Here is a 144,179-nt window from a genome sequence, read left to right as displayed (position 1 = left end):
ATTACTGAGGCTTCTATTTAAATTAATTAATAAATTATTACTCACATTGCCCTTGATGTAATCAAATTAAATATCAAATATATCTCCAGTTAACACCACAGCATATTATTAAATAAGTCTATCCATCCAACTTGCCTCTTCCACAAGTAACACTCCATATTGTTAAACAAACCAAATGATTGACTAATTATATTAAATATAATTAAACAAAGCCACAAATATTTCATGCCTCTCTCTTCCAGCTATATTAATTAATGCAGTTTTTTCATTCATTATATATTTCAAGCTGGCTGCCTTCCTTTCTATGAATTATTTTATTCTGGCCTCTTTCCATAGTTTGACTCTAAATCTTTGGCTCCTGCTTGGTAAACCTTTATTTACATTCCCTAATGGGGCTCCCAGAGGGTGCCAACACATGAATTTCCATTTATACTTTTAAAAATGCTGACAGCATGACTCCTCCTGCTTGGCTGGACCTAAAGCCCTGACTCCTGCTGGTTAGAATACAAGGGGGTACAAGTCATGCTAGAGTTACACAAAGCCCTGTTTAGACCACACCTGGAGTACTGTGAACAGTTTGGGCACCACACCTTAGGAAGGTTATATTGCCCTTGGAGTGAATGCATTGTAGGTTTACCAGGATGATAACTAGACTCCAAGGGTTAAATTTGAGGAAGAATTGTAAAAACTAGGGTCATATTCCCTGGAAGTTAGAAGCTTATGGGATAATTTGATTGACATTTTCAAGATACAATGGAATCACAATGAGTCAAGTTTGGATAACTTGAAATTCAGGTTATGTTGAAGCCATCAACCATTCCTGCTGGCAGAATAGTAAATCACATAGAACGATGCCCACGGTGAGCCAAAATTCCACACTGGTAACTTCGGATCAGCCAAACTTGTCTAAAGTTCACATATGACCATGCTGATCAATCAGACTGGAGTTAGTCCACACAAGAGTTCAAAATCATGGAGCACTGAGCAAGCCAACATCTGACATTGAGATCTCCCTGTGAAAGGATATGCAAAACCTGCAAGTGTGGCTAAACCCATGAGAAAGTTAAAAGCACTATTGATCAGAAAGAAGGTGAAATTGATACAGTAAGTGGAAAACCATGACGTGAAGCAGAAAGTGGATATCACGAAGGAATAGGATATTGTGCCATCAAGTTTGTCTACCATTATGAAACACAAGCACTGGCTCAATAGCTCAGGGGTTAGAGCACTGGTCTTGTAAAAAAAAAATTATGAAACATAATTGTATTGGAACAATTTGACAAACAGGCATTTTTTCCAGCATGGAAGAAAACCACCCTGATGACTTCCAGCATTTTGAGGCATGGATCAGGAAAGTTCACAAAATGTATCAACAAAGGAAAAGCAAGATTGCCATCATTACAGGCAACTGCCCCACACATCCTGACATCGCTGGTCAGATGAGCATGAAACCGTTGCTAAACTGTCCTTCATGACTCCCAACAACACGGCCAAGCTGCAGCTAATGGATCGGGAGTGATTAAGAACCTGAAAGCTCATTACCGACAGCAGCTGATCTTTCAGGTTATCGATAAGAAGCAGATTCAACTGTACCTGAGGTCATGTTCTTAATAAATAAAGGCATGAAAGATGGTGATGGAAGCCACAGTTGGCAACTGCTTCCACCACACTTGGGTTCAAACAGGTTACGACTGCATAAAATGTCGAGAATGAAGAGGACCAGGATGAGGCCAACCAACCCGATGACGAGGCACTTTTTACTTGGCTGCAGGAGGCCAGAATGGAAATTCCAGCAGAGACAACCATGGAGACTTACGGCGGTGGATAATGCTGTACGATGCATGACTGACCTGACAGATGATGTAATTGTAGATGAAGTACGTTCTTAAACTGAGGAGCCCAAGGAGGCCCATGACCCCGAAGAGTCAAATGAATGCCAACCCGCTTGCCTGCCCGTTTCCCTAGCCAATACTGCAAAGGCCATGGCACAAAAACACCGAAAACGTGTTTGTCTGCATTGACGACATGTGGACTGTATCACGTACGTCCAAGGGCAGCATGCTAAGCAGAAAAGGATTGCAGCGCTAACACCCAATATTTTTCAATGCAAAGGCCCCTGCTTTTTACAAGGTCAGCTTATTGTAAGATGTGAATAAATTGAGTTAAGACTTTTTCACACATTTACTACTTTACTGTGTTTTCATTCGGCATTGGAATCTGTTGGTTTTGACATGGACCTCTTTTGTAGGCATATCAAGTTACATAAGAGATGCATTCATGTGAGAATGGGGCCTCCTCAGCTATCACGAAGCTCCACTTAACACATATTTGAAGGCAGGTCCCCTGGGATTCAACTCATCAAGATTTTATCGTATTAAGAGGAATAGATAGCGTAGATTGAAAGAAATTATTTCCGCTGGCTGGGGATTTTAAGGCTAGAGGACATAGCCTAAAAATTGGAGCCATGCTTTTCGAGAGTGAAATTAGGAAACACTCATACACACAAAGGGTGATAGAAGTTTGGAACTCTCTTTGGCAAACAGCAATTGATGGTAGAGCAATTGTTAACTTTACAATTTATATAAATGACTTGGATGAGGGGGCCGAAGGAATGGTTGAAAAATTTGCTGATGACACAAAGATAGGTAGGAAAGTAAATTGTGAAGAGGACTTAAGGAGGCTACAAAAGGACATAGGTAGGATATGTGAGTGGGAAAAGATCCAGCAAATGGCGTATAATGTGTGCAAGTGTGAAATGGTCCATTTTAGCAGGAAGAATAAAAAATAAACTTATTATCTAAATGGTGAGAGATTACAGAGCTCTGAGATTCAGAGGGACCTGGGTGTCCTAATGCATGAATCACAAAAACCTAGCACACAGGTACCGCAAGTAATCAGGAAAGCTAATAGAATGTTATCGCTTACTGTGAGGGGAATTCATTACAAAAGAAGGGAGGTTATTCTTCATTTGTACAGGACACTGTTGAGACCACATCTGGAGTATTGTCTACAGTACTGGTCTCCTTATTTAAGGAAAGATGTAAATGCATTAGAAGCAGGTCAGAGAAGGTTTACTAGACTAACAGCAGGAATGAGTGGGTTGTCTTATGAGGAAAGGTTGGACAGGTTAGGTTTGTATCCACTGGAATTTAGAAGAGTAGGAGGTGACTTGATTGAAACCTTTAAGATCCTGAAGGGTCTTGACAGGGTGGATGCTTCCTCCTTTGGCAGCATCTATAACTAGGAGCCACTGTTTAAAATAAGAGGTCACCCATTTAAGACAGCGATGAGGAAAATTTTTTTCTCTCAGAGGGTCGTGAGTCTTTGGAACTCTCTTCCTCAAAGGACAGTGGAAGCAAAGTCTTTGAATATTTTTAAGGCAGAGCTAGATAGATTCTTGACTAACAAGGAGAGGGTGGTGAAAGATTATCGGGGGGGAGGCAGGAATGTGGAGTTGAGGTTACTTTCAGATCATCCATGATCTTATCGAATGGCGGAGCAGACTCAAAGGGCCAAGTGGACTACTTCTACTCCTGATTCATATGCTTGTATGTATGTTCATATGTCCAAATTCGTATGGTTAAATTTGAGATTGATAGATTTTTGTTATCCAAAGATATTAAGGGATATGGGGCAAAGGAAAGATATATAGAGTTAGGTCATAGATCAGCCATGATGGGCTCCTCTTGTTCCTGTATCCTATGTTTCGACATGTGCCTGAAGCAGCGCTTCTAGCTGGTCACCTGAACCTAAAGCTGTTATTTCGCCTGTTTACGCAGACGCCTTCGAACTTGCTGGTCACAAGACTTGAAGCCTTGACTCTTGGTGCCCTCCTAATCTAAAGGGAAATATCAGAACAAAATGGTCAATAAATTTTTCTAAGTGCTGAACTGGCAAATATGTTTGAAAAGAAGACAGGGCCTGGGAAAAAGTAGTTTAAAACGTTGATTGTAGTTAATTTATGTAAAACTATACTCCTAGTTGCAAAAAATGTTTTGCAGTGAACTGCATGGATAATGAGAATATGAATAACTTGAAACAAAAACAGAAAATGCTGGAAAAACTCAGCAGATCTAGCAGCATCTGTGGAGAGAGAAACAGAGTTTGCTGGAGTTGGCAGAAATGGCAGAGGATGATGCTTTGAATGCGGAGGCTGGTGGGGTGAAATGTGAAGATGAGATGCAGAGGCTGGTGGGGTGAGAAGTGAGACCACAAACCCCCACATTCAAAGGATCATCCTCCGCCATTTCCGCCAACTCCAGCAAACTCTGTTTCTCTCTCCACAGATGCTGCTAGACCTGCTGAGTTTCTCCAGCATAATCTATTTTTGTTTCAGGTTTCCAGCATCCAGAGTATTTTGCTTTTATATATATGAATAATTTGAATCTGGATCCAGGGATTTCAGTTAACAGGAGTTAGGGTAATGGAGGGGATGGATTATCATTGGGGTTCCATTCTAGGGTGACAGACTTGCAAAGTGCTGCTCATAAGAAGTGATGCCATTATAAAGAAACTGATGGCATAATCTTCCCTCTCCACATAATGTGCTGGGCGTCACCATTAATCCAAAGTTCATACAGAAGCCACATAAATGCCACAGCTACAAGGGCAAGTCAGAGGCTGGGCTTACAGTAGTGAGTGACCTACCTATAAGTTCCACAAAGTCCCTGCACCACTTACAAAACACATGCCAGGAGTGTGACAGACTACTTTCCACTTGTCTAGCTGGGTACAGCTCCAGCATCACTCAAGGAGCTCCACACCATCCAGTGCAAAACAATTTTTAGATTCACTCACTAGCCTAAGCATCCACCCCTCTGTCATGGATACTGAGACTGAAGTGTCTCCAGGATGCACCGCAGCAACTCACCAAGGCTTCTTTTGCAGCACCTCCCAAAGCATGTAACCTCCACAATCCAGAAGAATAAGGACAACGAGTGCATAGGAACACTATTAACTCCAAGTTCCACTCCAAGTCATGCATAATCCCAGACTTGGAAACATATAGTCTGTTCCTCTGTTGTTGCTGGTTTAAAATCCTGGAACTCCCTCCCTGACAGCACTATAAGACCAACTTCACCACACGGACTGTAGCAGTTTAAAAAGAAGCCTAACACCAACTTCTCAAGGACAATTGGAAATGGCAACAAACACTGGCCTTTCTAATGACACCCATACTCCAAGAATAAATATAAAAATAAACACTATTAATCCACTTAACGGCCAGACTGTTTTGTTTAACAGCAGGAAATATGGGGGAGAAATTGGTTTGCATAGTGGTGCTGTGAAGATTTATGTCAATTCCCCGGGGGCAGGTAATGCAGCGGGCTGTGCAGGTAGCGATCCATGATGCTGTTCTCCCTCTGGGGAATCAACGTGACTCTGCCTAAGCGGTGCTACGTGAATCAATTTCTCCCCTGTACAGATTAACAAAAAAGTAAAGAATTACATTTATATAGCTATTTTCACAACCATCGGACTTCTTAGAGTGTTTTACAGCCAGTGAAGCACTTTTCACATGTGGTCGTAGTTGGAATGCAGGAAACATGCAGTCAATTTGCTCACAGCAAGCTCCCACATAATGACCAGATAATCTACTTTTGTAATATTTATTGAGGGATAAATATGGCAGGACACCAGGACAATCAAATGCTGTGCTTCAAAATAGGGCCATGAGAATTTTTACAGGGCTTCAGTTTTACAATTCAACTAAAAGACAGCACCCCCAACTGTTCAGCACTCCCTCACTACTGCACTGGAGCATCAGCCTTGAATTTTCTGCTCAATTCCTGGAATGGGACTTGAACACAACCTTACAATGCAGAAGCAAGAGTACTACCAACTGAACCAGAACCAACATAGATATCTGAGGGTGAAATTGCACAATTTGGGATTTTAAAGAACATTAAGATTTGGGGCATTTTCAGTGAGACAAGATATGTTTTCCACTGTGTGAAGATTTTTATACAAATTGATTTGTGTGTTTTGTACAAACGAAAGATAACTCTGACAACCAGATTTCAGGGGAGCCATACCTCTGAAAGAAGAAAATATAGCTTGGCTGCAAGTGAGGAAAATGCATTCACTGCAAAAGAATTCCAGCCACAGCCGCAAACAGTGCCACAAAGATTATCAAAGACCTGAGAACAACAAGTATTAGGGAACTAGTATGAATGAAATTCATGGTCAGTATCAGTGGCATTGATGGGGAAAGTACATGTAGAATAAGGGTCTGGCAAATACAGGATTAATGTGGGACTGAGTGCATTACCACCCACACAGCAATGATGTAAGAATACACATGACCCTGAGCTAGGGTCAGTATAGCATTGAGCAGAGATGTGTAAAGACTTAGACATGGAGATAGCTCCTTGCCTGCACTCTTTACTGTATATATATATATATATATATTGTATAGTTACAAGTAGTTAATACAGACTTGCTGTTAATATACAGAAGAGTACAAAGACTTCTTTATCAGACACATTCTGTAATCAACACATTCCCAACAGAACATAAAGATTTAAAACGAGGCGCATGAAAATTAATCAAACTCTCATAAGTCTATAAAGCTCTCCTGCTTATTCACCTTTACAGAGATAGCTGCCTTAGAGTTTGAGCTGCCAAAACATAGCAGAGATGTTGTTGAGGGTATAGTGGTTGATATTGTGAATATTGATAAAGTGGCACATCATAAATATGTTAGCAAAATTGAAGACCCTGGGATTAAAAGGACAAAAAATAGAGAGTAGTGGTGAATGATTGTTTTTCAGATTGGAGGAAAGTACACAGTGATGACCCCCAGGGGTTGGTGTTAGATCCACTGCCCTTTTCAATTTATTTAATGGTCTGAGCTTCTATCGATTTTCACAATATCAACCAGAATACCCTCATCAACATCTCTGCTACTTTTTGGCAGCTCAAACTCTAAGGCAGCTATCTCTGTAAAGGTGAATAAGCAAGAGAGTTTTATGGACTTAAGAGAGGTATGAACATGGAAACGTGGTTAACAGTTAGGCAGGTTAATGAGAGTAGTGGAGGACAAAGTCTGGTGAAATGGGCAGTCACAAGGCAGATTAAATTTAATGTCGAGAAGTATGAAGTGATTTATTGTTAGGAAGGATAGTTAGAGGCAATATAAACCAAATGGTACAATTTTAGAGTATGTGCAAGAACAGAGAGACCTGGGTGTGTTTGTACACAAGTTTTGAAGGTAGAAGGACAAGTTGAGAAGACTTTAAAAAAGCGTACGGGATTCTTGACTTTATAAATAGAGGAATGGGGCAGAATCTTGCAGAGGTGTTGGATGTCTTGACTGCTCATCAGGGAGCTGATGAGAGTCCCGCATCACCTCTTTTCGGGAAGGCCAGCTGCATCATCAGTCATTCAGGCACTTGACAGGCCAGCAGTGGACCTTTCCTGGGATCAAGGACCCCAAGGGACGGAAGTCTCACCAGCAGAGAGCAACTGACCAAACAAAGATGGCAGATCTCTTGAACGGCAGCGTGATTGGGAAGGCGATGGCTGCTGCTGGTACAACATCCACCTGAGGCCTCGGATCAAGGAGGGACCAGGTGAGCCCACAAGCAAACGTGCCAGGGTGTGCTGGTCGTGCTCCTCACATGGTGAGTCCCCTGCCCGCCGCTGGATTAATACCAGTGGCATCAGGATGAGGCCCTTAGGTGGGTATTAATTGGCCACATAAGAGCCTCAATTGGCGAAGGGGCAAGAAGGCCATCCACGGGCTGTCCCGCCCCAGACTTAAATGGGGTGGACATGGGAAGGTGACAGGGTCTGCACCCGCTACACTCTGACTCAATTAAATGCCCACCCGTGACCAAAACTTGCCATGGCGGAGGGCACAGGATTTTGCCCATACAGTCAAACATGGTTAGGCCTCATTTGGAGTGATGTGGCCAATTCTTGACATCACTGTTTAGGAAAGATGTGAAGCCCTTGAAGATGGTGCTGAGATTTACAAAAATGATTCCAGAGATGAAACATTTCAGTCATATGAAGAGACTGGAGAAACTGGGATTGCTCTCCTTAGAGCAGCTAAGGTTAACACAAGATTTGATAGAGTTGTTCAAAGTCATGAAAGGTTTTGATTGAGTAAGTAAGGAGAAACAATGTCTGTGTAAAGGAAAGGTCAGTAACAAGAAGACACAGGTTTAAGGTAATTGACAAACCAGTCTGATGTGACATAAAGAAAAAAAATTATGCAACAAGTTTTTATGATCTGGAATGTGCCATCTGAAAGGATGGTGAAAGCAGATTCAATAGCAACTTTCAAAAGGCAATTGAAACAACTTGAATGGGAAAAATTTACAGGCCAGTGGAGTGGAATTATTAGACAGGTTTTTGTCTAAGCCAAATTGTATTTAACCAACTTGATTAAGTTTATTGATGAGGTAAAAGTGGTTGATGCGGTTGATATGGTCTATATGGACTTCTAAAAGGCTTTGATAAAGTGCCATATAACAGGATTGCCAGCAAAGCTGAAGCCCATGGAATAAAAGGGATAGTAGCAGCATGGATATGAAGTTGGCTAAGTGACAGAAAACAGAATAGCGGTGAACTGTTGTTTCTCAGATGGGCGGAAGATATATAATGGGGTTTCTCAAGGGTAAACAAGAGGAACGCTGCTTTTCTTGATTTATGCTAATAACTTAGACTTGGATGTACAGGACACAATTACAAAATTTGCAGATGACACAAAACATGGAAATATTGTTAACTGTGCAGAGGATAATGATAGCCTTCAAGGGGACATAGGCAAGCTGTTGGAATGGGCAGGCACATGGCAGACGAAATTTAATGCAGAGAAGTGTGAAGTGATACATTTTAGCAAGCAGAATGAGGAGAGGAAATATAAAATAAAGGATACAATTCTAAAGGGGTTGCGGTAGCAGAAATACCTTAGGGTGTTGTGGTATTGCCACTGGACTGGTAATCCAGAGATCCAGGGTAATGATCTGGGCACCCAGGTTCGAATCCTGCCACTACAGATGGTGGAATTTGAATTCAATAAAAATCTGGAATTAAAAGTCAAATAATAACCTTGAAATCATTGTCATAAAAACCCATCTAGTTCATTAATGCTCTTTAGGGAAGGATCTGCTGGTCTGGCCTACATGCAATGCTGAGCAAGCCACTCAGTTGTATCAAACCACTTTAAAAAAAGCCAATAAAGAAGGATGAAACCAGATGAACTGCCCAGCCTAGGCACCAGAAATGACAACAGCCAAGTCCTCCTTACTAACATCTGGGGTCTAGTGCCAAAATTTGGACAGCTTTCTCACAGACTAATCAAGCAACAGCCTTACATAATCATACACACAGAATCATACCTTACAGATAATGTCCCAGACTTCAACATCCCTGGGTATATCCTGTGCCACCTCTGAACAAGGGCAATCAAGAATGGGCAATAAATGCTGGCCTAGCCAGCAACACCCATATTAAAATATATTTTTTAAAACTGGCAGGACAGACCCAGCAGAGGTGGTGGCACAGTGGTACAGAGTCAGGAGGGAGTTGCCCTGGGAGTCTTCAACATTGACTCCAGCCCCCATGAAGTCTCATTGCATCAGGTCAAACATGGGCAAGGAAAGCTCCTGCTGATTACCATGTACCACACACACACACACACACACACACACACACACAGCCCCCCCCCACCACCCCACCACCCCCCCCAACCTCAGCTGATGAATCAGTGCTCCTCCATGTTGAACACCACTTGGAGGAAGCACTGAGGGTGGTAAGGGCACAGACTGTAGTCTGGGTGGGGGACTTCAATGTCAATCACCAAGAGTGGCTCAAGTAGCACCACCATAGACTGAGCTGGCGAAGTCCTAAAGGACATAGCTACTAGACTGGGTCTGCAGCAGGTGATGAGGGACCAGCAAGAGGGAAAAACATACTTGACCTCACCCTCGCCAACCTGCCTGCCGCAGATGCATCTGTCCATTACAGCATTGGTAGGTGTGGCCATAACACAGTCCCTGTGGAGACGAAGTCCCTTCTTCACATTAAGGATACACTCTATTGTGTTGTGTAGTACTACCACCATGCTAAATGGAATAGATTTCAAACAGATCTAGTAACTCAAGACTGGGCATCCATGAGGCACTGTGGGCCATCAACAGCAGCAGAATTGTACTCAATCACAATCTGTAACCATAAGGCCCAGCATATCTGCCACTCTACCATTACCACCAAGCCAGGGGGTCAACCCTGGCTCAATGAAGAGATCAGGAGGGCATGCCAGGAACAGCACAAGGCATGCCTAAAAATGAGGTGTCAACCCGGTGAATTTACAACACAGGACTACTTGCATGCCAAACAGAATAAACAGCAAGTGATTGACAGAGCCAAGCAATTCCACAAGCAGCAGATCAGATCTAATCTCTGCAGTCCTGCCATATCCAGTCATGAATGGTGGTGGACAATTAAACAACTCACTGGAGGAGGAGACTCCACAAAAATCCCCATCCTCAATGATGCAGGAGCCCAGCACATCAGTGCAAGAAATAAGGCTGAAGCACTTGCTACAATCCTCCCGCCAGAAGTGCCGGGTGGATGGTCCATCTCGGCCTCTTCTGAAGGCCCACAGCATCACAGATGCCAGTCTTCAGCCAATTGAATTCACTCCACATGATATCAAGAAACGGCTAAAGGCACTGGATACTGCAAAGACTATGGGCCCTGACAATATTCTGGCAATAGTACTGAAGACTTGTGCTCCAGAACCTGCTGCACCCTTAGCCAAGTTGTTCCAGTAGAGCTACAACATTGGCATCTATCCAGCAATGTGGAAAATTGTCCGCTACAGAAAAAGCAGGACATATCTTACATATCTTATCCGGTCAATTACCACATCATCAGTCCACTCTTAATCATCAGTAAAGTGATGGAAGGAGTCATCAACAGTGCTTACCAATAACCTGTTCACTGTTGCTCACTTTGGGTTACACCAGGGTCACTCAGCTCCTGGTTCAAACAGAGGCAAAAGAGCTGAACTCCCGAGGTGAGGTGAGAGTGACTGCCCTTGAGTTCAAGGCAGCATTTGACCAAGTGTGGCATCAAGGAGCCCTAGAAAAACTGGAATCAATGGGGCTCAGGGGGAAAATTCCCTGCTGGTTGGAGTCATACCGAGCACAAAGGAAGATGGTTCTGGTTGTTGGATGTCGGTCATCTCAGCTCCAGGACATCACTGCAGGAGTTCCTCAGGGTAGTGTCCTTGGCTCAACCATCTTCAGCTGCTTCATCAATGACCTTCCTTCCATCTTAATGTCAGAACTGGGGATGTTCACTGTTGATTGCACAATGTTCCGCACTATTTGCGACTCCTCAGATACTGAAGCAGTCTATGTCCAAATGCAGCAAGACTTGGACAATATCCAGGCTTGGGCTGACAAGTGGAAAGTAACATTCGTGCCACACAAGTGCCAGGCAATGACCATCTCCAACAAGAGAGAATCGAACCATCGCCCCCTTGACATTCAATGACATCACCATCACTGAATTCCCCACTATCAACATCCTGGGGGTTACCATTGACCAGAAGTTGAACTGGACCAGCCATATAAACACTGTGGCTGCAAGAGCTGGTCAGATGCCGGGAATCCTGCGACGAGTAAATCACTTCATGACTCCCCAAATCCTGTCCACCATCTACAAGGCACAAGTCAGGAGTCTGATGGAATACTCTTCACTTTCCGGGATGAATACAGCTCCAACAACACTCAAGGAGCTTGACAACATCCAGAACAAAGCAGCCGCTTGATTGGCACCCCTTCCACAAATATTCACTCCCTCCATCACCGACAAACAGTGGCAGCAGTGTGTACCATCTACAAGATACACAGCAGAAACTCACCAAGACTCCTTAGGCAGCACCTTCCAAACTTATGACCGTTACCATCTAGAAGGACAAGGGCAGCCAATACATGGGAACACCACCACTTGGAAGGTCCTCTCTAAGCCACTCACCATCCTGACTTGGAAATATATCGCCATTCCTTCACTGGAACTCCCTTCCTAACAGCACTGTGGGTGTATCTACACCACAGGGGGTGCAGCAGTTCAAGGGGGCAGCTCAGCACCAACTTCTCAAGGGCAATTAGGGATGGGCAATAAATGCTGGCCTAGCCAGCGATGTACACATCCCGTAAATGAATTAAAAAATACATATATCATTGAAGATGGTGGTATAGGTCGAGAAAGTAGCTTCAAAAACATAGGAGATCCTGGGCTTTTTAAATATATGCATAAAGTGCAAAAGCAAGGAAGTTATAATGAAGCTTTACAGATGCAGGTTTGCCCACAACTGAGTAAGCACCCACTCAGTTGTCTCACTGAGTGCAGCTCAGTTTGAGCTTGGAAATTTGGTGAGCGGGGGAATTTTAAGGGTTAATTGTAAGGATTAATCTATTTCTGAACTCTAGGCTGGTTTGTATTTAGCATTTAACTACAATTTACTGTTAAAGTTGTTTCTTTCAGTCTTAGTCAGGATAAACTTGCCCCCTACTGGAAAAGGCAGCTACAGTTAGTTAATTAGGTAACTAATTAGAACTGGTTTCTCTAGCCAACTGTATTGACTCATCTCTGTAAACTTTCAGCTGTTATAAATACAGGCGATCTTGCTAAGCGCAAAAAGTAAACAAGCACGAAGATATCAGCTCATCACTGAGTGCAGCTTGAGACAGATGTGAGCTTGGGAATTTGGTGAATGAGGGAAAAGTGCTATTCTGACCTTTTGCATAAAAAGTTAGCTGTGAGAGGGAGCTGCAGACCAGCAGCAGGCATATGATCTGAAGTCCGGAAACATTAATTAAGTGAAGAGATAGGTGAGTGGTTGGTAAGTTTTAACTTTGTTTTCTCTAAACTGTGCAGTATTTTAAACTGGCACTGGGGAGATATAAGTATTGCATTAAATTAACCAGCTAAATCACATGATATAACTATAGATAATTGTTGACTGATATTTCTAAACATAATTAGCTAAATAGAAAACAATAAAGAGGCAGGGCAGGTGATGTATTGCAGCTGTAGCATGTGGGGGCTGGTGGAGACTTGTGTGATCAAGAGCAACCACATCTGCAGCTTGAGGAACTATGGCTCAAAGTTGATAAGCCACAGTCTGAGCTTCGAATGCTGTAATTCATCAGGGATGGGAAAGTTACCTGGATACTTTGTTCCACGAGGCAATCATGTCACTTAGAATTTGGTCTGCGGTCAGGGATAGGAGGGTGTGACTTCGTGTGAGGCAGGTATGAGGAGGTAGCACTGTTGGAGCCTCAGCCCTTTTCAATTGTTCAACAGGTTCACGGTTCTTGCAGCTTGTAATGATAACAGCAGGGACTGCAGGGAGGATGAGCAAACTGATCATAGCACCATGGTGCAGGAAGCCATATGAGTCAACGGAGTTGAAAGGAATGTAGTTGTATGAAGGTTCAGTATAGTTAGTGGGATACATACTATTCTCTGCAGCCAGGAGCTGAAGGCTGTGTTGTCTGCCCATTGCCAGGGTTAAATAGATTTCCTTGGGGCTGGAGAGGACCTTGGAGTGGGAGAGGAAGGAACCAGTTGTCTTGATCCACGTGGGTACCAACGACATGGATAGGACTAAGAAAGAGGTTTTGCTAAGGGAGAATAAGCAGCTAGAAATTAAATTAAAAATCAGAACCTCAGAGGTAATAATATCTGAATTACTATCTCAGCCACGAGCAAATTGGCATAGGGTAAATGAGATTAGAGAGTTGAATGCATAGCTCCAAAATAGGTGTGGGAGAAATGGGTTTCGATTCATGGGACCAGTACTGGGGAAAGTGGGAGCTATACTGTTGGGATGGCCTTCACCTGAACTGCACTGGGACCAATGTACTGGCAAATTGTTTAATTGGACTGTAAAGAGGGCTTTAAACTAGATATTGTGAGCGAGAGTCCATGTGAGGATAGATTTGGAAAGTTAAAGAGAAAGAGAAAGGTAATAGTGTATGGTAATGATATGGGTAATGATAATCAGAGTGTGACAGGAAGGGACAGAACACGCAAACATAGGTGTGCACAGCAACTAATGAGGTCAGAGTAAAAAGACCAAATTAAAGGCTCTTTATCTGAATGCTCGCAGCATTCAGAACAAAATGGATGAATTGATGGCACAAATAGAAATAAATATGTATGATATTGTAGCCATTACAGAGACATGTTGCAATGTGGCAACGCTGTTCCTATTTCTTATGTTCTTATGGACTGAGTACAGTACCATCCACACAGTGATGTGGGAGATAACATGACCCACACCTAGGGGTCAGTGTAGTGTTGGATAGAGCCATGTGTAGAAGCAAGTGTGAAGACAGCTCCTAGCTTGGACCTTTACTGTACCGATATATATAGTTTCTAGTAGTTAATAAGTACTTACTGTTGAATTACCTAAGACTACGAATACCTTAATAAGAGCTACCGAACTACGCCCAACACCTTACAATCTGGTGACAGCAAATGGAACAACTCAAAACCTTGCCGAGACTACAGAAAAAAATTAAAATCCTGGAAAACTGAAGGAAAAATCAAAGAAGCATTCTGACCTGAAGAAAAGCACAAGAAGCAAAGGCACAGAAGGAAATCACCGGAGGGAATGCTCCAAAGAAAGGCTTGGAAGCTGAAGGCAGAAATTAAATTCCTCACTGCAGCAGAAGACCCCATTGAATCCCATGGGAGTCCAGCTTCAATACTCAGAAAGTGCAGAGTCAGCTAAAGATTTAAAATTTCTGGACAAGTTCTGAAAGAAAGTTAAATAGGTGCAGTAATCAGAAATTTCCACTAAATCACAGACTGAGAAACTTCTTTCCTGAATCGGCACCTGGACACTGAGCTCACTCTGAACAAAGAAATAATAATGAATTTAAAAATTAATCATGACTGAATAGACCACTTTAAAAACCCTGCTAAAGCTTGAATTCGATGCTTCCAGGACCCGAGAACATTGCGCTAAAGCAGGGAAGACTCTAACCAGTTGATCCATTGTTGAAAAATTTTAAATGCTGAGGTTGTGAACACCATTACTGCGGGAGCTGACCAAAACCAGAAAGCCTGGGAAAACCCTTTATGAAGAAACGTACGGAGGATTGGATAGGCTGGGGTTGTTCTCCTTGGAACAGGGGAGGCTGAGGGGAGATTTGATTGAGATGTACAAAATTGTGAGGGGCCTGGATAGAGTGGATGGGAAGGGCCTATTCACTTTAGTAGTGAGATCAGTGATGAGGGGGCATAGATTTTAAGTGATTGGTAGAAGGATTAGAGGGGAGATGAGGAAAAGTATTTTCACCCAGAGGTTTGTGGGAGTCTAGAACTCACTGGCTGAGAGGATAGTAGAGGCAGAAACCCTCAACTCATTTAAAAAAGTGTCTGGAAATGGACATCAAGTGGCGTAACCTGCAGGGCTATGGAGCAAATGCTGGAAAGTGGGATTAAGCCTGGTGGCTAGTTTTTCAGCCATTACAGCCACGAGGGGCCAAGTGGCCTCTTTCTGTGCCTTGAACTTTCTATGATCTATGATCTAAGATGTCAAGACAGCAATTGTCGCAAATTTTACAGAACTGCAAGTTTCCGAGAGCTCCAACAAAGATTCTTTCGGCTGGGACTTCAGCCCTGAATTGTCTTCTCTCTTTGCAGAGCAGGTTTATCCACTTTTGTTACAGGTGCCAGAAGCCCCTCATAGGTCGGACCAGCCAACCACTCAGATGGTTACCATGACACCTTGGGTAGATGACAGTTAAGAGAGGAATCAGCAACGAGAACAGCTTCAACCTCCAGCTCCGATGCCAGCTGGAGAGATAAACCCTTAGGCACAGAGCAGACGCTGAAATCCCCAATCGGAATGACAGTGCCACAAGAAATCTGGAACAGAGTAGTGGGCCATCCATTGACGACAGCACACAATGCAGCCAAACGCAAAGGTGAGCTCACTACCCAGTCACAGCATCACAACAGAAAGAGCCATCTTCCATCCCAGCGCATGTCCAGGTGAGCCGCATGAAGGAAGAAGAGAAAAAAACATTATAAAGACGAACCCAGAGTTCATCTGCCCCGCTAAGAGCAGGATAAACAAACTTCCATCTATCATTGCAATTGGGGAATCGGTAAAGAGTGATGCAGTGCCAAGGAATGAACAAAGATGATTAAAAGCCACCTAGATGCCAGAACAACCTCTGATTTAACAAAGTTTACCTGCAATGACAGAGCCTACCACTCCTCCAACAATAGTAAAGGCAAGATCTGGAAGGGCTACAAGTTCTCCAGGCTGCATGAACCTATGAACTCAGAGATTTGAGTTGGGGTGGGGGCAGGGAGAGATGGTGTAATAGTAATGATGTAACACATGGGGTAAACTGGGATAACTTGTAAATACATTGGATCAAGACTTTTGGAGGGGGGAGGTGTAGTATAAGGGTCTAGCACATAAAGGGCTAATGTGGGACTAAATACAGTACTGACCACAAAGTGATGTACCTAAGGGACAGTTTGGTGTTGGAGACAGCCATGTGTAGCAGCAAGCATGAAGACAACTCCTAGCTTGGATCTTTATTGTACCTATGTATATAGTTTCTAGTAGTTAATAAATATTTACTGTTGAACTACCTAAGACTACGACTATCTTAAGACCTGCAACACCTTACAACAGCTGTCTCCACAGCAAACCTGTCAGTCATTTCCCTGCTCTATCCCCATAGTCCTGCAAGTTTATTTCCTTCAAGTGCCCATCCAATTTCCTTTTGTAATCAATGATCTTCTCTACTTGCATTACAATCGTGGGCAGCAAGTTCAAGGTCATTACCACTCATTATGTAAAAAAATCTTCTCACATCCCCATTGTATCCCTTGCCCAAAAACCTTAAATCTGTGTCCCTAGCCCCTGTACCCATCAGCTAATGGGAAGCGTTTTTCTTTGCCTACCTTATTGAAGACTTTCATAACCTTGTATACCCAAGATCTCTCCTCACTCTCCTTTGCTCCAAGGAGAACACCCCCGGTTTCTCTCATCCAAGTTTGCAGCTAAATTCCGCCATCCTTGGAACCATTCCAGGAAACATCCTCAGCACCCTTTCAAGGACCGTCTCGTCTTTCCGAAGGTGTGGTGACCAGAACTGGAACAGAATGCTCTAGTTACGGCCTAACCAAAGTTTTATAAAGGTTCAGCATAACTCCCCTGCTTTTGTGCTCAATACTTCTATATATGAAGCCCAAGATCCCCTATGCTTTCCTAACCACTCCGTGCCCAGCTACCTTCAATGATCTATGCACACATCCCCAGATCCCGCTGTCCCTGCTCATTCTTTAGAACTGTGTTATTAAGTTTCTATTGTCTGCCCCTATCCCATCTGCCAAAATATTTCTTTGTATTAAATTCCATTTGACACTTGTCTGACCATTCTGCTAGCCTATCTATGTTCTGTTGCTGTTGATTTGTTTCATCCTCACTGTTTGCCACCCTTTAAAGTTTAATAGCATCAGCAAATTTTGAAATTTTACTCTGTATTCCAGTATCCAAGTCATTTATATATAAATATATATGGCTAGCAGCCAACAGATATTTCATAAACACATCTATATCTCCTTCCCCTTTGGGATGTGGGTCGAGAAAAAACATTTCTTACTATTCTCAAAATGAATTGGGGCCACCCTAGCATGAGTCAATCAACTGCTATTGTCTCAGTTTGAGTTAGATTCTGGAGCTGTGGAACTCCACAAACTAGCTCATCAATTGTTAATACATACTTGAATGTCTGTTCTGTTAATAAATCTATTTTTCATCAGAATTTATTTAACTCACTCGTTTAAAAAAAAACACTTAAATATAACTCAACAAATCTTTACAATTAAAAAAAGATTTAAAAAATGCAAAAACATGGCAGCTTTATAGAACTAATGACTGTTGGAAGTGCAAGATATGGGAACTGAGCTCCCAAGTACAAAGATTGTGTAAGGGAAGCCAGAAGTGGTTATTCAAGAATTAGGAAGAGTCATGAAGCTATTAAAGTATATAATGTTATTGGATTTTTTTTTTAAAAATAGATGTTTAGTCTGTGGGTGTGTCTGTGTGTGTCTTGACTGAATTAAAACCAGCTTGCCTGGGTGCTTTGATACATAGTAGTTTTAAGATGTAAATGGAGGTAGAGGTCTATTTGCATTTTGTTGAATAGAGCATTCAAGAGTGGGAACAAAATCTTGCACCTAGCTAAGAGACACCAAGTAATGTTTATATTACTAATAAATTGGTATTATGAAAGGAGTTCAAAGGGCCTGGTGATACAATGAGAACTTACATTCAAAGGGAAAGGCTGGGTATAACAAAAGGGAGTTTGTGTGCAGAGCAGAGACATGGAAGATCAAAGCCTGTAAGCCTACAACTGTCTGCAAAGGAACCAAATTGAAGGACCTCATATTGAATTTGTAAAATGAAAATGCTTTGCCTGGTGGCTGGTTAAGCCTGGTGTCTGGTTATTGTTGCCTTAGTAGAGATTAATTTGGGAAGTTGTTAAAAGTTATGATAGTAGTAATTTGTAGCTATGTGTATATGTTTAATTTGTTGTAATTTAATAACTGTCTCATGTTGTTTGATATAAAAACCTCTCGAGAACTGGTGGTCTTATTCCTGAATTTAGAGCTGCTACACAAAACATACCAATTGAATATAAATGTTATGACAGTTTTTTAGTTTCCCTCTGGCATTTTAAGTAATAGCCTTTACCAACTGTGGTGTCATAACAAACAGAATGATGGAAGGGGGAACATTGATAATCCCCAAAAAAAAATTGTCAAGGGACACTTGTTGCTCATTTGCATTTCTTCAAGAAAGAAATAAAGAATTTGCATTGATAATAGTACCTTTTATGTCCTCAGGACTTCACAAAGTTCTTCACAGACAATTAGGTATAGTAATTATTGTTACAAAGCGAAACATGGGCCCTGCAAACAGCAATGGGATAAATGAGCAGATAATCTGTTTTAGTGATGTCAGTTGAGAGATAAATATACACAAAGTACATTCCAGATACTATCAACTCTGTGAGAAAAAATTGTCTCCTTATATCCTCCCCCAGTCCAATTTTTCTCTCAGCTATATACAGTATTCGATACATCCTATGTAATTCTATGCAAATGTAAATTATTCTGATTAATTTCAAAAATAGTTTGCTTGTTTGGTTTTGCTTTACTTCTGTGGGATCAAGTCCTTTTCCAGGGATTTTATTGCATAATCTAGAAAGGATGAAACTCCCAGCGCAGTGCAGGAGAGAGTGCTGCACTCTCGGTGATGCCATCTTTCCAATGTGACATTAAACCTGTAAGGGGGTGGTAGTGCGTGTCAGTTTCACCTCTGACTTCTGAGCAGTTCGAATCGCTCCCACTCCCTGGGTTCTAAACCTTGGACTTATTTGGGGGTTGTGACAAAGTGCAGCAGACCATTGGATTTGGAATAAGAAAATCTAAGTTTACTGAAGTCACAAATAAACTTATGACATTAGGATTACACTGAGATTATACAGACTTACAAAGTACACTTAATTAAGAATGGGGAACACACGGCATAACTAGGGAAAATCACGCTACTAATCCCCTTACCCTTGTCCCATCCCCAAAACCTAACTAAATTGAACTAGGAGAGGTCAGGGATCATGCTCACCAACCCAGGGTTCCTTGACAGTTCGAAATTCAGCCAGGTAAGCCAGTTACAGCTTTGGGGTACACTCTTTGTGTCCTCTGGGGCCTGCTGTCCCCACGCGGTCCTGGTCTGTAAAATCTGTGAAATTTCTTCAGTTGAGTGGAGGACGCAGTTGTGAGTGGTCGATCTTCAAGGAGGGCTGCGGTTGCGGCCTTGTTGTCTTCGGTTCAGCCTGCCACCCCGTGACCCTCGCCGTGATGTTGCCTGCGGGCCTGCAAAACCTCCAGATCTTCTTGCTTAAACTCTGTTTCAACTGCTCCCAACTGCTCACTGCCTGCTAGCTGGTTTCCCTCTCTCTCCTTCGTAACTGACCGGACCAGTTATACTGTCTTTCAAATTTCTTATCGGAATCCAAATCAAGGTTCGTTCTTTGTTTGACTTTGGTGGGCTTCCTTAGGTGATTGTAGTCTCGTTGTTTTTAATGGGCTCGCATGATATTTATCGTTGTCTTCCTGTCCTAGTAACTAGTTTTGAACTGAAAGCCGTTGTTTGTGTGGAGTATTGATGGGTTCACATATTGATTGTGCCTTCCTGCCTTAGTAGTTAGTAGTGATTATTTATGCAAGATTTTGATGGGCTTCAGTTTCGTGTGAGGTGAAATCTTTCTCTGGGTTGATTGTATTAAAGGGAAGAATGTGTATTCTGCCTCCTCTCGTTGTCTGGTTTCAGGCAAAACAATCCACACTGCACTCAACAAGCCCGGGCATGTGCAGCCCCAGGCCTTCATGGGCCCAGCCTCCTGTCTGCAGGGTTTTACACTTAACTTAGCAGTTTAAAAGTCCAAAAGTCATATCCTTGTTGATGATATGAAAAATGTGGGAATTTTGAGAACTCTTCAAACCAAGGCTCTGTCTCGCCTCTCAACTGCACATCAAAAATCCCATGGCACTATTCAAAGAGCAGGGCGTTCTCCCTGATGGCAGAGCCAATATTTATCCCTCAATCAAAAGTGAGGATTAAAACAGATGGGGCAGGATTTTACACGTCGGCGAGCAGGGGCGGGGCCCACTCACCAACAGGTAAAATGACGCTCAGTGACGTTGGGCGGAACTCCCGACGTCACCCCGCCTCATTTAAACTTTCAGGTAGGCGGGGGTGCAGCAAAATCAGCTGCGTGCCCGCCGACCTGTCAATGGCCAATTAAGGCCATTGACAGAGTCAATTAAGTAATTAAAGAACCTCAGGAGCCCCGGCGCGAATTAGTAAAAGAATGAAACCTCATCCACGGACGGGATAGGTTTCATGTAGGTTTTAAAAAATTTTAATAAAATTTTTGTAAAAACTATGGAAATGTCCCAACTCATGTGACAGTGTCACATGAGGGGACATGTAAGGGAAATTTTATTTTCCTATTTTTAGCTTTTTGACATTTAGAGCCGATCTTCCTGAGGCTGCACTTAGCCTTAGGTAGATGAGTGCACTCTATCGTGCGCATGTGTGAAAGAGCGCACTCTCAATTTTGGGATGTCCCCCATTCCCCGCACAGGGAGCTCATAGCGCTTCTGTGCGGACATCATGCTGGGCGGACCTTAATTGGCCCACCCACATAAAATGGCACAACGCCCCCGATTGGGCCCGCCGATCGGAAGTGCGCCTGTGCGCGCCCGGTCCTGAGCTTCCCCCCCCTCCCGACGGAGGGAAAATCCTGCCCATGATGTTGTCACCTATCAGAGTGCAGTTTGTAGGAGCTTGCTGTGTGCAAATTGGCTGCTGTGTTTCCTACATTACAAGGCCATAAGACATAGGAGCAGAAATTAGGCCATTTGGCCCATCGAGTCTGCTCCGCCATTCAATCATGGCTGATAAGTTTCTCAACCCCATTCTCCCGCCTTCTCCCCGTAACCTTTGATCCCCTTACCAATCAAGAACCTATCTATCTCAGTCTTAAATACACTCAATGACCTGGCCTCCACAGCCTTCTGTGGCAATGAATTCCATAGATTCACCACTCTCTGGCTAAACAAGTTTCTCCTCATCTCTGTTCTGAGGCTGTGTCCTCGGGTCCTTGTCTCTCCTACTAATGGAAACATCTTCCCCACATCCACTCTATCCAGGCCTTTCAGTATTCTGTAAGTTTCAATCAGATCCCCCCTCATCCTTCTAAACTCCATCAAGTATAGACCCAGAGTCCTCAAACGTTCCTCATGTGTTAAGCCTTTCATTCCTGGGATCGTTCTCGTGAACCTCCTCTGGACCCTCTCCAGGGCCAGCACATCCTTCCTGAGATACGGGGCCCAAAATTGCTCACAATATTCTAAATGTGGTCTGACCAGAGCCTTATAAATCCTCAGCACATCCCTGCTTTTATATTCTAGTCCTCTCAAAATAAATGCCAACTTTGCATTTGCCTTCCTAACTACCAACTCAACCTGCAAGTTAACCTTAAGAGAATCCTGGACTAGGACTCCCAAGTCCCTTTGCACTCCAGATTTCTGAATTCTCTTCCCATTTAGAAAATAGTCTATGCCTCTATTCTTCCTACCAAAGTGCATGACCTCACACTTGCCCAAGTTGTATTCCATCTGCCACTTCTTCATCCATTCTCCTAACCTGTCCAAATTCTTCTACAGCCTCCCCGCCTCCTCAATACTACCTGTCCCTCCACCTGCCAGACAGCCAATCTTCTATCCATGCTAGTACCTTGTCTCTAACACCATGGGCTCTTATCTTACTGAGCAGCCTCCTGTGCGACACCTTGTCAAAGGCCTTCTGGACGTCCAAGTAGATAACATCCATTGGCTCTCCTTTGTCTAACCTACTTGTTACCTCCTCAAAGAATTCTAACAGATTTGTCAGGCATGACCTTCCCTTGAGGAAACCATGCTGACTTTGCTCGATTTTACCATGCACTTCCAAGTATTCTGAAATCTCATCCTTGATAATGGACTCTAAAATCTTACCAACAACCGAGGTCAGGCTAATCAGCCTGTAATTTCCCGTCTTTTGCCTCACTCCCTTCTTAAACGGGGGGGGTTACATTAGCGATTTTCCAGTCCTCTGGGACCTTCCCTGACTCCAGTGATTCCTGAAAGATCACCACTAACGCCTCCACTATCTCTTCAGCTATCTCCTTCAGAACTCTGGGATGTAATCCATCTGGTCCAAGTGATTTATCCACCTTCAGACCTTTCAGTCTTCCTAGCACCTTCTCCTTGGTAATAGCCACCATACTCACCTCTGCCCACCCACCCCCGCCCCGACTCTCTTGAACTTTGGGGATGTCACTCATGTCTTCCACTGTGAAGATTGACGCAAAGTACCCATTCAGTTCCTCCGCCATTTCTTTGTTCCCCACTACTACTTCTCCAGCATCATTTTCCAGCGGCCCAATGTCCACTTTTGCCTCTCTCTTACCCTTTATATATTTAAAAAAACTCTTGCAATCTTCTTTTATATTACTGCCTTGTCTACCCTCATATTCAATCTTCTCCCTCCTTATTTCTTTTTTTGGCTGTCCTCTTTTGGTCTTTGTAAGCTTCCCAATCCCCTGGATTCCCACTGCTCTTCGCAGCATTGCATGCTTTCTCTTTAGGTTTTATGCTGTCCCTGACTTCCCTTGTCAGCCATGGTTGCGTTGTCCTCCTTTTAGTATGCTTCCTCTGCATGGGGGATAAATTTTTGCTGTGTGTCCCAAGTTACTCCCAGAAACTCCTGCCATTGCTGTTCCACTGTCTTTCCTGCTAGGCTCATCTCCCAGTCAATTCTGGCCAGCTCCTCCCTCATGCCTCTGTAGTTGCCTTTATTCAACTGTAATACCATTACATCTGATTCCAGCTTTTTCCTCTCAAATTGCAGGGTAAATTCTATCATATTATGGTCACTTCCTCCTAAGGGTTCCTTCACCTTAAGCTCCCTTATTAAATCTGCCTCATTACACATCACTAAATCTAGAATTGCCTGTTCCCTAGCGGGCTCCACCACAAGCTGCTCCAAAAAGCCATCTCGTAGACATTCCACAAATTCCTTTTCTTGGGATCCACTACCAACCTGATTTTCCCAGTCTAACTGCACATTGAAATCCCCCATGATCACTGTAACCTTGCCTTTCTTACATGCCTTTCCTATCTCCTGGTGTATCTTGTGCCCCACATCCTGACTACTGCTCGGAGGCCTGTACATAACTCCCATTATGGTTTTTTTTATCTTTGCGGTTCCTCAACTCTACCCACACAGATTCTACATCATCTGACCCTACATCATTTCTTGCTATCGATTTAATTTCATTTCTTACTAACAAAACAACCCCACCTCCTCTGCCAACCTGCCTATCTTTTCGATAGGAAGTATATCCTTGGATATTTAGCTCCCAGTCCTGATCCCCTTGCAGCCATGTCTCCGTGATACCCACCACATCATACCTGCCAATTTCAATCTGCGCCACAAGCTCATTTACCTTATTTCGTATACTGCATGCATTTAGATACAACACCTTCAGTCCTGTATTTCCCATTCCCTTTCTCATTGTCGTCCCTTTATCTGATGTGCTTGAAGTTAGATTCCTAGCCCTTTCCAAACACTCTGTCCTATTTTGTGTTCTGGAGACTTTAATAGCCTCTCCTGGGCTCTCCTTTCTTTTCAGTTTTTTCATAATTTTCCATGAAGTTGAATCCACCCCCACCCCCCACACGCTAACCTGCTGCTTTGTTTCACATTAGCTATACTTCTTGGAGTTTTACCCTTCCCTCCCCCCCAACTTTCTAGTTTAAAGTCCTGTTGACCACCCTATTTACCCTTTTCACTAGAACATTGGTCTCAGATCGGTTCAGATGGAGACCATCTCAACGGTACAGATCCCTCCTGTTCCAATACTGATGCTAGTGCCCCATGAAATGCAACCAGTCTTTCCCCGCACCACTCCTTTAGCCACGTGTTTACTTCGCTTATTCTCGCGTCCCTATGCCAATTTGCAGGTGGCTCAGGTAGTAATCTGGAGATTATAACCCTTGAGGACCTGTTCTTTCATTTAGTTCCTAGTTCCTGATAATCCTCAAGGAGGTCCTCTTTCCTATGCTATTTGTCCCGACATGGACCACAACAAGTGGATCCTCCCCCTCCCTCTCCAATATCCTTTCAAGCCGGTCAGAGATGTCCCTCACCCTAGCACCGGGCAGGCAACATACCATGCGGGACTCTCGATCCTGCTTACAAAGGATGCTATCAATTCCCCTAATTATAGAATCCCCTACAACTACCACTTGTCTTTTTGTACCCCCCTCTTGAATGGCCTCCTGTGCCACGGTGCAGTGGTCAGCTGGCTCATCCTCCCTACTGCCCTCTTCCTCATCCACACAGGGAGCAAGTACCTCGTAACTGTTGGACAAGGTCAAGAGCTGAGGGTCCTCTGTTCCTGAACACAGGATCCCTCTACCTGCCTCATTTGCAGTCACACCCTGCTGACCCTGACCACTGACCGGACTTGAGGTACTTAATCTACCGGGTGTGACCACCTCCTGATACAAAGCGTCCAGGTAACTTTCCTCCTCCCGGATGTGCCGCAGCATCCGGAGCTTGGACTCCAGCTCATCAATTCTAAGCCGGAGTTCCTCCAGCAACCAACACTTGCTGCAGATGTGGTCACTGCGGCTTGCAATGGGATCTGCCAGCTCCCACATCATACAGCTACAGCACATCACCTGCCCATTCATCTCTACTTCGATAATTAATTTATTAATTAGCTTTGCAGTGTTTTTTTTTCAAATTTGGTGCAGATTTCCTACCAACCAATCAGGTCACAGCTTTCCTGTGATGTCACTTTTTCAGTTTTGGCTTCAGTTAGTCTGTGCCCCGAGGTCACTGCTCCGGTGCTCCTCCCTCCGAGTCTGCTCCCTGGAGACAAGACCGCAAATCCCCAAGGTAAGCTAGGTTTATACTCACCAATCCGGTGCTTCTCCCTCTGAGTCAGCTGCCAGGATTTACTCACCAATCAGCTGCTTTTTCTTTAAAATCCACTTTCAGAAGAGTGTCCATTGCAGGTCTGGTGCACTCCTAAAGGTACTGCCTCTTCCTCTCTCTCTCTTTTTTAGGTTTGAGGAGGAGGGAGGGATGGAAACACTACAGCAATGTAATGTTTGGGGCTATTCCGTTCTTTGACAGTGGGTCCTCCTCGATTCCCTCCTGAGTTGCAGTGGCTGCGATGACTTCTCCCAGAATGCTTCAGTCACTTCTCACCAGCACCCTCTGTTGGATGCCCTTCCTCCTGCTGAGTGCAAGAGTCCTTCTCCTCGATTCCCTCCTGAGTCGCAGTGGCTGCGATGACTTCTCCCAGAATTATTTTTTTTTTGCAAAAATATACTTTATTCATAAATCTTCAAAAACATTTCGAACCATTTCAAATCACCATTACAAAAATACAAACAGGTTCAACTTTTACAACATGAAACACAAGGTGTATCAGAAAAAACAATGAATATTTCAATCATTGGCAGACATACATTTTAATCTGTACAGCCTGAGGGGCTCTTTACAGTTCCCAGCCCCCCAGTGCACTGTGGCAGAAAGGTCTTAGGCAGCAACCATTCCCCATTGCGCCTTTGCAGCGGCTGCCCCAAGCTTAACTGTGTCCCTCAGCACGTAGTCCTGGACCTTGGAAAGTGCCAGTCTGCAACACTTGGTCAGGGACAACTCTTTGCGCTGGAAAACCAACAAGTTTCAGGCAGACCAAAGAGCATCTTTCACCGAGTTGATGATCCTCCAGCTGCAATGACTTCTCCCAGAATGCTTCAGTCACTTCTCACCAGCACCCTTCCTCCTGCTGAGTGCAAGAGTCCTTCTCCTCGATTCCCTCCTGAGTTGCAGTGGCTGCGATGACTTCTCCCAGAATGCTTCAGTCACTTTTCACCAGCGCCCTCTGTTGGATGCCCTTCCTCCTGCTGAGTGCAAGAGTCCTTCTCCTCGATTCCCTCCTGAATCGCAGTGGCTGCGATGACTTCTCCCAGAATGCTTCAGTCACTTCTCACCAGCGCCCTCTGTTGGATCTGTTGGATTATAATGATGACAATGCTTCAGAAGTCTTTATTGCCTAGGCCCCAAGCTCTGGAATACCCTCTCCACAACTCTCTGCCTCTCTACTTCGCTTTCCTTCTTTGATACACTCTTTAAAACCTACTATTTTGATCAAGTTTTTGGTCATCTGACCAAATATCTCCTTATGTTGCTCAATGCCATACTTTGGGATTTTCCAGCCCTGTCGCGGTGAAACCCACCATGGGAGATTTGACAGCCCAGCCAAAAGCCCATTGACTTTCAGTGGGACTGGATGATCCGGGCGGAGGGTAGGCCGGAAAAACCCACCCTTTGTTTTACAATGTTCCCATGAAATGCCTTGGAACATTTTAATATGTTAAAGGTGCTTTATAAATATAAATTGTTGTTGTACAGCACTCTGGGGCGTCCAATGTCTTGAAAGAAGCAATTTAAATGATCGTTCTGATGTAAGGTCATTTTGACCTGAAAGGTTAACTCTGTCGCCATAGATGCTATCAGTCTTGCTGATGGTGTATCTAATCCTTCAGGATTGGCCTGGAGTCTCCAGGAATTGAAGACCATCTCCAGGACTGAAGATCAATCTCCAGGACATTGCTGTGTGCAACCCTGGAGAAAAATCATCTGGGCATTAAAAAAGATAGTTTTTAAAAAAAAACTATTTGAACATTTCTCTTTGCCAGTTATAAAAATATTGAAAATTGGGGGCGGAAGGCTGTTTGGCTAGGAGTCAAGAATCATCCAATTGGGTAATGAATCTTTTTCCTTTCCAGTTGGTGTAGGGAGGCAGTGTAGATGTGTTTTCTTTTAATATTACTTGTTTATAATGTTTATTGTCCATTTTGTCAAAAAGACTTGGTGGACTAACAAGCATGGGGGAAAGTCATGTGATCAAACCTCCAGGAATACATTTATTCACAGTTGGCAACCCTACCTGCTGCGTACTTCCAGCATTTCTCGTTTTTAATCGCACATTTCCAGCATGCGCAGCATTTTGCTTTTCTATATGAATGCAAGCTTTTCCTTCACCTTCCTGTGAAGTCAAAACACTGGCTGATTTTTGAATACCCCTACCAAATTTTGTCTTAACCTTCTCTGCTGCAAGGAGAATCCAGCTTCTCCCATCTCCTCAACAATAACTGAAGTCCCCCATTCCCAGGAGCAAACCTGTCCACTTCAATGCGGTGGGTAGATGGAGAGAGGAAAAAACAAAAAACAAAAAACTGCGGATGCTGGAAATACAAAACAAAAACAGAATTACCTGGAAAAACTCAGCAGGTCTGGCAGCATCGGCAGAGAAGAAAAGAGTTGACGTTTCGAGTCCTCATGACCCTTCGACAGAACTAGGCGAATCCCAGGAAGGGGTGAAATATAAGCTGGATTAAGGTGGTGGGAGGGGGTGGGGGGGGGTTTGGGGGAGAGAAGTGGAGGGGGGGTGGTGTGGTTGTAGGCAAAAGCAGTGATAGAAGCAGATCATCAAAAGATGTCACAGACGGCAGAACAAAAGAACACATAGGTGTCGAAGTTGGTGATATTATCTAAACGAATGTGCTAATTAAGAATGGATGGTAGGGCACTCAAGGTACAGCTCTAGTGGGGGTGGGGGAGCATAAAAGATTTGAAAATATTTTAAAATAATGGAAATAGGTGGGAAAAAGAAAAATCTATATAATTTATTGGAAAAAAAACAAAAGGAAGGGGGAAAGAAACAGATGGGGGGGAGGGTAAGAGAGGGGAAAGGGAACTCCAGCTCCCAGCATGCCCGGTGGCCTCCGCGCCTGCGCCCTCGCCCCATTGCCGCTTCCCGTCTGCGCGAGCCCCCGGGGTTCTGGGTGGCTTTTTTTTGCGCCAGCAAAAATGAGTGCGTGAGGCAGCGTCAGAAACTGCAGGTAAAAAGATTGCAATTCTCTCCCTCGCATTTCACACTTTCTCATCTTTGCACGGTTTTTAATGCACCGAGACCGTTCTACTGATGATGAAAAAAAAATGGCAACCTCTTCATTTATGTTGAGGGCAAAAAAAAATCTCATATGTGGTGGTGGTGGGGGGGGGGCGGGGGTAACTTCAAAATGTCTGGCCTTTGTGGCTGCTGCTTCCTTCATGTCAATTTTTCCCCTCTCGTTGCTCCTTGCTTCCTCCGAGCGTAACGTTATTATCGAGAGAGAGGACAAAAATCTGAAGCATTTTGGTTAAAACGAAAGGGATTCTCGCAAACCCCGAGGAGAAGAACGTCGGGGAAACATTGTTGCTGTTTTAGGTAGCAATTTTTGGTTTGTGTTGGAACGCGGAGTGGGAATTACTGAATGGAAAAGAAACATTGTGTCGAAATGTAAATAGTATCGAGTTGGCTTCCGTTCCCCCAGATAGTGTTGCTAACTGGTGCCAGCGTGTATTTGTGGACGCTTGTTGGTGCAGTGCTCTCTGTCTCTTTCGTTTCACGTGATTTTTATGCGTCTGGCCCCTTGTTTTCAATGTGTATTTATCTAAAAGCAAGTATTATAACTGTATCCCCTCCCTTCCCCTGTAAAAAGGCAGCGTTATTGTTTGAGGAAATGCGTCGTGTAATGGAAGTCAGGCCAAACCCACGTCTCTCTCTCTCTGCCAGTCCTCTTGACTCATGTTCACAAAGCCACAATTGCTGCTGTTGGAATGCTGTCTGTGCCATTCCTCCTCCTGGCCGATTGTTGGGTTTGTCTGCATCATTGTGGTGAGAGGGAAGGTGTGGGATGGGGCGACACGCAATATGTGGAGGGTTGAACATTTTTAACGGATGGGATGAATGCTGCTTTTGCAATGGGGTGCAGTCGCATCATGAGTATTGGGCTGTTTTGTAGCTGCGGCTGCACGGTCGTTTTTGTAACAAAAGGCGGAGACTTCTGCAACACACACACACAAAAAAAGTTGGTGCTCTTTTTGCACCAGGAGGCGTTTTGTGCAAAAAGATGTTATAATCATGCACGTATCTCATTTCTTCCCCCCCATTTTGGGGAGGGGGTGGTGCATTAATCGCAGCTTTCACTCTGCAATGCTTTTTCACGGGCGTTGTTGGGGCTGGAAAAAGTAATCTCTGGTGGAATCCTTAGTTCACTTCACCATGGTGACGGTGACGCTGAATGGACGCATTTCAAATGGATTATTAGCTTCAGTTTCACACTTTGCAAGCCTGCAATATATTTCTTTCGTTTCATCTCTTCCCCACCCACCCCCCCTCCATTTTCATTACTTTACCTGTCAGACATAATAGGACTGGAGCATAATAGAAAGAAAGCACAAAGTTAAACTGTAACATTTTTGCCCAAAGAAAATGGGAGTTGATTTCTTTCATCGTTGAATACCCCTTATTGTGTATGCCTGTGATGCAGTATTGGAAATTAATCCTATATTTGAGTTACTGCTAGGGATGTAGCTATGTGCAGAAAATACTGATAATTTACAATCAATTTTTCTAGGCAGGATGAGTTATTCAATATTTTCATTGGTGTAAATACTAGTGAATAGGGAACTTAATGGTTGAATTATTAGATCACTTGAATTTACCAACTTTGAATTCAGAAAATACAAGAACACAGGAGACAGGGAAACTAAATCGCAGTGTAACAATCACTACAAAACCAAATCATTCCTTTTCAAGAAAAACCTACAAAAAGACAAATGTGTTTCAGAGCCACAGCCATTTAACCTCTCAAGCCTGTTCTGTTATTTCAGTGAGATTGTGGCTAGTCTGTAACTGAACTGCACATACTTTCCTTTGTCTCATATCCCTTAATATATTTGGTTAACAAAAACCTATAAGCCTCAATTTTAAAATTAGGAATTGATCTAGCATCAGTTGCTGTTCGTGAAAGAACTCCAAACTTCTATCAGCCTTTCTGTGTAGAAGTGTTTCTGACTTCAGTCCTGAAAGGTCTGGCTCTAATTTTTCGCTTATGTCTCTTAGCCCCAGACTCCCCAACCAGCAGAAATAGTTTCTCCCTTGTCTACCCAGACTGTTCCTCTTAATATGTTGAAAACTTCAGTCAAGGAGTCGATTGTTTTTGACCTTAACTTTCTAAATTCCTGACAATTTTAGGATTAAAAGTGCTTGCACCAGTATGAAGTTTGTCAGCAAAATGTGCATTCTTTTGTGCCTTTTGAAGTTGAGACAAGTATCTTATGAAGATTAATGCAAGTATTTCTGTTTGGTTTTTAAACCAGTTTTCTGTCCTTTTCTATTTGAAGAAGAACATGGCTGTTCTCTCTGTGCCCTGGCCTGTATATATCCTTCAACCAACATAACTAAAATAGATTATCTGGTCATTTATCCCATTGCTGCCTATGGGACCCTGCTGTGCAAATTGGCTTCCCAAAGTTATAACTTTTGACTTCACTTCAAAAAAGCACTTTGGATGTCCTGAGGTTGCATAAGGTGATTTGTTAACGCAAATTCATTCCTCTTTCTGGGATGTTCGGCACTTCACCAAACTGCCTAATTCATTTTCATCTCACTTTCCTACTTTTCTCAAGCTGCTAACTGTTGCTGAGATTTAGTTCCACAGATCCCGGCAACTCTCTGATACTGTGCAATGAAGTCATACCTAATGAGGCTAGAGTAGTGAGCGTCATCAATGAGGGACAGCAGGCATCATCCAGCCCTCAGCTGATGTGTGCATGTACCTTCTAATAGCAAGCAAGATGGGAATGCTTTCCATTTCCCATTCAACCCCTGTGCCCCGCAGCCATTCCCATCCCCACCCCCACCTCAATGTGTAAGTATTAACGTCGATTGTGCGGACTCAGTTGTTGCTCTGTCTGATCTTTTTTTTCTTGTTTGTCCCTTGAGGTAAAGATGACCATGTTCATCACCTGGGATATTTGGTAGGGTTCCAGTAGTATGCAGGGAATTGCTAAGGCCTGGATGGTTTTGCTGCAAATGGGACAGAACACCACAGGTGATTGAGTTTTGGATGAGTTGCTGGGCTGGGGTTTTCTCTTCTTGTGTTTTCTCTCTGCCTTGTTTTGGAAGGAGGCGGCGCCATTTTTAAAATGTTGTTGTGCCAGGTGTAGTGGTCCTGAGCGAGCTTCTGCCTGTACTAGAAAGGCAAAATCAAAACACCTAAGTGAAGCTTTCAGTGTCCTTGTAGTATTTCCCTTGACTGCCATGAGAGCGCACCCAAGACTCAGGTTCTCCGTAGAAGATTTGCTTTGGTAAGGGAGTGTCCGGCACTCTGGCGACATGACTAGCCCAACTCAGAAGTGACTATCTCAATAAAGTATGAAAGCTTGCATACCAGCATAGATGAGCTCAGGTTAACTCCCTGTTTCTCCAAAAGTGCCACCAGATCTGCTGAGTTTTTCCAGCATTTTTTTGTTTCATTTCCGATTGCCAGCATTCAGAGTATTTTGATTTCATTGGTTACATCATTTGGTTACATCAGTTTTGTTTGTGCTGATTGTAAGGCCAAAGTTGTTGCATGCATTGGAGAACCAGTCCGTGCTACGTTGCATTCCAGCTCTGAACCAGCAGCTCGTGCACAGTCATCGGCAAACAGGAAATTGCGAATTATATCTTTGGAGACCTTGGTCTTTGCCTGGAGTTGTCTCAGATTGAGCAGCTTGTCTGATATAACTTGCTGAACGCTGACAGTTGAACAAAGAATATTAACGTACACTTATATAACACCTTCATTGTCGTAAACATCCCATGACGCTTCACAGGAGTGTTATCAGACGAAATTTGGCAATGAGCCACATGAGATATTAGGGCAGGTGACCAAGAAGTAGGTTTTAAGGGGCAAATTAAATTTAAGGGGGGGCTTTCAGATTTCAGAGCTTAGGAACTGAAGGCCTGGCCTCCAGTGATGGAGCAATGAAAATCAGATGTGCAAGAGACTAGAATAGGAGGAGGGCGAGATCTTGGAGAGTTGTAAAGCTGGAGGAGATTACAGAAATAGCAAAGAGTGAGGCAGTGGACGGTTTTGAATGCAACAATGAGAATTTTAACAAGTCTTTGCTGGACTGGGAACCAGTGTACTTCAGTGAGTGTTGAGGTGATGGATGAATGTGAATAGGGATATGGACTGCAGCATTTTGGATGTACCTGGGACCTTCTAGGTTTACTATTGGCCAGTGCTTTTTCCAATTTAGTGTTTAGTGAGTTAAGGTGGTAATTTTACTACAGGTTGCTAGATGGTGAGTGATAGAGCTGTTTGAAAACTTATCAGAGGCTAGTCCTATCATTGTCATATTAATGATTTAGATGAGGGGACTAAATGTAATACATCCAAATTTGCAGATGACACAAAGCTGGGTGGGAGGGTGAGCTGTAAGGAAGATGCAGAGATGCTTCAGTGCGATTTGGACAAGCTGAGTGAGTGGGCAAATGCATGGCAGGTGCAGTATAATATGGATAAATGTGAGGTTATCCACTTTGGTAGCAAAAGCAGATTATTATCTGAATGGCTATAAATTGAAAGAGGGGAATGTGCAATGAGACCTGGGTGTCCTCATACACCAGTCGCTGAAGGTAAGCGTGCAGGTGCAGCAGGCTGTAAAGAAGGCAAATGGTATGTTGGCCTTCAGAGCAAGAGGATTCGAGCATAGGAGCAGGGATGTCTTGCTGCAATTATACAGGGCCTTGGTGAGACCACACCTGAAATATTGTGTGCAGTTTTGGTCATCTTATTTGAGGAAGGATGCTCTTGCAACAGAGGGAGTGCAGCAAAGGTTTACCAGACTGATTCTTGGGTTGATGGGACTGACATATGAGGAGAGATTGAGTCGTTTAGGATTATATTCACTGGAGTTCAGAAGAATGAGGGGGGGATTTCATAGAAACCTGTAAAATTCCAACAGGACTAGACAGGGTAGATACAAGACTGATATTCCCGATGGTGGGGGAGTCCAGAACCAGAGGTCACAGTCTGAGGCTTCGGAGTAGACCACTTCAGACTGAGATGAGAAATTTCTCCACCCAGAGTGGTGAGCCTGTGGAATTCGCTACCACAGAAAGTAGTTGAGGCCAAACTATTGTATATTTTCAAGAAGGAGTTAGATAAAGCTCTTGGGGTGAAAGGGATCAAAGGATACGGGGAGAAAGTGGGAGCAGGCTATTGAGTTGGATGATCACAATGAATGGCGGAGCAGGCTCAAAGGGCTGAATGGCCTACTCCTGCTCCTAGTTTCTATGTCCGATATTTAGACAGTCATGATTTCCACCAGAGGTCACAAGACATTTGGCGTGATCTATCACAGTGAATTTACCCAGTTTTCAGAAGAACATTTTTAAAATAATCTATTATGCGCAAATTGGGCAGCAGGATTAAGTTCATCAACAGCTTTCTGCTTCACGAATGACAGTTGACAATGAACTTCCATAAATAATTCTGAAATGTTAATGTACTGCAGCTGAACAATTAAGTGGGTCAAATACATTACCAATAAAATCTAAATATTAAGAATTTATTGCTGAATACAATAAAATTGCAAAATGTTTTATTTGCAATCATAAATGAATGCTCTCTCTCTCTCTCTCTCTCTTGCATTCTCTTCATTCTGCATCAGACGGCGATGGGTTCAAGTAGTGTCTTGAGCATGTTATCTCGGCTGATACCTCAATGCAGTACTATGGCAGAGCTGCACTGCCAGAGGTGCTCTCTTTTCGATGAGATGTAAAACCAAGGCCTGCTCAGGTAGACTTAAAGGATCTCATGGCATTAATCAAAAAGGAGCAAAGGAGTTAATGTGATATCTGGGCCAACGTTTCTCCTGCATCTAACACAACTAACATAAATGACCCAGTCGTCAATTTCATTTTCTTCCTTCTCAAGTTGGGTGCCATGCTTGCTGCATTGCTGCATGACTATACTTTTGAAAAGGTAAGTATTTTTGGATGCCCTAAGGCTGTGTAAGGCGGACTCATTCATTGATCAAAGGGGGCAAAGCATTCTTACTATTTTAATTCTGAAATTGTTTTCTGCAAGGTCAAGCACTTCAATTTTTGGTGATTCCCTTGGTGTCTTAATAGGCAAATATGCTTTCTAATGGGAAACTGGGTCATACAGAACTAGGGGAATTGGTGCTGGGGTTCAGCCAGAGTTACTGCTAACCAATGTGCAGTGAGTCCAGCTGTAAATGAGGGAAAATCAATAGAAACAGTCACCGTTGAGTACTGGGTATGTTTTCAGGATCTTGAAAAGTAACTCACTGTGTGAAAATGCAGCTCAGTGCAAGGGATAATATTTACTGAGGAATAGGGTACTTGCTTTTTGCCTCACTCCCAATCACCGACTGCACTAGTGTGATGTGCTCCATTTCATAAAATTGCACAGCATTTACTGCACAGAAGCGGGCCATTCAGCCCAAGTGGTTCATGCTGGTGTTTATGCTCCACACGAGTCTCCTCCCACCCTGCTTTATCTCCTGCTGTCAGAATATCCTTTTATCCATTTCTCCATTTATTTATCTAGATTCCCCTTAACAGCATCACTGTGCAACTGTAGTTTTGAGTAAGATCTCCAATTAGAGCTGAATTAGGAGCAGCTTTGTGCTGTCGACCTTGTCCAGTAGTAATTGGTTTGAGATTTTCCAACTTGGTTTACGTGCAAAACTTTAAATTTTACCAGCTATATTTCTGTAAAGCCATTTGCTGATTATATATGACACTGGTGTGTTGATAGCCTGTGTGTGATGTAGGAGTTGGAGCAGTGTTGGCAATGATTTGATTTGACAGGCTGAGGGCCTGACCTGAACTGTTTGTAATGCCTTTCATTTGTGAATGGCCTGTACTTAAATTGCTGTTGATCTAACAATATTTTTAATAATTTGCTGATTTATTTAGCACCGTTGTATTAGAAAGAATTATAAATGTGGAGTGCATCATATGATGGGTAGCATGTGACTCAGAGAGGATCACAAAAAGGGAAGCTCAAGCTGGAACTTAGAGGGCAGGGCGACGCATCTAGGAGATGTGCGTATGAGTTAGAGTAGAGGGAAATTCATAGGCTAGAACGTGTTACATTGGAGGGTATTGCATAGGCTGGAGTGTGTCATGTAGAGGGAAATGTGTGGGTTGATTAATCCATAAACTGGAAGTTTTTAAAAATTCATTCTCTGTTTGTGGATATCACTGGCAGGGCTAACAATTATTGTCCATCCCTAGTATGGTCAATATAGTATGAGAAGGTCATTGGGAGCTGTCTTCTTGAATTGCAGCAGTCTATGTGAAGGTTTTTCCCCCAATAACTAGCAATTCTTTGTAGTATTTTGATGTGATTGATTGGTTTGCAAGGCCAAGAAAGAGTTTCAGTTAAAGGTCAACAGTGCTGCTCTTTTTTATTCTTTCATGGAATGTGGGTATCGCTGGCAAGGCCAGCATTTGTTGCCCATCCCTAATTGCCTTTGAGAAAATGGTGAGTTGCTTTCTTGAACCACTGAGTCCACCTGGTATTCGTAGCAGTTTAGTACACTGAGTGGCTTGCCAGGCCATTTCTGAGGGCTGTTAAGAGTCAACCAGATTGTGTAGGTTTGAAGTCACGTGTAGGCCAGTCTGGGTAAGGATAATGGTTTCCTTCCCGAAGAGACATTAGTGAACCAGATAGGTTTTTACAACAAATGACGGTTTCATGGTCACCATTACTGAGACTAGCTTTCAATTCCAGATTTAATCATTAATTAATTATAAATTCCACCAGCTGCCATGGTGAGATTTGAACCAGTGTCCTCAGAGCATTATCCTGGATCTCTAGGTTACAAGTCCAGTGACATTGTCACTACACAACCATTTTCCCATTTACATTCGCAATAGCAGCTTTTACAGTCTCGGACCATCCTAAAGCTCTTTACCGCTAACAATGTATTTTAGAAATATAGTCATTCGTTTAATGTGGCAGAGTAAGAGCCAATACACAGCAATGAGATAATGACCTAATATAGTGATATTGGCTGAGGGAAAATATTGGCCAGCAATCCCTCATGAGCTGCAATGAAGTGTCAGCGTAGGTTATGTACTCAAGATTTTGGCTTGGAATGTGAACTTGTGAACTTCAGAGGGCGTTATCACTGAGACAAGTTTGATGGCTATGTAGACGTGATTTAAGAACCTCAGCTCTCCTTCCTTCAGGACATTAGTAAACCAGTTGGACATCTACGACTAGCTGACATTTTCATAGCCATTTCCACTGATACAAGATTTTTACTTACAGGCTTTATTTCCACTAAATTCATATTCTTAAACAATTCTGGTAGAATTTAAACTCCTATTTTTGGGGTTATTCTCCCTGGCCTTTCGATTACTCCTCCAGTACCATAACCTCTACGCTATTGTACCTCACAAATGACAGGACGGGGTAAGATAAAGTATTCGGATAACATGGGCTGTAGGGTTGAAGCATTACTTTCTCATCAGTTCGGTCTGCTCTCTGTTAATGTGTGTGTTCTTCACACTGCAGGACAATCTCAATTCCATTTTCTGTGCATTGTATATGTAGAATTTTGCTGACAAGATGTCTCCATGATGAAACCAAGCGATTTGGATGAAATGCTATTGTATGTGATTTGGACTGTGTTGGTACTGACATTCTTTTATTGCCCTTTACAAAAGAAGTGCATTGCTTTTTGTTTATACTTTACTGGTGTCAGTACAGTTCTGTTAATTTTCTGCTCAGAGGTCTTTTTTTGCTTTTCCTCCTTTTTCTGCTAATTTCCTTCCCTCATTGATTCTTGACTGAAGTACAGTACTATTAAATACCAGTCCTCTCCTGAATGTTGGGTGTTATATTATTCACAAAGAGCTAGGAACTAATTGTTATGTGACTATACATCCAGGATGCCACGTTCGTTGTCGCACTGCAGCCATGTGCCAACTACTGAAGCATCGGTCCACCACCCACAAGGGGAGCTGTAAGAAATAACACCCGATGAAGCTCTGGCGTTTTGAGTCTAAGGCACGGGTTCAGAAACACTGGGTCGTGACCCCTCTACTGAGGCGCAGCAGGACGAGCAGTTGGGGTCGTGAGCTCTGAAGCAGCAATGGCGGCTGTGGAGCGGAGACTGAGATTTGATAGCCCTGGGACCAGCTGTGAGGGCCCCTTTTAAATGCATGCACTTTTGTTTGGGTGCGGCCTCATGTAATAACCTTTGAAGCCTGATTGCTGCCAGCACCAAGTGTGAAGCATTAAAGTGGGGTCACAGCAGGAAAAGATTTGGGCAGCACTGGTCTGAAGTGTAATTATTTCATTCCCCTGGAAGCCAGAATCATAACAGTTGGTGTTTCATAAGTGATTATGGACAATGTTCATAGTTCGCTGTGTTATTTAACTGGGTGGGACATCTCCACCGAGTCCAATTCTCTCTTCTGTCCACCCAGATCTCTGGTGAGGATCACAAGTTAATGACCATGTTTGGGACCGCAAGCCCGTTTACCCCACCCTACCTGAGTAACTGGAAAAATCTAACTTGGGGCACACTGGAAATGGAACCTGGGAACTCCATGGTCTGCAGTCTTAGATGCTTTAGCTTTTTTAAGCTGTTGGAAGGGCTTCTCTGGAAGGAAGTCAAATGATGATGATGATGCTCTGCCATATGCTCAGTGACCATTACCTTTCAGTTCACGAAATGTAAGATCTGTGTACAATGATTGCCCTTAACGAATTAATCTGGATGAAAAACGAAGTTGCATTTGTCTAATGCCTTTCCTGACCTCAGGATGTCTCAAAGTGCTCCAGAGCCAGTGAATTAAAGTCTCCGAGGGACCAATGATGCCACACAAATAGGAGTACGTTAATGACTAGATAATCTTCTGCAGCGATGTTGGTTGAGGGAGAAATATTGCCCGGACCATTGAAGGAACCTAATTTACTATCTGTACAACATTATAGCAACTGTAAAAACCATATATTTAGAATTCAAAGTTTAAAGTACAGACATGGGTGAGTCGAATGCTGATAAGAGCCCAGCACCAGGGTAACAGGAAATTATAATCTTTACAGAAGGAATTTTCTACATTTTGCTTTGATAGCACATAATTTTACCTCTTCTGTAAGAATGTTTTTCACCAAACAAGCTTATGTTTTACATAAATACAGGCAAAGCAACAAAAAAACGGAACACGTTTCTTGGAGAATTATGGAATGCATATTTTTTTTGAACTAACTGTAATTATATGTTTGCCTGCAGTCTGTAGGCACTGCAGCTTGAGGATAACGTATAGTGTATAGCAGTACATAAACAGACTGCTCAGCAAACCACTTCCTTCAGAAAGGTCATTGTACTGTAATAGCGAGTCATTCACAAGGCGAACTACAATAAGAATGGAGTATTTTTCTGCTAACCAGGCCTTATCTTCAATTTAAAAAAAATTAAAATGCACAATTCATGAGCACAAACTTTAATAAATTTTTACATAGCTGATTTGATAAAGAGTAGAAGTTGTTCAAGCACCGGAATTGTAGCAAGATGATACTGATGCATGTCAGATTTATAAACAGCCACATTCTGTGTCTATATTTCCCCTTCTTAGATATTATCAGTGCCTCAATGTGCTTCATAGATGTAGCAGACAAAGAGAAAGAGAGGGAGTGACTAGGAGAAGTGTCCAAAAGTTCGAACAAGTAGATGGATTTTTGTTTTTCAAAGGTGGAGAGGGATGGAGGAGTTTAAGGACAGAGTTCCAGAGTATTGGACTGGGCAGACAAGCATACCAGTATGGACAGCGAGATTGGGAGCGAGAAGGACAAGTCCCCCTGTCACTATGGCAATAGTGTAAACGTTATAAAACAATTTAGCAATCAGTTTAAGTAATAGAGTAGACCAGTACACATTTATCTACCACTACAGAGGACTATCGTAATATTCACTGCACCAATCCAGAGGGCCAGTTTTCCGCCTACAAGTGGCCATTAGAAAGAACCAATATACCCACAAAAGTCCAGAATTTCTCCAAAGGAAGGAGGATGAACCGCTCCAAATCTTATCACATCATTCTAACTGATGGGACATCGGTGTAACTCCAACTTAATGGCCTAACAAGCCTGACACCACCATAGTTTCAGTGCAGTTACATAATACAAGCCTATATAGAGGCTGATTGAACTGTCTACTTTTGTTAGTTTTTCAAGTATGATCATAAACTGCAGTAATTTTGATAATCACACGAAGCAGTTTAAAGGAAAATAGGTGCAAAAGAGATAATTGAATTGTGTGGCTAGACTTGCTGAGAATGAAATTGACACTTACACTACCGTGATAAGATACAATAAGGTAGTAGTTAAAAGATTGTGCAAGTTCATGACTGCATCAAGATGATGATGAGCAAAGCATTAACTCCCTTTTCTTACACGGAGGTGTTAAACCGAGGCCCTTTCTTCCCTCTGCGGCGGATGTAAAAGGTCCCACGGCCTATTTAAGGAAGTGTAGGTGAATTCTTGCACTGTCCCAGCAGTGTCATGAGTCAGTTGGTGACATACCTGCCTCTGAATCAGATGGCTGTTGGTTCAGAGAGTGATTACTGAACAGGAGGTCATTCAGCTCATCGTCTCCATGCCAGCTTTCTGCAAGAGCAATTCTGCTAGTCCCACTCCTATACCCTTTCCCTGTAGCCCAGCAATTTTTCTCTTGTGCTTGTTGCTTTCGAAAGCATCTATTGAATCTGCCTCCACCGCATTCTCAGGCAGTGCATTCTAGATCCTAACCGCTGGCTGTGTAAATTTTTTTTCCAGATGTTTCAAAGCCTAATGCAGGACTTTCAACTCAAGACTGACTGCTAAATCCAGTACAGAGAGAGTGTTGTCTGTCCAGAGGAGCTATCCTTTGGGTAAATTGTTAACCAGAGATAACTTGTCTCTTACTGTGATTCAAGTGGGCATTAAAAGAACCGAAGGTGCTATTTAGAGAAAAATGGGAGAGATCTCTTGGTGACCTGACCAATATTCCTCCCTGAGGCAACAAATTAATTGGTCACGTCCCCAAATGCTAGTTTGTGAGATTGCGCTGTACTCAAATTGACTTGTGTTTGTTTGCATAACAGCAGTAACTGCTCTTCAAAAGGTCATCCATTGTAGTTAGCACATTGGAATCTTCTTGAAGGATTTGATACAGTTCTGTATAAATGCAATTGCTTCTGAAATGTCACCATGATGACCTTAATCCACCTCTTGTCAGTGCTGCGAATCACTGGTGTAAAATCATTTCACATTAACCTTTTTAAAGGATTGTTTTCTCCTAATTAATTTCAGCTAAATCTATGTTCTGCAATTGTCAGAGCCAAATCAAAGGACACAAAGCTAGGATGCCAGCTGGACCAATGCCAATCCCTAGAGAAGTCCATCTCTATTCTATTTACACCATTTCTCTCTCTCTCCCTCCTACAGCTCTGTTGAATCACAGTGATGTTGGGATATAAATGTGCCAACATAAATCACTTTACCATCTTTTTTAAATAAAGCCCTCACGATTGGCCCCCAAGAAATTTCACTATTGTCTTGTGCCAAGCACATTGAGTGGCATGTTGCCAACCTGTGTTGTGCTATTTAATATAATGGAAGAGAAAAGAAAGACTTGCATTTATATGGTGCTTTTCATATCTTCAGGGCATTCCAAGTGCTCTACAGCTAATATATTTGTGAAGTATAATCACGGTTTTAACATAAAAGCAGCCAATCTGGGCACTGCAATGGTGGTGATTACCTTTTAAGATATAAATATTGGCTGCACCACTGAGAACTCCCCTGTTTGTCCTTAAATAGTGTCATGTGACTTTTTGACAGATCTGATGGGAGCCTCGGTTTGACGTCTCATCCAGAAGAAGTATCTCTAATAGCGCAGTACTCTTTCAGTAGTGCACTGGAATGCCTGTCTGGATTAGGGAGCTGAGGCAGGAGAGTTACCAGCTAAGCCACAGCTGATACAATTTTTTGTGTGTTTCCTTAACTGGTGAAATTAGATTATGACTGCATAAAAATAGTGAAACATGCAGATCTGTCACTGGTGGAAACAGGATGAGATATCTGGCACACAGGAGCTGTGTTGGCACAACATTGAGGTTTACTGGCTTGAGTAACCACTCTGTTTAAAACATTTGCTATCCATATAGCCAGTGACAATGGTGAGAAATGCAGTATGTTTCTTTCTTCCATTTCCTTTCCATAGGCAGTCAGGAATCTGGCCAAAGGCTGAGAAATTTATTAGTTGAAAGTAAGTCAGGGAAATAATGCCAGAGGATAAATACATTTGAGCTAGTGAAAAGAGCATTTAAAACAGATATCAGGAAGAACTCCCTTATCAGAAAAGGGATTGTAGAGACACAAGTTCCAGTTTTAACCTAACCTGCCTTCGGTAGTGTTAAATCGGATAAGGTGTAAAGCGGGCATCCAATATAACCCACCCAATTCCCATTGGGAAAACTAAAAATCGTGGTTAAAATCTTTTGGGAGGGTTGGGGCGGGGTGGGGGGGGGTGGTGGGCGGTTTGTAAATGTAGTTGGATAGTAAATGAGCTACTTGATAGGCCAAAGGAACTTTCTAAGGCATTGACTTATTCTTAGGCTTTGTGTTTCTCTAAGGTTTTGGGGGTGGGGTGCAGGGATTGCCAGGTGCAGATTCAGGGGCCATAGAAGCTGAAGGTATGATCCAAATTTTAATGTTGGAAATAAAAATTGCAGAGTTGGACGTGGCCTTTAATGAATGCTTGATTGAGTCTTCACTTTGTTTGCTGGGTGCAGGTGAATTCAACCAGTGCTTTTTATCCAGAGGTGGATATTGTCATTGTTACCTGTGAGAGGTGGGAAAGAAGGAAGGAAATTCTGTGTTTGTCGAGGGGAGAGGTGTTAAGCTGGTAAAATTGAACTTTTTTTTTTAAAGCCGTTGCCTGGCAACCTTACGACAAATTTGTTACAAAATAGAACCTGCTTGGGACATCCAGACTTCAAAGTCACATCTGTGCCATGTTGTATCGTGATTCTTATGCACTTTGTATCCAAGAAACAGGGAAGCTGATGGTAACATTGCTAATGCTCGCCAGCCCTATCTCAGCTAACTAAATACAGACAGAAGTTCAATGATAGAACTTTTCTTTTTATGGCATAGCTCCATGTTGTTCAGTCACATGGTTTGCACCTCAGGTCAGTGGAACCCAGGCAGAATGCGAGAATATCCAGTGGGGCCAGAAAGGCTAGCTGATTTCTGTATGTATTTCTTTGCAGGTGGTATTGCTGCATATTAATAAAACATTCATTTTCCAATGCTAGCCCTTTACATTTGGGGCAGGTAACACTGTTTTGATTTGGGAGGGGGCACCCTTCAATATTGCAGGGTGTCTCGTGTCGTATTTACAGCGTGTCACAGCACAAACTTTGAAAAAGGACCAGGACATTGCATGCGTCACCAATTGATGTCTCGAGTAGGCCTTTCACAAGCTGTGCTGAATGCCACTCCTTGTGTAACTGCCAGTTTGATGTCACCCTAAAGGTGCTTTTGTGCTGTAAACTCAACACTTAAAAGTTGAAATGACTTCAAATTTGTATTAGCTGCACTTCTATATGAGTCAGAGAGAGGAGACTGATCAACATGTCAACCAAGCATCTTTGCAATCCCCTACCTTGACAACTTTTCTAAGCTTCCTTGGTTTTAAAAAAGATTTTTCATTAACTGTAATATTGATTTGTCTGTTTGAGCATTTATGATCAGTGTGTCCTGGTTACAGTCTATGGAACTGAGCGAGGAGAGTTATTGAGCCATGGAGCTGAGAGAACGGAATTAAAATCAACAGATGGTGTATGCATGTTCGTACACATGTGGCAGGGAGGTAGTTTCCCAAGGGGCACGGCCTGAACCAAGGCTGCCACTCCCCATGTTGCCAATTTATTGTCATTCGCTCAGAAAATCAGGCTCGAGGCAAGCAGTGCGTGTGCATACCCGTTTGCCTTCCTGAACGGCTAAGTTTGGGGTTATAGACCAAGGCACCTGATAACCTTTCTGGCCTGTGTGGGTGCTGTCAGTGACAGCCCAGTTTCTGTTTATGTTCCGCATCAGCTGCGACTGCTGACTCTGGGGAAGGTTACTGGAGCCCCCTGAGTCTGTGCCACTTTGATTCTTGCATTCCCTCCAGCCAGCTTGGTGTCAGCAGCAAGTGAGTGACTGAAATTGTCAGTAAACAAGGAGGTTCTGAATCTTGGATGGTCAGGGTAGGAACCACTATTTTTGAAAACATTTTCCTGTTTTCAATTGTATGATTTTGAGATCCAAGGAATTTGATTGAAGTTAATCATAAGCCATGGTGGACCTTCCAGAAGCAGGTTGTGATGGGATTTGTGACAGATATAATGCAACTTTAGTTGGGTTGTAAGTGCAGTTGTCATCAGGTTAAGTCCATGAACAAAGAAACAAGAAAGAAATTGTATTTCTGTAGTACCTTTCATGACTTCAGTTTTACAGCCCATAATATACTTCTTGGAGTATAATAAATTTTGCAGGTAATTGGTGCACAACAACAAATGAGAAATCTGTTTATACTTCCTGATATTGGTTCAGGATCAGTATTGGGCAGGAAATCTCTTGACGCAGATGTGAGACAGCAGAATGGGCCTCAGTTTAATGTTTCATCCGAATGACAGCATCTCTGATGTTGCAGCACTCCCTCAGTGTTACTCTGGAGTTTCAGCCTAGGATTTTTTTGTGCTTAAGTCTCTGGAGTGGGGCTTAAACCCACAGCCTTCTGACTCAGAAGATTGAGAGTGCTACCCACTGTGCCATGGCTGACACTTAGGTGTTCGGGGTGGTAATGGGGGAATTCTAAGCTCCTGTTCATGAGTTCACCTCGATTTGGAGAGTCTGCCTGGCAGACACGTCAGAGAGGTGCCTTCTAACTCTCAACTGCTAGCAGTTTTTCAATGTGCTTGCCTCCAGCATTGGTCCTAATCTGACACTTGCTTCCCACAAAATCCCCTCTTCATGAGCCTCAGCACTTGGCTGCCTCGGTAGGAGATGTTGGCAACCCTGCAGGAGATACAGCCACACAGAAGGAGGCCATACAGCTTTTGGTCCTCTGCTAGCTCTTTGAAAAAGATATCCAATTAGCCCCAGTCCCTGGCTCTGATCCCAGAATCCTGCAAACTTCTCCTCTTCGAGTATCTATTCTACTCACTTTTGAAAGTTCTAACGTTCATAGAAAAGACCGCAGCTACAGGAAATCTGAAAGAAAAATGGATCGTATAGAAATGCTGAACCTGTCACTCAGCATCAAGAGTTTGAACGAGAGGTCAAATGCCTGAAACGTTAACTCTGATTTCTCTATCCACAGATGGGCTGCCTGAACTGCTCACAAGTGTTTCTGGCGTTTTCAGTTTTGATTTTGTGCCGTTTGTTAGTTGATGTTGTTGCTGTTTCGGTTTTGCCTCTGTCCTCAGTTTGCTGTTAATCGTGGTTAAAGGCTTTCTGTGCTGCCACGTGTCATTTGTTTTCTCACTCCTTGCAGATGACGGTCATAGGTTTTGTGGGCCTCCCCCCTTTGACTTTGTTGAAATTGAGAAACAAATTAGTTATAAAATTAGACATGGTCGAAGGAATCGGACATTGCAGAGGACATAGAAAATTGAACAGGCGCAGACACCTTTCAGTCGACTGGTTTGTGTTTTTAAATTTTGTGTGTGTGTGTGTGTGTAATCATCGCGTGGTACAGCACAGAAAGCCACCATTTGGCCCATCAAGTTTGCACCAGCTCCTTTGAAGAGGAATCCAGTTAGTCTCATGCTTTCCTCCATATTTCTGTAATTTTTGCTTCTTCCAAGAATTTGTCTAATTCCCTTTTGAAGGCGACTGTTGAACCTGTATCCACCAGCCTTTCAATTGAGCTGTTCAAGGATTGCTCGGGGAGATAGGGAGAAACTGTTTCCACTAGCAGGAGGGTCAGCAACTAGAGGGCACGGATTTAAGATAATTGGCAAATAAAACCCACCTCCTCTCTGGATCCTATGGACCTTGCAGGTGACTGCTGGCCAATTTTAAAAATAGCTGAGGGCTAGAGGAAGGTTGGTTTCCTTTGCTCTGCAAAGGTCTATGTTGTGCTGTGCCACAATGTACGAGTTTCTTAAGCTGCCTGTGTATCTTGAGTTGTGGTAAGTGAATAACAATCTAGGCAACTAATACTATGCAGAAGTCTTTGAATTCCTATTTCGAACATGCATATCTGTTTTGCTGTTAGTGTACATTGTGCCATTCTTTGTTTTCAGTTAAGTATTTAGTGCTGTAGCTTTCAATCCACTGTCTCGTGGCCTATCCTCCATAATATTCCAGCCTCGATAGAGTGTTGGGGTGGGGTGGTGTGTAGTGTTGATTAGCTCAGTTGGCTAAGTGGCTTGAGTGTGATGCAGAACGACGCCAATGGCGTGGGTTCAATCCCTGTACCAGCTTTGATAGTTCATTGAGGCCTGTCACCTCGCCTTGCGGAATGGTGCCTCGAACTATATATAATCAATTGTCTCTCTCTTTAATGGGGTCCTTTGTGGATTATATGGCTAGTTACCTAAATATTCCAGCTGTCCTCATTCCATTGTTGAGGGTTTATGTCACAGTTATCATTTTCCCAACTCATGAATTTTTCCTTTTTAAATATTTGCCATTCGGTTCAACTGGTCTGAACTGCTGTTTGTACTGCAAACGAGTCTCCCCACCCCTCTTAATCTAACCCTATTACCATATCCCTTTCGCCTTATGGACTTAATGCATCTTTGCTATTTGCCTCAACCATTACTAATGCTAGTGAGTTCCACCTTCTCGCTGTTCTCTGACTAATGGCATTTCTTCTTAATTCCTGATTCCATTTATTAGTGACTAATTTATATTTATGACCTCCAGTTTTGGACTGCCCCAGAAGTGAAACATCTTTTCTGTGTCAATTCTGCTGAACCCTTTTCTAATTTTAAAGACCGCTATTAGATCACCCTTCTCTCTGCTTCGAGAGCAAAATGTTTCCCCTCTTTTGCAGTGTATCCTGATGGGTGTAAACCCCTCAGTTCTGGAATCATGTTTGTCAAATTTATTTTTGCATCTTCTCCAGTGCCTCTGAAAAGCACCCTTGTCGTCAAATTCCAGCATGAGTCTCGAGCAGTGGAAATAAAAAGTCACAGGTTTTGCTTGGAGAGGCCAGTGGTGGGGTCTGCTGATTTGGTAGCAGAGCTACAACAGCCTCTGTTTTCCTTCCAAAGTGCTGGGCACCAGATCATTGTGTTTGTGGCATAATTTACTGCACTAGCTCAGCTTCTGTTTCCAGGCGCAGTGCTTTGACTGAATGATTGTCATTTATATCAGCATTGCCGCTGGTCTGCTCCATTGGCAGCAGGTTCAGAAAATGAAGAAGACCAGTCTTATGTGCTTGTCAAATTGGCCATTAGTAGGCCTCTAGAAGAGTGGAACTGAAGGCTAATGTAAATCTGGGACAGTAGCACCCTGGGGTCAGTTTGACATTGCACTCTGGCAAGCAGAATACAATGTAAAGATGCTTTACAGCCCAACAGTGGCTGTTGCACTGTTATTTGAACGAGGTTTCAGAATCTCTTAAATCAGGACAAGAAGTGCTGGAAACACTTTGGGCAGGCAGCTTCCATGGAGAAAGAAGCAGAGTTCTGATTTGGGTCATCAGAACTGCTAACAGCCTGACCTGCTGAGAGTTCCTGCATTTTTGCTGTCCTTATTTAAGGTTTGCAGCATTTTCCAGCATTGTACCCTTGTTCCGAATCTCTTTCCTGGCCCCCAATTTCTCTCCTTCCTCTCTATGAGTTGGTGATTCCTGATTGGGAAGCAGTTTCATAAGCATTATCATCCTTCCTGTGCCAACGTAGGCCATTTAACTATGGGGGCATCACAGCTGATCCCAAAACTGGCCTCACCCGATATGTGCTTCCTGACGGAAAACCCTAGACATCAATCAGCAGCAGGAACTTGGGCTTATTGGCATTCCACCCATCCCTAAGCCCAGAGGCCCTGAAGCCAATTGCACCAACTTTGCAGCTCCAGCTGAGAGCTAATTTTTCCAAGGCTGATACCGAAGGTGGGACCACATGGGCCTTTCCTGAATCTGCCTTCCACCATTCAGTTCAGTTATGAACAAGGCCATTGGGGAAACCTAATGTTCATTTTCAGTCTTGCGGGTATACAGTGCCTTATCACATCATTCACAAATGCTTTAGTGTCACACGGGTAATTGCAGCAGCAATTTTGTATGCTGCAAGAACCCACAAACAGCATTGAGATAATGGACCAGTTAACTTGTTTTGGGAGGTGTTTGGTTAAGGGTGGGGTGGTGGCTAGGAGCATCACAGCTCTCTGCCAAACTTCAAATAATGTCAGAGAAAGCACCTCAGTTTAAAAGCTGATCTGAAAATAAGATTATGTGCCTGAAGTTCTGGAGAAGGACAGGAGCCCACAAGTTGTGGGTCCGTTATAGGGTTAACTTCTGCAGCTTACTGTTGTGAACTTGAGAAGAACAGTGGATGGTGAGAATGTACTGTGTGGGAGAACGTTTCACAAAGTGCAGGAAATGATATGTAAACTGCAACTGCGTTTAGAGAGGTCAGTGCACAGATGTTACAGTTAAATTGCACCAAGGCGTGCTTGTTACCACTCAAGAAAAGATGTAGGGGCCTGATTTCCCCCAAGCAAGCGTAACTGTGTTGCTGCAGTTGGAATACCTGATTTCTTTTGAAATGTCATATTCTGCTCACCAGTGGAAAATATGCAAATTTGCCCATCCTAATAACCACAAGCTAGGCTCCCTGTACTCTCCTGGCCAATTTCCTTATCCCAAGGGAACAGGAGATTGTATTTCCTCAAATGCTGATGCAGTCCATGTTCATGTGCCACAAGACCCGGACAACATTCAGGCTTGAGCTGACAAATGGCAAGTAACATTCCTACCACACAAGTGGTAGGCAATGACCATCTCCAACAAGAGAGAATCTAACCACCTTCGCTTGATATTCAATGGCAATACAATCACTGAGTTACCCACTATCAATATCCTGGGGGTTAGCACTGACCAGAAACTGAACTGGACCAACTATTTAAATACTGCTGCTACAAGAGCAGGTCAGAGGCTGGGAATTTTTTTTTATAGGATGTGGGCGTCGCTGGCTAGGCCAACATTTATTGCCCATGCCTGATTGCCCTTGAGGTGGTGGTGGTGTGCTGCTGCCCTTGAACTGCTGCAGTCCATGTGTTGTAGGAACACTCACGGTGCTGTTAGGAAGGGTGTTCGTATGGTGACCAACTCACCTCCTGGCTTCCCAAAGCCTTTCCACCTTCTACATGGTACAAGTCAGGAGTGTGATGGAATGCTCTCCACTTGCCTGGATGAGTGCAGGTCCAACAACACTCAAGAAGCTTGACACCACCCAGGAAAAATAAGCCCGCTTGATCAACATCCCATCCACAAACTTAAACATTCACTCCCTCCACTACTGATGCACAGTGGCAGCAGTAAGTACCATCTGCAAATGCACTACAGCAACACACTAAGGCTCCTTTGATAACACCTTCCAAACCCATGACTACAACCTAGAGAAGGACAAGGGCATGGGTACACCACCACCAAGTTCCCCCTCCAAGCCACTCACCATCCTGACTTGGAAATATATCGCGGTTCCCTCCCTGTCACTGGGTCAAAATCCTGGAACTGCCTTCCTGGCAGCACTTGTGGGGGTTCCTGCACTAATGGACTACAGCAGTTCAAGAAGGCAGCTCACCACCACCTTTTTCAAGGGCAATTAGGGATGGGCAACAAATGCTGGCCTTACCAGTGACACGCACACCCTTTGAAAGAATATGAAAAAGTAAAATTGTTCTTTCTAAAATTACTATAGGTTAGAAATTTCTCTTGTGGGCAATCAGTTAATCACCCAGAATGTATTGGAGTGGAGCATCTTTTGGCATGATCTGTTGTCCGACTTTTCCCCCTTATCTTTTCATCTGGATAAACTTTTGGCCTGGAAATGAGAGCTAATAACATCTCGGCAAGGTCAACTGAGCATCTGGAAACAACAGGACTAGCAGCCTATCTCCTTAATGAATGAGATCTAACAACTGAGAGAGGAACAATGGAGTGATGGAAAGGAAATTGGGTGAAATACATTAAATCTGCTACACCGAGAAATACAGGGGGGAAAGAAAGATTCTACTCAGAGAGACTGAGAAGTCATCAAAGGGAAAATAGCGGTGGAGGGGGAATTGTGAATGTTAAATTTGACATTTAAAAAAAAAAAAAATTGAGATTTACTATATGTAAGAATGAGTGGCCTCCTTCTGTGTCATTAAGATTCTGAGGGTTTAAATTGTTCCCTTTTGGAGCTTGGGAGTTTTATAAGGAGCATCAAGCCATTGCACTATGGCGGGTTTAATTGACAATTAGTTTGCAAATCCAGCAACATCTTGATGCTCTCGGAGATTGGGTCCGAACTGCTGTTTTTGCAAAGCTAACGTGGACTGATGTAGATTGTCCATCAAGTTGTAACGATTCGCAACTCATACCGTCTCCCCTCCTCACTACAAGTGACTGGACGATTTGCACCTTAATAACCACTCAGTTCCGATATGATCCTTGTAATTTTCTTTTGCACCTTTTCCAGCGCCCCGTGTCCGTTTTTATAATAGGGAAACCAGAACTCTGTGATCTAACCAAGGTTCGACACAAGTTTTTTGACAGAAAAATAGAGAAAAATTTTGGAATGGGCCCTGAACAAGGTGTTGCTGTCCAGTGGATGGGTTAGTAATCTTTTTGCATTCATGTATGCTTACGTATTCTTAAAATTATTTAACGTTACTGTCATATGATGCCCATGTTTGATTCGGTAAGATGGCTCCAATATAGCATCAATTCAGCCATTGCCACTTTAATGAATCAGTTCTTCTGCATGTATATTAAAATAATTCATCAACACTTGAGTTTTCTCCTGCTGAAGATATTACTCTTGGTGTGGTTACTCTGGGCCTTAAGTTCTGGAATTCTGTTCCTAAACCTCTCCGACACCCTACCTCTTTTTTTTCTTTAAGGCGCTCCTTAAAAATTTAGCCCTTCACTCAAGCTTTTGGTCACCTGGCCTAATAATGTGTCATGTGGTTCGATGTCTGATTTTGCTTTATAATGCTCCTGTAAAGCACCGTGGGATATTTTATTATGTTAAAGGCGCTATATAAATATAGATTGTTGGTGGTACAGTTCCATGTCTGCCAACCACCCTCTGCTATTTTTCCCAGCTGGGCATTCATCATGTGTCAGGCTGAATGATGAATATTGCATACGTATTCAGCTATGGAGAACATTACTGTCCCACCAACATCAACATTGTAAAGGGTTTTAATAGACTAAGTAAAGGGATCCTGTTTCAACTGTCTCGAGAGTTAGTAATCGGAGAATACAGATTTAAGATAATTGGCAAAACAACCAGAAGGGGGATGAGAATTTTTTCTTAACGCTAGGAGTTGTTTTGATTTAAAATTCACTGCCTGAAAGGGTGGCAGATTCAATAGTAAAATTCATATGGGAGTTAGATATAGACTTCAAAGGGGCAAGTTTATAAAGCTCTGGGGATAAAGCAGAGTCACGGGACTAATTGGACATCTCTGCTAAAGAACTGGCACAGCCACAGTGGACTGAATGGCTTCCTTATGTGCTGTTCTACCATCCATACATGCACAGTTCCAGCAGCAGGTACGGCATAATGACTTAAGTGCTAATTCTGGCTTTTCTCTTCCCTCCCTCCTTGTCCCCCACATCCCTCCAAAGCACATGCATTCCTCCATGACAGCTATCATGGATTGTTGTAAAAACCCACGTGGTTCACTAATGTCCTTTAGGGAAGAAAACCTGCCATCCTTACCCGGCCCGTCTTACACCTGACTCCTGACCCGCAGCAGTGTGGTTGATTCTTAACTGTCCCCCTGAAATGGGATGGGCAGCAAATGCTGGACTTAAAAACAAAAAAACTGCGGATGCTGGAAATCCAAAACAAAAACAGAATTACCTGGAAAAACTCAGCAGGTCTGGCAGCATCGGCGGAGAAGAAAAGAGTTGACGTTTCGAGTCCTCATGACCCTTCGACAGAACTTGAGTTCTACTCAAATGCTGGACTTGCCAGTGGCACCCACATCCCATGAAAGAATAAAAGTTTGGAATATGTGGCATGGCACCAAAACATGCCAGCGGCACGATTTTGGCTTTAAGGTTCTCTTTGACGCCACCTGTGGTGTTACTACAACAACAGATTACATTTCATAAACGCCTTTTAAGTCCCAAGGTGCTTCACAGGTACATTTTCAAACAAAATTTGACACATTATTAATATAGGTGGCCAAAATATTGGTTAGGTTTTAAAGAGTGTTGCTAAGGAAAAGAGAGAGATAGAGAGGTTTAGGGAGAGAATTCTAGAACTTAGTGCCTAAATGAATGAAAACATGGGTGCCAATGGTGGAGTGATGAGAAATGGAACCAGTGCAGCCAAAGTGTTTATCTTGCCCTGGAAGCAGCAGTGACCTACTTTGCCATGGTCAATGAGCTGCTGCCAGATTGAGAGCCTGGCCTTCTTGCTATGTAAAGTTAGTTTGGCATTATGAATTTGATGACCTCTGCGCCAAAAGTGGCCAACAAGATCGGCAGTAACATTAAGACTCATAGAAGCCAAGTCAGTGCAGAAACCAGTCTCTGTGTATCCAATGAGTTTCTCATGGGGAGCATGATGCCGGGGGAAACGATATAGCAATGTGGTTAGAAACCAGAGCAGCAAATTAAAAGTGCTTACCTTAATCCCAGCCATCATTTCAAATCAGCACAGCCTTGTACTCTTTTTTTCCATTTGAGGTAGTGTTTGTTGATGGTATGTCCAAGCTTACAGTCTGTAGGCCTATCCAGCCTATTGTTGGATCTTTCTTGCTCGATTGGTTTCTCCTGTTTTGGACTTGGAGGTTTTGTTCAAAGCATTGAATCCATACTGGACAATAATCTGTATAACAAGGTTTATACAATATCAGCAGCTTGAGAGTTATCCAGGATGGATATAAACATTGATTTGAACATTACCAGCAAATTTTCCATGGCATTGACTGTTAGAAGACTGAGTATACCCTTTTTTCCCCAAATAAGAGTGCTGTACAGTGTGACTTATTCTATTGTGTTCTTGCCCACATCAATCCCTCAATCAACGTCGGAAAGAAAGGAAAAAGACTTGTATTGGTGCTGTGCCTTTCACAATTTGAATGTCCCAGATCACTTTTGATGTGTAGCCACTGTCATAACCCAGGAAACATAGCAACCAATTTGCTCACAGCAAGCTCCGACAGACAGCAATGTGATAATGACCACATCTGTTTTAGTGATGTTTATTGAGGAATAATTATTGACCACAACACCAGGAATAAGAGCCCCGCTTCCTTTGGAATAGTGCCATGGCATCATTTGCCACAGTTTAATGTCTTATCTGAAAGGCAGCGTCTCCAACAATGCAGCACTCCCCCAGTACTGTCCTGGAGTGTCAGCCTGGTTTTTTTGTTTGTGCTCAGGTTTCTGGAGTGCGACTTGATCCCATGACCTTCTGAGTCAGAGACTAGAGTGCTACCATGGTTGATACTGAAATAGACACTCTGGGCATTATCACAATGCTGTTTGTGCTGCACATGATTGACTGCCATGTTTCCTATGTTACAACACTGACCAAACTTCAAAAAAATCCTCAATGGCTATAAAACATTCCAAGATGTCCAGCAGTTGTATAAAGCACTACCTAAATGCAAGTCTACCTGTCTTTTCCTTTGGTATGGTAAAACTGAGTGTGACCTAGTGTGTTCCTTTTAAGGTCACCTCATCTAACTGCTGCACCTTGCTGTGGTCAGTCACTAGTTTGTTGTCTTCAGGCAGGTCTTGAGGTCAGAAAGAAGTGGCTGGCTTTTCACTGATATATTTTGCATGTATGATGCTTGAAGTATGATTGGACACCTTTTTTTTGTTTTTCCATACTTATAATTAGCAAAACTGTCATGTTGAGTGAGGGGCTTTTTTGGAAGGAAGTGGATGCGATGTGGCATCTGTTGCCTTGGTTGAGATGATGTGGTTTGTAGGTAAGTGTCATTTGATATCATAGATTCACACAGCACAGAATGAGGCCATTCTGTCCATCGTGCCTGTGTCAGCTCAATAAAAGTTATCCAATTAGTCCCATTATGCTGCTCTTTTCCTGTTGCCCTGCAAATTTTTCCTTTTCATTTATCCAAATCCGTTTTGAAAGTTACTATTGAATCTGCTTTCACCACCCTGTTAAGCAGTACGTTTCTAAATCACAGCAACTCGCTACTTAATTTTTTTAAGGAAGGAGAGTAAACTGAGTGTAGAAGGGGATTTTATAAAAATATTTGCATCCAGAACAGAGGGGGAAAAAATTCAGTGTGGAGTTAGAACCAAAATAAAGGAGATGACCGTTTGTGGAGAGTTTAAAGAGCAAAAGGGGGATTTGAACAGTGTCTGCAGATTTAATTCAGTCCTCATTTTAAAATTGTGCAATGCAGCCATGCATTTATATTTCCACTATTAATGTTATTGGCCATATTTATATCGGAAAATGCCTATGTCAGCTTGTCATCTTATAATGACACAAGTAGTTATTTTTCATCACATTACGTCACTTCTACTGGTGGGAGAATGTTACTGCAGTGTGATGTGTTTACACAGTTTCTGTTATAAATATACTTCTTTCCCATTATAAATTAGTAACAGGAGGTTCCAGGATTTTGACCCAGCAGTGGTGAAGGAATGGCAGATAGATGCTCAAGTCAAGACGTGTGTGACTTGGAGGTGATGGTGTTCCCATGATCTGCATGCCCTTTTACTTCTGGGTGGTAGAGGTTATGGGTTTGGGAGGCGTTGTCAAAGATGCCTTGGTAAATTGTTGCAGTAATTTCTATAAATGGTACACATGGCAGCCTGAGTGCACTGGTGATAATAAGAAAACTACAAATATTGGATATCAAAATAAAAGATCAAAACAGGAACTGTTGTGAATGCACTGCTGACCTGTTAGCATCTGTAGAGCAAAGATAGGTTACCATTTCGACAATTTTTAAATCTGTACTGTTAAAAGCTGGAACTAAAGGGCAGGATTTCTGCAGAAGTTTTTTTACTGACGTAGTTCATTAGGTGCCAAAGGCAATGTGGTCAAAAATTGTATATAAATTTTTCATTGTCTGATGGAGTGAGTATAGTATATGCAGAGTTTAAACTCACCTCTGAATCTTTTGACTGATTCCCCTACTCATCCAGAAACACATTAGACCATAAGACATAGGAGCAGAAATTAAGCCATTCGGCTCATCGAGTCTGCTCCACCATTCAATCATGGCTGATAAGTTTCTCAACCCTATTCTCCCGCCTTCTCCCCGTAACCTTTGATCCCCTTACCAATCAAGAACCTATCTATCTCGGTCTTAAATACACTCAATGACCTGGCCTCCACAGCCTTCTGTGGCAATAAATTCCATAGATTCACCACTCTCTGGCTAAAGAAGTTTCTCCTCATCTCTGTTCTAAAAGTTCTTCCCTTTACTCTGAGGCTGTGCCCTCGGGTCCTAGTCTCTCCTACTAATGGAAACATCTTCCCCACGTCCACTCTATCCAGCCCTTTCAATATTCTGTAAGTTTCAATCAGATCCCCCCTCATCCTTCTAAACTCCATCGAGTACAGACCCAGAGTCCTCAAACTTACCTCATATGTTAAGCCTTTTATTCCTGGGATCGTTCTCGTGAACCTCCTCTGGACCCTCTCCAGGGCCAGCACATCCTTCCTGAGATACAGGGCCCAAAATTGCTCATAATATTCTAAATGTGGTCTGACTCAGCAGCACATCCCTGCTTTTATACCCTAATCCTCTCAAAATAAATGCCAACATTGCATTTGCCTTCTTAACTACCGACTCAACCTGCAAGTTAACCTTAAGGGAATCCTGGACTAGGACTCCCAAGTCCCTTTGCATTCTAGATTTCTGAATTCTCTCCCCATTTAGAAAAAATCTATGCCTCTATTCTTCCTACCAAAGTGCATGAGCTCACACATCCCCATGTTGTATTCCACCTGCCACTTCTTTGCCCATTCTCCCAACCTGTCCAAATCCTTCTGCAGCCTCCCCGCCTCCTCAATACTACCTGTCCCTCCACCTATCTTTGTATCATCTGCAAACTTAGCCACGATGCCCTCAGTTCCTTCATCTAGATCGTTTGCATCATCTGCTGTTTGGGAGAGACATTCTGATGGATAATGGGAATTGATGAATTGTGTCCTAAATTTTGGCCTTGCCTATTTGATAAAGCAATACTGTAGACCTGGGAGCTGAAGGTCAGAAGGATTTAAATATCATTGGGTCAAATCAATTTGATGCCGAGAGGCTGATTTATGCCACAGCGGAACCAATTGGGGATAATGGGCTATGTAGCACGATGATGGCTCACATGAGGCTTTGCCTAGCAAAAGTTTTTTCAGATAACCAGAAGGCAAGTAACTGGAGCACAAACCATGGAAATTCCACTGTGAATTCACATATACTATTACTATTTTATTTGGCTCTAGTTTTGAAACAAACTGCACAAGTTTAAGTTGTTCCACGCATTTCATATTGAACAGGAAGTGCAGGCAACCAGAATTGTTTGTTTTTTTGGCTGGGAGCGGAGAATTCTTGGAGCTGTCTGTATTACTTTTAATGCTCTCTGAGTCATAGCTGGGGTTTGTTTTAATACTAAATTTGGAGTGCTCAGACCTGAGCAATCAGTTCTAAACTTTCCATTGCATGAGTAACAAAATTTTATCTTTGGCATTGTACAAAATGGTTTTAAAATCCAGCCGCCCACCTCCAGGCCTCTTTCTCCCACCCCCACCTCGTAACTTTCTCACTGCCTTATCTCACATTTTATTCCATTTCAAAGTGTGAACCAAGGATCTGGATCCTTGGCTCTTAGACCCATTATTGTTGAGAATTGAAAAGCCAATCCTGACCCATTATTGTTGAGAATTGAAAAGCCAATCCTAAAACTAATCTAGGCCATCTGAATGAGTAAACACAGCTGTTGCAGCTTGCACTGGCTGCATGAGCTGTGGAGGACTAGAATTTATGCTTTAAAGTAATTGAATGTTTTCTTATCTAATCTCTTGCAGAGTTACTGGAATTCATGTGAACATGTTGAAGAGAAAGAAGCCTCATAGGTGAGTGGGGACCATGGGATGAAAAAACATCTCACTTCCATTTATTTTGTGGTGTTGATTCAGTTGCTGAGACAGCTCAAGTCAAGACTTAGAAACCATTAGTAACTCTGGTTTGCTTGAAAAGTCACCATGGGTCTCAGTCGAGGCCTATTACAATTGGAGCCTTTGGAGTTTTGGGACTTGGGAACAAAGGCGTGGAATTTGTCCTGCACGCATGTGCTAAAGGGTATGGGTAAGGTATGGGTCTTCTGGACAGCATACTGCTAAAAGAAAATGTTATTGAAGATGCAAAATGTTGAATTTTACAGGCAGTACATGACTTTAAGCTACTAAGGATGCGGTTAGCATACATATACTTAATGAAAAGCTAGATTAATACATGAGGGAGAAAGGAATAGAAGGTTATGGTGATGGGGTGAGAAGAAATAGGATGGTAAGAGGCTTGTGCATGGCATGGACACTGTTATAGTCTGGTGTCTATAGACTGAATGGCCTATCTGTGTGCAGAGTGATGATGTCTAGAGTTAATCCACAACCGCTACCATCTAGAAGGACAAAGGTAGCAGATACACGGGAACCACTTGAAGTTCCCCTCCAAGCCACTTACCATCCTGACTTAGAAATATATCATCGTCCTTTCACTGTTGCTAGGTCAAAATCCTGGAACTCCCTCCCTAACAGCACTGTGGGTGTACCTATGCCACAGGGATTGCAGCAGTCCAAGAAGGCACTTCACCACCAACACCTCAAGGGCAACAAGGCATGGGCAATAAATGTTGGCCTAGCCAGTGACCCTCACATCCCGTAAATAAATTTTTAAAAATACATAATTGTGGAAGAGCCTCCCCAATGGCTCAATGGGTAAATACATACTAAATGTGAATCGTATAGACCAGGAAAATCCCAGGATATTCCCTGGTCTTTGTTGAGCTGAGGCAGAAGTGAGTGGTGGAATTAATATCTATGTCCTTGGTTTGAGAGGTCAGCCAAACCTCCCGCTCCTGACTGTTCTCCATTGGGCCCCAACCCCAGTAGTAAGTGCATTAGTGCAGGGACAGGATTGAGGGCTGTGCAGTGTCCTTCCAGCCAGTTCACCTGCCAGTACTCCTCTGTATAAACTCAACATAAAGATTGGTCACTTCCCTGAGTAGACTTGGAGACCTGCCAATTCTCTGTGCATCTATGTACAACGAAGAGGTTGCATCTTTGGGACTGGGGTTGGGGAGAGAGCGGGCCTGGAAGAAAAGAGAAAAAATTGGGAGGGATGCAAAAGGATTTCCAGCTATAGATGTGGTTCTTGACACTTCTTTTGTTCAACACCTGGCTCCAGGAGTTGAAAGTCTGTCTAACAACACTCCCACGTCATGCGGTGTTTATAAGTAACACATTGCCCTGAAAATGAACACAGATGGAGATTAATTACTTCAAAGATGCTTCCACGTAGGATGGCCATTGGTGAATTAAAATGTCAAGCATGAATGGGTTTAGTTTTATCTTTGCCAAAGGGTTTGACAGCTCTGAAGATACGGCTCACAGCAATTGACCTTCCCACAACAATCCCTTTTGTGAAAACTTTTGATTTGGAGTCCTTAGCTTGTGAAATAATTCAATAGTTTGTGTGCTTTTTTTATTAAAAAAATACTTTAAACCTTTGTCAGAAGGAAACGTAAAAGCGTCTAGTGGGGAAGGAGGGTATTGATATTTTTAAAAACGCCTCCTATCCCGAAATTGCTGCATGGTTTATCCATCAGCATTGGAACTCGTTATACCAGATTAACAAGTCATTGCTGACCCCAGGGTGTGAGATAAAAGCCAAATACTGCGGTTGCTGGAAATCTGAAATAAAAACAGAAATCTGAAAAAGGGACACACAGACTCGAAACTGTATTATCTCTATTTCTCTCTCCACAGATGCTTCACAGATGTCAGACCTGCTGAGTTTTTCCAGCATTTTCTGTTTTTTTGCATGTGTTGGTGAACTGTCTGCTGTGAGGAGCATCAAAGCCAAACACAATCTCTTCCAGCAAGGGTCCTTGCACAGTGGTCAGGATCAGAAATTCTGATTTAATTTCCACCCCCTTTTTTATTTTCTCCTCTTCCTCTCCTCCCTGTCCCTACTGCCCTGGATGAGATTCACAAGGTAAATATAAACCAAAAGCTTGGATTTTATGATGGTCTGCCTGTCTTTGGTCCACATTGGTTTAATTCCTTGGACCCTTTGAGGAGTTGAGGATACAATTTTGATGTGGGGCCAGTATGGAAACAAATTTTTTTGAGAGAAATATTGAATAAACTTTAATGGGAATGAACTTGGTAGATCAGGTGGCCTATACTCTCCTATTCCTCCCCTTTGCTGTATTTATCAAGCATCCTCTGCACATGGTGGTTAAAAACCAGTTTATAGCAATGCTTTCATCCGCAGTTTTTACTTTTTAATTACTTGCTAATCTGGTGATTGGAAGTTACAACTCATCTAAATTGAACGTTCTGAATTAGGCAAAGAACAACCTTCAAGAACAGGGATGGGTAATTGTTTGGGCTGGAGGGCCACTTAAGTTTTGCTGAGCTGTTGAGGGCCAAATGCATGAAATGAATTGTGTTGACGACAGCTATTTGGATATTAAATAGAATATTTAGAAGTCCATTCTTTGAATATTCAGCATTCGGCATCCACCTTTCTCTTCCTCGAGGTCATTCCTTAATTTGGGTTAAGGTTTGAGGGCATCTTTGTGGTCAGGCCTGACCATACTAACTTAGTCACATCAAAATTAATGAAACCCAACAAGGCCTAAATCGTGTACAAATGCTGTACAGAGAGAGACACCTCGTTATTCACATGTGTAGTGGTGTGAGGCTTTTTTTTAAATTAATATATATATATATATATATATATATATATATATATATATATATGTGTGTGTATGTATATATATATATATATATGTATGTATAAATATATATGCCATTTCTGTTCCATATGGCCTCCTCCTCATATCGTAACGATTCTGTGATTTCCTTTCGCTAGACCAGTGGTTCTTGAGTGTTGGTTGAAGGACTCCTTTTTAAATGGATTAGTAATCACAGATCCTCCATCTAAATTATAACATACAATAATAACATGGACATGCTGCATTTAAATCTGTGGTATTTTAATAATGCTTTTAAGAAAACAGGTATTTACTACCAAATATACAGATTTTTCCCCAATACTGAATTTATGTTATGGATTAGGATGGAATAATTATTGATGAATTAATCACTGAAATCATAACAGCCTAAGTGCTTGTTTGCCAGATCAATTAAAATATTTGATAGGCGCAGTGACTGGTAAATTTAATAACCTACCTATACAATGCCCACTGACATTTTAAATCACTTCAGTTAAATCTGTTCCAGTGCTCAACACAAAGTCAGCAGAAATCAGGAGACAAGTCAGCAGGTTACCCTCTGTGTGCTGTTTCAATGCTTCTCCATATGAGCCCCCACTCCTCTCGACATGGCAACTGCACTCTGTCCCCAACTCGCAAAAAAAAATACTCGCCTCCAGCCACTGCTCATTGGCTTAGCTCAGACCTCTTCCTGTGGCCATTCTTAATGCAATGTAGCTCGAGGGCTGAATGAAATCCTCCACGGGGCTGGGTGCGGCCCGCCGGCTGTGGTTTGCCCACCGCTGTTCTAGAGCGTCCGTGCACTGAGCCACCTTTGGAATTGCTCTGAAGATTCATCCAATCATCTACACCTCACCGCCGCCTTGTAGGTTAATGGTGCATGTGAAATTTCAGATGGGGCTAGTGTAAATATTACAGCAAAAGCATGGCAGGCAGGGATTGATCTGACGGTAATTAATTGCAGCACACAATGCCTTATGAATGATTGAATTTGCATATGGTACATAATTTATTATAAACAGATTAATTACATAGAATGTACAGCGCAGAAACAGACCATTCAGCCTGACTGATCTATGCCATTGTTTATGCTTCATGAGCCTCCTCCCACCAAGCTCTTCTAAGCCCATCCACATACCCTTCTATTCCTTTCTAACTCGAGTTTATCTAGCTTCCCCTTAAATGCATCTAGTTTTTTGGTAGTACAGAGCTTGAGTATTGCTTTTTAAAAAAAAAAACACACACAAATCACAGAAATGAGTAATGTGAATTTTAGTGCCAGTATGATTCTAGGTATGTAGGCCATAGGTCCCAAAGATTGATGGTGGATCGTATCAAACAGCATGTCCCTTTCACTGTTCGTAACGGGCAAGTTACAGACTGTACCCAACAAGCCTGTGCTCGCAAAACTCAAAACACAATGTCCAACATTAGATGCAATTCCACGATTGGACATTTGCTAAATAATCCTCAGTGTGCTGAGAATTATGCTGACAACCAGTTGAAGGTTGTCAGTTGAGCTCCCAGTATGACGCATTAGCATGTATTGGAAACTGCATATATTAATACACAGGGCTCTGTTCTTTGCAGACAAAAAGAACATGTACAGACATTGTGCCTATTTCAGCTAGACAAAATAAGTGACAGCCATTCACTGGTTCATTCCTCAGTGTCAAGCTGCCTGGTTTAACTTTCAAACAATGTTTGGCAGTTAGTTGTCAGTCACCATCGACTGGTGTATTCTCCATGGCAACACCTTTACCAATCGGAGTGTATTTGCCAACTAATCAGCTCTCCCTTCTCATAGTATAAATTTCATAGTATAAAGTTGTTCCCTTTACATTTGGTGTTCTTGCGAATTGTCTTGAATGCAAGACGAAAAGCTTCAACCAAAAAAGGTCTCTCTTTTTCAGCAATACTTAAATGCACCTTTGCTTTTAAAGTCAACAACTCCTTGTGGTTGAGTTCCACATTCTAACCACTCTTTGAGTAAGTTTTTCCTGAATTCTCTGTTAGTTTTATTAGTGACTATTTTATATATATGGTCCCTGGTTGGTCTTGCATTACTCACCTGTTTACAAACATTCATAATTAATTTTAAGAAAAGAGCCCTCGGATAATAAACAATGGGCAGAATTTTCTGCCTGTCGGGCAGGCGGGCCCGATCCAATCTCTGGTGGGCAGGGAGCCGATCCCTGCCAGTGAAGCGGGCCGCACTGCCATTTTACGTGGGCGCGCCAATTAAGACCTGCCCAATGTGACGTCTGGCGGGAAATGCTATGCGCTCCCTGTGCGGGCAGGGGGATTCCCTAAAAGCAAGAGTGCATTCTTTTGCACATTTGCACGAAAGAATGCACATCACCCTGAGGCTAAGTGCAGCCTCAGGGAGATCGCCTGGACTTTGAAAAATATTAGAAATAGAAAAAAAAAAATCCCTTACATGTCCCCCTCATGTATGAGTTGGTACATGTTCATAATTTACATAATAACTTTATTAAAAGTTTGAAAACCCTGCATAAAACCTCATCCCGCCGGTGGATGAGGTTTCATGTTTTCTCTATTTGCCGCCGGGGCTCCTGGCCAACCCGCCAACCTTAAGGTTGGACGGGCAGGTCCTTTAATTGGTTAAATGATCCTGTCAATGGCCTTAATTGGCCCCGCCCCCGCTTGCCGACAGCAAAATTCTGCCTAATGTAGATTTTGGTCCGATTCTCCTTACTTTGTTTTTTGTTTGCGGGATATGACTGTCGTTGGCAAGGCCAGCATTTATTAACCATCCCTAATTGCCCTTGAGAAGGTGGTGATTAGCATTGCCCTGAAATTCTGCTGTTCATGTTGTGTAGGTACATTCATAGTGCTGTTAAGGATCGAGTTCCAGGATTTTGACCCAGAGACAATGAAGGAACAGCAATATAGTACCAAGTCAGGAGAGTGTATGACTTGGAGGAGAATGTGCAAGTGATGGTGTTCCCATGCACCTATTGCCCTTGTTCTTTTAGGTAGTAGAGGTTGTGGGCTTGGAAGGTTGCCTGAAATCTTCCTGGTCCACTTGTTGTTCCTCTTTTTACTTTTACTGCCCAACATATTTCCATACCCCAATTTTTTTCGTATAATCTTGAAAATTAGTCCTTTTCCATATTATGGAATTTGGTCATTTCAAATGCCTTTTGCCTGTTCCTGTTGAGCTGACTATGCTTTTATATATAAGAAATCACCATTTGTACAGTGCCCTTACAATATCAGGTTGTTGGGTAGAGTTCTGAAAAAGTGGAACAAAGTTGAGAATTCCTCTGTTTGTAGCTGTGAGATGCTATGAGCCAATGGTTCCAGGGATGAGAAACTTCAGTTATGAGGCAAGATTGGAGAAGTTGGAGAGGAGAAGGCTAAGGGGAACTTAATCGAAGCTCTCAAAATCATGAGTCTGAACAGAGTACATAGGGGGGAACTGTTCCCACTCGTAAACAGAGCGAGAATCAAAGGGCACAGTTTTAAAGTGTTTTGCAAAAGCAGCAAATGCGAGGTGAGAAAAAACTTTTTCATATAGCGAGTACTTAGGGGTTTGGAACGCATGCCTAGAAGTGTGGTGGAGACATTCATTTGAGGCACTCAGGGCATTGGGTGATTATATAAATAGAAACAATATGCAGGGTTACGGGGAAAAGGCAGGAGATTGGCACTAAGTTAAAATGCTCAGAGAGCCGGTGCAGACACGATGGGCCGAATGGTGGTCCCCTACACCATAACAATTCTGAGAGATTCTGTAAACTCGGCTCCGTTACAGATTCTTCATTCAAGGTTTCAATTGGTGAGTCTGTATTCAGGTACTGTAGAGCCTTTGATTGTGTGAAGTTGGGAGACCAGCAGAGAAACGTAGAAACTAGGAGCAGGAGTAGGCCATTCGGCCCTTCAAGCCTGCTCTGCCATTCATTATGATCATGGCTGATCATCCAACTCAATAGCCTGCTCCCACTTTCTCCCCATACCCTTTGATCCCTTTCGCCCCAAGAGCTATATCTAACTCCTCCTTGAAAACATACAATGTTTTGGCCTCAACTACTTTCTGTGGTAGCGAATTCCACATGCTCACCACTCTCTGGATGAAGAAATTTCTCCTCATCTCAGTCCTAAATGGCCTACCCCATATCCTCAGATTGTGACCCCTGGTTCTGGACTCCCCCACCATCGGGAACATCCTTCCTGCATCTACCCTGTCTAGTCCTGTTAGAATTTTATAGGTTTCTATGAGATACCCCCTCATTCTTCTGAACTCCAGTGAATATAATCCTAACCAACTCAATCTCTCCTCATATGTCAGTCCTGCCATCCCAGGAATCAGTCTGCACTCCCTCTATAGCAAGAACATCCTTCTTCAGATAAGGAGACCAAAACTATACACAATATTCCAAGTGTGGTCTCACCAAGGCCCTGTATGATTTCAGCAAGATATCCCTGCCCCTGTACTCGAATCCTCTGGCTATGAAGGCCAACACACCATTTCCCTTCTTTACCACCTGCTGCACCTGCATGCTTACCTTCAGCAACTGGTGTACGAGGACACCCAGGTCTCCTTGCACGTTCCCCTCTCTCAATTTGAAGATGAACCTAGTTTTTTTTTTGTAGTCTTTATCTAGTTGATAAGATGTTAAATGCCTCAGGTTTTAGGGGAGGCGTTGGTGTAGTGGTATTGTCACCAGGCTAGTAATCCAGAGACCCAGGGTAATGCTCATGACAGATGGTGGAATTTGTACTCAATAAAAAAATCTGGAATTAAGAGTCTTATGATGACCATGGAACCATTGTCAGTTGTCGTAAAATTCCATCTGGTTCACTAATGTCTTTTTAGGGAAGGGAATCTGCTGTCCTTATCTGGCCTGGCCTACATGTGACTCCAAACCACAAAAATGTGTGGCTGATTCTTAAATTCCCTCTGGAATGGTCGAGCAAGCCACTTAGTTCTCAAGGGCATTTTGGGATGGGCAAAAATGCTGGTCTAGCCAACGATGTCCCCATTCCACGAATACATTTTTTAAAAATGTAGTCATGGTCATCACTGCACTATTTTCAAGAAAAATCTGGATTGAGTCAAAAATATTCATAAAATGTAACATTGTAACGGAAAAGGTGGGATTTAGCAGCAAGCAGGTATGGAAACTGCCAATACAGCAATAAAACAACAAATGAGAAAGGGAACCAATTACATTTTGAAAATGCTTTTGAGCACTGTCTTGATTTGCCAGTTTCTCATGGATGCAGTTGGTAAATATATTTGTTTTATAGCAAAAGTGTTGAAACTCAGCACAAATCAACATATCCAAACAGTTGTCTTATATGCAAACTCAAAACTTAGATGACACTTCCGTCCTGAGACCAACTCCTCTTTCAAATGGGGGGACGGGGGGGGCATGAGTTTTGTGGGCTTTCTGCAGGTATCATTGTGAGAAATGATGAATGAAGAAGCTTAACCAGAAAGCAGATCACAACACTAGGATTATTTTATGATTGGCAGCGACACTAACCATTCAAGGAAAATGCCAGGACTTAGCATTTGTAAACAGCGTTTAATTCCCTCCCCAGTGCTCCATCCTGCCCAGCACACAGAAAGCTCTGATAGGACTGAAACCCATAGTAACCTTTAATTGGGCTATGATTGGGCCTCTCATCTTGGGTTCTGAGAGCATCTTCGACCCCTGTGTCGTGTCTGAGAAGTACCTGTCTGACTCAGGCCTTGATTCTGCCACTCCCTGGGCATTTGGATACTGGCCCCCATGCTGGTTCTACTGTGGTTTTATCTCCAGTTTGTTCCAGCTCCTCCTTTGTTCATCGACAGCTCCATGGTCCTGTGCTGCATGCATATTTGGCAGCTCCATTCACTGGCATGTGTCATTAAACCAAGGCCCTATCTACCCTGTCAGATGATATAAAGGTCCTCTGACTTTGCTTTGAAGAAAAACAGTGGTGTTCTCCTCCTGTCCTGGCCAATATTTGTCCATCACCCAACCTGTCTGGTCATTATCCTGTTGCTGTTTATGGCAGTTGGTTGGGCATGTTTGTCTGCCATGTTTTCTACATTACCAGTGACCACACTTCAGAAGTGCTCCATTGTTGTTGCCTGTAAAATATGTTGGGACATCCTGAGGTTGTGAAAGAAGCTGTATAAATGTAAGTTTTTTAATCTGTAAGAAATTCTACAGGAAGTTCTTTTTTTAAGGCTTTCAGTTTAAAATAAAACCAATAAGTTGATGAGGTGTATTTCAATGCAAGGAATATTACCATGATCCACAGGGAATGTCCACTCCAGTGAGGAAGACAATTGAGGTTGCACTGCACAGTGTTAAATGAAAAAGTCAATGGCCTTCACTGCTATCCATTGGAATGAGCGGGAGTGTCTTATGAGGAAAAGTAAGACAGACTCAGCTTATTTCCACTGGAGTTTAGAAGAGTGAGTGGTGACCTGATTGAAGTATGTAAGATCCTGAACGGCACTGCCAAAGTGGATGTGGAAAGGATGTTTCCTTTTGTGGGTAATTAGGAGTTGCCCTTTTAGGGCAGAGATGAGAAATTTTTTTGAGGGTTGCGCGATTTTGGAATTCTCTGCCTCAGAAGGCAATGGAGGTGGGGTCATTGAATATTTTTAAGGCGGAGGTGGATAGGTTCTTGTTAGGCAAGGGAATTGAAGGTTATTAGGGGTAAATGGGAATGTGGAATTCGAAACGCAAACAGATCAGCCATCATATTGAATGGCGGAGCAGGCTTGAGGAGCCAAATGGCTTCCTACTCCTATTTCATATGCTCGTATTACCACTTAACAAGTACAGGGCTTTTAAGAGAGAATTATGGCAAACAAATGCCCATGTAAAATGCAAGTAGCTTCTACTGTTTCCACACAGCAAACCCAGACCAAGGGTCCTAGTTTACTCAGTGTACTCATACCAGCATGTATAAAGAAGGTCTTCTATTAAAGAGGGGATTAAAGCTTAAGACGTTATTAGCTTTAATAATTTGGTAGCACTTTTGCCTCAGTGTGATGCATGAACTTGCAACTATCTGACTTAAAAACATGAGTTAATCTGGGCCTCGAGTTCAAAACACTGCTGATGGACTGCTGCATTGTTAAAACTGCAATCTTCCTAATAATAATCTACACATTATGATGTGGCAGATATGTGTACCAGGCGGATCAAATCCACAAGGGAAACTTGTTCACAACGGTTCTGCAATTTGTATTTATTATGAGATGTGTGCACTGAATTCTGAAGTAATAAGTCCACCGAGACCTTTAGCGATTTTTCAAAATTAAAATATTTATTAACAAAATAAAAGATTTCAAGCATGTACACGAGGCTACAATTACTACTATAATAACTCCTAAAATCCGTAATCAACCTGACTCCCAGTTACACTCCCTTTAAGGCAATGGTCCCCAGTGGATTATAGATTTTAAAACAGATCCAGCAAGTTGATGCAATACCCTGGACAGTGGAATTCCAAATGGCTTTTCTTCAGCTTCAGTTTTGTAAGACAGCAAGCTTATGCATAAGTGCTGGAGGCTTCATTAAGACTATTTCACACACTACTGTTACATGGCCTTTTCCTGACACACAGCTATTAATTCTCCTTTATATATGTTTCTGTCTTTGCAACTGTATCTCTCATAATATAAAAAACTTTCATGTCGTCACTATATGTTGTCAGTAATTTTTGGGGAAAATAAACACATTCCTTAGCCTTGCTTATCTGGCTAGTTGTAAACAGACTAAAATCCCTTTGAAATCCAAATATCCCTTCATTTCTCTAAAAATGCAAGTTCCCTTCACACCTCATATACTAAGCCAGCATCCATGTTTACTCATTAGCATATCAAGCACCTAGCTTCTTTTGATGATTTAAACTTGCTATTTGACTCCAAGAGTCAATAAATCCCACACAACCAATTATACTTACCCCCATAAACCTACTTCACAATAAACCAGAAAAATATTATGAAAATTATTATACTTTCATGACAACATGGCTTGAAATTTCAAAGATGTCTTCCTGCTATACTGATGCACTAAATGGCTGTTGCATTATAGCTTAAATAAATTGCTACACTTCAAAGAAATATCAGTTGAAAAGTTAGGAAATTTGAAGCATGGAACATGGCCTTTGTTTGGATCTTGACTGTCCAGTCCATTGAAGCAAGCTCCAGCTGTGGCATTCCTACAGCACATTCTGCTTCAGGATTGTTATTCATTCATCAACTACACCATTGGAGGGTAATCACACCCAAAACTACCTTGCCTTGCTAACTGTACCCCTACTGTTTAAAGCCATCTTAAAAGCTCTGTTTTTCAACTGTTCTTTTGGTCCTCCCAGCTCCCCCAGGTTCAGTGTCATTTTATTCACCTTGTAAAGTGTTCTGAGATGTTGGTTAGTGTGAGGAGTATCATTTAAATGTTGATTTTGGGGAATTACAGCATTGGAGATGAAACCACCTGAAGCATTCCTTCATTTCCTCAAAACTGTCTTGATTTGCTTTTATATGAAAACAAAAGCAAAACACTCCAGATGCTGAATTAGAACCATAAAATGCTGGGAATGCTCAGCAGGTCTGGCAGCATCTGTGGAGATGAACAGCTTACATTTCAGGTTGATGAACTTTCCTCAAGAGATGGAAAATATTAATGCTTTTAAGCAACTACAGAGCCTAGGGAAAGGAGAACGCCGGGAAAAAATCTGGACCCATCTTGTATTTCTTCACTTGTCCAATTATCAGCCCATTTGCCTTGCCCCGTCCCTTTTCTGTATACACGCAGTTGCTTTATTATACATTTGATACAATTCTCCAGCACTAAAGAGTTGACACTTGTGGGCAAGGGTTTCAGTCATTCCCTGTTCAGTATGACTCGCTGTGATTCATTGGGGAATGAGTATGGGGCAGAGATTTAATCATTCCTGCTTTCTACCTGATTCTTTCCTTGTCCACCCTTTACCCTGCCTCTACATTTGCTTAAAGCCAAGGAAATACTAGCTTCCATGCCACTCTGACCTCTTTGTCCTTGGCCTCGTACACTGTTCCCATGAAGCTCAAGGAGCAGCACTTCATCTTTCAATTTGGCATTCTTAGATTTCCAATCAGCATTGAGTTCATCAAATTTAGATCATAGCCATTCTTCCATATTTTCAGGCAGCTGCAGCTGGCAATGATTCTATCGTCATTTACGACTCCCAGACACACACTTTGTTTCTTTACTTGTCCCGTTACCTTCCCCTTTTGCCTTGCACCATCATTTCATTTGTTATTTAATCTCTCCTGCCTTTCACCTTATCGCAAACCTTCCCGTCTGTTCTTTTCTTCCCTCCCCTCTCTCTGCCTCTGCCTTTGCTTAAAAACTTTCCAGTTCTGATGGAGGGTCATCAACCTGAAATGTTAACTCTGTTTCTCTCTCGACAGTTGCTGCCTGACCTGCCGAGTATCTTCAGCATTTTATTGCTTAAAAGCAATAAAACATCTTCTGGTTCTCATGTTATGCTGTATGCAAATGACCATGACAGATGTCAATATAATAAATCCCTTCACATCACAGTAATTCATTGCATGTGAAGTACTTTGAGACTTGCAATATGATAGGTTCTGCAAAAATACAACCCTTTAATTCGTAACAGGAGTGGGAAAGTGGTCTCTAGTTTCAAAAGTTGGACATCTGGTATCCTTTAAAAAAAAATGTGCATTTATTAAATGCCTTTTGCAACCCCCCAGAATGCTTTACAGTCAGTGAAATTTTTTGCGTCTTAGGCACTGTTGTAAGGCAGAAAGAATGGCAACCAATTTTCGCATAGCATGGTCCCACATGATACAATGATTGGATTCTGTTTTATTGATGTCGGTTCGGGGAGGTAAATATTGTCCAGGGAGAACTCCACTGCTCCTCTTCAGGTGGTTCCATGGGATCTTCTACATCCACCTGAGTGGGCAGACAGTTTCTCAGCCAAAAGGCAGCACTCCCCATGGTGCAGCCCTCCCGCAGCACTTCATTGAAGTGTCTGCTGGATTATAAACTCAAACCTCTGGGGTAGCAATTGAATCTGCCTATTTCTGACTCAAAGCCAAAGTACCACTGAGCCAAGGTGGCTTTTATTTCATATTTGCAGCTTCTGCAGTATTTTGCCTCAGACATTCTGGGTCTTTCTGGATTACACACTGAAAAAAAAAACACACCGTTTTGGTTAAAAACAGGCGGCTAACAACCTTGACAGTGGAGGGACTAGCTGCAAAAGGAACGGATGTAGTGGGTCAAAACAAAAAAACTGCGGATGCTGGAAATCCAAAACAAAAACAAAAACAGAATTACCTGGAAAAACTCAGCAGGTCTGGCAGCATCGGCGGAGAAGAAAAGAGTTGACGTTTCGAGTCCTCATGACCCTTCGACAGAATGTCAAAGGGTCATGAGGACTCGAAACGTCAACTCTTTTCTTCTCCGCCGATGCTGCCAGACCTGCTGAGTTTTTCCAGGATGTAGTGGGTCTTTGGAAAAGCAGTGTAATATATGGTGGGTGAGGCAGTTGTGAGGAGCATACTAAAGCAAGCCCTTAATTCACATTACAGCATGGGGCTTGGTTTCTCACTTGCCCTAGGCCAGTCTGTAAGTGGAATTTCTTTTCCAACTCTGCCTTAATGACATTTTGGGTGTTTTGCTTTGGTGCTCCAGCCATTTCACAGCACTCCTGCAGGGAGGATTTGAGCAGAAAATCTACACTAAACCCTGCCAACTTCAGCTGTCAATTCATTTGTTTGATTACCTAAATGTTTGTCAGTTTAAAATCTGTGTTCAACTTCTTCTCTCCACAATGCCCCTCGTTCCCAAATTTGATCCTTTTACTTGTCCTGACATAATGCAACAACAACAACAACAACTTTTATATAGTAGTAACATATCCCAATGCACTTCATGGATGGAATGATAATTGAAGTGGTTAAGTACTGCTGGGATATAATTACACGGGTGCCTGTAACACAGGGGCATTAAAGCTAGTTGAGATTACCTGGTATGGTGCCGCAGCCATCCACATAAGGTAATTTAGGAATTCCCAGGTTTAATGCTTGGGTTTTGCTTGATTAGCATGTTTTAACTACGTGACATGTAGACACGAGCTGATCACAGTGTCCCTGAAAGAAAATTTCATGCAGGTTTCCTGCCGCTGATGATTAGTCCAGTGACCACCTGCTGAAAATTAGTATTTGCACATGGGTGTCGGATGAGGACAGTTTTAGACTGCAGAGCTCCCCTTGATTCTTCCCCTTCTGTACCTGCCCCCCCCCCCCGGCCGGCCAATTGTCATCTTTTAATCAGTGTTCTCCTGCAAACCATAATGGCAGTGGAATAGACGGCAGAATCATCCATAGTTTTAACTGCCGTGGCATTCCGAATTTCCGACTCCTATTAATTTTGTGCACCCTTAACACTGCAGCTGCTGTGCTGTCCAGAGCAGTTGCTCTGACACTGCAAGTTTATATTTCCATCCTGCTGAGGTCTTCCTCCACCTATATTTAATTTCAGCCTCTGCTCCTTGTCAAGCTGAGACTGAAACAAAATGAAGCCTGAGGCATAAGACCGTAAGATGTAGGAGCAGAAGTAGGCCATTCGGCCCATCGTGTCTACTCCGCCATTCAGTGAGATCATGGCTGATTTGACAATCCTCAACTCCACTTTCCTGCCTTTTCCCCATAACCCTTAATTCCCTCACTGATTAAAAATCTGTCTATCTCAGCCTTGACAATCCAGCCTCTACAGCCCTCTGCGGTAAAGAATTCCACAGATTGACTTCCCTCAGAGAAAATAAATTTCTCCTCATCTCTGTCTTAAATGGGCAACCCTTTTACTCTGAGATTATGCCCTCTGGTCCTAGACTTTCCCAGAAGGGGAAACAGCCTCTCAGCATCTACCCTGTGAAGCCCCTTAAGGATCTTATATGTTTCAATAAGATTGCCTCTCATCCTTCCAAACTCCAATGAGTATAGGCCCAACCGACTCAACCTCTCCTCATAAGAAAATCCCTCCATTCCCGGGATCAACCTAGTGAACCTTCTCTGGGCTGACTCCAGCACCAGTATATCTTTCCTTAGATAAGGGGACCAAAACTGTTCACAGTATTCTAGGTGTGATCTAACTAGTGCCTTGTATAGTCTTAGCAAGACTTCCCTATTTTTATCCTCTATCCCCTTTGAAATAAAGGCCAACATTCCATTTGCCTTACCTATTACCCGCTGAACCTGTATGCTAGCTTTTTGGGATTTATGCATGAGGACCCCCAAATCCCTCTGTGCTGCAGCTTTCTTCAGTCTTTCTCCATTTAGATATTATTCAGCTCCTCTATTCTTCCTGCCAAAGTGCATCACCTCACACTTTCTCACATTATATTCCATCTGGGTGGGTTTGTTGTCCAGCTTCATAATGCTACAAAATCCTTGATGCCGCTGTGTTTTAAGCAGATAGTTTAATTGTAAAACACCCCTACAGTAGAGGGAAGGAAACTCTACAGGTTTATAATGCTCCTGTGTACAATTTGGCACTCGACTGTTTTTCTAGTATTGGTGCGTGGCTCACTGCAGATGTGTTGTCAAACTCTGTTGGCCACTCTACATTATGCAAAAGTGTGGTTCGATAAAGCTGCACTCAACAGCAATTTGGCATTTACCATATTAAAAAGCCCCAAGACACTTCACAGGAGCGATTGCCAAATTAAAATTTGACCTGTAACCAAATAAGGAGATCATAGGAAAGGTGGCCAAGAGCTTGGTCAAACGGGTAGGTATTAAGGAGCATCTTAAAAGAAGAGAAAGGTGCAAAGGTTTGTGAAGGAAATTGCAGAGTTTTGAGGCCTTGGGAGCTGAAGGCACAGCTGCCTGTGGTAGAATGAAAAATATTGCCATTGCTTAGGAGCCTACCAAATTAAAAGGTTACTTCTCTTGTATGTGGGAGCTGTCCCTCAATGTTTACATTTTGGGGCTTTATATTACGCACCAGAGTCTCCAGCATGATTAACCCAAAAGCAAAATACTGGGGATGCTGGAAATCTGAAATGAAAATGGTGGAAATATTCAGTGGGTAAGGCCAGTATCTTTGGAGTGAGAAACAGCATTCACGTTTCAGGTGGTTGACCTTTCATCAGAACTGTTATTGACCGAATCGTTAACTCCGATTTCTCTCTCCACAGATGCCGCCTGACTGGCTGAGTTTTTCCAGCATTTTCTGTTTTTGTTCCAGCATGAATAACCTTAATGCAAAAGATTAGGGATGAATTTCATAAAGCTCGCTCTATCAAAACAGGAACAAAAAAAGACTTGTAAGTCCAAAGCACCAATGCATCAGAAGTAAGAAAAGCTTGACAATATAAATAGAGCCTTTCTCACATTAGAACATCCTAAAGTGCTTCACACCAAGAAGGGAGCCTGGGGAAGGGTGGTGAGAAAGTGGTGGTGGCGGGGGGGAACTCCTTTGCTCTCTAAAATAGTGCCAAAGGAACTTTTACCTCCACCTGAGAGGGCAGACATTTCATACAAATTATAGCACCCCTGACAATGCATCACTCCCTCAATACTGCACTGGGAGTGTCAGGCAGGATATTTTATGTTCAGGTCTCCATTATGAGTGTTGAACATGCAACCTGCTGACTGAAATGAGAGTGCTATCCACTGAGCCTTGGACACCATGACAACTTGAAGCAAATCCTAACCCAAGGAAAACTGCATAATATGGAATAAAGTTAAATCGTAATTAGGAGATGAGACTCCAATGGTAACATCCATTGGTATTGCATCTAGTGACTAAGCCTTGGCAACTCTGCTACTATGGATACAGTTGCTAAGTACTAACAGAAGCCAGTTCCCAAGACTGTTGGTTTACTTTTTGTTTGCTGTGATGTCAGCTGCTTTTTGGCTGAAGCCCAGTAATGAGCTCCGTGAACCCAAGGTTCTTTCTGTGGTTACAATGCCCTATATTTTTACATTTTAAAGCAAAATGAAAAGCATGCTGTCTTGTATTTAGCTTCTGGCTTGAAGAGTATGTTAATGCCTTGATTTGTGGGCAGAAGCCACTTTCTCTCCTCTAGTTCTCAATATTGACTGCTGTTATGGGAAGCTTCCGCAGTCTCAGGTTCAAGATCAAACACCTGAATTGGCAGGCTACTCTAAACTGTGCGATGTCAAAAGCTACACTGACCCTTGGTGCCATGCTTTTCATTGTTTTTAAATTTGGCCTGCCTTTAAACCTGTTACCTAAGATGTCATGCTTTAATTGTATAGAACCTTGGTTAGACTGCACCTGGAGTATTATGTGCAGTTTTGGTCCCCTTACCTAAGGAAGGATAAACTTGCCATAAAGGGAGTGCAGCTGAGATTCACTAGACTCTTTCCTGGGATGGCAGAACTACCCTATGAGGAGTGATAGAGGAAACCGGGCCTGTGTTCTCTAGAGATTAGAAGAATGAGAGGTGATTTCATTGAAACTTACAACATTCTTAAAGGGCTGGACAGGGTAGATACAGAAAGATTGTTTCCCCTGGCTGGGGTGTCTAGAGCCAGGGGACACAATCTCAGAATAAAGGCAGGCCATTTAGGACTGAGGTGAGGAGGAATTTCTCCACTCAGGGGGTGATGAATCTTTGAAACTGTCTACCCCAGAGGGCTGTGGAAGCTCCATCATTGAGTATAGTCAAGACAGAGATGAATAGATTTCTAAATACTAATGACATAATGGGATATGGGGGTAGACTGGCAAGGTGGCGTTGAGGTAGATGATCAGTCGTGATTTGGTCAAATGGCGGAGTAGGCTCAAGGGGCTTAATGGCCTACTCTTCCTATGTTCCTTCCTAAAATACAGCACTCTGTAACCAAGCGTGTGGTTCACTGTGTGATCCCGGGGGCTTCAGCCTCGTAGCTTTTGAGCTAACTGGCCAATCTACTGATTTAGTTCCCCGTGTACCTCCTTGACTGTTTCTTACCTTGACACTTCCCCATTACTGCTGAGGATTGGGACTCTCTTGTTGTGAAATTGCAGCCACAGACCCAACATTACCCCCTCTTACCTTTGCCTCCACCCCCTCAAGCCCTCCCATTTCCGCAAATAACCTCAGAGCATGGATTGTCTCAACACTGGGAGAGCCCCTTCCCAGTACCACATGATGCCCATGCACCCAATTACTTGACTCCCTACAATCTGAGAAGCAACGCAATAGTCTTGGCAAAATAAAGATGCATCGTGTTCACCGTCCAGCATATGGATTAATTAACCTAGGAGCCCATTATGCAAGTAATGCGTGCTTTGAACAGACACAGGAGACCCACCAGGGTGTACACATTGAAGTATTTAATGTGTCAACATATACGTTGGTTATAGACTTGCTTTTGTGCATTATTCGCTGATCGAATTTCTGTCAGTACCTTCATTGAAGCTAAAATCCGGCTTGATTAAGAGCAATAGAAGTCAGTGCATAGCCTGCATTAGAAGTGATGTGTTTAGGAACATTTCAACAAGAGTAGGCCATTCAGACCCTTGAGCCAGTTTCAACATTTGGTTAGATTGTAACTGATTTGTACCTCAACCTCCTTTACATATCTTTCATTCATATCTTCCGACACCTTTACCTAACAAAAAACATATTGATTAAATTTGTCTAGAAAGTTTTAATTGACCCAGTACCCACTTTATTTTGGGAGGGTTACATATTTCTACTATCCTTTGTGGGGAGAAGTTCCTCACTTTGAATAGCCTGGCTCGAATGTTAAGGTTATCCATCACGCTATTAGAAATGAAATTTTGCAGTTTTGTGCTATTTGGAGGTATACTTGAAAGAATCTTCGATCCACGCTGATTTGGCTCAAAAGCCAATGCAAGTTATGTCTCTTGATCTGATCAAACAAGACTACCTATTTGCCAGTGGCCTGGGAATATGCAGGGTGGGCCAGCAACTTCTGTTCCATCTACCTGCATGCTTGCCCCACAGTGCTGCAAGGGGGCAGTTGCATGGGATAGATTTTGCATCGTTAGTGGGAGATGGCTAATCTAACTAGCAGGTTCACAGGTCATTAAATGGAGCAATGCAGGTTAATCATGTCAGCAGTGGATAGTTCTCTCTCCTCTGAATTAGAGGTTGGGAGTTCAAGACCCACTCCAGAGAGTTGAGCACAGATATCACTGCCTGTCCAGTGTGGTTCCGAGCTGCACTCCTGGAGACGCCGCCTTTTGGCTGCAACGTTAAACTTGTTCCATTTCAGGTACGCGTAAAACGGGATCTTAGCATCGAATGGTTACAGCACAGAAGGAGGCCATTCAGTCCATTGTGTCTGTTCTGATACTCTGCAGGAGCAATTTACCTAATGTGTCTCCTCCATCTTTTCTCTATAGCCCTGTGTTTTTTTCCTTTTCAGATAACCTTAAAAAAGAGAAACGAAAAAGTAAGCTGATAGGGGTCTTTAAGGTTACAAAGGAGTCTAATGGTGTAGATGTAGAGAAGATGTTTCTACTGTGGAGAAGTCCAAAATGAGAGGCCTTAAATTTAGGATTGTCACTAATAAATCCAATAAGGAATTTGGGCGAAACTTCACGCAGAATGGTTAGAATATAGAACTTACTACCACAAGGAATAGTGGTGATGAATGTTATGGATTATTTAAGGGGAAGCAAGATGAGTACATGAGGGAGAAAAGAATATTAGAATATGTTGATAGCTTAAGATGAAGTAAGGTGGGAGGAGGCTTCAAGCCTAGATGGCCTGTTTCTGTGTTGAATTCTATGTAGGATGCAAGACTCATAAACCCAGCTGTTAGAGTTTGGGCCCTGATGTCAATACAGTAAAGGTACTTCAAGAAGCTTTGGGTGATTGTTCAAATGCACTTGGTCTACTGGTAAAGAAGGTGTGCTAAAATGGAATCAATCAAAATTATTATTGTTTTTGTTGTGTTTTAACTTCAAGGAAGCGTACCAAAGCAGACTCAAGTGACCCAGTTGCCTATAAACAGCGCAGTATTGTTGGCAGTAAAGTGCAGCATGGATGGAGGGAGAAATCGGGAGTGGTTACCCAGTGGAAGGGCACAGTGCTGGACCAGCTGCCAGTTAACCCCTCGCTCTTCTTGGTCAAGTATGATGAATTCGATTGTGTGTACGGGATCGAACTTTTCAAAGATGAGAGAGTCTCAAGTCTTGAAATTCTGCCCGATAAAAGTGGTAAGTCATTCATTGCTGGCCTACAGTTTTATCTTTGTTTTTGTGCACTTTTGTGTGTGCAAACCTAATTAAACCCAAGCAGCTTCAAAAACTCTGCCCATATATGTTCAAAACATTTGTAAAGCAAAATGAAATCTCAGCTGACAACAACGGCAGCAACAACTTGCTTTTGTACAGCTCCTTCGATGTAGTAAAACATCCCAAGGCCCTTTACAGAAGCGTGAGCAAACAAAACTTGATGCCAAGACAGGGCAATAGTAGGACAGGTGAAAGCTTAAGGAGCATCTTCAAGGAGGTGGAAAGTAGAGGAAGTTCCAGAGAGCTGTGCTCCAAACCCAAAGTGAACTTGCACAAATTTCCATCAACGTTCACTATTATTGGAGAGACCCCTGATAACACTTTTAAAATACACCAGATGTCTGGTGATCTCCATTATATTTGTACTCTGGATTCATATCCAGAGTGAGTTTGCAATATTAGTTAAATATAAAAGATGGCTGTTAACCACTGTTAGTAAATTAAAACATCCTCCAAGTCTTCACTGCCTTAACTTTTAAGATTTGCATTTGTGTGGTGTAAAGCAATGCAAATCTGGACATTCTGAACTGAAATTTACAAGTCCCATCTGTACGCTCTGTCAGTTGATTTAATTTGAGATCTGGTTCACATACCTGATGCTACGTCTTACTGTATCCCCTCGAGAGGGGTGGGAGAGTGCAATGACAGATCACCATTGGGTGAGTCATGGTTGACATTTTATACAGTAACTATGTGCCATTCTGTGTTAAACAAGATTGAATTACCTGTTGGTACCTTCCATTTTGTGCTTTTCGTAATTGTAGAGCTTAATGTGAGTCATTACAGTTTTGAGTACTGTTTCAGAGACTGAAACTAAACAGAGTTAAGCACAGAAATCTGTGGTGATGGAGCGTTCAGTCACTATCGTTTTGTTTTTTAAATTTGTTTTTCCTCCCGACAATTTGCTCCATCCTCATGCCCTTCTTCCTTATGCCATCACTGCTAACCTGGCCAAGAATAGGTAACTTGCTACAGCGCAGTGCTAGAACATGAAATCAGTATCATGCCAGATGTTGCGTTTACTCACTGAGCCATAAAGGGACATTTTGTGTGTGTGTGAGTTTGTACTTAACACAGAAGACAGATAGATGATGACAGTTTCCACAGGCCAGCTAAAGCTTCCACTGTCCTTGTGGGTGGAGGTTAGCGTGCCAGGGTATATAATCAATCCATTACATTGTTAATGGAAATATGAAATGCCTCGTATCCTCTAGTTCCCTGTGAGATGGACAAATAACAAACACGTAACAGGCCACTTGGCTCAGCATATAAACTGAATTGAGAGAAAAACGCAACAGAATTTACTGGAGTTCAGAACTTACTATCCTCCAAGTAAGACACGGTTGTGCCCAGCTGTGATTGCCCATATGCAAAATAGCCTCTTGACATTTGATGTCTTAGTTTACACAAGGCCACTCGTCCCTGCTTCCAGTGGGTTGCCAGCACCTATAGAGCTGCATCCCGAGAAAGCCAACAACTTCAGGAAAGGAAATGGTTCAGCAAAATCCACTTTATTACACTCGCACAACTATTGCAAACTGTTTCCAATGATGGAAGGGTTGATGACCAAAGGCTGTAGATTTAAGGTGATTGACCACAGAACTAGAGATGACGTGACTTTTTTTTTTTGCACAGCCAGTGGTTAGGATTGGAAAAGTCAGAGTCATAGAGGTTCGCAGCACAGGAAAAAGCCCTTTGGCCCATCGAGTCTGCGCCGGTCAAACAAGCATCTAACTGTTCTAATCCCATACCCATAGCCTGTATGCCGGCATCGCAAGTGCGCATCCAAATACTTCTTAAATGTTATGAGAGTTTCTGCCTCTACCACCCTTTCAGGCAGTGAGTTCCAGATTCCCACCACCCTCTGGGTGAAAAAATTCTTCCTCACATCTCCTCTAAGCCTCCTGCCCCTTACCTTAAATCTATACTCCCTGGCTATTGATACCCCCCACCAAGGGGAAAAGTTTCTCCCTATCTACCCTATCTATGCCCCTCATAATTTTATACACCTCAATCATGTCCCCCCTAAATCTCCTCTGCTCCAAGGAAAAGAACACCAGCATATCCAATCTCTCTTCATAAATAAAACTCTCCAGTCCAGGCAACATCCTGGTAAATCTCCTCTGCACTCACTCCCTAGTGCAATCACATCCTTCCTATAATGTGTATTCCAGAACTGCATACAATACCCTAGCTGTGGCCTAACCAGCGTTTTATATGGTTCCAGCATAACCTCCCTGCTCTTATATTCTATGCCTCAGCTAATAAAGGCAAGTATCCTTATCTACCTGTCCTGCTACCTTAAGGGACCAGTGGACATGCACACCAAGGTCCCTCTGATCCTCAGTGCTTCCCAGTGTCCTACCATTCATCGTGTATTCCCGTGCCTTGTTTGTCCTGCCCAAGTGCATCACCTCACACTTACCCGGATTAAATTCCATTTGCCACTGACCAGCCCGTCTATATCCTCCTGTAATCTAAGGCTATCCTCCTCACTATTTACCACCTAACTAATTTTTGTGTCATCCACGAACTTGCTGATCAACCCTTCGACATTCAAGTCAAAATCGTTAATATATACCACAAACAGTAAGGGATAGGCATCCAGTCCAGAAAACACACTTCAACCGTCACCTTCTGCTTCCTGCCACTCGGCCAATTCTGGATCCAATTTGCCAAATTGCCTTGGATCCCATGGGCTCTCACCTTCGTTATCAGTCTCCCATGCGGGACCTTATCAAAAGCCTTGCTGCAGTCCAAGCAGACTACATCAAATGCATTGCCCTCATCTACACGCCTGGTCACCTCTTCGAAAAATTCAATCAAATTGATCAGACATGACTTCCCCTTAATAAAACCATACTGACTGTCCTTGATTAATCCCTGCCTCTCCAAGTGTAGATTAATTCTGTCCCTCAGAATTACTTCCATTAGTTTCCCCACCACTGAGGTTAGACTGACAGGCCTGGAGTTCCCTAGTTTATCCCTTCCTCCCTTCTTGATTAACGGTACCACACTGGCTGTCCTCCAGTCCTCTGGCACCTCTCCTGTGGCCAGAGAGGTATTGAAAATTATTGCCTGTACCCCTGCTTATTTCCTCCCTTGCCTCACTCAACAGCCTGGGATACGTTTCATTCAGGCCTGGAGATTTATTTACTTTTAAGCCTGCCAGACCACTTAGAAACTCCTCTCTTTCTATGCTAATTTCTTTAATTATATCACAGTCCTTCTGCCTGATTTCCATACCCACGTCATCCCTCTCACTTGTGAACACCAACACAAAGTATTCATTTAGAACCCTGCCTATGTCTTCCGGCTCAACACACACATTATTACCACTATGGTCCTTGATGGGCCCTATTCTTTCCCTAGTTATCCTCTTACTCTTAATGTACTTGTAAAATAACTTTGGATTTTCCTTTATTTTACCTGCCAATGGTTTTTTCATGCCTGCTTTTTGCTTTCCCAATTTCCTTTTTAAGTCCCTCCAGTTGAAATCCCCCACCATTACTACCATATTATTTGTACACTTCCCTGAAATTTGCCTACATATCTGCTCTCCTATTTCTTTGTTTGTTTGGGGACCTGTAGTACACTCCCAGCAATGTGATTGCTCCTTTTTTGTTTTTAAGTTCTACCCATATGGCTTCATTTGAGGAGCCTTGTAAGATGTCATCGCTCCTTACTGCTGTAATTGATTCCTTGATCAATATTACGATACCCCCTCCCCTGTCTCGCTTGAAGACCCCATATCCTGGAATATTGAGCTGCCAATCCTGCCCCCCCTCTCAACCATGTCTCTGTGACAGCAATGACATCATACTTCCATGTGTTAATTTGTGCCTTCAACTCATCTGCCATATTTGTTAGAATCCTTGCGTTAAAATAAATACCATCCAACCTTGTCAAACTCCTTCGTGCCTTAACCGACCTATAATTTCTAAGCCTTCCAGACTCATTTGCTCTCTCTTCTAATTTTGGCTGTGCATCTCCCCCTACTGAACTTCCTATCAGGATCCCATCCCCCTGCCAAGTTAGTTTAAACCTACCCCAACAGCACTAGCAAATCTCCCCACAAGGATGTTGGTCCCATTCTGGCTCAGGTCCAACCCATCCACCTTGTACAGGTCCCACCGCCCTCAGAAACGGTCCCAATGTCCCAGAAATCTAAAGCCCTCCCTCTTGCACCATCTCTCCAGCCACGCATTTATCTGGACTAACCTCCTATTTCTATACTCACTAACGCGTGACACCAGAAGTAATCCAGTGATTACTACCTTTTGAGGTCCTGTTTTTCAATCTGCTTCCTAGCTCCTTAAATTCTGCAAACATGACTCATCCCTTTTTCTATCTATGTTGTTGGTAGCAATATGTACATGTCTGTTCGCCCTCCCCCTTTAGAATGCCCTGCAGCCATTCAGTGACGTTCTTAGCCTTGGCACCAGGGAGGCAACATAGCATCCTGGAGTCACGTCAAGGGATGCAGAAACACCTGTCTGTTCCCCTTACTATCAAGTCTCCTATCACTATTGCTCTTCCCCTCTGTCTCCCCCCCCCCACCACCACCACCCCGTGCAGCTGAGCCACTCTCAGTGCCATGGGCGTGGCTGCACTCCCCAGAGGAACCATCACTCTCACCACTTCCCAACACAGAAAAAAGGTTCTTGAGTGAGATGCACCCTGGGGATTTCCTGACTACCTTTCTTCTGACTGATGGGCACCTATTCCCTCTTTGTCTGCACTTCCATAAGCTGCGGGGTGACCACGTCTAAAAATGTGCTATCCATGAAACTCTCAGCCTTGCGGACGCATCTCAGTGCCTCCAGCTGCCACTCAAGCTCTGAAACTCGGAGCTCAAGTAGCTGCAGCTGGTGGCACTTCCTGCACACGTGGTCGGCCAGAACGCAAGGAGCATCTAGGACTTCCCACATGTTGCAGGCGGTACATAACACTGGACTGAGCTGCCCTACCATGCCTCTAGTTTAAAAAAAACCTTACTTTAAGTTAAGTACAGTAAAAAAAAAGTTAAATTATTTATGTACTTTAAATAAAAACTAGAACTCTTACCTTTCCTTAGCTTAATCTATTTTAAACTGGAGAAAAAACACTTTTCCTCTTACCAAGAGCTCTGCCTGGTAGGCTGGTGATTACAGATTCAATCGTAGTCTTTGAAAGGGGTTTGGATAAATACTCGAAGGGAAAAAAAATTTGCGAGGCTACGGAGAAAGGGTGGAGGAATGGGGAAAAAGTGGATTGCTGTTCAAATGAACGAGCACAAACTCAGTGGGTCGAAAGGCCCCTGCGCTGTACTATTCCATTACTGTGGATTGACTTGTGGTTCCTGCTTTCCAACAGGTCGAACGAAAATAATGGACGGTGATCTGGCAGAGCTCATAGTGGGAAAAGCGGTCGAACACATGTTTGAAAAGGACGACGGATCGAAGAACGAATGGAGGGGGATGGTATTAGCACGTGCGCCTGTCATGACTACATGGTATTATATCACATATGAAAAGGACCCTGTTCTGTATATGTACCAGCTACTGGAGGATTACAAAGAGGGAGATCTCCGTATCCTGCCAGATTCAGGTACATAATGTTCAGGTTTAGTTGTAAAATTGTACACTCAAGGCTAGGTGAATGTTTGCACAGTTCACCAGTTTCGTTTCAAGTGCAAATTAAAATGCTGGTAACAAGTCCGCAGGTCCGACAGTATCTGTGGAGAGAGAAACAGGAGTTGACGTTTCGGGTCGATGACCTTTAGTTTCAACCACACCCTGTTTTTAGGAATATTTGGCTTAGGAAGCACCTTAGGTTTGTGCTAGTTACCATTGACTTCACTGAGTCTTAATTTACTGCCAGCGGTAAGCTAAACCATCCAGTTAAATATTAGCTGGAATGGTCAAATTTTTCCCCTCGATTATCAGAATCGACGTGATTGATTTGAGAAGGCGAAGTGAGAGCACGCTGTTAGAGGATAACTATGGGCTAAAAAATACATGGCACACCACACCTCCTCTTGTAGATTGAAGTGGTTAAAGGATTATCCCCCCTCAAAAAAAAGTGTCATTGAAGGCGTAATCACCGAGAGATGTCATAAGGGCATGAGTCACCATTGTGAGTGTTGGGGGTTGGGGGGGGGTGGGGGGGGGCGCAAGGACCTTCAAGCTTCTAATACCTGATGGTATAGAAAACAGCTGGAAAAGATCATCAGACCGAAGCAATTTGCAATTGAGAAGTTTGCTCAATATTAATGGAATGGAGGGAAGTCACAGATTTCGGAGAAAAAAGCCTCTTTCGTAGACTGAAGAACCATTTACAGAACTGATGCATCTTCAGAAGCATCTTATCGTCTGACTCTGCTCCCGGTTTGGGTAAGTCACAGAATTTTGTTTGTATTAATCTTGTAGGGTAAACGATATCCGCAAAATCTTCTAATAAATGTATGTCAAACAGTCCGCAGTAAAGTCTGTGCCGAGGCCAAAGTTATATTGCCCTCAGCTCGTAGTGAATGCTGTGCTGTAAAACTAATTGGTGATTCTCTTGTCTTCCAAAACAGTTATTGTGTCAAAAACATTGGCAGTTTATGCATAGTCCAAAGGCCAGTGTCTTTTATGTCTTCCACAGATGACTCTGGTTGCACCCAGTTAGCCCATAGCTGAATTGGCATATCAGAGAAGACAAATGGCAATATTGATGATGACGACAACTATGAACACAGCTCAGCTGCTGAAGAACTGGGCCCTGCACACTGCAAATTATATTGCTAAGCTGCTAGTGGACCTCATTCCTGTGCCAGAGGATCTTCGGTGGGGGTGGGGGCGGGGAGTCTTGCCAGCAAGCCTGCTGCCAAAAGTGAATGTACCCGCCTCAGTGCAGACACAGATTTTCAGTCTGGTTTGAGAGATTCCAGGCCGCTGGAGGAATCTGTTTGCGCCATTCATGCTGCTGGTCAAAATACCTGCCACCCTGGTAATGGAGACTGAGCCACAGTGGTATTTTCTACTGTGCCAGTTTGGGCAAGCACAGTTGATGGAGAAGGTTAGCTTTCCAGCTGATCCGATCATCCTGTTGGCAATAAGCCTGTAGAACTCATGCTTGCTACGCCCTCTACTGCCATAAAAGGGTTTTGTGGAGCTGGTGGGAATAGAATCTGCAACTCCTGGCTTGTCACCACACCCAGGGTTAGACCCAGAGGAGAATCTTTCACACTAATGGGTCCTCCTTTTTCTTAAAAAAAAAGGAACTATAAATATAAATAGTTTTCAGGTGGAAGGCCTGTTAAAATTGGTCCTTTGATGCTTCAGAGGTGAGTTCCGTTTCTTTAAGCTACAGAGACCTGAAAAACTCCAAGGTGCATTCATAATCTGTGCATTAGTTGAACTCAGTTGGCCACTGCACCCTTTGGTTAGGGAAGGATAAGGCTGGCATTGATTCTACTTGGAATTGCTGTTTAGTGATGCACATGTCTGTTTGACAGTGAGGGTAAAACTCAGCTATAACCCCTTTTGTTGCCAAGGCCCATGCATGAATATTCGTTACTTGAGCAGTACCCCAGTGAGGGTGATAAATTGTGGAAAGAAATTGTCCCCCAAGTGTACACGACAATCTTTTGACATATATCTGCATGTGAGCAACAGTGCCAAGAGCCATTCTCAGCTGTTGATTTTGGGCCTCCTTAAAAACACTGGAGGGGGAAATAAATTTAACCTATTAAAGCAGGGTGCACAAGGGGCCAGAGATGGAGGAACACAAAGCTCTCTGAAGATTGTAGGACTGTGTAAGAGGTTATAAAGATGCAGGGGCAAAACCACCGAGAGATTTAAACATACAGAGAATGATTCTAAACTTGAAGCATTAGGGACCGTAAGCTGATGCAGCTTAGAGAACATGGGTTCTGGTGAGTAGTACTGGATGTGGAATAAGATACAGGCTGTTGATTCCAATAATTGTACGGTGAGGAAGTCGTCCGAGTGCACAAGCAGTTCAACTGCCCAGTCAAACTTCTTCATTTTACTGTTTCTTTCTAGGCTGCAGGTTCCTCTTTTTATGAGGATCTGGCACGATTTAATGGGGTGCGATTGACATTTTCTAAATACTGCTCATTCAAGTTCACTCCTGACTTATTCTGCTTAATGTCTAACTCTAAGAATTTAAAGGCCGCAGAAGCCTGACTTCCAACCCTGAGTTCCTTCTCTTTATTTTTTCGATCATCCAAATTCTCAAATTCTACAGAGCCTCCCCGCAGAAAATCATGAAAGATGCCTTACAGTTTCTCTTTGTGACACCAATAGAACATTGCTGGGTCTGCCTTTAGTTGAATGCAACCTGTTTTCAGTAGGATGGACTTAACTAAGAAATACCACACCCCTTGATGCATCATTCAACCCATAAACACACCTGTTTAATTTCCAGTTTCCCTTCTATGCCTCCAGCTTCTTCTGGTGGTTTTAAAAACATTCCCCTTTGAAATTTCTCACCCTGCAAAAATGCACCTTTCATATCAATTGGTTTACATTCCCAGGGACATGTTGCTAAAAGATCTAAGAAAATCTTCAAGCTCACTTTTCCTGCAGTCGGGGAGTCCACTCTGACATCTTGATCTCCAAGTCTCTCTTCAAAACACTGGGCTACTAGTCTAGGTTTAGCCTGAAACGTGCTGTCAGGAAGCAACTTTTCTGTACATATCCACCTGAGACATAGGGCTGTCTGTCTCCTGCTTGGCATTTCAGTGTATATGCCAAATTATTTCCAACTTACTAACTCTTTGCTTGACATCCTTTATTAACCTGCCTTCCAATTTCTTAGCAGCTACTAAGAGTTCTTGATCATAAGGGCTTCTACTTCTAGTGGCATTCCTAGCCCATTCAGTGGTACTGTTCTTATCAAACCACAACCTCTACTCACCCTCCTCTCTCTCTGGACTACTTCTACACAATCTCTTCTGTATGCAGTCAGAGTCCCTTTTGCAAGTCCGTGATCTTTTCCTAGGGTCATGACCACTTTCCGGTCCACTTTCAGAACTCTCGCAGCGTTTTCTGGCTTTCCACCTCTTTACCTCATTTTGCCAGTCCATGAATCTGACCTCCTGTCCTTCATCCTGCAAATTAGCCTGTGCGCTTTTCCTGCTCTCCCTAAAATAATGGTATCCCTCCACACACAGGCCCCTACTAGCATGTATGTTACTCTCGTTCCTACTTTGAGTAGTTGCCCTTTGGAATGAATAACTTTATCCTGTACTTCAGTGTTACTTTGGTCGTATTCAGCCATCCCTCTCTTTGACATCTATTCCTCATAACTGTCCAATATATGCGTATGTGAGGATAACACGAAAATTGGTAGGGTGGTAGATAGTGAGGAGGATAGCTGTAAACTACAGGAGGATATCAGTGGACTGGTCAGGTGGGCAGAATAATGGCAAGTGGAATTCAACTCGGAAAAGTGTGAAGTAATGCACTTTGAGAGGGCTAACAAGGCAAGGGATCACACTACTTTCCAGGGTCCACGCATTCATACTGAAGATCGGAATGACCTTGGTGTGCATATCCACAGATCCCTGACAGTAGCAGGGCAGGTAGACGAGGTGGTTAAGAGGGCACACGGGATACTTTCCTTTATTAGCCAAGGCGCGGAATACAAGAGTAGGGAGGTTGTGCTGGAACTGTGTAAAACACTGGTTAGGCCTCAACTGGAGTACTGCGTGCAATTATGGTCACCACATTATAGGAAGGATGTGATTGCACTAGAGAGTCTGCAAAGGAGATTTACAAAGATGCTGCCTGGGCTAGAGGGTCTGAGCTATGAGGAAAGATTGGATAGGCTGGGGTTGTTTTCCTTGGAGCAGTGAAGGTTGAGAGGAGACCTGATAGAGGTGTTTAAGATTGAGGGGCATAGATAGGGTAGATAGGAAGGTACTTTTTCCATTAGTAGAGGGGTCAATAACCAGGGTCATAGATTTAAGGTAAGAGGTAGAAGGCTAAGAGGGGAGTTGAGAATTTATTTCACCCAGAGGGTGGTGGGAGTCCGGAAGTCACTGCCTGAAAGGGTGGTTGAGTCAGAAACTCTAAACTGTAAGAAGTATTTAGATATTCACTAGTGTTGCCATAGCCTCCAGGGCTATGGGCCAAGTGCTGGAATATGGGATTAGTGTAGTCAGATCTTTGTTGACTGGCGCGGGCACAATGGGCCGAATATCCTCCTTGTGTGCTGTAAACATCTATGTGCATGGGGCATGTCTTGTTCAGAACCTGTAAATGTACAATTAGTGCCAATTAGCCTCGAGGAATATACCCTCAGTTTGATTCCCATGTTGCACAATCGTTGTTTTTCAATCACTGCCCATAACTTTGCCAAGTCCTTTCCATTCTTTCAGCCCTTCTCTTTTGTAATCTGCTATGTCCCCTTGATTAAACTGTATTCCCGATGGCCTGAGGTGGTGCAGAAAGGCTCGTCAAATTTTCTCTGAAATCTCAGCTTTTCTGCCTGCATGCAAGGCGATTGTGTGCAGAAAAAGTAGAGCTAATGCTAGGTCCTTCAAGAGCGATGGGAGCATCCGATAGCACTGAAGGCAACTTTGGATTCCTTCCGTACACTAAGTGGTACAGACTGTACGCCCCTACCATTTGCAAAGAATTCTTTGCATGTACTGCCCATGCCATTTGCAACTTGTAATCCGGTTGTCTATCACTGCATGATTCCTCTCGTACAAACGATTGCTGAATGGGCTCTTTGCCACAGTATGTGCAACTATGATGTTCAAGTTTTCTCACATCCTCAAATTCCTCATTCGCAAATTCCTCTCCATTATCCGTCAGGAATTTTGTTGGGTATTCCTAATCCAGTATCCACCCATTTCTCCATTACCTTATTGACAATGGCCCGTTTGTTCTTTACCATGTATTACAGTAGATATGGTGAAAAAGAAAGATTTAGCCTATCTACAAAGCGTAGCAAAAAAATACCCCCGATCCATGTCCCATACTTTTAAGTCCACTGCCAATGCATTATTAAATTCCCTAGCCAGTGGCAAACTCACAACAGGACATGGTGGTGTCCTTCGCTATTTAACACAGATGTCACATTGAGCCATAACTTGCTCGGTAAGGTTAACGTATTCTTTATCCACCACTCCAGTACGTCCCACAGTAGAGCTTTCAATTTTTGTGGCGCTGGATGTTTAAATTATCTATGCAACTTCCAAATAATCTTTTTGTCTGCCAAACCTTTATCCCCAGAAATTAACAAGAGAAATATCTGGCTTCCTTAATGGCAGACAATGATGACCTGCCCAAGTAAAACGTAGATCCACGGTTTTCCTGAACACAATCGCTCTGTCTTTCTCTGTGTCTAGCTTCATCTGTGCTTTTTTCAGTCGAAGGTCTGCTTAGGAATAGGGGTATCTTGCTAGAGACCACTTCGGTACTGAAGAAGCAACCTATCCCAGCTGTCTTGCAAGGGAGGACGACTCTTTTCTAGAAGACGTTCGTGTGTTATCATCCCCAAACCTGAAGCGGGTAGAGCTTCCGTACTCCTCAGCTTCCCTCCGATCTGCCTCATCGAGAGACTCCAGGCAGCAGTTAAGCCAATCCGCATCACGCACTGTGGAAGTGCAATCACTATCTAAAATTGCGCAGCTGAATGAATCAGCCTTCAAAATACTCATCATCAGATCCAAGCTCCCAGTGACCAACACAATTCCTTCATGGCAATCACCATCATCATTCTCAGCCTCGGAATTCTGTTTCGTGCATTATTTCAAAAACAATTCTTTCGCTGCGGGCAATTCACTGCGTAATGATACTTTAGAATCACACCGATTAACTATTCACGGTGCATTTCTCTGGTTCAAACGCCTGTGATCACCATCCCAAACCAGCTTTTTGTCTCGACTCTGAAAATTTGCTATAGGTGCTGCCGTCTTCAGATCGTCTATCTTTGTACTGGAACCTGTTCAGTGTTTTGTCGATCTCGAAATTCAGCCACCATGGAATCCTCCGTCCTTTGCTTTTCCGCAGAGTTGTCTATATTTGATAGGAGAGTAGCTGGAAATGCCTTTTTCCCCCAAAACTTTATTTAGGGAAGTAGCTATTTGGTCTAGGAGAGAGTCTTTCCCGTGGAATTGAACCTCCATCAATACCAAAAGAGTACCGATATGAGAAATGCATGCACAATCAAGCAATTTAAGTGCCAATACAGGCTGTGTGACTTCAAGGTTAAATTTTTTTTCAGTGTCTCATACCATTTATCAAAGTCCATAATATATTCCCCCATGGACTGATCATCTGTTTTCTTAACTCTATCAAAGGTTGACCATGCTTCTTAAGCCTCCAACAAATCACCCTTTTTGTAAAACTTATCCAAAGACTAATAGAAGAGCCATTCCTCTTCAGTATCCAAGTCATCCACATCCACTTCTAAAAATACTTCACCAGCAAAAAGTAAAATGAGGAGTAATGACAAAGCCAAAGCCAAAACTTGCTGCTGCTTTCAGGGTAATGAAGTAACCCGCGTCCACATCTCAACTTCATTTTAACCGTACTTGACATGGATGGTCCCACCTCCGAAAAAAAAAAGTGAGTGGATACTCAAAGCCTGAGATGTTGCAATGTCCTCCTGCCATTCTCTGAGTTTGTCAGCAGCAGTATGCTTCTTTTAATGATGATGGAGACAAAAAAATTCTTATTCAGCAACTAATCAAAGCTTAACAAAATCAAAGTTCATCCTCTGCTACCATGTTAATTCCAATAATTGTATATTGAGGAAGATCGAGTCTGAAGCTAGCCTGTACCTTAAACCGTTTTATTTCCAAAACAAAGTCTCAGACTCTCCCAGTTTCTTTTCCCACTCCTCCCTATGTACCAGCTGTCCCTATTTATATGCAAATTTTCCTCACACTAAATTAGCAAGCTTTATAGGTGTACCAATATGTATCATCTGTTTAACAATGTAATTGCCATTTAATAACATAATTGCCATTGGTCCTTAACAATGTAATAAATAAGACATTGACACAGGCAGTAGAATTTCTGATGAACTGAAGTTTATTGAAGGTGGAAGGTAAGACACTGGCCAGGAGAGCATTAGGATAGTTGTGTCTGGAGGAGACAAGGAGTAGATGTGGGTTTCGGTAGCTGTTGAGCTGAAGTGGAATCGGGTGATTTTATGGAGCTTTTGATGATGGCGCAAATATGTTCATAATACTTTTCCCCACATAAAACAATGCATGCAATATTAATACCTTATACCAACCATGGCACAGCTATACTCCATACACAGTCGTCTGCATGTGGAACCTGGTTTCATTGTAGGTTTGGCAAATTGTTTTTCCATTTTTAATTTCTAGTAGACAACATGATACCATATGGACTGATTTTCAAGAGCAGTATTCTATGGAGGTTGGAACTGTGGTGCTTTTCACTTTTAGTCCACTAATTGTTGCAAGCAGTAATGTGTCTGTATGTATTCACCTGTAAACCATTTACTCAGGAAGCTTTCATTTTCACTTAGAATATTTGTATTCATCAATTAAGAAACTGCATAAATTTAGGCACATCAGATGATTCAGAAGTGATGAACCCAGAGTATTTTTATATTGTAAGTCAGTCACGTAGGGCAAGATGATAAAGATACAAATAGAAATTGGTGAAAAGTTAATTTAAGAGTGTATTTTAAAAAATCCTTTGAGTAGAGAATGACAAATGTTTGGAACAATGTAGGTTACTGGAGTCACAATACTTTCAAAATACATTCAGATCTAAAATTGGGTTAGCACTAGAGGGACTAGCTTGATGGAGAAACAAGGCTCTATTATGGTTTAATGATGTACTTAACTTGAATGTACTGTAACTAAAGGCAATAAGCAACCAATAATTATAAATACTGTTAATATTTGTTGATTGCAATAGACACCCCTTTAAAAACATAACCTCGTTGCATTGTTTTGGATGTGATTTTAATTATACATTTTCTTGTGATAGAGAACAAGCAAGTTTTGCCAACTGAGCCTGGTGAAGTGATCGAAAGTCTTGTGGGAAAACAGGTGGAGTATGTCACAGAGGACAGCACAAAGAGAACGGGATTGGTGATTCACCAAGTGCAGGCTAAACCATCCGTCTATTTCATCAAGTTTGATGACGATTTTCACATTTATGTGTATGACTTGGTCAAAACTTCCTAGCTGCATGCAACGCTTGCCATTGCCTTCACTAAGAGATTTTTACTGTGAACTGTGAGCAGATCACTGAAGAGACTTGTGTTCTTTATGTTAGCCCTCCATGTGTTTATTTTTAAGACTTTGAAAGGTGAAATTTTACCCGTCTCCCTTTTATATCTCCGGCAATTGGTGCAGCATGGTGTTTGTCGTGCCTGCCATAGTGACCATTACAGCTTTCATGGTTATAACGCTGACTGTGAGGCCAAAGGAAAGGTCTTTCACTATACAGTTCTCTGGTCCCAGCACTATAGGACACCCTGTACCTACCTTGTGTGGATTGTCAGTTTCCGGTGAGATCTTTTTTAGCTGGGAAGCCTCCTAGTGATGGAGCATCTTGCCTCGAGTGGGCAAATGTGACTATGGCCATTTTGGGCTACAGCAAGCACGTTCCCAGTGGCTGGGTTTGGAAGGCCCCTTACTGAAAAAATGGAAACCTTTGATATGATGATGGTATTGTGTTTGGTGGGGGGGGTGGGTTTGCTGGTGCTTGAAAAAGATTGACTAAATTGGATAGAAGAATCCTATTTTAAAAGTTGGTTGAAAAGATCCTGAATTATTTAAAGGATTCATGTTTCATTTTAATATGTGGGGTTTATCTGAGACTGAAACTGTTTTCCAAATTATGGCAAAGGAGTAAATTTAAAGAAACCATAGGACAAAGCTCTTGGGAAAGGAATTACGTGAAGATACCCTTTTTTAAAAAAAAAACGGCTGATTTCATGTTAACTGTTTTGTGACAATATTTTCTGATTTGCCGTGACCTCTGTCTGGCATGATCCACACAGTCAGTGGCTCCCTTATGATATAGATTACCATGTAAAGCATTCATTTGTTATGACGCACTTTTTCTATGGCTCCATAGACCGCAGATAAAGGTCTGCTGTGTGTTTGTGTGTACATGTGTGCATATGTGTGTGTGTCATATCTACCATACTCAGGCTAACAGAAAGAATATTGTCTCTTTGATGTGCAAACTTTGCAAAACTCATCAGATATCGAATCTGTCTTTATTTTGTGTCTTCTGCTTTGTTTTACAAAAGTAAAGGCAAATAACTAAGTAGACCTTTGGACTTGATGGCCTTATTCCTTTCAAAGCAAAACTGGTCCATTTTTCATTCCCAGCTGTGTGCTTCATTGTAGGAGTTGGGCTCTCCCATGTTTTATTGTTTCTGTTTTGAGTGTAACTAATATGGAAAGGGAGGAAGGTCCAGCATAAGGTTTCTCAAGGAGAACTGAAAAGGGCCTGGACATGTCCTTGCCTATCAGAACCTAATGCTGTTGTAATAACTTAACTGCTGGCACTGCCATCAACCTAGGTACCACCCCCTCATCCTGATTCCATTGCACCCCCACCTTCATAATTCCACAGTGATCTCATTTGGATTTCATTGAAGCATAATGGCAGACACTTGGAAATTTTCATACCGTGTCCTCTTGAACTGTGAAAATGACCTAATGGTGACATTCTTTCTTGTCCTTTGTGCCGTATCTGAACTAAGGAGAAGTGCTGCGTTTACAGATTCTGTCAATAGCAGTGGTAATGCTGCAAAGAATTTGAGGTGATTAATTAAAAGCATTGCCCAAGGAGGGTTATTAAAGGAATGCTAGCTTAGGTATGATTTTTCAGGTTGCTACCAGTACGCTGTACAACCCTGGCAATAACCACCACCTCAAGGGCAATTAGGGATGGGCAATAAATGCTGGCCTAGCCAGCAACACCCGCATCCCATGAATGAATAAAAAAAAACACTGCTTAGTGTGGGAAAATTGTCTACACTGTTGTGGAAAATAGTTCACTATATGTTCATTTTTTTTTACAAGAGAATTTTTTTTCACTTCCCTGTTGATTTATAACCTTATTTTTTTTAAAGCACGTCATAGTAGTTCTTACCGCTCTCTGGGGATGCCACCCAAAGTACACAATGCTAGGAGTTCATAGAGACAGGAAACCCTTAGATTCCTGCTGGTAGATGTTATGTTTCTAATTCCTGATGCACTTTTGTAAGACAGCTGGCTTTCTTGGGTGTACAGTGTGTTATCAGCTTAGGTTGAGGCGGATGAGAAGGAGGTGCAATGGCATTTGGCATTCATAGACTTTGGAATAGGTGGGATGACATTTAGCTTACCATGGTCCCTGACAGAAAAGAGCAAAAGTTAGAGCTCATAGGAGAAAACAAATCTGCAAGAGAATGCAAGTAACTTTGGGTATAGAGGCCCAAAATTTTCTGATCAGTGTTTTAAATGTGCCTCAACTGAGTGAAGAGTGAAGAAAGGCTGGAAATCTATCATGTGCACAAGGATGAGACCTCTTTTTAAAAAGTTGGGGGGAAAGTCACCACTCTGCTGTCAGATCATTTTTGCCTCACCAACTCCCAACTTTTGTCACCCCTTCCAATGTATTGCACTGTCGGTCATTTAGCACACGTGGTACAATGGCAAATTGTGGTTAAACAGTACCAGCGGCCTGTAACAGTAAAGGTGATATCAAGCGTATTTTCATGGGCTACTCTTTAAAATTGGCAGCTTTGTTGAGCTGTGTGCTACTGGCGTAGATGCCAAAATGCTTTCAAGATATGTGTAAATAATTTCAAAATATGCAACACGTACAAAAGAAATATACTTGGTTATTGATTTGTGTATGTAGAATGAGGTTTAGTTTGCTCTTTGCTGTTGGAGCTGGGAAGGCGCGTTACTTCATGTGCTGTGTTCATCACTCCACAAGCAATTGCTTTCCATATGAGTAACTTAAAAACCCTCTGCATGCTTTTTAACATAGTTCAACTAATTCTACACTACTCAGTCTTAAATATTTTTGCTGATATCTTGAGAAGAGAGAGTGATTCTGTTCACTGTACCTACATTCTGGGAAGTATGTGGCAGCCAGAATAGCAGATCCAATCCAATCTATGTTAACTTCTTTATACAGCAGCTATTATGAACACCATATTTTGGCCACCAGATTATTCGGCATCCTGAGGAAAACTTACTTAGCTGAATTTCTTTGAAGCCTAGCATTGTAATAATATATATTAAAATAGGAAAGACACCTACAGACTACAATAATACCTTTTCTATGAAGTAGATTCACTTAAATGTTTTTGCAGTATATTCGCTGAAGCATACTGTGTAGTTAGTAGCTATCAATGGGATAAGTTGTTTGGCACAATGTGGCATAACATCCTTTGAATTTGTCAACTTAACATTTTATTTGAAATAGAAACTGGAAATGCTGGCCTGGCAGCATCTGTGGAGAGAGAAAGAGTTAACATTTCAAGTCTGTGACCTCTCATCAAACATATTTTCCTACATGTATGAGTCCTTGAATCTGCAGTTGAAAGGTTTTCCTTTCGGAAAGCTGCCAGAGAAGCAGGCAGGATTGGAGCCACTATGTTTGTCCATTTGGTTGTAATCAAATGTCTGCAGGAGAGTTTGAGGAAGTAGAGCTTTCTCCATTGCATTTATGAGCTTGAGTTATAAAATTGGAAAATGTGTATATTTCATCAGATTTTTTTTTTCCATCCAAATCTGGAGAAGTAATGGGCAAAAGATCTCATTATCATTCTCAGGATTTGAGTGTCGCTGGCAAGGCCAGCATTTATTGTCCATACCTGGGCTGTCTTCTTGATCAGCTGCAGTCAGGTTGGTGAGGATGCTTCCCCAGTGCTGTTAGGTAGGGAGTTCCAGAATTTTGACCTAGTGACAATGAAGGAATGCCGATATGTATCCAATTCAGGGCAGTGTGTGACCTGGAGATGATGGTGTTCCTATACTCCCCTGTCCTTCTGGGTCATGGAGGCAGTGGATTCACTGGATGCTGCTGAAGAGCCCTTGGCAAATTCCTGCAGTGCATCTGCTAGATGATGTCCATTACAGCCAAGGAACACTAGAGATGGATGTTTAAGTTGGTGGGTGAGGTGCCGATCAGGTGGACTACTTTGTCTTGGATGGTGCCAAGCTTAGTGAGTATTGTTGCATTTGCAACCATGCAGACAAATTGAGAGTATTCAATCACAATCCTGCCTTGCGTCATGATAGATGATTGGAGACGCTTTGGGGAATCAGGAAGTCGGTTACTCACTGCAGAATATCCAGCTCCTCACCTGCTGTAGCAGCCACTGTTTTTATGTGGCTGGTCTGGTTGAGTTTCTGATCAGTGGTGACACCCAGTATGTTGATAGTGGGGAACTCTGCAATGGCAATTGCATTGAGTGTGAAGGTGTGGTGGTTAGGTTTTCTCTTGTTGGAGATAGTCAGCGCCTGACGCTTGTGCAGCTCGATTGTTACTTGACACTTCTCACCCAGCATAGTAACTATCCATTTAATTACATAACGTTTACGCTAGCAAGTTGGATATTTCATTTTTTAAAAATCTAAAAGCAAATCACTCAAATGCAAGTCACACTGCAAGTTTGCAAATGGTAAAAAAAAAAATGCCAGAGGAATTTATAGCTTGAGTTTTCAGTAATTAAAGCTTTTATCGTTATATGGGTTATAGCAGCGCTGATCATGTACCTTATACATTAAATCAGCACTCTTCCTTGACCATCATTCTTTTATGCTCCTACTGCAACAGGTTAGCTTGCTGTGTATGTATTCCTCTAAAATGTCACTAAACTCAGAATGTTGCCTTGAGTTCTGATGTTTGTACTATGTCGTTTGAGTGTCATTTTCCAATGGGTTGTAAAGCTGGCTTGTTTTGGCATTCAACATTAACCTTAATGAAAACTACACTGAACCTAATCTGACTAATAGCAAGATTACCTTCACAAATGATGTGAAACAAGATTTCAGTAACTTTTTCTGCCCGTTTTAAGCAAGTACCTGCTACCCTTGATGGTGCTAGTTTGTTTTTCAAATAGATTAGTTGATTGGCCAGCCCAGAGTGCCAGATTAGTTAAAATATGGTCCTGCACAGCCCTATAATGGGAATTCGGGGAGTGCCAGCAAAGGCTCCTGGAATTCCAAACTGATTCTATAAAATGAGAATGTTTAACATGGAATTTAAAAAAAAATTATCTCTAGAGCCTTGACTTACTAATTTATTGAGTAACCAGGGTTGGGGAGGGTAGGAGACAGTTTGACGTGTACCCAGATCACTAAATGCCATAAGTGTGGGGGACCTGCTACCTTTAATTGGTGTGTCCTCATGTGACTCAAGCCGCACACTCTGTGGTTGGTATGTCAGCTGTGGCTTAGTGGGCAGCACTCTCACCTCTGAGTCAGAATGTTGTAGGTTCAAGTCCCATTCCAGGGACTTGAGCACAAAATTCTAGGCTAACACTCCAGTGCAGTAATGAGAGAGTGCTGCACTGTCAGAGGCCTTTTGCTTGAGAAATTAAACTAAAGCCTATCTCCCTTATTACTTCGGTGTGAAAGATCCCATGGCCCTACTTAAAAGAAGAACAGTGTCCTGGCCAATGTTTACTCCTAAAGCAGCACCACGGAGAACACATTATCTTGTCGTTATCACATATCTGTTTGTGGGACCTAGCTTTGCACAAATTGGTCACTGTTTTTCCTATGTTATTACAGTCACCAAATTTGAATGTGCTGATTAGTTGTGAAAATCTGCATATAAATGCAATCCCTTTTGACCCCTAATGCCTTCAGAGGTGATTGAGCAAGCAACTTGGTGTGAAACAGAACGCTAACTCCTGAAGAAGGCAGCTCGTCATCATCATCACTACCACCACTTCAGGGCAGCTAGGGTTGGGCGATAAATGCTGCCTTGTTGGCACTACCCACATCTGGAGAGCAAATTGTTAAAAAGCACACTTAGATTTTTACATTAATCTCCTGAATGTATTCAGGTAAGTTCATGAAAATCACCCATGACATTGCTTAGGGCAACGTTTTCATGCAACCAATGGTAGAGACCTGGAACTCGCTGCCTATGGGGTGGGGCGGATGGAAGCTGAGACTGTCAATGATTTCAAAAGGAAATTGGATAGACACTTGAGGGCAATAAATTTGTAGGGTTTCAGGAATTGGGCCAGGTAATGGGACCAACTGGATAGCTCTACAGAGAGCCAGCAAGCACTCGATGGGCTGAATGACTAGCTTCTGTGCAGTAAGTGATCCTAGAATGAGTCAGAAAATGTGCTGAGGCATGATGGCTGAAGTGTGACAGGAAGTAAGTGTAACTCTTGCAGGAAGTGTGCTGTGTCTACCAGAATTTTAATACAGCAACAGCTTGTTTTCATGCAGCGCCACTTAAGGCAATAAAATATTAAGGTTGATGGTCAAAGAGGTAGCTTTTAAGGAGCATCTTAAAGGAGGGAAGAGAGGCAGGGAGGTTTAGGGAGGGAATTCCAGGGCCTAGGCAACTGAAGGCATGTCCACCAATAGCAGTGCAATTAAAATCGGGATGCTTAAGAGGTAAGAATTAGATGAGTGCAGATGCATAATACATTCGCAGTAATCTCAAAATAGCTTGCACCATCTGAAAGTTCAAATATACTGAAAGTCAAAGTGGTGGAACGGGCATCTAATTGTTTGCACTGTGGTAATTATGCGGCAGGGGAAAGAAAACATTTGATCCAAACTTTTTTATTAGATTAAGAACAGTGCTGTACAGGCACAGCAGGTCTGTCAGTATCTGAGAAGAGAAAATACAAGTTAATTTTGAGGATAGTGAACCATTGAGGTATGTTTAAGAAGCATCTTTAGGTTGGACATTGCAAACCTTCCAATTTGCCCTTGTTTCAAGGGCAACGCCTCTTGTGATGGCCCAAAAGTTCTGAGACGCAGAAGCAGATCCCAAATCTCCATCCAAGTTGGCTGCTTTTACAATCCATTGTGTTACTGGGCTCCTGAAGCTCAGTTCTTGCTAAGATCAAAACGTAGTCTGTCTTAGCATGTTCTGGCAGGTTTATATTTAATCTCACAAGACCCTTGCTTCAGGAGCCTGGTGCCTCTTGCTCATATCTCTCAATGTAAAAATACTGTGTGCTTTCGGTTGACTTAATAACCTTGCCCTAAAACCAGAAAGTCGAACATTGGTACTGTCAAATTCCCGGGATTTTTTGCATGAGTGGGAATCATTTTGAAGATTTCCTTAATTGTTTGCCTTTTTTTTCCATTTGGGTATAATTAGCAAACACAATTTGACACCGAGCTACGTAAGCAAATACTAGGGCGGATGACAAGTTTGGTAAATGCGGTAGGTTTTAAGAAGGAGGTTCAAGGGAGGAAGAGAGAGGCGGAGATGTCTAGGGAGGGAATTCCAGAGCTTTAGGGCCTTTTGCATTTGTAGACGTCACTGATGGTGAAGCAAAGAAAGTTGGGAATGCATAAAAGGGTCCAGAATTGGAGGAGCACAGAAGTCTTAGAGATTCATTGGGCTTTGGAGATTACAGAGAATTCCTTGTGACTCGCAGTTATCCAATGTATTTTTTCCGCACTACTCAAAAGTGAACACAAGGGTGTTTTGTATAACTATGACTATCAATTGAATTAGAAACGGCTAACGTGCCTAACTAATTCTGTAGCCAATAACTACGCAGGGGTTTGTGTTACTGTTTTATTGTTTGGCAGTTTGACTTCTTCACTAAAAGAGTAGCAACATATACCCGGCTCTCTCTCAGCTCATCAGTTGGTAGTGAATTATTAATGGAAACTGCTTAAATTGCAAAAAGTAAGCAGCAGCTGGTAATCTTATAGGATATACAATACAATCGAGCACAGTGTCTCAAAACCGGCAACCTCGGGACCAAGGCTGTGCCGGATTTTTGACCTTGCCGTATTTTGCATCGGGTAGTTAAGGCCATGGTCGATTCTGGTCACACTGGGTCGGGTGGGGACAAGGGTTGCTTGAACGTGGGAATGGGTGGGTGCGCACACGGTGAAGGGTATCCACACCGCACCAATGCAGCGCCTCACCTGTCCAGGTAAGTTTTTTTTTAAATTTTACTCAATTAAAATTGATGCGTGTCAAATTCTAAAAATGTCCGGTTTTCGGATAATCCGGTTTTTGGACAGCCGGATTTGAGACACTGCTGTAGTCATTCATACTGATTCGATATTTCGAATCTACTGCCTGGTAACCTGTTGCTTCTGCAGGCTCAAGCTCAAGCCCTTAAACAAAGCACTCTGTTCTCAGTTGCTCCAACAGGTTTACACAGAATTACCGAGGATGCATAGCACAAAAACAGGCCATTCGGCCCAGCCAGTCCAAGCCTGCGTTTATACTCCACTTGAACCTCCTCCTATCTTCCCTCATCTAACTCTATAAACATTACCTTTTATTCCTTTATCCCTCAGATGCTTATCTAGCCTTTCCTTAAATGTATCTATACTATTCACCTCAACTACTCCCTGTGGTAGTGAGTTCCACATTCTCACCACTCTCTGGGTAAAGGTGACTCTTCTGAATTCCCTATTGGATTTCTTGGAGACTGTCTTATATTGATAGCCTCTAGTTTTACTCTTCCCCACAAGAGGAAACATGCTCTGTTTTCAGGCTGACTTGTAGATCATTCTCTCTCCCGAATGAGGGAAAGGGGATAGGTGTACAAGAGACAGAATGTTGCTGACCTGGAAAAATTAGACTTTTTGGAAGAATGCAAACTCAAAATTATTGTGAATCCATTGAACTGATGGGTGGATTTACAAAGTGACTTGCACAGAGAGGGGAAACAAAGGGTGGTATTTCACTTTCCACAGCCTTCTCCATAGTATGGTCAGCAGGGAAAAGGGAGTTTGGGGTTTTTTTTTAAGCAATGTACTGGTGTGGTGAATGTGGTGTGAAGACATTGGTTCATGATATCCTGTTGTGGGAGGTAGTGAGGTGAATATTGTGCTCATCTGCAATGGGGATAAAGGGCAGGAAGACGTGAGTTGATATGAGCCCTGGGCCTGCTGCTACTGACAAATACCATGCGAGGCATCCTCTTAGCAAGTGGCACAGGGGAGCTGAGAAAAATAACCAAATTAGGAAGGTTATAAGTCTACGTCTGCGACTATCTTCAAGAAATTGTGTAAATGTTTTCAGTTTTGAGTGCAAGAGGGTTTGTTTGACTTTAGATAAAAAATATATTAAATAGATCCCAAACAAAATTGATCATAGCTATGGTTACATGGCATTGCTGTACTAATAGTAAGCAGTACTGAAGGCAGTAATTCAGACTCGACATAAGGTTCAGTTTAGCCACACTTTGAGGACATTTCTGTTACTAGATTTTGGATTTTCATTTCTTTAAAGCTGTAGAACCATCACCGCTGGTCAGAGTCAATTTATAGCCCCTCCCCCTCACTTTCCACCCCGCACACTGTAGCAGCAAAAAACCTGTGTGTTTAACTATTTTCTTTCCACCTTTGTCAATTTTGAGAATAAAGAAAAATTAAAACCTTGCTTAGCTCTTGCTTAATAAGTGTCGGAGAGTTGTACCACACTTCAGCTTAAAACGGCAGTGTGCTTTGAGATCACAGCGAGCATTAAGCATGGTCTGTGCAATCGGTTTGCCGCATCAGCAATATAGTCGTGTCCTTGTTAAGAGTACTGAACTGCCACCACTCCTTTCTCATGTGAACGGGGAAAAGGAATGCAGGCCTGGAGTTAACCAGCCTCTGGCTGTGTCTTCCCAATTAAAGGGTTAAATCATTAAATATATATATTTAAAGGCAAGTGTCTGGGAACAAGTGTAAATGTTGCAATGATTAATAGTTGTTGGCGGATTGCTAAAGGCATTGTAAATGTTATAGGTTTATTACTCTGAATATTATTTGCAATGTATATGTTCTCATTGTTAGGAATGTTCCCTTATCCTCAGTGTTGTGGAAGGCTTGAACTCGTCCCAGAGAAGTTTAGTTAATTCTATCTAATGGAACTATTGAACAAATCCACAGTTCTGTTGGTTACTGCCCAGTGTCTGTCAAAGTTCCACCCAGATATGAAATATGTTTTCATAATTTTGCTATGGTTATGGGAAGTAGATCAAGACATTTTGATTTGAAGTGACATTTTTGTATTTACAATAAGGTTTCTGAGGAAAATGGATGGAATTGCAAAACACCAGTAACAATCTCATAATAACAATGTAATCATGATTTATTCATTAAGTTATGACTTCGCCACATACCTGTTACGCACTCCTGGTTAATACTGTTGAATTTACCTTTCTAATTGGTTACACTGTGATTTCCTTAAGCAAACAGGTCTTGGTGACACTGTAGTGCAGGCTGTGGCCGCTAAGTGACCTTGTAGTTCCACTATCCTCTGTGTCACTGTGCCATGAGCAACACCACAGGGGGCTACTCCATTCAAGGTGTCACCCAGTGTGTCACTGAGTAAAAGGCTCCAGGTTAAATTCCTGGTCAGGTGTTAACTGTTCTCGAGTGCCACAGATAGCCTCAGCACCCTCTAGGCTAGGGAGGGTGAGCGGGGGGGTAAAAAAAAAATGTTCAGGATTTCCCACTGCTTCTCACCATCTGGTTGGAAAATGTGGATGTCAGGTGAGGACAGGATTAAATTGGATCTCAAACAGCTTGTCACACACTGCCTGGGTGCACAATTGAAAAATGGCCGTTTTAGCTAGGGATGCCAAAAGAACCGAACCCCGGCAAGGATCAATGATTTTGGGATGGGGAGGGAGGGAGGATTCGTAAAAGACTAAATGGATCATAGAAGGGCTGGGAGGACGAGGGAAGCTCAAGTCTTCAACCACACCGGAACAGGAGAACATTTCACTCCTCTATCTGCCCGCAAGTGTTGCCTCTGTGGCAGGACACCTGTTCTGTAAATAATTGCTATGTTTAACATTTAACTATTCAGTGTTAGAGCTGATTTGTTTCTCAGCAGGAGGAATCTTGACAGCTTTCAGAGCAACTACGTCATCAAAACCTGCACTAACAGCCGCTTTGAAGCAGCAGCATTTTAAAACGGGGAAAAGAAATTGCTGCATTTTAAATAAAAACAAATGTCTGGTATTTTTTTTCCGGTTGTGATGTGCTGCAGTCATTTCCATGGAGAAACACAAAAAAAAATAAAAATCCATATTATTGAGATCGTGGAGTGAAATTTATTCATTCTTCCCACAAACTGTTATCTTCCATTCCTCTTAGGTCCTCACCTGTACCATTTCCTCCTGCTCTAAGCCCATGACCATCAGGGCCGCTGGGAAAACTATGGCGTAGGAGTTTATTTGGCAATCGCTGTGGCTTTGCCAGTGGATCCAAAACTAAATGTATCAGTTGGTAGCATTCTCACTTCTTGAGTCGCAGCGGTTCAAGTCCCACTCCAGGGTTTGAGCACAAAAATGAAAGCTGACACTCACTGGCGCAGTACTGAGGGAATGCTGCACTGTCAGCGGTGTTATCTTTCAGAGGAGGCATTAAACTGAGGGCCCACCTGCCCTCTCAGATAGACTTAAAAGATTCCACATCACCATTCAAACAGCAGCTGGCGAGTTCTCCCCAGTGTCCGGGCCAATATCCCTCAATCAGTATCTGGAAAAACTGATTATTTGGTTATTATCATATTGCTGTTTGTGGAAACTTGCTGTGTACAAATTGTTTCCTACATTACAACAGTGATTACACTTCAAAAATACCTCATTGGCTGTAATGTCATGTCCTATGGTCCTGAAAGGGCTGCATAAATTTAAGTCTTTCTTTCTACAAATACATGTAGTTGGTTTTGTTGATGTGTCACTGGATAAACCCCATAACCAGTGCTGATCTGATTAGGAAGATGCCAAGTTTGAAACTCAGTCTATGCTGAGTTTCCTGATTTTGGGGCGGCATTAGGGACATAACACTAGGCAACAGTTCTTCAGGGTGAGAGAAAGTTCCCACTCCTGCTCACTATGCAGTAGCTCTTGGTGGAAACTATGCATAAATCTGAGTGTAAATGTTGAGTGGAGAGCATATGAGATTCAGCTCACCATGATAGGGAGGCCATTCCACCCTTGAAGCCTATTCTGTAGATTAGATCACAGTTGATCTATAGCTTAACTTCAATTATCTGCCCGTGCTTCCTTTCCTTTAACACCTTTGTATCGCAAAAATTTATCAATCTGGGTCTTTAAATTTTCATTGAAATCAGCAGCTTTTTGAGGGAGAGTTGTAGATTCCCATGCTTTCTGTGGAGATGTTTTTCCTGCTATCATCCCTGAATGACCTGGCTCTAATTTTAAGATTATGTCCCCTTGTTCTGGATTCTTTCCCCTCCCCATCTCACCAAATAGAATAGTTTGTCTCTCTAACCCATCAGATCCTTTAATCATTCTCAAACTCTTCCATTAGATCATTCCTTGATCTTCTATACTGTAAGGAACACCAGTTTAATCTATGAAGTTTGTCCTCATAATGTAACCCTTTTATCATTCTAGTAAATCTGCACCGCACTCCCTCCATGATAGGATTTCCTTCCTGAGGTGAGGTACCCAGATCTGAATGTGGTGGTACTCCAGTTGGGGTAAATCAGTGCTTTATGTAGCGTAACATAACTTCTACCCCTTTGTATTCTAGACACCTGGAGATAAAAGCCAATATTCCATTGGTCTTAATTCATTTTTTGTACCTGTCCATTAGCTTTTAATGATAATTGTACATGGAACCCTGAATCTGCTCTTTTGCAGTTCCTAATTTCTCTCTCTTTATAAAATACTTTGATCTATCTATCTTGGGTGCAAAGTGGATGACCTCTCACTTTTTCCTCATTGAACTGCATCTGCCAGAGTTTTGCTCACTCAATTTGTCAGTGTCCCTTTACAACTTTCTGCTTCTATGCCACCTAACTTGATGTCATCTATTCCTCTCTATTCCTTTTGTCTAAGTTGTTTATGAATATAGTGAAAAGTTGGGGCCCAGTACAGATCCCTGGGGGATGCTGCTGGGTATATCCAGCCATTGTTTTCACATGGTGCACGTTTTTAACACAAAATCTGATTGCAATTCAGTAGTACTTCATTACCTGTGAGGGCAAGAAAGGCACTACACAAAATCAAGTTTGATCTTTCCTTCGCACGTGAAATATGGCTGCTTGGGTGTGAGGCTAAATAGCAGTTGGAACCTTCAAAGCAATTTCTCTGGCAGGAATTAATGCTGGCAGGAAGACCTTGGACAAGCACAAGATCACTGCAGCTGTAGGTCAGGCTTCCCTGAGCAAGGTTATTAAAACGGAGTGGAAAATTGTAGGATTGGAGTGTAGAAGTGGGATGAAGTAGTTTCAAAGGATCCAATTCCTTTTGGCATTACATCCATGGGATTGTGTAGTGGTCTCACCTGTGGTATTTGAGGGTCAAAATAGCTTGATTCCCTTCACAGACTATTGATGCCATTTTTAATTGTAACGTCTAGTTCCTGCAAGCAGAGAATAAGGGAAGATGGTCTTCATACTAAAGTAGTTGGTTGGGGGTGGGGGGGGTGGGGTGCATAAGGCACCATGAAGCTACATATTAGTAACAAAATGTTAGTAAAAACCAGATACTGCTGTAAGCAGGCAGAGCTGAGTTAGCATCCATGGAGAGAACAGGTAGGTCTATGTTTTTGACTGGTTCTTCCCATGCTTAAAAAAATGAAAGATGGGTCATTTTGGAAGGGAAGGTAAAAAGGTATTCTGAGTACATGGAATTATAACTGGAACTTGGTGAAAATAAAAGCAGGGATAAAAAAGGAATAAAATTAAAGCATCTTTCATGACCTCATGATATCCTAAAGCAATTAACCGTCAATTAAGTATTTTTCTTTTAAGTGCAGTCACTTGTAATGTAGGAAAGTGGCAACCAGTTTGCACACTGCTAGGACCCACCAACAGCAATGTAATAATGATTAGAAAATCTGTTTTAGTGATGTTGGCTGAGGGATAAATATTGGCCAGGATTTCCCTGCTCTTCTATGGGAAACTTTTACATCCACCTGAGAGAGCAGATGGGGCCTCTATTTTAAGTTTAAAAGATGGCCCTTCCCAACTGCAGCATTCCCTCGGTACTGCATTGAATGCTTACAATTCTGGAGTGGGGTTCGAATCCACAAGTTTTCTGATTATGAGATGAGAGTACTGAGCCACAGCTGACAGATTGTCAATATGATGGAGGGAATCATCTGACAATCATATTGATGCAGCATTGTGCATTTTACTGAAACAAGTTTACTGTTAAAACTGTCAGAGGTGAGAAATGCTCAGCTTGTTTCTGGAAAGGAAATTCTAAGCTCTGATGTTGGATTTCTATGTAAAGGAAGCTTCACACAGCCTCTTTTCAATGCAGAGAGCATTCCGCTTGGATCAAGCACCCCAGCGCTAAATCTGTTACACAAGGAGGAAGGGGGAAAAAACATTCAGAGCAAGAAACCTTTCACTTGTTGAGATTATTGGAAGCCTTTTGCTGCCAGATATCACTCCCCCAGCTCGAAAACCAGCACAAATGGTTTCATTTTTATAATGGGAGGTTTTGTTTTATAAATGACCATTAATGTGGAGTGATTAGTTACTAGTAGTGATTCAACTTCACTGTTGCCAACACGAGGCCATTGAAAATCATCTTAATGTCTTCAGGGAAAGCTGTGAATGGATAAAGCCAAGTTGGTTGGTTTTAAATGTTGAGACCAAGACGCAACTTGAGACTTCCCAATGATTTAGTTCATCCTTGTGTTCCAATCCTCCTCCCTATCCCTCTAACATCCACCAGGCTCTACGTCCCTCTGAAATTCGGCCTTCCTCCATTTCTGGTACATGTTCATCTCATATTTCCTTTGCTCACCATTGACCTTCAATTATTTAGATCCTAAACTCTGAAATTCCCTCACTAAATCTTTCCGCCTTTCTACCTACATCACTTCCCTTCATTAAGACACTCTTTGTAACCTGCCTCATTAACCAAATATTTGGTCACCTCTTGTCATGTCACCCTCTTTGGACTGATGCCAGTTTGTCCCTGATTACGCTGCAATGAAGGGCCTTGGACATTTTACTGTATTGAAGGCATCGCATAAATGTAAGTGCGTAGTTGGTAAATGCAGTGCCAATTCTGGAAGAGAGCCAGATTTCCATTGATTAGCAATCCTAGCATATCGAGGTACTGAGGGAGAGATCAGCTCGGGTTCCTGCTCCTTGCTTGCTATCTGGTGATGCCACCGCTCTCCCAGCCCCTCCAAATAGATAACTGTGGACGTCAAGAGGAATTAGGAGAAGCTTGGCTGTGATCCCACCTCACCCCAAACGGTCAATGCTTTAAAAGTTCAAAGATTCTCACCATTTAGATTCATGCGGGAAGAATGGTCACCTCCATGAGATAACAGAGAGCTGCCAACACCTCTGAAACTATACCACAACCGAAATAAGGGGGCAAAAATTATTTCAAGAAAGGAAAAGGAGATTTTTTATTAGTATATAGAAACAATTCCTGATAGGAAAAATACATATTTTTAGTCTCAACACAGTGCATTAGACCTTCACTGTGTCAGAGGGGCTATCTTTCAGATGAGATGTTCAATGATGACTTATAAGAAAATAAAACATCCCAAGGCACTTCACGGAGCATTATAAAACAAAATTTGGTTTTGTTTGCCCATTTCAGAGCCCCAAATTCCATTGCACTATATGAAGAACAGGTAGTTCTCTCTGTCTTGGTCAAATTTTGTTCATTAATGCTGTTCTGCAGTGCATTGGGATGATATTATACTAAAGCTGCTATATAAATGCAAGCTGTAGCTGTTGACCAATATTCCTTCCTCAACAATCACCATCTAGACTAAAACAAGATACTGTGGATATTGGAAATCTGAAATAAAAACAGTAAATGCTATAATAGGGGTAGTGCTGGATCTGCTACAGGGGAATGAGGTGGGCTGAGTATCTGTAGGAGAACACTGGGGTACGACTGATCACTGCATCGTATGTAGAAGAGCACAGAACAAAGTAAAGCAGAACTTCTAAATTGGAAGAGGACTAACTTCAATGGGATGGGAGAGAATCTAGCCAGGGTAAAGGAGAACCAAATTTGACAGGAAAATCTAATGGAAAATTGGGTGATCTATAAAAGGAAAAAATGTTTCGGGTAGAGGCTAGATGGCACTTCCTCTACTGCATTGGAGTGTCAACGTTGACTTTTGTTCTCACGTTCTGGAATGGGACTTGAAACCACAACCTAATGACTCAGAGCTGAGAGTGTTACCCACTGAGCCACAGCTGACACATTTGAAAAAAACCTAAAAATTACTTTTGGAAGACAAGTTTCACTTATAAATTCCCAGTTTTATTTTGGAGGGTCTTGAATCAGTAAAACAGAATTTTCTCATGTTTTCTTATCCAAAATCTCCAGTCCAGAGATGCATCTGTAACATTTAAGCACCTACTAAAGAACCTCAATAAAATATGCCTCGGTTTATTTCTGAAATAAATTACTGCACGCAGTGATTTCAATATGTAACACACTGGAAATGTTTATTTTGCCATCAACGGTTTCAGTCAAGCCTTTAAAAACGCTTGGTAGAGATTCGCTACTTTAAATATTGTTAGCAGTCAACACAGTCCATTCAGATAAAATGAATCTTTTAGAGTGCTGAAATAGTCAACAGGATCTTGTAATCATCGAAACTTGGAACTGCTGTTGGTACCAGAAAAGTGCTGTGACTGATCTATTTTTAAGTAATTGGTCATTACTTAGCTTAACTGCACCTTGTTCAGCTCTACCTTGTTTTTGTGGTGTTCAGTGATGTTCAAAATAAAAGCAGATTTCCACCAATTTACCCTGACTTTTTTGACTCTCCTTCCCATTTTATCCTGGTATTTTTTGATGCTAAAAGCAAAAACTAAAAGTGCAGGCATACTTACCACGGCAGTTCGCCCCCCAGAATCATGCTCACCCTTTTTCTTTCTCCTTCTCCTGAATGCATTCACTCTGTGGTGGAGTACAGTTCTACAGGGTAGCCCCCCTGGTCCCTCATACCCATGTAGTTACTACAGTAAGTCTGAATGGAAAATATTAGGTCATTCAACAACTGAGAAAGGAAGGCCTCAACCATCCTTAATCCTGCAGCTAATATTCACACAGGTGAGGTGAGAGTGACTGCCCTTGACATCAGGGCAGCATTTGACCGAGTATGGCATCAAGTAGCCCCAGCAAAACCGGTGTCAATGGGAATCGGGGAAAACTCTCCATTGGTTGGAGCCATTCCTAGCACAAAGGAAGATGGTGGTGATTGTTGGAGGTCAGTCCTCCCAGTCCCAGGACATCACTGAAGGAGTTCCTCAGGGTAGTGTCCTAGGCCTGACCACTTTCAGCTGGTTCATCAATGCACCTCCCTCTATCATAAAGGTCAGAAGTGGGAATGTTCACTGATGATTGAACAATGTTCAGAACCATTTGTGACTAATCAGATACTGAAGCAGTTTGTGTCCATATATAGCAAGACCTGGATAACATTCAAGCTTAGACCAACACATGGCAAGTAACATTCACATCGCTGAATCCCTCATGATCAACATCCTGGGGTTTACCATTGACCAGAGGTTGAACCGGACCAGCCATCTAAGTACTGTGGCTACAAGAGCTAGGAATCCTGCAGCGAGTAACTCACCTCCCGACTCCCCAAAGCCTGTCCACCATCTCCTAGACACAGGTCAGGAGTGTGAATATTCTCCATTTGCCTGGATGAGTGCAGCTGCAACAACACTCAAGCTCAACACCATCTAGGACAAAGCAGCCAACTTGATTGGCACTCCATCCACAAACATTCACTCCCTCCAACACTGACACTTAGTGGCAGCAGTATGTACCATCTACAAGATGCACTGCAGGAACTCACCAAGCCTCCTTAGCACCTTTTCAACCCATGACCACTACCATCTAGATTAAGGGCAAGGGCAGCAGACATGTAGGAACAACGCCACCTGCAAGTTCCCCTCCAAGCCACTCACCATCCTGACTTGGAAATATATCGCTGTTCCTTCAAAGTCACTAGGTCAAAATCCTGGAACTCCCTCCCAACTGCGCTGTGGGTGTACCTACATTTCATGGACTGCAGCAGTTCAAGGCAGCAGCTCACCACCACCTTCTCAAGGGCAAGTAGGTTTGGGCAATAAATGCTGGCCTGGCCATCAACACCCACATCCCATGAATGAATAAAAAAACACATAACACAAGATGTCAGAGCAGAAGTAGGCCATTCAGCCCATTGAGTCTGCTTCACCTTTCAATGAGGTCATGGCTGATCTGATAATCCTCAGTTCCTCTTTCCTGTCTTTTCTCCATTACCCTTGATTCCCTTACTGATTAAAAATCTATCTTAGCCTTGGATATACTTTAAAACCCGGTCTCTACAGCCCTCTGCGGTAAAGAATTCCACAGATTGACTACCCTCTGAGAAGAAATTCCTCATCTCTGTCTTAAATGGTCGCCCCCTTACTCTGAGATTATGCCCTCTGGTCCTAAACTCTCTCACAAGGGGAAACAACCTCTCAGCCTCTATCCTGTCAAGCCCCCTTAGAATCTTACATTTCAGTGTCATCTCTCATCCTTCTAAACTCTAATGAGTACAGGCCCAACCTACTCAACCTCCTTATAAGAAAATCCCTCTATCCCCATGATCAACCTAGTGAATCTTCTCTGGACCGTCTCCAATGCCAGTGTATCTTTCCTTAGATAAGGGGACCAAAACTGTTCACAGTATTGTAGGTGTGGTCTAACTAGTGCCTTGTATACTTCTGTTAGCAACTCTCAAATACCACCCAACCAAAGGATTAGAATTCCAGAGGCAGTGTGGCCAACTGAAATCTTACCAGTAACTGCTGAGCACAGACCAGGTCCTTTCTGTACAGTTCTAGTACATTTCCTCTGTACCCTTTCCAAGGTCTTTATTAACTATTCCAATGTGTTCCTGGCTAGCCTCCAACAACTTGAGGTTATCCGAAACTCTGCTACCCAGGTCTTAACTTGCAGAGTCCTGTTCCCCATCACCTCTCTGCTGACTTACCTATATTGACTCCCAGTCAAGCAATATCTTGGATTTTAAAATTCTCATCTTCGCTTTTAAATCCCTCACTTCTCTCTTCAAATCTGGCCTCTTGTGCACCCCTAATTTTAATAGCACCAACATTGTTGGGTATGCCTTGGGTTGCCTGGGCCCCAAGCTCTGGAAATCCCTCCCTACACCTCTCTCCCTCACTGTCCTCCTTCAAGATATACTTTGGCAAAGTTAATTCATTTGACCTAATGGCTCAATGTCATACTTAGTTCGTTAATGTTCCTTTGTAGTACGTTGAGATATTTCATTATGTTTTTGTTGTATGGTTGGCATCATCAGTACCAGACCATTTACCCACTAAATTATTGTACACATTTCAAAGTATTAATAGGTGCGTTGGAACTGAGAAACCACCACCGAAGAGACCTCCTCTTAATTGAAAACTTATTTTCCGTAAAATGTGACTTTATCCTACCCAACCCTTCCACTCTATCCATGGAGGCCATGTATCCAGGCTCCAACCATACCTCTTATTCTCCTCTTGGGCATTACAGCTGGGAGGTTTGGCCTTTGAAAGTCAAGAAATGGCAGTGGGGAGATCCATGATCCTACCCTGATAGACTAGGGCCCTTTATTTTACTACAAAATCATCAGCCTATAAGTAGACTGCAGGAATTATGCTGACCAGAATTTATAAATACACATTAAATAACTTTTGCTAGCTTCTCTGAGTATTAAACATCAAATCCTTTCCCCGACTGTGTGATGCTCAACATAAAACCAAGGATCAGTCACGTGCATGTTCAAATAAATTTTATTACCATCATATAAGTATTTACATTTTGTTACAGTCTGTGGTCGTGAACAAAAAGTCTTATGACAATGATGGAGCTCTTCACTGTGCTCTGTCGGTCATATTCTTGATGTACTGCCAGCCCTTCTGAGTGTATTCATTACATTTTGTAGGTGCAGCCGACAAGAAGTATGCCGTTGCTTCAACTCCTGCAAAACAATGTAAGCCAAAGCTGGTTCAAGTCCTTTTGGATATTCTCAGTGAAGTGTTCAGTCTACCCACTTCTGCTCAAGTTACCAACATGTACAGGTACAGAAAACCTAAGAGGCAGGAACAGCATTACACTCATATTCACATGGCCTTCTTCTTTGTATGGTACAGGCCAGTACTACTCCATCAGCTAACCCAACTGGCCAACCTTCATGTGCTGTCTCGGGCAAGAGTGTCAAGAGTTCCAATGAAGTGTAGTCCTTCCTCTTTCAGACATCAACAAACTTACGATGCATTTCTAGCATCTTTTATTTATCCATTTTTTTCCTTTTTTACAAGTTTTCCAAACATGATGCAACTCTTCAGAACTCTCTCTTCCCCACTCACTGTGAGATCTTTAACTTCTCAGTGGCTTAATGGCTCACTAAGGTAATGTGGCAGAGTTAAGAATGTGTATGAATTCTATTTCAAACTATGTGACTTGCTCTCCAGTCATACCAAATCATAGAACTTACAGCACGAGGCTACTCAGCCCATTTTGCCTGTGCTAGCTCTTCAACTGAAGTCACCTACTCTAATTACACAAAGCTGGTCTCTCCCTGTATCTCGTTATACTCTTCCTTTTTCGATCAACTATCCAATTCTGCATTAACTGGTGTGGTAGTCTACATCAATAGGCACTTCACGTTTCAGTAACGATCTGTTTATGTAGAATTATTTTAGCCAATCCAACCCCCTGTTCCTTGGCCCTCCAAGATCTCTGCGTTCCTCCAATTCTGGCCTCTTATACATCCCTTATTATTAAAATTGCTCCACCATTGGCAGCTGTGCCTTTGGCTGTCTGGACCCTGGTGATGCCTCCCTGGGCCCTTACGCCTCTGTACTTCTTTGGGATGTTTCATAAGGCCTGCCTCTTTGACCAGGCTTTTTGGTCACTTGCCCTGGTGCCCGTGTCAAAACTTAACTGGTGTGCTCCTGTGAATCACCTTGGGATGTTTTACTGTGTTGAAGGTCCTATATAAATGTAAATTGTTGTTGTGGCAAATAGCATAGATGCATTTAACGGGAAACTAGATAAGCACACAAGGGAAAAAGGAACAGAACAAAATGAAGTAGAGCTGGAGGAGTTTTGTGTGGCACGAACTCAACTTTGATTCTTAACTTCACTCTACACAGTTTGGTTACCAGCTGACCTGTCTTCGGATAGTTTTATGACCAAGCAAAAAGTCTTAAAAATAAATTTGTACATAAATATTTACATTATGTTGCAGTGACCAAGCAAAAAAGTCTTAAAAATAAATTTGTACATAAATATTTAAGTTGTATTGCACAGTAATGTAATTTTTAAACAGTGACTAAGCTATCAATTTTGTATCAAAATCTTCCCAATGCCATAGCTTTAACTGCAAGATTAAAATTGAATGCTGCTCTATATCTCAGTGCATTTAGAGTCAGTGCAATGGGATGTCAAGTGGTAGATTGTGAAGCACTGCCCATGATGCACAATAATTAAGATTCCTGTTCTGAGCCTAGTCGTTAGAAAGCACCAGGAGACCAGCAATTACCTCCCTTCACAAATTGCAGTGTTGACAATTAAGGAGGAAGAAGAACTGGGATTCCTGCCATTGCTGAATATCCAACAGCTCCTGTGAGTAGATGAAGGATCAAGGGTCAGTACAGGCCCACTGCCTCTCCACAGTCTAACTGCCTTCTGTCACTCAAAGTCTAGGCTCACATCTAGTTCAATAAGGTACTAAACAAAGGCTGGCACAAGTGAAGCTGTACAAACTTTTACTAAAGTTTCTTTATAAACATTTCACTTATTTACCTGTATTCCAGTACTCAGCTACGGGCACATTCAGCTTGGGAACATCTGGTAGCTGTGAAGAGAAGGTAAACTGTTAGTCACCAATGTCAGTCTACAGCTGTTCTTTCAGAAAATCCTCTCTTAGGGATGAGGGCTTCACTAGCGAAGCCAGCATTTATTCTTCCCCATCCCTCATTGTTCTCAAGGCAGCGAGACAACTGGCTGGCATGTTAGGCCATTTCAGATGGCGTATTGACATAGGACTGGAATCACATCTCAAACTGGGTATGAATGACAGGTTCCCTTCCCTTTCACAGAACCAAGACCTCAAATGAACAGTGGTTTTAGATTGAGGAGATTTGGAATAACTTGTTCTGTAGTTAATACTGATGCTCAGGAAATACTGGGCACTGGCTGATTATATGAATTTACACACACACCCACACATGGCACTCCACCAATGCTCCCTCCCTCGTTCCCTGCACCCAGGGTAGTACAGATTCATGCACACCAGAAAGTCTCAAATTCAAAACCAGGACAACTGTCAGGATACAAAAGTTGGACTTGGCACCATGGCCCCTCTGTTCAACCACAACCCTCACCCCACCAACAAACAAAACACTAGGAAGAGATGGCAGAGGGGGAAAAAAAGCCATTCTGAAATCTCCCTCCACTCCCAAACCACCATCCAGCGACTCTTACAGGAAAAGTGTTAACGTTTATGGGGGTCAGGCAAGGAGCGTTTCAGCTTCCCAATTGGCTGAAATACCCTCCAAAGCTGCCACTACGTTCATTCTGAGCTTACAGCAGAAGAAAAGCTTCTTTGGCAATGGAAAGGGCTGCTGGTGTCAACTGAAGTCCATCCCAGACAGGAGAGGAAAGGAGGAGATGGGAGTGAATTAAAAGGAAGAAATTTGCTCGGATTTTGTACTGTACCTCCACTCCGAAATACTTTGTCCACTGATCCACAGCAACCGGTATGACGGTTGACCCCTTCTTCAATATCTCACAACTTTGTTCCCCATTTCCCAGTAAGTCTTGGTCATAAACGAAGTACACAGTCCCTCCAATTATCCCAGCCTTTGTAAAGAACCTTGAAAACAAAACCATTAGAAAAAAAAAAACATTTTTGTCCCATTTCATCAAGAAACAGTCAAATTATCACAAAATGCAAAGATAAAAGCAAAATACTGCAGATGCTGGAAATCTGAATTAAAAACAGAGAATGCTGGAAAAACTCGGGTCTGACAGCATCTGTGGAGATAGAAACAGAGTTAATGTTTCGAGTCTGTATGACCCTTCTTCAGAGCTTGAGGCAACATCCATGTCTAAAAAGCAACTAACCAGTCAGTCATCTCAGCATTGCTGATGCAATCTTGTTGTGTACAAGATGGCAGTCACATAAGTGACTGCACATTGTAATTCATTCTGTGTGACATGCCCTGAGATGTTTCTGAAAGACTCAATAAAATGTCATGTAAATGCAAGCTTTCCTTTCCCTTAACAGGAATTTCCTGGGTAACATTGATACTGATGTGAGGTATCTGAAATAACAACCTGTACACACCCCTACATTCTTAAGCACATGATAAAGGGGCAATTCACTTCAGAACCTCTTTTGTCCCTCAGGAATCTGAATCTGTCAAGACCTCAGAAAATTACAGTGACCAAATCACAAGAAGATCCAAGCTAGAAATGTACTGAGAGGAACTTGGCAGGGATGTTGAAAGGTGGCCAACATGACATAAATCCAAGTGCAAAGGCCTGCCATCTGCTAGCTCTCTAACCTTGGAGAAACTGATTTAAAAGGTCGTGGGCCCTGGGTATGACCTGTACTAGGTTTATCTTAAAGAACTTGCATTGTGGTTGAGGGGTAAATATTGGACAGGATGCTGGGAAGAACTCCGCAGCTTTACTTCGAAACCTTTTCAAGGGGGCAGTCAGGCCTCAATTTAGCATGTCATCCAAAAGAAGACACCAGTAACAGTGCAGCACTCCCTCAGTAAGTACTACACTGGAATGTCAGTCTGGATTTTTGTGCTCAGATCTCTGGAGTGGGACTTGTACCAAAACTTTGTAACTACGGGGCAAGAGCACAAACCACTGAGCCACAGCTTACATGAATGGAGTGCACAGTGACAGATAGCTGACTTGTGTAATGCTTAGTCACGTTTGTAGACTTGCCATACATTAATAAGCAGTATGATGCTGTGAACCGTGTTCTGGTGTCAACCTTAACTCAATCACTTTTGAAGCGCAATAGGCAGGCGTGGCAGCCAAGATGAATACAAAGTCCTTCAAAGAGTTAAATTAACCAAAATAAAAGCAAAATACTGCAGCTGCCAGAAATCGGAGATAAGAACATGAGGTGCTGGTCTGGCAACGTCTATGGAGAAACAATTTCATGTTCAATATGACTCTTCTTCAGAACTGAAGGGAGGGAGAAATGTGATGTGTTTTATGCTGTTGAAAAAGGAGGGGGTGCGGGGCAAGGTAGAACAAAAGGGTAGCTCTGGGATAGGTTAGAGAACAGGAGAGATTAAATAATAAAGATGTTATGAAACAAAAGGAAAAGGGTTGTAATAAAGAAACAAAACATTGGTCCAGAGTGAGTGTTAATGGCAGAATAGTGGCACACACCATCCTGACTTCCCTCACTGGGTCAAAATCTTGGAACTCCCTTCCTAACAACATGGTGGGTGTAACTCTTTTGATTCAAAACCAATTAAACTAAATTAACAAAATCAGGGACAAAGTAAAAGGCAGCCCCTTAATGGGAAACTGCCAAAAAAGACAAAATTCAAAGGAAACTCAAAAACATCAAACCAAAATGTCATCAAAGGGGTCAATAAAGCACCCCAGTCCCCACGGTGCCCACCAAGCATGGAAGACCTCAACAGTGCTGGCAGACAGTGCGTGCTTCCTCTCCAGGGACACCCAGACGCAAACGTAGCCACGGAAGAGGGGCAGACAGTCGGGCCGGACAACCCACTCGATCGCCTGCTGCCTGGACCTGTTAATGGCCAACTTGGCCAGGCCCAGGTTCACAAGGAAGCCCTCCCCCTCCCCACACCGGGTGCCCGTAGATCAGGCGCGCGGGACCGAAGTGCAAACAACAGTAAAAGGTTTTTCAAATAACTTAAGGGGAACGCAGCCTACAACACCCTATATATACATGGTCCATGGACTCCACACGGCCGCAAAAGATGCAGGCAACACTGAGTGTACCAACACCACATGGACTGCAGTGGATCAAGGTGGCGGCCTAACACCACCTTAAGGGCAACAAATACAGGCCCAGCCAGCAACAGTCACATCCTGTGAATGAATAAGAAAAATGGAGAGCTCTGTCTGAAAATAAAAACATGGAAACAAGATACAGACTGGCACTTGGCAAAAAAAGAAATCAAAATAGAGGACAGGGTTCATGGTGTAAAATTGTTGAACTCAATGTTAAGTCCAGAAGGCTATAAAAGTGCCTAATCGGAAGAAGAGGTGCTGTTCCTCCAGCTTGCATTTGGCTTCACTGGAACACTAACAGGCTGAGGATAAAAATGAGAGCGTGAGGAGCAAGGTGGCGATAAATTAACCAATTAATGTCTTTTTATCTTGATGCTGCTTGGCTAGGCTACTGGGAGAATGCCTGCTCTTACTTGACTACTGCCAATGTTATATTTTATATCCACCATATCACACAGAGTGTCTCGGTTTAATGCTTCCTCTGCGGAACAACATCTCCAACAATGCAGAACCCCCTTGATGCTGCACAGAATGAAGCGCTCAGATCAAAAGCTCAGGTTACAGTGTGGGATTTGAACTCATAGTCTTCTGAGTTCACACTGCCAGCCAAATCAAGCTTAGGTTCCTCCAGAGGCCTTTTTAACCCTTCAGCAGATTCAAGTCTATCCAAAACTTTAAGCTATTTTTCTGAGATGCTGACTGCGTGGGTAAGAGGAAGTAGACATACACAAGGTCAGAGTTAATGTCCTGTCTAGAGCACTAAAGCTCTAGAAAAGAATCAAGGCTGAGGCTAACACTGTGGGATGAACTAAAGGTCAGTGAAAACAGGTATAACGGATACACAGAACTTCACAGGGCGCAGTGTACATGCAATCTAAATGTGTTTGCATAACCAATACCATATATGGAAAGAGAGAGTACACCTGCATTTATGCAGCACCTTTCACAACTACAGACCATCCTAAAGCACTTTGCAGCCTCAAGTAGTTTTTGAGGCATTATAATGTAGGAAACGCAGCAGCCAATTTGCATTCAACAAGCTCCCAAAAGCAGCAATGTCATGACAACCAGGTAACATGTTTTTGTGATGTTCAATGTAACAGAGAGAACTACCCTGATCTTCTTTGTAACAGTGCCATTGACAGCCAACCAAGCAGACAGGGCCTAGGTTTATCGTCTCATCCAAAAAGACGGCACCTCAGTGTGCAGCACTCCCACATTGGGAATGTGTCAGCCAGGGTGACCGAACATCCTGGATTTTCCAAGATGATCCCAGAATTTGACTTTTTGTAAAGTGTCCTGGGTCATGCCTTCCCAAGACCCATTTGGCCCATCTGTCACCCATTCTTTGTGTATGCTTATGTGGCAACCCAGAAGTGCAGTGATTTGTGCCCGGGGCTTCTCAGCGGCTTTCCGAGGGGGGTTTCTACCCAGATCAGGGCAGGTCATGCGACAGCAGCAGTGCCCGCTTGTAAGGTCTGCCACCCTTGTCGTCACAAGATTGCAGGAACGTTCTCCTACCCCGGCCACTTTCATACGTTTGCGAGAAGTCCCTCCTCTCTCAGAAGTTTACCAACATCCACCAAAGTCACATAACTTCTTTCCCCCGCGAGCTGGTCACCCTGCCTCCCACAATACGGCACTCCCTTGGCGCCAGACACCCCCGGCAGCGCGGCATTCCCTTAGTGCTGCACTGGGACTGTGTCTGCTTTGAGTTTTTGAAATCAAAAGTGTTTGGAGCGGAACTTGGACCCAAAACCTTGAGACTCAAGAGATGCGAATAAGAAGCAGATTGTTGTTAAAGTCCAACCCCCTTCCCACCGACGGTTTTGATGCTGTTTTAATCCGGGAGGCAGAGGCCTGAGTGGGGTGGGGGGGCAGAGATCCGAGGGGCGAGGGGGTGGGGGATGGCAGAGGCCTGGGGCAGGGGGGGCGTGGGGGGGCAGAGGCCTGGGGCAGGGGGGGCGTGGGGGGGCAGAGGCCTGGGGCAGGGGGGGGGTGGGGGGGCAGAGGGGGGTGGGGGGGCAGAGGCCTAGGGCAGGGCGGGGGTGGGGGGGGCAGAGGTCCGGGCCGGGGGGGGGGGGGGGGGGGGGCGGCAGAGGGCCGGGGTGGGCGGGGGCAAAGGTCCAGGGGCGGGGGGTGGGTGGCAGAGGGCCGGGGGGGGTGCAGAGGCCCGGGGCAGGGCGGGGTTGGGTAGAGGCCCGGGGCAGGGCAGAGGGGCTAGCAGGGGCCCGGGGCGGGGGCAGAGGCCGGGGAGGGGGGAGGGGGGTGGGGGCAGATGGCCGACGGAGTGAGAGGGGGTGGGGGGAGGAGGCGGGCAGAAGCCTCTTGTTGCTGAGGGCCTGTCTGCAGCCCGGGTTAGCACTGAACCCCCCCTCCTTAAGGACAAACTCCCCCCACCCCCCGGGTCTGAGCAACCCTCACCTCACCTCACGGTCCTGAAGACGGACGCCATGAGCTAGGCTGCAGCACCCGTGACCTTTCACCTTCCTTGCTCTCCCCCACGTCACTGAAAAGCGCCACCGTCGTATTTCTCCTTAAAAACTAAAAGAGTGTTTACTTCGACCCAGTTCGTTTCGACAGTGACGGCCGCGCTTAATAACGCCCATAACGTCAGACTGTTTCAAGTAAAACCGCGACCGAGGTCGAATTCTCCGTCCTTCAATTTGGCACGGGCGCCGCCATCTTTGATACTGGCAACCAATTTGTGTCAGTCTCTCTTTCTCTTTTCTTTGACCAACAGGAGGGGAAGTGGTTGTGTTGGGTGCTATATAAACACAGGGCCTAATTCCCATGCTTCAGCCAAGTTATTTATAAGTACGGTAAAAATTTGAGCCCCCATTGCGCCTTCCTGGTCTCAGTTTCAAATGTTGCAGATGGTACAAAACTTGGAAATATTGTGAACTGTGAGCTGGGGGATAGTGTCAAACTTTAAGACACAGACAGGCTGGTGGAATGGGAGACAACTGACAGATGAAATTTAACACAGGAGAGTGAAATGATACAGTTTGGTAGCAAGAAAGGGGAGAAGCAAAACTAAAGGGTGCAGTTCAGAAGGGGTTGCAAGAGCTAGAGGGCTCATGTGCACAAATCACAATGGTCCCGCAGCATATCATTTAGTGTGTCCCCGAAGTCGCAGTGTTCTGTCAGCTTCTGTGAAGGTGTTAGATGGTTAATAAAGCATACGGGATCCTAGACTTTTAAACAGGGACATAAGAGTACAAAAGCAAGGAAATTATGAAAAATTTGTATAAAATAGGAGTTCAGCCTCAACTGGAGTATTGCATGCAGTCCTGGGCATGACACCTTAGGAAGGAATTAGAAGGGGTCCAAAAATGATTTATGTAGTAACTGAAGTTATCACCTTTCCTGCTGTCTATGAGGAGCCACGTGATGTTCTTGGAGGCTACGACCAATGAGCCTTAAGTGTGGATAATGCAGGGGACGGGGCTTCCTGACGATGGTCCTGATCAAGCATGTAGCATCTGGAAAACTCTCTAATAAAGTTTATCTGTTTCTTGTTGGAACCTGTCCAGTACATCGTCATTACGTTTGTCAGCGAGGGTAAAATAGCTCCGACACTGCACCTCGCCTTGTTACTGTGAGTACATCGAATCTTAAGAGGAAAGAAAAGAATACTTGCCAGTCATGCCACTCTTCAGTGGAATCGATCCTTATGATGTGACGATGGAAGGTTGGAGCCAGTATGTAGAGCATCTCAGGTTTAATTTCGTAGCAAACGAAATTACCATGGAGGAAAAGCAGAAAGCCATCCTTTTGAGGGTACATGATAGCAAGACATACAATCTCATTCACAGTCTGGTGGCCCCAAACACGACCAATTCTAAGTCCTTTAATGAATTAGTGGACCTCAGGAAAATGTATTTCCAGCAGAAGCCATCCGTAATAATGCAGCGCCCAGCAGTATGTTCCTGCCCCACATGAAGAACAGCGCCATGTTGTACATGGTGCAAAGCCTGCGAGTGTCTCACAGCACTTTCCACGGTGAGTGATATTTGCAGGGCACGCTTCAAATCGACGTTGGCCTCAGCGAGTAAATGGTGCTGACCGGCATCGTCGTGAATTACACAAACTAATCGGTCCCGCGGCATATCATTTAGTGTGTCCCCAAAGTCACAGTGTTCTGTCAATTGCTTCAGCTTTGCTACATAGGTTGTGATTGACTCTCCCGGGGTCCTAACTTAAACCGCTGCATTATTACAGATGGCTTAAGCTGGAAATGCGTTTTCCTGAGGTCCACTAATTTATTAAAGGACTTAGAATTGGACATATTCAGAGCCGTAAAGCTGTGGATGAAATTGTATGTCTTGCTACCACATACACTCAAAAAGGTTGCTTTATTCGCTACGAAATAAAAACCAAAGCGCTCTACATACTGGTTCCAGACTTCCATAGTCGCATTGTAAGGATCGATTTTGCCAAAGAGTGGCATGTCTGGTAAGTATTCTTCTCTTTTCTCTTAAGATTCGATGTACTCACTGTAACAAGGTGAGATGCAGCGTTGGAACTATTTTACCCTCACTGCCAAATGTAATGACTTGACATATTTCAACAAGAAACAGATAAACTTTATTACAGAGAGCTTTTCAGATGTACATGCTTGATCAGGACCATTGTCAAGGTTATACTTTCAGTTACTACATTTCCTCCCCTTTTAGTTTTTTTTACAGTTTCTATATACAAGATCATTCGAATATCCAACAACAAATACATATATACAACTTCAGGTGATTAAAGATTAAGTCTCTGAGGGCTTTCCTTATTCGGTTAGAGTGACGTAGCTTTACCACTTGAGGTTCTTCCACAGGATCGACATGATCAGGAACTGCAGCAATCATTAGAAAGTGGCGGTTCAGGGTTAAGACAACTCCAGAGACATCAGGAATGTCTATTCTAGGTCGATCTGTCACCTCAGGGATTAATGGTTCAACATTAATCACAGGCGGAATAGTTGGCTGGTGAAATTTCTCTCTATCACGAATATGATCCACATGTTTTCAAACAATTCTGCCTTTCACTTCCACCTGGTAGAATTAGAGACCAGAGTCTGAGGCAATGGTTCCAGGAACCCAGCAACATCCACTTTCGAAAGCCTGCACAAATATTGTGTCTCCTACAATGTCCGGTCCGTCACGTCATTACAATTTACAAGAATAGTTCTACGAATGGGGAACTTTGGTTACATGGATAGATTGGAGAAGCTGGGACTGTTCTTCTTGCAGAGGAGAGAAGGTTGAGAGGAGATTTGATAGGTGTTCGAAAATCACTGGTCAGAGTCGATAGTGATTGACAGAAGAGTTTAGAGCCAGATAACACCAGTTTAAGGTGATTGGCAAAAGAAGTAATGGTGACATGAGAAAAAAACATTTATACAGAGTGAATGGTTACAATATGAAATTCACTTCCTGAGAGTGGTGGAGGCAGATTCAATTGTGGCTTTCAAGAGAAAATTAGACAATTTCTGAAGAGAAAAAAAAATTACAGGGTTAAGGAGAAGGCAGGGGAGTGGCACTAGGTGAATTGGTTCTTGGAAGTGTTTAGAGGTCTTGATAATAGTGTGCCTTCTCATTCCCAACAGCTGCCACATATGATTGCTGTCTTCAGCAGAGTGAGGCCTAGTGTGATAAACTGACTAGTGCTCACAGATATTTCATTCAGTTGTTTGCCCATTTAGTCAGTGATAAACCAGGGCAGTTGTTGCTGTGCTGGTCCTTCACATGCAGACAGAACTAGTTTGTGCCTTCAACTTAAGTTCGGTATCAGTTTTGGTTTCTCAATAATTGCTTGGCACTTAAATGAGTATCTTATGTTCTGAATGGGCGAGTTATGAAACCCTGTGAGAATCACTGTCAAGCCTTTACTATGGCAGCAGCCAGCTCTCGATGAGGTGCAGAGCAACACTATGATATGGAAGAGTGGCATAATCAAAGCCTTGTAATGATTGGTGAGAGAACAAATAATTCCTGGCTACACTTGGCCTTCTCACACCAGCATGTCTGGATCCCTGCAAAATGTCTGATTGGCTGACACGTAATGCTGCATCTAAAATCGGGTCAGTTTTCAGTGCTGACTTGTGATGCGAGGAGAACGATCATGGCGACTCTGGGGAGTATTGGCACTAAGGGCTGTCTGAACTCCGGGCAGTGGTAAACATTACATTGTTTGAACTCCGGGGAAACTGGTGCTGTGTCTCGTCTGATCTCGGGGAAGTGTTGGTGCTGTGCATGGATCCCAGTACTAATACTGATATGCCACACTCCACAATCCAGCATGAATATATCATACAAACATGGTTCACCCACAACTCTTCTACTAATTCTACCTTAGATCTCCAGATTCCATGCATGCTGCAACATAATCATTGTACATCAGCAAAATGTTTACTAGCCAAACAAAGTACATAACGCGAAAGAGCATGAAACCACAACCTGCGGCACAGTAACATTCTGACATGCTTATGAAAAAAATAAACTCCATCATCTTTTCTCTTTCTCTTTCTTCAGGTTGTTTTACAAATTACTTTAAAATATAAATGTAACTTAAGAAAAGATTAGCTTTCACAGTGAAATAAAACCTTCAATCTTCTTACACAAGAAATTAAAGAAGATGGAACTTTCCACAATTTGTGAGTTCCCCAACATCCAAACCAGAGTCTCTAATTAAAATGTAATCCAAAGTTTTCTCCAACTCTGGGCGCACATTCTTAAATTGGAACTCGCACATTCAGTGGTCATATGCACACTTTCATACTTCCATGCAACTTAGAAATATTGATCCCTGTAATGGGTTACAAACTCAAACTGTCAAGTTTTACGTGATATCTCCATTTCAGAACCAAAAACATGACTCAAGTTTCTCAAACAAAAATGCTTGTTTATCCACATAGAGCAAGCAATTAGAAAGCTTGAAACAGCAGCTACAAAGGATGAAATTAATTTCCACTCCATGAATAGAACAGTGAATGACGCTCACACCAAAAACAGACATGATACACATTATTTATAGACAGTTTTTCATTGGGTCAGTGATCTTGCCACTTTCGCACACACTATTTTCTGTGTTTCCATGTTTCTCCCAGAGACTGCAAACAAAATCCAGCTGCCTCTTTGAAATAAAAATAGAGCAAGCTGCCTATTTTTTTCCCCACAACAATTTTAACTTTTACTGTGGGCTTTTTAATTTCTTCCTCCTTTTTGAAGCTCTCTCCTTCACCTCAAGTGCACAACCTTGGCTGTTATATGGAGTTCTATTACAACACTTGCATGTCTCTATTCTCCTGCACAATCTCTTTTCTTCCTGTCATATTCTGTAACATTATCCCTCCTCTGTCATGCTAGACGTCCCCAAAACCACCAAGGGCAGCATTACCTTCAGAACCTCTATAACAAATGGAAGACTCACTGTCAAGCTCTTGCCTTGTCCGACTGAACATGCTTCTGCCACTCTCCACATTACTGGAAGATGGGGTGAAATATTGTGTGATAACAAGTGCCTGAGGAGCCAAAGAAGCATCAAACTGCTTCGCCTCCCTATCTAAAGTTGTTACTTGACTCATGCAGCTTTGGGGGAGTCAGGGAAGTTAAAGGGAATGCAGAAGAGAGCGGTGGCTATATAAGCCCTGACCCAAAGTCCCCTTAACAACTTTTGGACCTCTTGTTTTTGCAAACACAACCCACAGGCACATATATCTTTAATTTTGGACTGCTGCAATTTCTTCAAGTGAGCAGTTAATCTTTACAGCCTTCTCATGTACAACGCCCACATTGCATGAATGAATATATACAAGCCCCTTGTTTGTCAGACTTTTTCAGTAGAATTTGGAGGCTCAGAAATGATAGGGCTTAAAAAGCTTTTCATTCTTATGTTAACTGTTTCCACTGTATTTTTGGCAATAATCTGGAGAGATACTTTTGATTCTGGTAAGGACTGTTAAGATCCTTTATACAGCTTAACCTTCAATTTGAGGATCTCATAAGGAAAACCATTTTGAAGCTGGCAGTGAGATTTACTTCTATCAGGTTGCTTTGAGATTTTTAGATTTTAATGGCTCCAACATTGCTGCTCCAGCTGCCGAGGCCCTAACCTCTGGAATTCCCTCTCTGTACCTCGCCACCTAACCTCTACCTTGCTTTCCTTCCTTAAGGTAAAATTTAAAACTTACCTCCTTGACCAAGCTTTTGTTCACCTGACCTAATTTCTCCTTATGTGGCTTGGTGTCAAATTTTGTTTTATACTGCTCCCGTGTAGCACCTTGGAATGTTTTATTACGCTAAAGGTGCTGTAGAGATACAATTTATTGTTGCTGTTCTAGATGTTTCTGTGCCAAAGGTTTGAACATCAGTCTGGCTCAGTTGCTAGAACATATTAAGTTCAACTTTTTATTGGGTTCCCAAAAATGTACATTTGCTTTATTTGAAACTTTTATACAAATAGATATACATATATAGATTTATGTACATCAAAGGTTTATATATTTTATGAATCTTGTTGCTACTTTTTTTCTTTATGGACGAGATGTTAAACAGAGGCACTGAGGGGATGAAACTGGTCTTTTCCAAAACAGAGTGGTAGTGAATTGGCTGCCACTGCATCAGTTTTTATTTACTATTGACTTTAAAAATATTGCCTGGATTTTTGATTTCAAAGCAAGACAAAGCGACAGTAGGAAACGAATCTCCAAAAAGAGTTGGAACTATTGTTCTGTGAGCTTCAGTGGGAAGAAGATCAGGCGCAGTGAAAAATCAGCTGCCGACCCGCAACCAGCCTGTTTCGTGCTGATGGTGTAGACGAATTTCACATCACCCGTTTGCTTATTCAGTTGGACACAAAAGACTTTGAGGTGCTATCTTAACTCCCATTTACCCACCTTAGTCTTAATACTCTTGCCTAACACAATATATCAAACTCCGTTTTGAAATTTTTCAATTGACCCTCAGCCTCAATTACATTTCGAGGGAGAGTTCCAGATTTCCACTACCCTTTCCGTTGAAGAAATTCTTCCTAACATAGGCCTGAGTGGCCTAGCTCTAATTTTAAGGTTAAGACTCTTTTCCAGACTCCCCCTACCAGAGGAAATGGTTCTTCTCCATCCACCTTATCGAATCCTTTGGATGCCTTAAACTCCTTAATCTTCTACGCTAGTCTATATAAACTGTCCTCATAATTTAACCCAATAGCATGACTCTAAATTATATTGTACCAGCGACTTACAAACAACTCAGTATAAAAAGCAACTAATAAGAAACCGATACCTTATTAATAACTTTGTTAACAAGTTGTTTAAGGATTCCTTTAATCAGGGAATCTTGTATAAAGAGCTCCATTCTCGTTGAGTTAAAAATACGGAAGTACCTCCCTTTTTGTTAACCTTATCTCACATTCCTTTCGTGTCAGACTTAATTGCTTTTACATAATGTGAATCCAACAACCACCAGCTTTTCTTTGATTCTGGATTCTTTGGCATTGACCTTATGACTTACCCACATAAAAAGAAATTTTTCCCTATTGGACTCAGCATTATACATCAGCCATTGTGGTTGGTTAGCTCAGAATGCTGGGTGGCTGGTGAGTGATGCCAGTACTGTGTGTTCAATTCCTGTATTGCCTGAGGTCACCCATGAAGGCCCTGCCTTGCCTCCTCGCCTGAGGTGTGGTGATGCTCAGGTTAAGCTTGCCACCAGTTGTCTCTTTCTGATAAGAGAGCAGACTATGGTGACTTTCATTTCAACATGTCTCTAAGCAGCTTATTCAGGAAAAACCTACATTTGAGTAGCACCATGCATAACTTCATGGTGCCCCAAACATCTATGAAGCCTACCTCTCTGGCAAGCTTTTGGTCATATATCCCAATATCTTCTTAAGCAGCTCGGTGTCAAACTTTGTTTCATTATGCTCCTGTGAAGTGCCTTGACATATTAAATGTGCTATATTAATGCAACCTATTGGTGTAATGAAGGAAGAATGGCAGTCAGTTGGTGCACAGCACAATCCCACAACCAGTAGAAAAACTTATTTAACCAAAGAGAGGTGAGAAAGTAGAATCGCTACCAGAAGGAGTGATTGAGGTAAATAGTATAGATGTATTTAAGCAGAGGTTAGAGAAGTGTATGAGGGAGAAGGGAATACACTCATAGGGTTAGATAAGGAAGGATGGGAGAGGCTTGAGTGGAGCACAAATGCTGGCATGAACTAGTTGGGCTGAATGATCTGCTTCTGTGCTGTATATTTTAAGTAATTCTGTATAACAGCAGGGGAGTGAAAATAGGCAGGAGGGAAGGAAACAGTTGTTTGTTAGTGGAGTTTATACGCAGAGAATGTCTATTGCCTGTGCACACATGTAAATGCACAAGGGGCATTTGGGGCTATAGTTCAGACCAACCCTTAATAAATTCACTATCTAATCTCTGCAATTAGATTACAACTTTGGTGCAATTGTGCACACACCTGTATTTCTGACCTTGTACCATAACCCAAAACAGTGAGAGCAGAACATGTGGCCTTGTCCTCTCCTCGACTAAAGTCTTTAGTAAAAATGGCCTGCATGCTTTGTGACATTCTAATTATTTTATTTATTTTTGAACAGAGTTACTGTCTGGTTCCCATGTCCTACTGACTGGTGCTAGTAAAGGAATAGGTGAACAGCTGGCATATCACTAGGCCCGGTTCGGTGCTAAACTTGTAATAATTGCACGGAATGAAGCTCGTCTGAAACAAGTAAGAAAGAAAGAAGGACGTAAATAAGAACATAAGAAACAGAAGCTGGAGTTGGCCATTTGGCCTCTCTTGGCTGCCCTGCCATTCAATAAGATCATAGCTAATCTCTATCTCAACTCCACTTTCCTGCCTTATCTCCATATTCCTTGTCCAAAAAAAAACTATCAATCTCAATCTTGAATATACTTAATGACTGAGCATCCACTGCTCTCTTGGGTAGCAAATTCCAAAGATTCACAACCCTTTGTGTGAAGAAATGTTTCCTCATCTTAGCATTAAATGGGTGACCCCCTACCTCGAGACTAAGACTCCTGGTTCTAGATGCTCCAGCCCATGGAAACAGTATGTACCCTGTCAAACCTCTAAGAATTTTATACATTTCAAAGAGATCACTTCTCATTCTTCTAAACTCAGGGGTAAGTAGACCCAGTCTGCTCAATCTCTCCTCATTCCAGGAACCTGTTGCATCTGTTCTGAGGGAAGTGTATAAGGCACTTCCTTCAGAAAGGAGACTAAGCCTTGCAATTCTGTAGTGGTGGTGTAGTGGTATTTGTCACTGTGTTAGTAATTCAGAGACCCAGGGTAATGCTTTGGGGACCTGGGGTTCAAATCCCTGTATGGTGATTGGAATTTGATAAAGTCTAATGATGAGCTTGAAACAAATGCTAAAACCTGTCTGGTTCACTTATGCCCTTTAGGGAAGTAAATCTGCCACCTTACCTGATCTGGCCTACATATGACTCCAGACTCAGCAATGTGGTTGACTGTGAAATGGCCTAGCAAGCTACTCAGTTCTCAAGGCATAATTAGGGATTAGGCAATAAACACTGGCCCAGCCAGCAATGCCCCTTTCCATGAACAAATAATAAAAAAAAACCTCCAGACATCTCCAAGCACTTCCCAACTATTATAGTTATAGGACATGGGTACAAATCTCACATGGGAGCTGAAGGAATTTGAATTCAATTAATAAAATCTGGAATATAAAGCTAGTCTCAGTAATGGCGACCAGAAACCTATCATTGATTGTCATAAAAACTGATCTGGTTCACTAATGTTGTTTAGGGAAGGAAATCTGCCATCCTTACCTGTTCTGACCTACATGTGATTCCAGAGCCATAGCGATATGGTTGACTCTTAACTGCCCCCTGAAATGGCCAAAAGTGACAAGCCATTCAGTTCAAGGGCAGTTAGGGATGGGCAATAAATGCTGGCCTTGCCAGTGACGCCCACATCCCATGAAGGAATAAAGAAAAATGTCATGTTTATAAGGCGGGGAAATATTGCACAGCAGCCAATTTGGGCACAGTAAGATCCCACAAACAGCAATTAAATAAAAGATATATTCTTAAACCCAGAAAATAACAACAAAAACTTGAATTTATATAGCTTATTTAATGTTATAAAATCTCTCGGTGCTTCACAGGAGCATTATCAAACTAAGTTTGACACTGGGCTGCTTAATGAGATATCAGGAGAGGGAACTGAAAACTTGGTCAAAGAGCTAAGCTTTAAGGAGGTGAAGGAGAAGAGGCTTAGGTAGGAAATTCCAGAATATTAGCCACAGGCAGGTGAAGGCCGCCAATGGCAGAACAATTAAAATTTGAGAGAAACAAGAGTGTGGAGATCACAGCCAGTTATAGTGCTGAAGGAGGTTACAAAGATAGGGAGGGGGCAAGGCCTTGGAGGAATTTGAAATCAAGGATGCAAATTTTAAATTCTATATATTGCTGGACCTGGAGCCATCAGATTGTAGCAAATGTCATTTGGACATATGGGTGCTTTAGTTTACTGTTTGTCAAGGGCCGCAATCTTGAGCAGTTCAAAGGACAAACCTCAAGAATGTTCCAACAGTAAAGTGCTGGAAATTGCTCATAATGTCCCACACAACAGTTGGGGATTTGTCAACAGTACGTTATTCCCGACATTGTACCGGAACTCAGGGCCACTTCCTTTTTCTCCCTTTTTGCCCTTTCCCATGCGATTATAATTAAAATTCTAAGTGCCAATGGCGTGCTTGCAAAACGCATTCAAGTTCGCAGCTGGGGAAGCTTTTCGTTGGTGAAACCCACCATTAGCTGACAGTGCTGCATCTACGGGTGGCCCATTAAATAGTCTCCCGGTTAAACAGGGAGGCTCTGCATCTTTCCACAACTTCCCTGCCCAACTCCATTCTAATAAAAAGAGACTCACTGAGAGCACAAAGGTGGCACGAGTGTTTTTCCAAATTAAATTTCAGGTGTAACTATTGCACGTTACATTGTTTTCACTTTATTCAAATTTGCATCTTCATTAGTCGTTGAGACTAGCTTAGCCAGGGAGTTAAAAGTACGGACACACCTCAAATTGGCACTCATCAATGGTTACAGGGGAGTTAGGGACTTTTTCTTTATTGTGGAATGAACAATGTGATGTTTTTGCATTCACTCTTTATTGAATGTGCAGCATCCAGTGCTGCATTCATCACTCTGTGGGACATGGCTAAACCTGCAGGTTCAGCTGGACCTCCCTTCTATGCATTGTAAAGGATGTTGTCTGAGATCACTCTCAGCGGGGATAATTGAAATGTTGTTGTTGAAGTCAACGGACTCTGCCAGCCAACACCCTGAGATGGACTCACATTTGGACAGTACTGACACCGCCCTTTACTGACTGTCCTCACCACCACCTCCACCACACCCAGGACTCCAGGCCCTTTCCAGTTCACGCTTCCTTGCCCCCGACACCAGCCTCAGTTCATTCTGGATCCCTCTTCTAATCCTGTATGCCCCTGACCCCGCTCCATAATCCCCCTCACCACAGACTCATCCTTCCCAGAGGCCCGCTTCCATGCCTGGTACCAACCTCCTGCTCCCCTCCCTTGTGCCGTAGAGTTAAACAAGGAAACTTACACACCACTGCACAAAGCTGACTGTTGCACACCACCTTTAAACAATCACAAACCCGGTGCTGTGAGATTCTCATGTGCTGTTAGCTTTATCCTGAGCATAGAGCTTTATTGAAAACTGTTTCAGGTTAATGACCTTGCAAGCATGCAAATGTATTGCAAGTAAGAACCAACAACACAGGCCAGCGTAATTTTCAACATGCTGCAAACATGCCACTGACTTTATTTCTACATCTCAACCCGCTGTTGAGAAATCAACATTTCACAACCCGCCTAATTAAGTCACCACGTTTCCCACTTGTGTGGGGTCCACTGAATTCCCACCAATGTGTCAAGTGAGATTGTCCAAAGCTTGAAGGAAGGACAACAATGATGGAACATTGGGCTGGTTATTGCATTAAACCTATGGGTCCCTTTGTTTGAACGGATCCCTTAAAATTGTTCTCCGGAACACTGGAATAGTCTCTCCTCCTGACAACATTGCCTTGTGATCTCTTTTTGGACAATTTGTGTCAGAGAAATGAGCTATGAGTAAAGATGGGGGCAGATCTTGGGCTTTTGAACCTTGAAAGACAACAGTAAGCAGCAAAGCAAAGTTCAATCCATTATCATTTTTCAATAACACATCTCAGAACATCAGAGCAGGAATAGGCCATCCAGCCCTTCAAGCCCCTTGGATACAGAAAGCATGTTTCCCCTTGTGTGGGAGTCTAGAGTTAGGGGATGCTGTTTAAAAATGAGGGTCTCCCAATTAAGACTGAGATAAGGAGACATTTTTCTCTCAGAGGGACATTAGTCCGTGGAATTTTCTTCCCCAGACGGTAGTGCAGACTGGGTCATTGAATATGTTCAGGCTGAGTTAGACCAATTTTTGATCAACAAGGGAGTCACGCATTATGGGGAACAGACAGGAAAGTGGAGTTGAGACCACGATCAGATCAGCCATGATCTTATTGAACAGCGGAGCAGGCTCAAGAGGACGAATGGCTTATTCACGTTCCTAATTTTTGTATTCTTGTGCGCTTGTTCTGTTACTCAGTTAGTTCATGGTTGATCTGCACCTTAACCCTATTTACTTGTCTAGGTTCAGTAACCTTTAATGCCTTACCCAAAAAAAGTTTCACATCTCTCCCCAATTTTATTTCCATTGAAGTCAAAGAAAATAGAATTAAGGAGAAATGTAACACTGACTTCTGATTCTCTACCACTGATTCTACATGATCTCACAGTCAAAATTTAATCCTTAGAATTGAACATGATCTCACACTATATAGAATGCTATTCTATACTGTTTATCACTTCTTCCCCTCCAATTATTTAATGCAATCTTTTGTGAAGGCCCTGACTTGTTCTCAAAATTTCTTAGGGACTGGTTGAAATCCCCCTGCTATTTCATGCAAGTTCATTGTCCAATCCTGGACTATAAGTAGGGGATAATTAAACCACATGGGCTATAACAATAAAGCCTGATCCTGTCTCTATTAGAAACCCATATCCTCTTATCTTCTAGTGCTATTCTCCTGACAGTGATTAGGAGTAGGAACTATAGTTGATTTCCCCCACACCTACTCCTCCCCTTCCCTCGCCCGAGTGTCCTGAGGTCAATAGTGGCCACCTGACTGTGGTTGTGGTTGGGAGTCAGGTAACTCAGTACAGTCTGAGAACCAAAGCTGGGGCTTTCGTGGTTTGTGTTTTGGCTCAGTTCCAATTCTTGGACACATGCTTACCAATTTTTCATTTTCTAAATGCTAAACCATGTTGTGCTTTCATTTTGAAAGGTTGAGGAGAAATGTTTGGAACTGGGTGCAAAGGAAGTCTATTCATATGCTGCAGACATGGCAGTTCCAAGGAATCCAGAGATGTTTGTACAGTTTGCCTGGAGAAGCTGGGTAAATGTTTTACCCTTCATGTCAAATCTGGGGTCGGGAGGGGGGTTGGGGGGTGTGGGGGAGGCAGCAGTAGGGGGTGGGAGGGGCGGATGAGGAGACATTTTTTGCACAACAAGCTGTTACAATCTGGAACTCATTGGCAGAAAGGGTGGTGGAAGCAAGTTCAATAGTAACTTTCAAAAAGGAAATTGGATAAATATTTGAAAGCAGGGAGAAAAGAATATTGCACGGCCATGGGGAAAGAGCAGGGAGGAGATCAATGAAAGAGCTCTTTCAGAGAACCGGCATGATGGGCCAAATGGCCTCTTTCTGTGCAGTACCGTGCTAATGTGTCTAATTTCCTTACACTGACAGTAAAACATTTATTGATAGCATTGGATATTTTAAAACAAATGTCTAATATTGTGACTAGGATTTCTAATAAAGTGTAATGTGTGTACAAACTGTGAAATTGCACCCAAGACTACAGTTAATATTTGAGGATAAAATTATTATCATTAGACTTAAGGTGGGAGATTTTTTTTCATTCATTCGAGGGATGTGGGCATCTCTAGCTAGACCAACATTTATTGCCCATCCCTAATTGCCCTTGAGAAGGTGATGGTGAGCCGCCTTCTTGAACGACTGCAGTCCCTGTGGTTTAGGTACACCCACAGTACTGTTAGGGAGGGAGTTCCAGGATTTTGACCCAGCGACAGTGAAGGAACAGCAATATATTTCCAAGTCAGGATGGTGAGTGGCTTGGAGGGGAACTTCCAGGTAGTGGTATTCCCATGTGTCTGCTGCCCTTGTCCTTCTAGATGAAAGCGATTGTGGGTTTGGAAGTTGTGATGAGACTTGAATTCAACAAGGGGTAAGGAAACCTGTGTGTCTCTGTTTGGGATCTAAGAGGAGATAGTTCAATGGGACAATGACCACTTTAAAATGGACGGTATTATTTCACTTGCTTTGTGTTTCTCCCAGGCTGTTTGGATTATTTAGTTTTGAATCACATTGGATATGATCCTTTCCAGATGTGGAATAGAAATGCCGAGGACACCAATTGGTTGATGCAAGTAAGCTTTAGGTTCAGTTGTAAAAAGCTTTTATTTTAATTTCTGTGTATGTGTTTTGGCTGAAGTGCTAAAAGGCAACATTGTGCTCATTTGAGTGGGGCAAAAGCAGATCATACATGGATTGAGCGGGTTGGCTTAGGTTGGACAGACTGGGCTTGTTTCCACTGGAGTTTAGAAGAGTGAGGGGTGACTTGATTGAACTATATAAGATCCTGAATGATCTTGACAAGGTGGACGTGAAAAGGATGTTTCCTTTTATGGATGAGTCCAGAACTAGGGGGCACTGTTTTAAAATTAGGGGTCACCCTAATAGGACAGAGATCGGGGGAATTTTTTTTCACAGAGGATTGGAACTCTCGGCCTCAGAAGGCTGTGGAAGTGGGGTCATTGAATATTTCAAGGCGAAGGTAGATAGATTTTTGGTAGACAAAGGAATCAAAGGTTATTGGCGGTAGATGGGAATGTGGAAATCAAAACACAAACAGATCAGCCATGATGTTATTGAATGTCAGAGCAGGCTCGAGGGGCCAAATGGCCTACTTCTGCTCCTGTTTCATATGTTTGTATCTGATAGATCAGTATTCCTCACTCACCTCACTCTCAAGGACCGCAATCCCAAGCAGTGCCTTTCTTGAACACCATTTTCCGGACGAGTGCAGAAGCCTACACCTTGATGGGATGTGTTCCTATTCCTATCATCCAATCTTTGTCCTATGGATTCTGAAGTGGCCCAAGTTTTTAACAGCATTGCCTTGTCTCCTGTCATTGAGCAGCCAGAAAAGGAGATGAAATTACGCTGCAGTCCAAATCTAACAGCATCCTAAGGTTGGGTAGTTCATGAACGGAAGGTTGAAGATACATAGTGCAGCGGTTTCTCTAGGGTCATTGGTTAAAAGAAAGTGGGCCCCAAGTCTCCTCAGAGCAATACAGGTACCGGACCCCTTACCTGGCATTCCAAAATCCAGAAGGACCCAAAAACCAGCTCATTCGAAGTGGGTCCTGGGTGTCAATTTGAATAAAACATTTTATTTTTTATTTTTCATACTTTACTTTATGTGTTATATGTACATGTTCAGCCTGGAACCCAAAATCCATAAAATCCCCAAATCTGGCACACATCCGGTCCTGGGCTTCCTAGATATGGGGTCCGGTACCTGTATTATTGGTGCCACTGTGATTGACAACCACTCCCTTATGACATTTAGGGAGCTTTGAAAGTAAATTGGGGTCTTTGTTGCTTGTGAGCTAGAGAAAGGACTTGAGTTCATATGACATCATTCATGGGGTGGAATTCTATGCTGGTGGGATTTTACGGTCCCACTGAAGTCAATGGGCTTTTGAACGGCTTGCCTTTTTTGGCTCTGCCCCCAACCCCCACCACGATGGGGCTGTAAAATTCCGTCCATGATCTTAGAATGTTCCGAAGTGCTTTACAGCTAATGAAGTACTTTTGCTGTGTAGTCACTATTATAACCTAGGAAACGTGGCAACCAGTTTGGTGAATGATGAAGTGATGAGCTTTGAATTGAGCACAGGGAGGATGTGGGGCGCAAAGAAACAGCAATATGATAATGATCACATAATCTGTTTACTAGGTTATCTGTTTGGCTGATGGACAAATATTGGCCAGAACACAGGGGAGAATGTCCCTTCTCTTCTTTGAATATTGCTATGCGATTTTTTTTTAATGTCCGCCTGAGAAGGTAGTTAGGGTCTCCATTTAATGTCTCATCCAAAAGACAGGGCCTCCAACAGTGCAGCACTCCCTCAGTACTGCACACTGGAATGTCAGCCTGCATTATGTGTTCAAGTCCCTGGAGTGGCAACTGAACTCATAGCCTTCTGGTGTAAAAAGGCAAGAGCGGCAGACACTGAGCTAGAGCTGACACCATTGTCATTGTACTGCTGTATGGGTTTCATAATAAAAATCAGGCGCATTTTAATTTTTAAAGAGCTCTGAGTCACCAAAATACAATAAATTGGTTGACAGCTGCTGCTCTTCCCGCTTTAACCAAAAGTAACGGCTCCATTGTTGTTGTCTTCACTCTGTGTGGTAGGTGTTTGGCTGGGATGCTCTTCCCAACGCTGCCTGCTTTTCTCGCTCCTTCCAGGCTGGTTCTCTCTTTATCTGAAGCTCTCTTGATTTTACTGGCCTACACAAGATGGACAGTTCAAAAAAGCGGCTTAAGGGCAATGAGGGATGGGCTACACATGCTGGCCTTGCCTGCGATTCTCACATCCCATGAACAAGTGAAAAAACAGTTCCTGGTTAGGAGTTTGATGAGATCAGAAAGCTGTGTGCTGAATTAGCTAATCTGAAGCAAGATGAAGGGCCACTATAAAACTCACTGCCTTTGTGCTAGGGAGGAGTAAAAATCCCAGACAAAGGTTCCCACTCCTGGAGCAGAATCTTCTGCTCTCTCTGGTGGCGAGCTCGGAGGCAGGGAGGGCATATAATTAGGCGGGAGGGAGGCGTACTTGAACCCCATCACCTTCTCAACTCCGCCAGAAGTAAGTTATAGTAAGTTAAGTTATCTTCTCGCCCCACTGCCAATTAATGACCACTTCAGGGCCTCAGCCTGTCGCTGCTGCTATTAACCCAGCTGCAGGTGGGCCTGTTGCCATGCAGCATGCACAACAGGTAAAACCGTGCAGCTAACTTGTCACCTCCGGGAGAGGGAGATGCCCCCCCCCCCCCCCCCCCACTAAGCTTGCTGCTGACACCTGCCCCCTCCCACTCATTACTTACCTGTGGCCTGGGTCGCTCTGAGATCCTGGAACTCTGGTTCTAACTGGACGGCAGCTCTTGAGAGGTGAGACTTCCACCACCGGCGTCTTGATTACAGGGGAAGGCCCCCACCATTGGCCTTGCCACTACCTGATTGACATGTTGGTTGGTGGGCCTTCCTGAAAAGAGGCCGCTCGGGTCTCTCACAGGCTCTCCAGCCAACAGGCAAGACCCCTGCCAACTCAACAAGATTCCACTCTTGTTGCGGGTTATTGCTGGAAAGTGCATGTGAGTGGATATACAGAAAGAATCAAGCTCATTTTGATATTCATTCCTGTCCCACCCATATCCCAAGGCTAAATAACCAGTCATCTGATATAATAATCTAATACAGGCTGGGTTACTTTCCTCTTGAAAAAAGAAGGCTTAAGGGAATAGAGGCCTTTAACATTATGAAAGGTTTTGGTAGAGTGGATACAGAGACAATGTTTCCTCTTGCGGGGAAGAGTGTTGCTACAGCCCATCAATATCAGGCAGTCACCAAGAAATCCAATAGGGAAGGTGGGAGGTGGTATTATTGGAATCGATTCTGAGAGACAGGATAAACTGTCACTTAGAAAGGCACGGATTAATCAGGGATAGTCAGCATGGTTTTGATAGGAGCAACTTGTGTCTTACTAAATTAATAGAGCTCTTTGAAGAAGTAACAAGGAGGATTGGTGAGGGTAGTGTAGTAGATGTTGTCTACATGGACTTTAGTAAGGCACTTGACAAGATCCCTACATGGCGGACTGGTCAGAAAAGTGAGATCCCATGGGATACAGGGGAAGGTGGCAGGTTGGATCCAAAATTGGCTCAGTGACAGGAAACAAAGGGTAATGGTCGATGGATGTTTTTGCGAATGGAAAACGGTTTCCAGTGGTGTTCCACAGGGCTCAGTGTTGGGACCCTTGTTATTTGTTGTATATATATTGGACATAAATGTGGGAGGTATGATTGGGAAATTTGCAGATGACACAAAAATTGGCCGTGTAGTTGATAGTGAAGAGGATAGCTGTTGTCTCCAGAATGATATCAATGGTTTGGCCGAGTGGGCAGAAAAGTGGCAAATGTAATTCAATCCAGAAAAGTTGAGGTAATGCATTTGTGGAGGACAAAATAGCAAGGGAGTACTCAATAAACGGGAGGATATTGAGAGAGGTTGAGGAAGTGAAGGTGGCAGGACAGGTGGACAAGGTGGTAAAGAAAGCATATGGAATGCTTTCCTTTATTGAATGAGGTATCGACTACAAAAGCAGGGATGTAATGATGTAATTGTATAGAATGCTGGTTAGGCCACAGCTGGAATTTTGTGTACAGTTCTGGTCACCACATTACAGGAAGGACATAATTCTGGAGAGAGTACAGAGGAGATTTACAAGAATTCTGCCAGGACTTGAAATTTGCAGCTATGAGGAAAGACTGGATAGGCTAGGGTTGTTTTCCTTAGAACAGAGGAGGCTGAGGGGTGACCTAATTGAGGTGTACAAAATTATGAGGGGCCTAGATAGGATAGACAGTAAAGACTTGTTCCCCCTAGCTGAGGGGCCAATTACCATTGGGGAATAGATTTAAGGTGATTGGTAGAAGGATTAGAGGTAACATGAGAAAAACTTCTTTACCCAGAGGGTGGGGGGCGTTTGGAATTCACTGCCTAAATTGGTGGTTGAGGCTGAAACACTCAATTCATTTAAAAGGTACCTGGATCTGCATCTGAAGCGCTGTCACCTGCAAGACTACAGGCGAGGTGATGGAAAGTGGGATTAAAATGAGCGGCTAGTTTCTTTTTCACCTTTTTCTGGCCAGCATGGACATAATGGGCTGAATGGCCTCTTTAAGCGTGGTAACTTTTCTATTGTTCTATGAAATTCAGGAGAAACCTCTTTACCCAGAGAGTGGTGATAATGTGGAACTCGTCACCACAGGGAGTGATTGAAGTGAATAGTACAGATATATTTAAGGGGAAGCTAGTCCAGCATATGAGGAAGAAGGGAACAGAGGGTTCTGATGGTAGATTTGGATGAGGAAAGATGGGAGGCGGCTCAAGCGGAGCATAAACACCAGCAATGACTGGTTGGGCCATACACCCTGTGTAATCTAAGTTTACACGTAAATGACAACTTGGCTAAAGGACAGGGGGCAGCCAGAGCCATAATGCCACAGAGAAACTGAAAACCAGAACGTGTAACCAACTTACTGTTTTATTCCTTCCCAACAGATAAGATTTCCATTCCTTATGCAGCTTCGTATTCAGCTTCAGAGTTTGCTCTGGATGGATTCTTTACCTCTCTGCATCATGAGCTCACCTTGCAGGGGAGGGATGTATCAGTCACACTGTGCATTCTAGGAATGATTGACATTGATTCAACCAAAGAGAAAATCAAGTAGGTTTGTGAGGCCTGAACAGGCGCACGATGAATGGTTGCGCAAATTGGTACAGAATGCATTACAAATTACAAAGTATTTACAGCACAGAACCAGGCCATTTGGCCTACCTGGTCCATGCTGGTGCTTATGCTCCACATGAGCTTCCCCCCACCCCATCTAACCCCATTAACACATCCTGTCTCCCTCATGTGTTTATCTACCTTCCCCTTAATACATCTAGGCTATTCGCCTCAATTACTCCCTGTGGCAGTGATTTTCACATGCTAAACACTCTCTGAGTTTCTCATTAGTGGAATCACTAGCGACTGCCTTAAATTTTTTGACCTCTAATTCTGGTCTAACCCGCAAGTGAAAACACATTCTCCATGTCTACCCTAACAAAACTAAAAACATAAAATGCTGGAAATGCTCAGCAGGTCAGACAGCACCTGTGGAGAGAAATTAGAGTTAACATTTCAGGTCGTGATGACCCCTCAATAGACTGGCCCTCACATATACAATGGAATAAATCGGGCAAAGATAGACCTCTAAAGTTGAAGATTGCTGCTGGGAGTGCAGGTCATAGAGAATGTTAACACAATACTGTCACCCAACCCACCCTTCGACAACGTTTCACTCCGAAGACATTAACTTGCAGAATTAATAGTAATATATGTATAAATACCTGCCACCAAATATAATTTGCTGAAGACATAAGTAATTTTTATTTTTATTCTCCCTGAAATATCTTGCTATCAGGTATTATACCACAATGAATTTGCAGTATTTGATTAAGATATGAGCCATTTTATTTATTTCTTTGTTTTCATACTCCTGCCTCCCCAGAATCTTTATTCTCACAGTATTTGCCAGTTATTGGAGGAAGACAGGTATGTGGAGTTGAGGTTAAAATCAGATCAGTCAAGGTCTCATTGAAGGGCAGAGCAGGCTCGAGGGGCTGAGTGGCCTACGCCTGCTCATAATTCGTATGTCAGCGACTTGAATCATTAACTCTGTTTCTCCACAGATGCTGTCTAACCTGTTGAGAGTTTCCAGCATTTTCTGATTTTATTTAACTTAATTCAACCCTTAAATAATGTAGAAACATGACCCTGGGCCTTCCAAGCTATCAAATGCAAATAATTTGCCAATGAGAAAACAATCTAGTCCCTCCATTATTTAAGAGGCGATTTTTGCAAAGGCTAATAATGCGCATGAGAACCTGGTACCAACTGCCTTAATGTTGCTCGATAGTTACTTGCCTGATAACTTTAACGTTGTTCATCTTGACTATTTGCTTTTACACGTGCATTTAGAAACATGGATCTTGGAGTAGTGGCCACTTATCCAGCCTCTGAATCTGCACTGGCCATCATCAAAGGAGGGGCTGTGAGAGCACGAGAAATCTATTACCCATGGTGGGCAGCTCTCATTGTCAACATCCGAGACTGGTTTCCTGAAATGGGAGGCAAGGTGATTCGCAGTTCTTTCCTGGGATTAAGCACAGAAAACAGAGTCTAACCTGCAGCTGTTGTCTGTTCCTGGGCAGGTGCAAAAGCTACTGCATAGAATTAGATGGAAGTCATGACACAGAAGGAGGCCATTTCACCCAACCAGTCCATGTTGGTATTTACTCTCCATGCAAGCAAGTAGTTCCAATCATCTTTCCAATAGTTTGAATGAGTTTTCCAATTGTTTGAATCACCAAAGGACACAATTACAAATTTTTTTTTAAATGCAGACTTGTTGTTAGGGCCAGGAATGCCCTATCAGAGACTGAAACAGAATTCCAAATTAGCCCTTAAAGGAGAAATGGGAAAATATCTGTAAAAGCCGTACACTTTAAGAGAGCACAGGGACAGATCTGAGGGATATGGGACTAAGTGAGGCAATTGTTCTCAGGGGCAGAACTTTTCGCTCGTCGAGCGACCCAAACGAGCATAAAATGACTCGCGATGACGTTGGGCGAGAGTCCCGATGTCAAAGTGCACTCTCGCGGTATTTCAGTCGGCGGGCACGCGTGGGAGTCGGCAGTGCGCCCGCTGACAATTCAGCAGCCTATTAAGGCCCTTTATCAATTAATTGTCTCGAAATTTTCACTGCCCGTCCAGCCATTCTGTTGGCAGGCAGGCGAAAAGGCCAAGTGGCCTTTGCATTTTTGGCGAAACCTCATCCATGGGCGGGATGAGGTTTCGACCAGTGATTTTTAAAAATTAAAAACTTTTAACACTCATATTTAACATGTCACTGCTGATGTGGCAGAGTCGGCTCCCCGAGGCAGCTCCACACATGGTCATTCAGGACACTTCCCATGTTCTGGAGTTCCCACATAACATAGGATGTGTACCCCAGAGTTTGGAGCAGCCCTGCCATTCCCCTATCTGTTAGCTAATCTTGTTCCTGCTAATAAACCTTATTAATGTGAATTATCGTGTAGCATCAACTCTGATAAACTTTACTCCTATTAATGAACCTTACCAATACTAATAAACCTTACTGATACTGATAAACCCTAATAATATTTAATACACCTTACTAGTAGCAGTAAACCTTACTTTGAAAAGAAAGACAAGACTCACCAGTTTAGTCCCTTGTTTGGGAATTTTAAATATGAAATACTCACCAGCCAACCACCTTTCTGCTTTGCTGTGACGTCACACCTCAATTTTTCTTTCCAACACAGGCTCTGAACACAGCCTGGCTCCTGGTGGTGGCAGATAACCCTGCCCTGCTCTCACTGTTTCCTGCTGCTCAGCAAGTGTGGTCTCGCTCTCTCCATGCTGTTTTAAGCCCCACTCCACTCTGTTCATGCTGTTTCCTGCCGTTCACCAAGTCTTAAGTTTCCAGAAAGGAAAAGCAGCAGCAATACTCACCAGTCAATCAAATCATGGTTTTCCAGTGATGTCACAGTTTGACTTTTTTCTCTCTTTCACTTCAGTGATGCTGACCTGCTTCACACTCCTCCTGGTCTGCTTCACAGCAACGCACACATGCTTGCACTCCTCCCAGTCTGCTTCACAGTGATGCTGACCTGTTTCACATTCCTCCCAGTCTGCTTCCCAACAATGCTGACCTGCTTCGTATTTCTCCCAGTCTTTTTTTAATTCATTCATGGGATGTGCACATTGCTGGCTAGGCCAGCATTTATTGCCCATCCTTTATTGCCCTTGAGAAGATGATGGTGAGCTACCTTCTTGAACTGCTGCAGTCCATGTGGTATAGGTACACCAAACGTCTCTTCACAGCAATGCTGACCTTCTTCACACTTCTCTTTGCCTCTTCATAGTGATGCTGACCTGTCTGGAAGATATGTCCAGAGGAGGTGTGAATGGCAGACTGATGAACAGCTGTCATCCGAAAAATTAGTTAAGACCAGAACCTGCAAAGAAAATCAAAACAAATGAGGGTGGAGGGGTGGGGGAGGGGGGGTTGTTGGGTGAAGAGATTACAATCTGAAATTGTTGAACTCAATGTTGAGTCGGACAGCTGTAAAGTTCTCACTTGAAAGATGAGGTGCTGTGTCTTGAATTTATGTTGAGCTTTGTTGCAACACTGCAGCAGGCCGAGGACAGAGAGGTCAGCATGAAAGTACTGTGAAGAATTTAAGAGAGTGCTTGCACTGACCTTAGTGCCTTCTGGATTGGGTCAGTGAACATGCCTGTTGGTTGAGAACAGGAACACGTTCTTCCCCCAGTGTTTGAATAGTCTGATGATATTTGCTAATGATGCACATGAAAATTGACCATCGCGCTGTGTACCATTGGGGAATCATTCTTCTGGAACCCATCACTCACCCATCTACCCAAGAGAAGAGGGAGAAAGTAAAGGGGGAGAGGGCGAAATGCAAAGAACTCTGTAGATGATTGCATTGGGAGAAAATTTAAGTTCTACTGATTGTATGATCTGAGTAGCAGAGTTGGTTAACACTGATCTATATCAGCTGTGGTTCAGTCTGAGTCACAAGGTTATGGGTCCAAGTCCCACGTCAGGAATCTGAGCACAATACCTAGGCTAAGTGCCATCTTTCGGGTCAGTTAAACCAAGGTCCTCATCTCTTCTCTCAAGTAGACAGAAAATGTCTTGTGACACCATTTCAAAGAGCAGGGAAATGCTGCCTAGTGTCCTGACCAATAATTATTCCTTAACCAACATCATTAGAACAAATTTTCTGGACATTGCTGTTTGTGTGAGTTTGCTGTGTGCAAACTGGCTGCTGCGTTTCCTACATTACAGCAGTGACTACACTTCAAAAAGTGCTTCATTGCCTGTAAATCACTTTGGGATGTTCTGAGATTGTTAAAGGGGCTATATAAATGCTAGCCTTTCTTTCTTTACAAGTGAACGACCCCAATATATGCAGAGCAGTGTGTAATCCCTGTAATCTCCTCCAGCTCCACAAGTTTCTGGGATCTCTGTGCTCCTCTAATTCTGGCCTCTTGTGCTTCCCTGATTACAACCTCTCCACCTTTGGTGGCTGTACTTTCAGCTGCCTAAGCCCTAAGCTCGGGAATCCCCTCCCTCACCTCTCCACCTCTCCGTCTCACTCTCCTCCTTTAAGACAGTCCTTAAAACCTACTTCTTTGAACAAGCTTTTGGTCATCCAACTTAATACCTCCTTATTGTGGCTCAGTGACATGCTCTGTTTTATAATGCTCCTGTGAAGCGCCTGGGGACGTTTTATCATGTTGAAGACTCTATGTGAATATAAATTGTTGCTGGATCTGTTATAAATTGTACAACTTCTGAATTTGCAGAAGCTGGATAGAGAAATCACAAGTTGGCAGAGCACACAAAGCAGAGATTGGCCAAGTGGGAGAGGGAAAAATGAGGCAAGTGGAGTTTGATAGGGGTGAGGGTTGGAAATGAGATGTGTCCCTGGGCTGCTGTAATGACAGGAAATGAAAATAGATGGTCATTATCATATAGAACCTTTGTTCAGGGAGCCCTGCAGTTTATGTGGATGCTGGTCACTGTAATGAGTCAACTGATCCATACGAGGGTGCAATGATCACACCAGAAAAACGTGAGGCAAGATTTTAACCCTACTTCGTCGTCTGAAGGTATAAATAGTAAAATGATGCAGGCAATGCGCATAATAAAAATGTAAGATTTGCCTTTTTACAGCATATACAGTCTCTACACTTCTGAAGCACTTAATTGACTGTGAAATACTTTGGGTTGCCCTGAGGTTGTGAAAGGCACTATATAAATGCAAGTTTTTCTTCCATGATCTCAGGACGGCCTAATGTGCTTTACAGCCAATGAAGTACTTTTTGAAATAGTCATTGTTGTAATGTAGGAAAGCTGTTAACCAAATTGTGCACAGTAAGCTCCTACAAAGAGCAATTAAATAAATGACATCTATTTTAGGTAGTTGATCTGAAGCGTCAACTCTGATCCTCTCTCCACAGATGCTGCCAGACCTGCTGAGTGTTTCCAGCATGTTCTGTTTTTATTATTTATTTTAGATGTTGTTAGGAGGATAAATATTGTCCAGGACACCAGGGAGAACTTCCTGCTCTTCTTTGAAATAGCGCCAAGAGATCTTTTACATTGATTAGAGAGGGCAGACAGAGCCTCGATTTAATATCTCAGCTGAAAGGTGACACCTTTGATAATGCCTTAAACAGACCCTCCAAAAGTGCACCACTCCCTTAATACTGCCCTTTTGCTGTGCAGTGCTCCATCAGTAATGTCCATCCGACAATGCAGCTCGCTCAGTATTTGTCCACCACTAGTGCAGCTATCCTTTAGTGCTGGCTCTCTGACAGTGCAGCGCTCCCTTGTACTGACTCTCTGATGATGCAGCACTTCCTCAGTACTGACTGTCTGACAGCTAGCACAGCACTCCCTAGTACTGACTCTCTGATGGTGCAGCACTTGCTCAGTACTGACCCTCTGACAGCTAGTGCAGCACTCCTGGTATATGAATCACAAAAAGTTACTATGCAGGTACAGCAAGTGATTAGGAAGGCAAATGGAATGTTGGTGTTTATTGCAAGGGGAATGGAATATAAAATGGGGAAGTCTTACTGCAGCTGTACAGGGTCTTGGTGAGACCACATCTGGAGTACTGTGTACAGTTTGGTCTCCTTATTTGAAAAAAAGATATCATTGCAATGGAAGCAGTCCAGAGAAGATTCATCTGACTCATTCCTGTGATGAGCGACTTATGAAGAAAGGTTGAACAGGATGGGCCTACACCCATTGCAGTTTAGAAGAATGGGAGGTGATCTTATTGGAACATT

General features: G+C 42.9%; 3 protein-coding genes across 9 annotated transcripts; 2 read left to right on the top strand and 1 right to left on the bottom strand.

The window, feature by feature from the left end:
* The first annotated feature begins 28,494 nt into the window (after window positions 1-28,494).
* LOC121287376 (spindlin-1-like) lies at window positions 28,495-92,341 on the top strand. Of its 6 annotated transcripts, XM_041205192.1 has the most exons (6): window positions 50,311-50,430; window positions 54,422-54,505; window positions 56,853-56,900; window positions 76,739-76,989; window positions 82,423-82,656; window positions 91,044-92,341. In XM_041205192.1, exons 3-6 carry the CDS (start codon window positions 56,875-56,877, stop codon window positions 91,241-91,243), a joined length of 711 nt encoding a protein of 236 aa, XP_041061126.1. In that variant the 5' UTR covers window positions 50,311-50,430; window positions 54,422-54,505; window positions 56,853-56,874; the 3' UTR covers window positions 91,244-92,341. The 6 variants fall into 6 exon arrangements, with proteins under 6 accessions (XP_041061123.1, XP_041061120.1, XP_041061122.1 ...); XM_041205189.1 differs by lacking the exons at window positions 50,311-50,430; window positions 54,422-54,505 and adding an exon at window positions 28,495-28,599; XM_041205186.1 differs by lacking the exons at window positions 50,311-50,430; window positions 54,422-54,505 and adding an exon at window positions 28,495-28,599 and having other exon boundaries at window positions 76,724-76,989.
* Window positions 92,342-110,980: 18,639 nt separating this feature from the next.
* LOC121286778 (MICOS complex subunit MIC13-like) lies at window positions 110,981-118,798 on the bottom strand. 2 transcript variants are annotated; one of them, XR_005945053.1, is made up of 4 exons: window positions 118,657-118,786; window positions 113,929-114,085; window positions 113,014-113,065; window positions 110,981-111,184 (listed from the first exon to the last, which is right to left on the bottom strand). XR_005945053.1 is itself a non-coding variant. In XM_041203817.1 (4 exons), exons 1-4 carry the CDS (start codon window positions 118,685-118,687, stop codon window positions 111,078-111,080), a joined length of 342 nt encoding a protein of 113 aa, XP_041059751.1. In that variant the 5' UTR covers window positions 118,688-118,798; the 3' UTR covers window positions 110,981-111,077. The 2 variants fall into 2 exon arrangements, 1 of the variants encoding a protein (XP_041059751.1); XM_041203817.1 differs by having other exon boundaries at window positions 118,662-118,798.
* A 1,082-nt stretch (window positions 118,799-119,880) lies between these two features.
* On the top strand, window positions 119,881-139,452 carry LOC121287620 (hydroxysteroid 11-beta-dehydrogenase 1-like protein). The gene is given in 9 exon segments (XM_041205546.1): window positions 119,881-120,135; window positions 124,055-124,172; window positions 126,836-126,966; window positions 131,632-131,728; window positions 131,731-131,742; window positions 132,706-132,808; window positions 134,750-134,850; window positions 137,783-137,948; window positions 139,248-139,452. Coding segments are annotated over 9 exon segments (1,188 nt in total).
* Window positions 139,453-144,179: the final 4,727 nt, after the last annotated feature.

This window comes from Carcharodon carcharias, chromosome 14 (assembly GCF_017639515.1).
Source record: "Carcharodon carcharias isolate sCarCar2 chromosome 14, sCarCar2.pri, whole genome shotgun sequence".
Taxonomy (NCBI): Eukaryota; Metazoa; Chordata; class Chondrichthyes; order Lamniformes; family Lamnidae; genus Carcharodon; species Carcharodon carcharias.
This window is presented reverse-complemented; position numbering and strand designations above follow the sequence as displayed.

Excerpts from the sequence above, each read along its gene's own strand:
- LOC121286778 (XM_041203817.1), bottom strand. The coding sequence starts at position 118,687 with ATGGCGTCCGTCTTCAGGACCGTGAG. Across the intron at positions 114,086-118,661 it reads TCCGTCTTCAGGACCGTGAG|GTTCTTTACAAAGGCTGGGA; the intron begins GTGAGGTGAGGG and ends TTTGTTTTCAAG. Across the intron at positions 111,185-113,013 it reads AGCTGAGTACTGGAATACAG|GAGTTGAAGCAACGGCATAC; the intron begins GTAAATAAGTGA and ends ATTGTTTTGCAG.
- LOC121287376 (XM_041205186.1), top strand. The coding sequence starts at position 56,875 with ATGTTGAAGAGAAAGAAGCCTCATAG. Across the intron at positions 76,990-82,422 it reads AATTCTGCCCGATAAAAGTG|GTCGAACGAAAATAATGGAC; the intron begins GTAAGTCATTCA and ends GCTTTCCAACAG. Across the intron at positions 82,657-91,043 it reads CCGTATCCTGCCAGATTCAG|AGAACAAGCAAGTTTTGCCA; the intron begins GTACATAATGTT and ends TTCTTGTGATAG.